This window comes from Leuciscus leuciscus, assembly GCF_965113295.1.
Source record: "Leuciscus leuciscus genome assembly, chromosome: 5".
NCBI classification, from domain to species: Eukaryota; Metazoa; Chordata; class Actinopteri; order Cypriniformes; family Leuciscidae; genus Leuciscus; species Leuciscus leuciscus.
Window position 1 is genome coordinate 43537469 of NC_138729.1, and position 134695 is coordinate 43672163.

The 134695-nt window shown below is 37.2% G+C and overlaps 5 protein-coding genes across 8 annotated transcripts in view; 3 read left to right on the plus strand and 2 right to left on the minus strand.

Moving 5' to 3' along the window:
* Positions 1–2391: 2391 nt before the first annotated feature.
* susd2 (sushi domain containing 2) lies at positions 2392–32323 on the plus strand. The gene is made up of 15 exons (XM_082170235.1): positions 2392–2647; positions 2813–3011; positions 4524–4672; positions 5012–5179; positions 6228–6402; positions 7190–7391; positions 8511–8596; positions 10428–10696; positions 11212–11355; positions 11438–11596; positions 12235–12483; positions 13290–13568; positions 14812–14988; positions 23402–23502; positions 31048–32323. The coding sequence occupies exons 1-14, from the start codon at positions 2566–2568 to the stop codon at positions 23500–23502; spliced, it is 2439 nt and encodes an 812-aa protein (XP_082026361.1). The 5' UTR covers positions 2392–2565; the 3' UTR covers positions 31048–32323.
* A 15883-nt stretch (positions 32324–48206) lies between these two features.
* On the plus strand, positions 48207–110001 carry kremen1 (kringle containing transmembrane protein 1). 3 transcript variants are annotated; one of them, XM_082170349.1, is made up of 10 exons: positions 48207–48643; positions 78221–78383; positions 88376–88467; positions 102028–102152; positions 102719–102872; positions 102959–103068; positions 103178–103400; positions 105058–105243; positions 106545–106629; positions 106931–110001. In XM_082170349.1, exons 1-10 carry the CDS (start codon positions 48568–48570, stop codon positions 107085–107087), a joined length of 1371 nt encoding a protein of 456 aa, XP_082026475.1. In that variant the 5' UTR covers positions 48207–48567; the 3' UTR covers positions 107088–110001. The 3 variants fall into 3 exon arrangements, with proteins under 3 accessions (XP_082026475.1, XP_082026476.1, XP_082026474.1); XM_082170350.1 differs by having other exon boundaries at positions 48208–48643; positions 105058–105135; XM_082170348.1 differs by having other exon boundaries at positions 48210–48643; positions 105058–105285.
* Positions 110002–111641: 1640 nt separating this feature from the next.
* On the plus strand, positions 111642–117747 carry coq5 (coenzyme Q5, methyltransferase). The gene is made up of 7 exons (XM_082170374.1): positions 111642–111864; positions 112246–112395; positions 114640–114861; positions 114946–115052; positions 115323–115411; positions 116011–116122; positions 117059–117747. The coding sequence occupies exons 1-7, from the start codon at positions 111669–111671 to the stop codon at positions 117158–117160; spliced, it is 978 nt and encodes a 325-aa protein (XP_082026500.1). The 5' UTR covers positions 111642–111668; the 3' UTR covers positions 117161–117747.
* Positions 117748–117906: 159 nt separating this feature from the next.
* The window catches only part of znrf3 (zinc and ring finger 3), a 74402-nt gene continuing 57613 nt past the window's right edge, over positions 117907–134695 (minus strand). For both annotated transcript variants that reach the window (XM_082170232.1, XM_082170233.1), the window contains 6 exons: positions 126388–126462; positions 123673–123804; positions 122993–123100; positions 122622–122789; positions 121166–121268; positions 117907–121075 (listed from right to left, as the gene is read on the minus strand). In XM_082170232.1, the coding sequence (XP_082026358.1) occupies positions 119409–121075; positions 121166–121268; positions 122622–122789; positions 122993–123100; positions 123673–123804; positions 126388–126462 (2253 nt within the window). In that variant the 3' untranslated portion in view covers positions 117907–119408. The remainder of the gene's footprint in view (positions 121076–121165; positions 121269–122621; positions 122790–122992; positions 123101–123672; positions 123805–126387; positions 126463–134695) is intronic.
* Positions 134609–134695, minus strand: part of LOC309498475 (uncharacterized protein) — a 4188-nt gene continuing 4101 nt past the window's right edge. Inside the window, exon 2 of the mRNA XM_082169243.1 lies at positions 134609–134629. The gene's annotated coding sequence lies outside the window, so the exon portion shown is untranslated. The remainder of the gene's footprint in view (positions 134630–134695) is intronic.

Sequence of the window (134695 nt, forward strand, 5' to 3'; positions counted from 1 at the left end):
GTTGTCTCTCTAAGCGAATACCATGTGGTATTTGTGTTTTTTTCTCCTGAATCTCACCCAGACATCATTCCCGACAGCCTTGCAACTAGATTTACACACATTTCAGAGAGGAAGCTTCTGGATAAAACCGGTCTGCACCTCCTGTCCAGTCCCAGTGGAACCAGTTTAATCTTCTCAGGCAGCGGCATGGAGAATTGTGAGCCAGGCCTGATCATCTCATCTCATCGGCGCTGACAGACAGCTTTGCCAGGAGTTCCTCTGTCATACTTACAAATAAATGTGCCCATGATGATGATTAGAGGATAACGGCACTAATGCTCACCGAACTATCTCCCGCTCTTCCAGCTTGGTTCAGCGCCATCTGGTGCCTGATTACGGGACAGCGGGCACATTGGCTTAAAATTAATCTCTTCATCTCAACTAAGCTAAATTGAGGAAATGCAACAAAAAAAAAAGTGAAAGTGGGAAAGCGCTAGAAAGAATGTGTATCTTTGTTGCTGTGTGATCTGATACAATTCATGGGGAGAGAATTCAAATATAGTCGCTGTCACCAAGAAGGAAACATGGTCAAAATGTACTAGAAGCTGAATCCTGAAGCTTTGGGTATAATTGATGAGGCATTTCCATAAAGAGGCCCAGCTAATTGGGAGCATGTGTCTGGGCAAGCTTGTGCTACCCTTTTCCAATACAGATTAGTGTTATCCTACCTCTTTAGATGTATGTATGCTTAAGTATGGACGTGTGGGTGTGTTTAATGAAAAATGGATCACAAACCATGTGTTTAAACCATGTGAATAAGCAGTACAGTAATTAGACATGTCCAAGAATTCAAGCTGTCCTCAACCTGGACTAAAATTGTACATAGACAAGTCAGTAACATTTTGTTTTGAAGAAATTAATATTCAGCGAGGTCAAGTAAATTGATCAAAAAAGCAGTTAAGACATTTACAATGTTACAAAATTTCAAATAAATGCTGTTCTTTGGAACTTTCTATTCATCAAAGAATCCTGAAAAAAATATCAAGCACCACAACTGTTTTCAACATTGATAATAATAATAATAATAAATGTTTCCTGAGCAGCAGGAACTGCTTATTTGAGCTTATTAGTATTAGTGCAAAGTGACCTGAAATAAAGCAGACACCCGAAATGTGCAGTCCTGCTGTGGTTTTCCAGGAACATTGCGTTGAAACGCTGAACTAAATCACACAAGCATGACTGTCAAGGTTAGATTTATTCTGAGACTAACTCTGCCACCTAGTGGTAATTTTAGTTATGGCGTTGTTGTTTTCTTGTGTTTGCAAACAATAAGACGAATGATGCCCCCATTTATTTGTGGAACACATAAAGACTAATGATTTGTTTGGGAGACTATTAATTAATTATTAAATATATATGTTAGAAAAAAGAATTCATATATGGTGCTATGCAGAGAAATAAGTTTACAGAGTTAGTTCACTGTAGTCAAATCCATCAACATCAGTCCTGACCTTAATTAATGGAAAATGATGCAGCATAGACTCTCTCACCACACCAATGCGAGGACTTTCCATCTCTGATTAGTGCGTCCCTCACCGGTCAATGACGCCTCGAACAGTCTTGGTTGATCTTCGGGCCACTGCTGTTGGCTGACAGCCAATAATGGGACATCATTATTATGAGAAAGTTTCTCTTTATTATGACTTAAAGAATCTTTTTCTTTTTTTTACTCAATGTGGCGGAAACAGGCCATACACATCAGCTCTGTATGCTGAAGTGTGTTTGTTTACCCTCACAATATATTGACAAGCCGTCGAGCTCTTCAGTGGATAAAACACCCTTCAGAAAAGAGTTAAGTAGTTTACAATATTACAACTTAATTCGAAGATTCCTTCAACATTTCGTCAACTGAAGGATGATAATAGGCTAATAATACCCCCTGACTTCTACTAATGATGTGAATCATAATTCAGAGGGAGTCGCTTCAGTGGCGCTGTGAATCATGTCAGGAGTCGACTGATGCGCAGAAAGATGATTTTATTCAAATAAATAAATAAATATGAATTTACTTGTTTAAAAGGACTTTGATTTTGAAGCTTTATTTTGGGACATTCCCGTTATCGTCACATCTCGCACACTCCCGACTGGTGTGTCCCAAGTCCTAAAGCTGTTGCACGAGAAGTACAAGTTCAAAACTTTATAATTCCATTAAATGTGAACGTGCAATGATAATGCATTGCACAGATAGCAGCATTACAAGAAGTAATTGATATATGCCTATTTCTTGTGCCAGGACTTTCATTTATTGCCTCTTCCCTGCTGTAGCGAGTCCTTGACTGTTAAACAGTTACAAGGTACGTTTAGAGAGAGAGAGAGAGAGAGAGAGAGAGAGAGAGAGAGAGAGAGAGAGAGAGAGAGAGAGAGAGAGAGAGAGAGAGAGAGAGAGAGAGAGAGAGAGAGAGACCTTTGTCACAATGTCATGACTGAGAGACCAACACACAGACACACACGTTGTATACTGTGTTTGCATACGACGACTTAAGTTGATATTAAAAACATCTCGGGTTATTCCTGCAGCCAGAAACAATGTTGTGCAAATACAAGGACAAAATCCATCTCTGTATGTTCATACTAGTGCTGTTTCTTCAGCTGTTATCCAGGACTGCAGGTAAGCTCCTCATTCATGTAGTTACTGGAGTAATAATCAAGTGTTGTTACTATACTGTTTGGCTTTGAAGAAACTGTTATTCTGTCTTCTTGAGAATGCAATGCAATGCCAAATTTGTGGAGCAACTGCACTAACTGCAGCAATGTGTCTCTGCTTGATTCGCAGCTCAGTCATGTGCCAGAAGCTGTGGTCAGAAGTTTAACACATGCTCCTGTCACACAACATGTGAATCTCTGAAGGAGTGCTGTGCAGATTATAAACAGTTTTGCCTTGACATCGAACCACACTCCGGATCTCTGCTGGGAGGCACAGACTTTAAAATGCTCAACATTACATTTGAGCAGAACATTAACCTCACTTGCAGGTAAGAGAGCCACGGATTTGTTAATGTTCTCTGAAGCCACAAACCAACTGTTTATGAACACTGCAGATATTTCTACAAGTTTAATCTGTCATAACATAGTTTCATCCAAAAATCAATTACTTTGTTCTGTGAAACACACAGACACATGCAAAGACAACACACTTCTTAGCTTCTAAATATTCCCAATGCATATGATAGCTTTGAGTGAAGAACAAAATACTGAAATTTCAGAATGAATGGATCATAGAAATCAATGTAAATCATGGGTTTTGAACAAAATGAGAGTAAATAATTAATTGAAAATTTTGGATTAACTATTCCAGGTTTCCTTAAGAATTCATGGGCTCTATGTTACTCATATAGCAATTCTTTATTATATACAAAAATGATAATGTTATTGGGGTTGACTTTGCATTTTGTGTTCCTACATTAGAAACTAACCAATTAATGCAGTATTCAAATAATTATTGCACTATCAATATATATATATATATATATTATAATAACCTTGTATTTTATATATATATATATATATATATATATATATATATATATATATATATATATATATATATAAAATACAAGGTTATTATAATTACCTAAAACTGAAACCATAAAATACATTTTCATTACTTAAAATAAAATATAAAAAAATTCAACTTATTTTATTTCAGCTGCCAAGGCAATATTTCTTACCCTGATGTACTAAAATAACAAAAACGATATAGACATATTATAAAAATGTCTAAAACATACAACAAAATTACTAAAATATTAACTTTAAATGAAACCAGAAAATATAAAAACAAATTCAAAATATTAATCAACTATAATAGTATCTCACTGAAACAAAAAAAACACTGATTTAATATATAAGTCATAATATATAGTAATATACTTGCTATGAATGAACAGAATCCTAATGCATAGTGTTCAGCAATCATGATGTTAGAATAGAATAGAATAGAATAGAATAGAATAGAATAGAATAGAATAGAATAGAATAGAATAAATCTTTATTGTCCACCGAAGTGGAAATTTTTCTTTGGCTCACCAGACTAAAAGACAAATACAATAGACATACAAACAACAGCTCGTACAAGAGAGAATATTTCTAAAAAATAAATGATACAAAAAAAAAAATCATACTAAAAATAAATATACTTAAATACATCAAGTTAACTCCTTGTTGTTGTCACTTAATTTGATTAAGGATACTAATGTTCTGACATTAAAGGAATGTTTGGCTGAAGGTTGTTCCAAAATTCCAAATGTGTTTAGTCTTGATTTTGTTCCTCCCAAATCCTCAAGAGCAAACTAATTAAAATGGTTATTTGGCTGAATGAGATAAGATGGACGTGTTCTCATGTTACTGCCACCGTAGGGTGAATTGCTGTTTTGTATTCTTCAGTGGCTCTGATAAAAGCGCATACTAAATTAACATCTGTTAGTTAATCAGATACGATCAGTGCTGTAAATACAGTGCAGTGTTAAACAGAGTATGCTTGACAGGTTCAACTCTGAGATTTTGACGGAGGGCTATGTGGATGAGAGCGGTGTGGGTCACTGTATCTCTCCGCTGCTCTACGAGTCGGGCTGGGTCCCTTTCGAGGTGTCCACAGATGGAGTCAGCTATGACAGGGCAGGGAGGTGGCTCTCAGGTGACAAACACATTTCATAGTACACTGCACACTAAGGTTTGTGGGAATGTCAATCAAAATGGACCTAATTTGCACATTCTTAATACACATTTAAATGCGTTTCGAAAGTATTGTGACATTATGTGTTAACCTAGCGGACATTCATTTCTAGAACATTCCTTTAGTGTTGTTCTTAGCTGATATCAGTTACCGTATGATCCCGAGGTTTATTGCATAATGTACTGATTAGAATAATCAGTAATCCGACCTCCTGAGGCATTTGACATTAAGTCAAGTTCATTGGAATATATTTGTCTTAATGTATCAGTGCTGCTTTTAATGCTTGGATTGATGGATTAGTCCATCACAGTAAACTGGGTCCTGCTCACAAGATTATTCTGGGCAATGCCACACAGTGGCAGTACTACGGCACAACAGGAGTCAGCGGGGATTTAAAGATGATATGGAACACATCTAGAATAAATGCAGAGAAAGTCAACATCGAGCTGTGGGGTTACAATGAGACTGGTGAGTAGATCATTAGTATCTATCTATCTATCTATCTATCTATCTATCTATCTATCTATCTATCTATCTATCTATCTATCTATCTATCTATCTATCTATCTGTCTATCTGTCTGTCTGTCTGTCTGTCTCTGTTCTGTCTCTCTATCCTAACTAAAATAGTTCTTTATCACAATTTTTCTGTCTATCGTTCTATCTATCATTCTATCGATCATTCTATTTTTATCACTATTGTTCTGTTGTTCTGTATATCGTTCTATCTATCTATCTATCTATCTATCTATCTATCTATCTATCTATCTATCTATCTATCTATCTATCTATCTATCTATCTATCTATCTATCTATCTATCTATCACTATTGTTCTGATGTTCTGTCTATTGTTCTATCGTTCTATTTCTATCGTTCTGTTGTTCTATCACTATTGTTGTCTTTGTCTATCGTTCTGTCTATCTATCTATCTATCACTATGGTTCTGATTTTCTGTCTATTGTTCTATCGTTCTATCACTATTCTATCTATCTATGTATCTATCTATCTATGTATCTATCTATCTATCTATCTATCTATCTATCACTATTGTTCTGATGTTCTGTCTATTGTTATATCGTTCTATCTCTATCGTTCTATTGTTCTATCACTATTGTTCTATCTATCTATCTATCTATCTATCTATTGTTCTGATGTTCTGCATTGTTCTATGGTTCTATTGTTCTATCACTATTGTTCTGTCTGTCTATCTATCCTTCTATCTATCCTTCTATCCTTCTATCACTGTTTTTCTGTCTATCGTTCTATCTTTCTATCGTTCTATCATTTTATCTATCTGTCTGTCGATCTACATATTGATTGTTCTGACTTTCTATCTGTCATTCTATCACTCTATCTATCATTCTATCTATCGTTCTATCAACTTAGTTCTATCGTTCTATCTATCCTTCCACCCATCTTTCTGTAGCTCTGTCTGTCTGTGAGTCTATCTATCATTTTATCAGGAGATAGATTTATTAGGATTAACTAACATTATTATTATTATGATAAACTAACAGGAGAGGCATATTCTGCTAACTGGGAGGCAGAGTGGAAGTATCTGTACACTGTGGGCAGAGATGTTCCCAACAGTGGAGTTTTCAGTTTCACCCCACAGATCGCACAAAAACCATACTCCCTCTGGGACCTAGGGAGCATGCGGGTCAGCCCCAGCTCTAAACAAGACGGAGCCCAGTAAGAACCTTTAACAGTTCATATAAGTGTTTGTATTACAGATTTTTACAATCGCTAAATAATACATTCAGAGAAACTGCTAATTTTGCTATTGTTAAAAAACGTTTTTGATGCTTAAAATTTTTTGGGAAACAATGATACCATTCAAACTTCAAACATTTATAATAAAAATAAGAAATGTTTCCTGAGCAGAAAATCAGCTTATTAGAATGATTTCTGAAGGATCATGTAACACTGAAGACTGGAGTAATGATGCTGAAAATTCAGCTTTGCATCACAGGAATAAATTACATTTTAAAATATATGTTCTTTTAATTTGGAATCATATTTTACAATGTTACTGTTTTTACTGTATTTTTGATTAAATAAATGCAGCCTTGGTGAGCATAAGAGACTTATTTAAATTTTTTGATTTAGTTTTTTAGGTAATTGTTTTATGAGTGAAAAAGGGTTGGATGGGTCAAAACCTTTGCAAGTTTTTTTTCTTTCTTTTTGGAAGAATGGCTTGATTTAAGACATGTATGCGTGTGTGTTTTGGTAGTGTTGTATGTAAAATTAACTGCTTTCCAAGATTAGAAGAACTGTGTGAAGAGTTTTGAAATGGAGAAATGGGTCCTGGCACTTGTAAAAAACGGTTCACAGCATTTTATTTAAGCACTGTGGTTAAAACCAGTTGATTTCCTTATTTGACTAATAATGGGGACAATAATATCATAATTTATTTGTGATGTGTACATACAGAAAAGTGAATGGTTCCATTGAATAAAGACATACTTGTTTTGCACAGAGATGTTAACGCCCTGTGGAGTGGGGCGCATGCGGTCGCCTGGCATCTAGAGGAGGCGTTCAGGAAGGACTCTACAGGCTGGGCCCTGGAAAAGTGCATTAATTGGGATAAAGAAGAGAAAGCAATGCCCAACTTCCTTACGGAGATCACTGACTGCCCCTGCACACTGGCTCAGGCTCGTGCTGACACCGGCAGATTTCATGTGAGTCCAGAGAAAAAACTTTATCTGATATTAAAGGGATAGTTCACCCAAAAATTTAAATTAGCCCATGATTTACTCACCCTCAAGCCATCCTAGGTGTATATGACATTCTTCTTTCAGACGATTACAATCAGAGTTGTATTAAAAAATGTCCTGGCTCTTCCAAGCTTTATATTGGCAGTGAATGGCCAGTTTCTGTTTTGAAGTCCATAAAAGTGCATCCATCCATGATAAAGGTGTTTGAAACGGCTCTGGGGGGTTAATAAAGTCCTTCTGAAGCAAAGCGATGCGTTCGTGTAAGAAAAATATCCTTATTTAAAACTTTATCAACTAAAATAACTAGCAGACGGCCGTACGCAAGTCGACCTTCGCCAAAAGAGCAACACTTGACGAAGTATGACGTAGGATGTAGGAGTAGCGTAAGCTTTGATGCCTCTCGCAGTTCAAACAAATAGGGCTGCTCAACAAACTCAAGCTCCTCTGACATTTCTCTTTAAAATGTAAAAAATTTCAGTGACTGGTGTTTTGGTTTGCTCTATCCACTCAAATAGGGCTACCTGGCATCTACCTGGCATAAGTTTGTCAATACGTCATGCGTCAGGTCAGGGAGGGTTAATCTTTCAGCATAAATCGATGCATACGGCCGCCTGTCGGAAGCTAGTTATTTTAGTCGATAAAGTTTTAAATACACGAACGCATCACTTCGCTTCAGAAGGCCTTTATTAACCCCCCTGAGCTGTATGTGGAGCACTTTAATCATGGATGGATGCACTTTTATGGACTTCAAAACAGAAAGCGGCCATTCACTGCCCTTATAAAGCTTGAATTTTTTAATATAACTCCGATTGTATTAGTCTGAAAGAAGAATGTCATATACACTTAGGATGGCTTCAGGGTGAGTAAATTATGGGCTAATTTTCATTTATCCCTTTAAGGTTACAACACTAGCAACATTATAATTATTTGAGAATTTTGAATACTTCACTAATTACAAATTCAGGCCTTTGTAATCATAGTTAAATGGGGTAAAATGGCTTTATTGAAATTTGCTTAATCTATATTTATTAAAGTGTCTATACTCAAGCTCCTTTTGATGAGTTGTGCGTGTTTATTTTTCAGACTGATTATGGCTGTGATATCGAGGCAGGTAGTATCTGCACTTACCATCCAGGTTCAGTTCACTGCGTCAGAGCCATACAGGGCAGGTAATATGACACTAATCAGAATTTTTCAATTAGTTGATTAAAGATATGGACTATATATACACTGAACTTTTTCTATGTACACAAAAGGCCTATTTCTCTCAAATATTGTTCACAAATCTGTCTAAATCTGTGTTAGTGAGCACTTCTCCTTTGCCGAGATAATCCATCCACCTCACAGGTGTGGCATATCAAGATGCTGATTAGACAGCATGATTATTGCACAGGTGTGCCTTAGGCTGGCCACTCTAAAATGTGCAGTTTTACTGTATTACTGACAAAAAAAAAGTTGTTGATTGTGGCCTGTGGAATGTTGGTCCACTCCTCTTCAATGGCTGTGCGAAGTTGCTGGATATTGGCAGGACCTGGAATACGCTGTTGTATACGCCGATCCAGAGCATCCTAAACATGCTCAATGAGTGACATGTCCTGTATGAGTATGCTGGCCATGCAAGAACTGGGATGTTTTCAGCTTCCAGGAATTGTGTACAGATCCCTGCAACATGGGGCTGTGCATTATCATGCTGCAACTAGACATGTGCCGGTATTCGGTAATGCGATAAATCGCGGTAATGAATATGCACGATATTGTTATCGCGGGCACTTCAAAATACCGTGAAAAATAATAGATCCGAAATTAGATTTTTAGAACGCGCATTATAGCTTATTTTCCATCAGCCGCTTAAACAAACACTGCGTATATGCTGCGCGAAACACGTGCGCACTCTGATGTAAACAATCGCCACGTGTATAAGCATGCGGCCGGTGCGCACTTCTAGTCTAATGTAAACAGTCCTCACATAGGGAAGCAGCATGGTGGAAGGAGGAACGCCGCCGCCTACAGTCTATGGCCGCCGCCGATCTATTCGGATCCATCCCGCTTCTAAAAGCAGAGCTGCCAACTCGACGCATTCAGCGCGAGACTCTTCACACGCGACACATCCGTTTTCTCACGCAGAGAAAAATCGCGGAGCAAAGAGGACACGAAGACCGTCAAACAAGACAGAGCAGGTTACTTTTGATATGAAACAGGAGAACAATTGTGTCACAGAACGTTACATTTAAACCATTTAATGACCAGCAGCATGTTAGATGACTAAAACAAATAGATAAAGAGGAGTATTTTGCTGAATATGTGCACTGCACTTTTTTACATATTTATTATATTTTTACTTGTCTTTTGGCCTACATAATTGTTATTATAATGAAAACCACATTATATTTGATTTAATTAGTTATTTGTAACCTTTAATAATACCAGCTGATAGGGCTCTATATGGTTTCATAGCATTATGTGAGATATTTTTTTTCATGAGAAAAAAATACCATGTGGGCTATCTACTGTAGCCTTCCTAATATTTATCCAAAATTAGTCAATATTGAATCAAGATTGAAATCAAATCCCAAGTATTGAATTGAAATCGTTAAATTTGTGTTAAGCAATACAAACAGTAGCCTACCAGTCATTGTACCATGTAATCATTGTAACATGTTGTCACTAAACTTAATAAAATTCAGTTTAGTTACCAAATGTTTTGACAATCACAATTACACCTTGTGATGCAAGTTTTATTTAATTTTTTTCAGGGGGGTACAAAAAAAAAATTTAAACAGAAAATGCACTCTATGAGGTTGCAAGTACATTCTGTAAATGGCAATATTGCCCAATATATTAATCAAATTTTAATATTATATTATACTGATATCAAAGCTGCATGTGGGGAAATTACACAGTAACAGAAACACACTGTAGATAATTTTATATTCTCATTCATGTAAAAATACATTTTATTCTGTCTTATATTTAGCCTGTAGATGTATTGTTTTCTTGCAGTCCTGCGTATGGTGCCGGTCAGCAGTGTTGCTATGACAGCACTGGAGCGCAGATGCTCACGGGGGATTCTATTGGTGGCAGCACCCCTGATCGAGGGCACGACTGGGGGGTGCCGCCGTACAAGAAACCTCCTAGAGTTCCAGCATACTCACACTGGAAGTATGATGTCATCAGTTTTTACTACTGTTGCCTGTGGTCAGACAACTGCGAATACTACTTCACCCACCGCCCGTCCAGTGACTGCAGAACATATCGTCCTCCTAGAGCAGGTAAAGAAAATATTTTGTTTAATTGTTTTATTTAGGCCTGGTTTCACAGACAGGGCTTAGATTAAGCTGGGATTAGGCCTTAGTTTAATTAGGACATTTAAGTAGCTTTTATAAACATGCCTTAGAAAAAAACATGGTCTTGAGACAAAACAATGACTCTAACATATTTTAAGAAATGTCAGTGCAAGTTGCTTTTAGTTAAAACAGCTCAAACATGCATTTTAGTCTGGGACTAGGCTTAAGCCTTGTCTGTGAAATGGGGTTCATTTTTTTATTTTTTTATTTTACTTTATTATTAGTAGTAGTAGTAGGAGCAGTAGTAATAGTATTTACATTTTTGCCACTTTTTTGCCAGTAATAGTGGAGAAATGTCAGGAAATTATAGGAAGAAGATTGCGGTTTGATCTAGAAATGTTGTGAACCAGATACAACCAAATGCAAACTTGTCAAATCTGATAGGCCACTGCTCTAAATCTTTAGATTTGTGTGCAAATGTTGGTCTTTTCCACCTTTAGCTGCTGTCCTTGGTGACCCTCACTTCATGACATTCGATGGCGTGACTTTCACCTTCAATGGGAAAGGAGAGTACAATCTGGTTCACTCTTCAGTCTATGAGCTGTCTGTGCAAGGCAGGACTGAACCAATGAAATCAGAGAATGGTGAGTTCTATAATCTCCTTTATTAAGGATGGATTGAATCAGACATTTTACATTGAGTCATCCACGAAAACTGTCCTTTCAGGTTCTGTGGTTAAGGCAACACGACTCTGTTCAGTGGCCATGAGGGAGAAAGACTCTGATGTCATCGAGGTGCGTCTCGGAGAGAAAAAAGATGAGCTCCAGGTCTTAATGAACCAACAGGTGCTTTCCTTTTCAGAGCAAATATGGATCGACCTTAAGGGTAAGACCATCTTATTTATCCTCTCAAACACAGCTTTAGCTAAGCAGTTTATCAAAAGCACAAAATAGAAGAAACACCCAATCAGCATATTAGAATGATTTCATGCGGATCATAACACTAATGTAATGGCTGCTGAAAATTCAGCTTTGCCATCACAATTTGCCAGTTACATTTTAAAATATATTAAAGCAGAAAACAGTTATTTGAAATTGTAATGATAATGTGTTTTTGTAAAATACATAATTATTGTGAAATAAATTAGCATAAAATTGGCAATTTTGAATTAGCCATCAACAATTCTAAATGGAACAAAATTAATTAATTAATTATATAATTTATTCTACTTGAGCAGAGTGAGTAGTGAGTTTAAGTTGGCATAATGTCTTAATGTAATCATTGACATCCACGCTTTCTATTAATTCAAATTTTGAAGAAAAAAAAAACACCTTACAGCAGATGTACAAGATGAAAAATCATAGTCCGTTATGCTTGGCAGATTAATTTTATAGGCCGTCTGTTCTCAGTAAATATTGACATGCTGCCATTTACAGTATTTGTGTTACTTGTATGTATGATGCATCTGTTTCCTCCCGGTCTATTTTACGGTCTCTGTTGTCTGTTTTTTTCTGTCGTTTCAGGTGTTTTTGTTTTTTCCCCTAAACCCACTAATGTGACGGTGATGTTTCAATCGGGGACAGGAGTAGAGGTCAGAGCAGGTGAAGGGGTCATGACCCTTACTGTTCTACTGCCCCATGACTTACACAACCACACGCAGGGTCTCCTCGGTACAATGAACGACGACCCTGAGGATGAATTCACCTCTAGTAATGGCCTGATCATCCCTTCCAATAGCAGTGCACAGGACATATTCTCATATTGTGCTGGCTGTGAGTAGCCATTTCACTTCACTTTCACACTACTTTACTCAATTTACCTGCCAGTATAGTCGATGATGAATTTGCAATGATATTGATTGAAACTGAAATTACTCATTTATACTACTCGTCATCTGATGAGGCTACATGAGCTGATGAGCGCCCCTCCTCTCTTTCACACCAGTCCTGTCGGGAACCTGGCGAGGGGTGGCGCTGATAATAAGGGGGAGGATGCCATTACGTCACACTATTTAAGAAATGCTTCATCTGTTGTAAAGCTAGTTTGCTAATTCAAAGCCATTTCATATTTATTCCGTGACTAATCCATGCATTACATGTGGCTTTCAAAATACATATGTGATGTTAAAAGCAATGCAAAAGATTGTTTTGTTCAAAGAAATTTAATCAAACGGTATCATAACTGTATCATATAGTAAAGTATTCCACAATAATAATAATTTCAATTTATATAATAGTAATAAGTAATAGTAATAATATAATAATATAATAATGGTTATAGTAATAATTATAATTTTATATAACAACAGTACAATTACAATACTAATATATGGAGGTTTTTTCTTTGTTTTTACAAGTTAACCATAGAGCTTTTATTTTGTCGGAAAACTGCAGTGAAACTTCTCTTTAGAAATGCTTCTCTTTTTTGGCAACAGATTTATAAACCGTTCTCATTACAAACATGGGTCAAGATCAGTCATAATGAAACATGAAGTTATTTCCAAAGTTTCAAGCTATAGTTGACATTTTTTGCCGCCTTTTTTCCACCTAACAAAATACCATGTGTTTTTCTTCACCAGGGGCCATTACGAATGAGACTTCACTGTTTACATACGACTCAACCCACCTCCTGAATGAATATTATTATGCCCCAAAGCACGATCCGTCATTCATCCCTAACTTTTCCATGACTGAAGACCTCGAGGATCCCCTGCTGGAGCCAACGCTGAACCTATGTGCAGGAGAGGGGGCTTCCTTCTGTAAATATGATGCACTGAGCATGCGCAGTCTGCAACAAGGCAATGCCACTCTACTGTCCTACCGGAGTCATACATCCACCAAGAAAGCTCTGGAACCAGGTGAGTGGGAACACAGGGAACCGATTCTGAAGAAGCTTCCAATTCAAACTATTTAGATTTTTGTTAATAACACGGATGAGCCGTGTTTAAAGCTGCTTTAACATAACCGATAAACCCATTCATCAATTATGTATTCATGCATCAATTATTTCTACATTAAGTTGCTATGTTGCTTGGCACTATAAAGTTGATAGTTAATGAAATGCCCAATCAAGCATAGATAATATATCTATTATTCATTTAATCTCCAGTATTGCTAATTAATATTATTAATATTGCATTCTATTTATTTGCATAAAGCCTGACAAAACCTCGGTACAATTGCTGTAACTACAGCCTTTTGTGGCTAATTGCTAAATTTTACACCAAAAAATTATTGATTCATTATTATTATTATTATTCGTCGTAGTAGTAGTAGTATATACTGATTAATCTTATTAATATTATATATATACATTTTTTATTTTATTTTTGCATTAAGCTTAACAAAGCCATGGTAAAATTACTGCCTTTTGTGGGTAATTGCTTAATTTTAAAACACACTGGCATTTTGCTTTTTTTTTTGTTGTTGTTTTTTTAAAAACTTTTTCTATTGTTTATTGTTGTTATTATTATTTATTAGTAGTAATAATAATTATAACAGTAGTAGTAGTAGTATTGTAATTAGTATTATTAGTATTTTTCTATACTGATTAATGTCAATAATATTATTCTTATTTTATGTGCATTAAGCCTAACCAAACCAGGGTAAAATTGCTATAACTAAAACCTTTTATAGCTAATTGCTTAATTTTACAACAGACATTTTGCTGAATTATTATTATTATTATTATTATTATTATTATTATATTATTATTATAATTTTGCTGAATTATTTTATTTTATTTAAAATCATTTTTGCTTAATTATTTTATTTGATTAATGATTATCTTGTAAAAGGTGCTTACTGTGGTCACCTGAAATTGGGATTAGAGCTTTAACATGCTCCTAGAAGTCTTGTCATATGTTATGCATTTATCTTTATCTTTTTTAGATAAATGTCAGCATTATATGGCGATGTCACAATTACATTTAGCTGTTCATTGAACTGCAGTTGCGAATTAAAATAAAGCAGCACACTATTAAAAATGTGACACCTGACCATTGCTCAGTTATAAAGCATTAGAGACCTATACATGATCTGACTATTATCTGTATAATATATTTTTATGATTTTGTAATGGCTGTGACTTTGTGATCTCAGTGCAATCCTGTGGTTGGCTGTCACCACCTAACAACGGTCAGAAGGAAGGAACATTGTACCTGGAGCGGGCAACGGTCACGTTCTCATGTAACAATGGATACCGTCTCTATGGGTCCCAGGAACGCACCTGTCAAGGGGACGGCGTGTGGTCTGGACAAGACACGCACTGTGTGGCTGGTAGGTCAAAGCGGACAAGGGAAAATAAAAATGATGTCATCATTTCTTCACCCACAAGTCGTTCCAAACCACTAGATGGCAGTGTTTCCCTTTACAAAGTTCACATCACATCACATCGTGGTAATTCTTTGAAGGCTGTAGCAGATGATTCTAGCTTTTAGTTTTTCCTCCTTACTCCATTACGGACGATCTTAGACATCTCACTGAAACAATTGCTGTCCAATCTTTGGATATACTACCATTCAAAAGTTTGGGGCCTGTAAGAGCCTTTGAAAGAAGTCTCTTATGCTCACCAAGGCTGAAAAATACAGTAAAAAAACGTAATATTGTGAAATATTATTACAATTGAAAATAATAATGTATTCTATTTTAAATGTAATTTATTCCTGTGATGGCAATGCTGAATTTTCCAGTCTTCAGTGTCACATGATCCTTCAGAAATCATTCTAACATGCTGATTTTGCTCAAATAACATTTCTAACCATTATCAATGTTGAAAACAGTTGTCCTGCTTAATATTTTTGTGTAAAGTTCAAAAGAATAGCATTTATTTAAAATAGAAAGCTTTTGTAAGAGTATAAATGTCTTTATGATCACCTTTGATCAATTGAATGCATCCTTGCTGAATAAAAGTATTCATTTCTTAAAAAACGGTCTTACTGACCCCAAACTTTTGAACGGTAGTGTATACCCAGTGTCTCATCCCTCCACAGTCTTTTTAGGTCTCTAAAGAGACGTCTCTCTTCAGACGGACCGGTCCATTGATCCGTCAGTCATGCAGACAGACAGACAGAGAGCGTAGCAGTCATACTGACCGACCTGGATGTACTTACGCTTGTTAACTTATGACCCGTCTGTCTCATTAGAGCGGAACGGCATACTTCCTCTCGATAGGCATCTACAGGATGGATCTGTTTAGAATCGGATCTGGACTCTCTCCATCAAACACATGAATGGTTTATCTGCTCCACAGCTGTTGAGAATTCATCCCCCGCTGGCTCTCTGGCCTTTCTGGGGGTTCGTTGGATAACTGAGAAGCCAAAACAAAGCAACAACCCGCTTTATAAAACACATCAGGCCTGCGATCCAAATAATCTTGCACTCAATTTACTTAATGCACACTATTGAAAACATGTTTGGTAATTCAAATTGGGGGGGAAATTCGCATAAACAAAAAAATAAATGTGGTACTAATGGCGTTCATCCAATGCTTTGAAGGTTGTAGTTTGTCAAACTTGATATTGGTCAATGTTTGCCGTTTATTTGCTGGTAGTAAAAGTACATTGCATACAAGTACACTTTCTAAATCAATAACGCAGCCGTTATCTGCTTTATTGATTTATGATCTCCCAGTTTATTATCAGCTTGATAATCATATTTGTGGACTCTGAAACTTTCAGATAAAGGGTTTTCATCACTTTATGGTTTGTGTAGGCGCTCTTTTATTAGTGCAGGCCATCCTGCACTCGCTGACATCTCACACAGCTGAACAGATCATTATTTATCATCAGGAAGTGTTCTAGATATATGTGCGCTCACAGACAGGGCACCGCTCTCACAGTGCTGCGGTCAGGCAGGGCGGTAATGCACGCAGGGTTTTATCAAACTTTTGGCACGGACACTGAATTGAACAGGTTATTTAGGGCTGTTATTGTCAGTCCCACATGTCTCACTTTCCCTGTCTGTTTCTCCCTCTCTCCTCTTTGTCCAATCTCCTCATTACATGTCTTTCATTACACTTTACCCGTCTCATTCTCTTTATTCCTTTGTCTTTCTCTTCTCTTCAACTGTCTCTCTTTGTACCTACATCTCTCTCTCTCTCTCTCTCTTTCCTCTTTACCTGTCTGTCTATTCTTTACCTATCTATCCCTTTGTACGTGTCTTTCCTGTTTACCTGTCTCATTCTCTCTATTCCTTCCTGTCTTTCTCTCATCTTTAACAGTCTCTCTTTTCTATCTCGCTGACTTTCTACTTGTTTCTCTCTCTCCCTACCTGTCTCTCCTTCCTTTGTACCAGTTAATTCTCACTACATCTCTCTCTTTTTACTTGTCTTCCACTCTATTTTCCTACCTGTTTCTCCTTTTTTCCTGTCTCTTGCTACCTGTCTTACTCTCATTTCCCTTTCTCTCTACAAGTCTCTCTCTCCATACCTTTCTTTCTCTCTTCTTTCTCATCATTATCTTTTTCTCCTTTCTGTCTCCCTAAATGACTCTCTCTCCTTTTGTCTATTTCTCCCAACCTGTCTCTCTCTTTCAACTTCATCTCTCTCCCTACCATCTCTACTGTCTTCCTGTCTTATTAACATGTCTTGCTTTCCTCTTTACCTGTCTCTCTTCTTTGCCGATGCCTCTTTTTTTTACTCATCTTCACATCTTCTTTACCTGTCTCTCTCTCCTTTACCTCTCTTTTTCTCCTTACAAGTCTCTCTCCCTCTACCTTTTTTTCTTCTTTAACTGTCTTTCTCGTCATCATTTTCTCCTTTCTATCTCTCTCCCTTAATGTCTCTCTCCTTTTTATGTCTACCTCTCCCTACCTATCTTTTTTCTATCCTATCTTCATCTCTCTCCCAACCATCTCTACCATCTTTCGGTTCGTTTTACATGTCTTGCTCTCTTCTTTACCTGTCTCTCTTCTTTACTGGTGTCTCCTCTTTGTATATCTGTCATTCTTCTTTACCTGTCTCATTCTCTCTATTCCTGTCTGTCTTTCTCTCCTCTTTAACAGTCTCTCTTTTCTTTTCACCTGTCTCTCTGATTCCCTACGAGTCTCTCCTTCCTTTGTACCAGTTCATTCTCCCTACCTGTGTCTCTCTTCTTTAACTGTCTTCCTCTACCTATATGTTTTTCTCCGTTGTATCTCTCTCTAACTCTTTTTTTGTGTCTTTTCATCTTTACCTTTCTCTCTCCCTACCATCTCTACCATCTTTCTGTTCTTTTTAACATGTCTTGCTCTCCTCTTTACATGTCTTTCATTCCTCTTCACCTGTCTCATTCTCTTTATTCTAACCCGTCTTTTTCTCCCTTTAACCGTCTCTTTTCTGTTCTCTGACTTCTCTGACATCCCACCTCTATCTCTTCTATTTCCATTTATCTCTCTCCTTACCTGTCTCTTCTTCAGTTGTACCCGTTTTGTTCTCCCTCTTTCCCTGTCTTTCCCTTTCTCTGACCATCTCACATTCCTCTTTATCCATTTCTCCCTACCTGTCTCTCTTTATTCTGTAACATTTTATTTCAATGGTCCACTTTAGACATTCTAATTGTGTGTGTGTGTGTGTGTGTGTGTGTGTGTGTGTGTGTGTGTGTGTGTGTGTGTGTGTGTGTGTGTGTGTGTGTGTGTGTGTTGTGTGTGTGTGAGATAACAATTTTTGATTTTAAATAAAAGCTTCTAATTTGGCCAAAAATGTTGATTATATATCAATGTTATTTTTTACAAAATAAAAAAAAAATAAGAAATTACTATTGTAATATTTTACTGTTAAATAATTTTTTATTATTATTTATTTAAAAAGCTGCAGTCGTTAACTTTTTGGGGTTAAACATTTTCCAAAATAATTTTTGGAGCAAGTACATAACCAGCCTGTGTTCAAAACTCAGCTCGCCTTAGCTTGATTCAAGACTGTATGTAATAATGTTTTTAAATCCAGTGGTACTAGTGGATTTCCACGGGAAATTCGAGCATGTCTTTGCGTCATTACGTCACATCTGTAAAGAAGATGTCTCGGCTAGTAGGCTATGTTGTGTGTGAGGATGTTTGAGGTGGAGATTTATAGCCTTTTCTCGCAGCACTTGATATAATTAAACTTATCAATTTGATGGCGGATCCAGAAAGGTTCAAACGACAATCACCAGTGACAACTGGAGATTCACCCGTTGTAAAATGCAAAAGACTTCGGAGTCGCTACAGAAAAAAACAGACTGTAACCGGCCCATGCGAAAACAAGGATAAATATCGGAAGGGCATTAAATGTAGTCACGCAATGCAGATGTTGTTAACATTAACAATTTGAGAACAAAGTATAATTTGCACGGTTTGACGTGATATGATGAGCGATCGTTAGATTTAATCGGCACGATTTACTGCAATGCTTTTTTCCCCTTAGTTGGTCAGAACAAAAGTGGATGTTACTTACTTCTTCAGACGACATTTTCCGGTGAAAATTCTTATGTTGGTCATACTTCCAAAAAGTAGAATCTGTGATTCCGAATGACAGTATCCACACCGGCGCGGCGACTGACAGCCGCACATTCTCCTCAAAACATTAATTCATCCGCGCTGTGCCGTGCCGAGGCACAACCCACGTAAAGTTGATAATTCCGTGAATAACTGCAATTGCAGATTTCGAACAGAGATGGCGACAAAGAGGAAAAACTGCAGACTGCAGCTTTGCGAAAAATAATATAATAACTGCATTTTATTTTACTGTACAACTGTAAAATTGCAATACTAATATTTATGGCTGTCTTAATCTCATTTTCAAATGTAAGACCATCCAACTTTTAATTTGTCAGAAAACCACAGAGTGCTCGTAAAGCTTCTCTTTTGTTGCCTGTTTATAAGAGCTTGTCATTACATATGTGGAAGGATGGTTGCCGCATGTTGCGTTCCTGAATGTGCATTATAAGCAACCCAAACTCGGAGCAGATGCAGAGATGAAGTTCTTTTCTCCAAGTGTGAGCGTGTATTATCAGCTACTGACAGTTTGGTGGTTGTTTTTATGTATGAAAGTCATTTTTCAGTTGTCAAAAAGGATTCAGACAGATCCGCTCTAGTTAACGTGAAAGCACGACCTACAGATAACCCCACTCCACACACATACACTACATCTTTTCATTCCTATGATATGGTCGCATCTGTTGCTCTTGAGCACGTCTATAGTCATTATCTTTGTTTTGAAGGTCGGCCATCCCAGGCTGGCGCTCTTAAGAGCTGACATGTGTCATAGTGTCTTGGTGATCGAGGGGGTCAGGACTCCACCTTCACTTGAATTGATAGTCCCACTAAACCTCTGTTTATTCCCATGTTCCATGACAATGTGGGGTCTCAGTGATCTTTTCCTGCTTATCTGTTCCTCTACTTTCCCTCTCTCGCTCTCTCCTTCTCTTTCTTTTGTTCTGGCTGATAAAGGTTGACATCCTAGCCCACATCCCTGTCAAGCATGTCAGTGGCGGTGGGATCAAAGAGCTGCCCCGGCCTGTAATTGACTTCCCATTACAGCGCTCTGAACCCCCAGCAAATAACCCTCAACAGTTGGTTATTTGCATGCGTTCCAGTACAGTTCAAATTCAGAGGAGAAAAAAGCAGGAAAGTGAGGGTGAAATGAAGGAAGTGAAAAGGGCAGGTTAACCAAAAGGACAATCGTGTGGTTTTGTGTCGGGCTGCAACTAACTAATTATAACGCTAACCAGTATTTACTCAATCATAAAGTATTAAGCAGCAATAAATCTTTTCATTGAAAATACATTGATAATAATAAGAAATGTTTCTTGAGCAGAAAATCAGCAAATTAGAATGATTTCTGAAGGAACATGTGACACTGAAGATTGGAGTAATGATGCTGAAAATTTAGCTTTGACATCCCAAGAATAAATTATATTTAAAAATATATTCAAATAGGAAATACTTTATATTGTAATAATATTTTATAATATTACTGTTTTACTATATATTTTTATTTAATTTTAAATGCAGCCTTGGTGACATTAACACGTTTTGACCAGTAATGTGTGTGTATATAGTATTTTTATTTCCAAAATATTGTTTTTGTTACACTCCACTTAATTGACATGCATGCAGGCACTTTGAATTATTTTGAAAAATGCTCACATTATAACCATAATGTTTTATTTAGTGTGTTTTTTTTTTCTCCATATATTGCATTGTTCCTTGATAGACTTGACTAATCTGTAATTAAATTTGTTTATTATTGTCATTTTGATTAACAACTTTATTGATTGGATGTAGCAGCTGTAATTAATATCGCTGTTTTGTTGGGTCCGACCGCATCTGGACTGTGTGTATATAAATGTGCGTCACTGTACTGCAGATGTCCCGAGTCTCAACATATGGCACCGATGCTGTACCGCTTTGTCAAATTACACTGGTCATAACTCTCCATACGTCAAGAGGCACAAGATGGGAGCAAGGGGGCTACGGGGAAGGAAAGAAGTCGATTAGGGAGAGCAGTGAAAGTGAAAAAGAAATAATTCCTCCAAGTTCCAAGAGCAGAGAGAGAGATATATTTATTGAGGACACTCACGTATGAGTGCACAACCCAGTGAGACAGTCACAGGCCCACAAGGACGTGGAACGGCACGCCGGGAGGGGGCATAAAGAATGACAGACACAGCCGCCAGTGAAAATGCGTTGTGACAGATTGAACTCAGCAGCAGAAAGAGGAGGAGGAATATGATGCAGAATAAAACTGACAGTGCGAGTTTAGCCGCTAACTTGCTCTTTTTCTTGTTCCCAAGGGAATGTGTCATCAGCATCGGTCCAATTCACCTGCAGCCCTCTAGTGCGTTTGAAGGGGGCTAGATAAAACATAGACAGTGCTGTAGACATTAAAGAGCCGGCTGCAGCTGTACGTTTTAAATGCAGAGTATAATTAGTTGTGCTTGTAAGGACAAACATCATTATTACTGCTCATACTATTATTATTAAAAGGAGTTTGTTCTACATTTATCTGAAACTTATCACATCTTTTGTGATTACAGATGAAGAGTTCAGATGCAAAAGCCTCTAAATGCCATCTGAAATTTTCTTATATAATGATCATTTTTATCAAGCTCGTATATTTAAATTCAATAATTTCACTTAAATGGCAATGAAGATTACCTATTAATTGTCATTTAAGTGAAATTACTGAACTTAAATATACAAGGTTGATAAAAATGATCATTCTATAAGAAAATTTCAGATGGCATTTAGAGGCTTTTGCATCTGAACTCTTCAGATACACATCTTACAGATACACTGTGATTTGCTGCTCAAGAAACATTTATTATTAGTTGAAAACAGTCGTGCGGCTTAATATTTTTTTTAAATAATGTTAAAAACATATAATACATATAATACATATATACATTTATATATATATATATATATATATATATATATATATATATATATATATATATATATATATATAATGGACTTAAGACTTCAACTGAAGGGTCCCAAAGCACATTTAAGAATCAAAATGTTGTAGAGACTTGGCTATTTTAACTTAGTCCAGTAAGCAACCACTCAGATCACCCTTGCAACCACTCAAAACATCTTAACAACACCCTAGCAACCACTTAGAACACCCTAACAATGCCACAGCAACAATCTAGGACCTGAGACCTGGCTTGCATAGTGGGATTGGCTCTGACCAACTTATGTTCTTTTGCATGCAAACACATTTATCCTGTGGTCATTTGGAAGAAGGAGTTATGCCCCACAAATGGGCAATATTAATGGGAAACTTCAAGAAGGACATCTCAGGACATCAGAGGCTGTGTGTGTGTGTGTGTGTGTGTGTGTGTGTGTGTGTGTGTGTGTGTGTGTGTGTGTGTGTGTGTGTGTGTGTGTGTGTGTGTGTGTGTGTGTGTGTGTGTGTGTGTGTGTGTGTGTGTGTGTGTGTGTGTGTGTGTGTGTGTGTGTGTGTGTGTGTGTGTGTGCGCGCATTTGTCCTTCAGCGTGTTGTCGATCGTCAGTAGTCTTCTCCAGTGTCGGAACAACATGCCAAATAAACCTGGATAAAATGCTCAAATTGTTTAACCAAACATGTCTTCAGCCATGCTTGACATGTTTGTCAGTAATTGAACCTGAGACTAAAGGAAGTTTGTGGTTCTAATAAAGAACACAGTTTCATTTGCATTGGAAAGCTTCACTGATTATTTAACTTTATCAACAGAAGAACACTCAACTGGATGAAATGCAAAGCCGGTTTAGACACTGCATGTAGCTGCAGTATTAGAGTTGTAGTATTCCAGTTACTTTGGATAAAAGTGTCTGCAAAAATTAATTAAATGTACTGAATGCAAGTGTAGTGTAATGTTGCACACTAATATTGTACAGGGAATAGCCTAGACATCATTTCAGCTTAGCAAACAAAATAGTTTTAATTGTTTGTAATACTTGTAATTTCCACAATGCTCGACTGTTCCACTGTTAAAATAAGCAGAATCATGTTCACATTTAGTCCTATTTAACCCCTACAGAAAAGTACTGCGGCAGTATAAGTACTCCAAGGTACTTTAATTCACAAATACCAAAAAATACATATTTCTATTGTCCAAAAAGCCATGGCGTTACTTGTTTTGTACTGTTTTGTTAGTGAAGCACTGCCATCTTTTTCTTCTTCAAATTTATAACCACAATCTTTTATTATTAATTACTAACAAATGTGTAATGACATTTTTCTTTACAGATAATACGCTGGCCATTGTCCTGGGGAGTGTTGGTGCGGTGTTGGCGGTGGTTGTCATGGTGATAGCAATTGTTGTGTACACGAAGAAACAGAAGAAGTGAGTCCAAATGTGTTTCTTTTCAAGTGCATTTGTTTGCTTTAAATAAGTGACCCTGGATCACAAAACTTCTTCTTCTGTCTTATGTCGCACGGGTATATTTGTGGCAATAGCCAACAAAACATTGTAGGCTATGGGTCAAAATTATAGATTTTTCTTTTATGCCAAAAATCATTAGGATAAAGGTAAAGATCATGTTCCATGAAGATATTTTGTAAATTTCCCACCTTAAATATATAAAACATTTATTTTTGTGAATGGATGCAGCACAATCACCAATAGAAATGGACAACTTTAAAGGCGATTTTCTCAATATTTCGATTTTTCTGTACCCTCAGATTCCAGATTTTCAAATAGTTGTATCTCGGCCAAATTTTGTCCTATCCTAACAAACCATCAATGGAAAGATTATGTATTCAGCTTTCAGATGATGTATAAATCTCAATTTAAAAAAAATTACCCATAAGACTGGTTTTGTGGTCCAGGGTCACATATGTTGAATATTAGTTGAAATTATTTAAGGAATAATTGACACCCGAGTTGGTTATGCGCCCACGATGCGACTTTTTCGGATGTGCATTATTTTATAATAATTCGACGGACTGGAGTCAATTATTCCACTTATACTACAGTTACCACACTTTTTTCAGGTTTTTATTCTTAAAACGCTCTTGTGTGTCAGACTAATTTCTTACGCATCTCATCCCACACCTCTGTTGCTAATTCCAAAATGTAATTTAGAGCTAGTAACGGAGGCTTCAGCCACTGATAGCAGACTAATGCAGTTATTAATGCAATTATTAGAGAGAGATAGATAGATAGATAGATAGATAGAGAAAGAGAGAAATTAAGCCTATGTGAATTACCTGAGTGTATACTTCTCTCAACAATGTTCAGCAGCAGCGTTTCTACTAATAAGTTTACTAGTAAGTTGATCTGCTTTAAGAACAGCGCAGTTATTACCTCATTAGTGAGAAATGTTGTGTAGCTTTTAAGTAGGTAAACAATTTTACTGGTGTTTATTTTAAACTATTTTACTATGTTTCTGTGCGAGTGTGTGACTGTACTGTATGTGTGTGCGTTTGAGTGGAGAAAGAGCGGGAGAAAGAGAGTAGGCCTTCCGGCTTTCCGTATAATAAAACGAGACTGTGTCAAAAACATGAAAATAATTTGTCTTTTTTATCCTATTGTTTAATTTATGTTCTTGGTCAGTATCGTTGTGGGTTTTGGGTCTTTTGCTGTTGTAGTCTGTAAGGACCGTTTGAAATGACTGAAATCATTTGGCGAGTGATATGGAACTGTAATGCGGTGTTTCCCTGAAAATAATTGCAGACCTTAGAACGTTCGTCAACCAATCAGAATCAAGCATTAAGCAGCCCTGTAGTATAAGCTGTTTTAAGGAATGCTCGTTCAATACTATATAGAATGCGGAAAACAGGGCGTCAAAAGAGCAGTGTGTCCAAAATACACCCATGACCTACTGCCGAGATTCTGGAGTTCGCATTTGATGGACACTTTACTATCCCATGAAACCTTGGGAGGAGAGTTGTGAATGCAGTGAAGTGACATATAACACACACTGGTAGGCCATATGACAGTGACAACACGGCAGATGTATTACATCCGAATTTCATTCACACTACCCATATTCAGACTAATATATATATATATATATATATATATATATATCCTTAGGTATATGTGTATATACCTAATATATATATGCAGGTATATGTGTTACAGGCACATTACTTATTCTAGTTTTTCTGTCGTCATGCTAGTACACTTCAAATAAGCTTTCAACGGCCTCTCTTCCTCTCTGCCCCCCACTCTAGTAATTTTCCCCCATCCTTTCTCCTCTTTCGCCCGGTTGTAAAGCCTCTAGCTTTCAGTTAGATCATGTCTAGAGTTTCAGCCATGGGGGGTTATATGTCTCACCTGCCCCTCATAAAACCCATCCCTCTTTCATCCTGTGGGGGAAGGTAATCAGAGAGTGCCGGAGTCAAAGGTGCACACCTGTAGTGAGAGAGAGAGAGAGAGAGAGAGAGAGAGAGAGAGAGAGAGAGAGGGATGTACCGCTGCTCTATATCCTTACAGATACTCTGATAAAATTCAAGGGTGTGACGCCACAGTCACAGACCCCTATATTTGTGGTTATACAGGTAAGCAGGGCCTCTCTTTCTCTCCTTACATGCAGGTATATGTGTTACAGGCACATTACTAATTCTAGTTTTTCTGTCGTCATGCTAGTACACTTTAAATAAGCTTTCAAATATGTAAACTCTTCACCCAAGACAAAATAGCTCTGCTTCAAGTTCCCACGCTAACATCACTCTTTACAACTCACAATTGATTCCAGTAGAGTTTGTCACAGTGTTGCGTAAATAACATAAAATATGTTATACAGTCACGTATAAAAACTCAATTGTTTTTATTCGTTTTATAAACGTCTTATTCTGCAGATAGACTTATAAGAGCTATCTTAGAAAAAATTATAATGTGTTGATAGGGTGTCTATGCTTTCTAGGTAGATGAATTTATAGGTTTTGGAACAGTGCAACTGTTTGTTTGTGTTATAGGTTTTGTTATACTAGAAAAACATTTTAAACCAAAATTCAGAAGTCTGTATACTTTTATCTAATAGACACACAAAGGAGTAAAAAGAGTTTTCTTGTTTTCTGGAACAAATATTTAAACATTCTTAAAACAAGATGAAGATGAAGAAGCATAAATATATTTATAAAATAAGAACTGTTTTCTGAGAATATATCTTAAGTTTATTTTACTTATCCCATTAGAAAATGGGATTTTTCTTTTTTAAGAATAAACTTTATCATATTTAATTAAATTTATACAATAAAAAAAATTAAATGTAAAAAAAAATATATATAACTATAATATAAAATGTATTCTTTGAAAAAAAGTCGGAATCTCTTATGCAATTCAGATTTATGCAATTTTTTATTTTAAGGATGGATTAGATTAAGGTCCCTCTTTATATTAAAGGGATAGTTCACTTTGAAATTAATTTTTGGTATGTTTTAGCTTACCTCAAGGGCATCCAAGATGTAGGTGTCTTTTTTTCCGCAGTAGTTTCAATTTTGATATTTTTAGGTCAAACCGTTCTTGTCTGTCAGTCATATAATGCAGGTCTATGGTCACGGTCTCAAAACACAAGCACAGAGTCCAAATTAAAACAATTCCCCGTCGTCCAAATTAAACAATTCCCCATCGTAAGTACACATTGATGGCCTAAGACACGAAACGAGCGGTTTGTGTGAGAAAACGAACAGTATTTATATCGTTTTTACCTCTTATACGCAGACATGTCCGAGTGATCTGATCTGACGTGTACGCAGACTGGTGCATAGATATATACACACTAGATGTCGCCTTGTCTACGGCAGTTCATTGGAACGAATGTCTTTAATGCGACATCTAGTGTATATATCTATGCACCAGTCTGCGTACACGTCAGATCAGATCACTTCGACATGGCTGTGTATAAGAGGTAAAAACGATATAAATACTGTTCGTTTTCTCACACAAACCGCTCGTTTCGTGTCTTAGGCCATCAATGTGTACTTACGATGGGGAATTTAATTTGGACGACGGGGAATTGTTTTAATTTGGACTCTGTGCTTGTGTTTTGAGACCGTGACCATAGACCTGCATTATATGACTGACAGACAAGAACGGTTTGACCTAAAAATATCAAAATTGAAACTACTGCGGAAAAAAAGACACCTACATCTTGGATGCCCTTGAGGTAAGCTAAAACATACCAAAAAATAATTTCAAAGTGAACTATCCCTTTAAGTGTCTTTATCTAAACTACTATCTACTGTGTCTACAGAAATTTATTATGTAATTACATGCAGGTATTTATAAAATATAAAGCATGGATGTACACAATTGTATCACTGCAGTGTTTCCCATACATTGATTTATTTGTGGCGGCCCGCCACAATATCAACATTGACCGCCACAAATATATTTTTGTGTCACAAAAATATTTCAGTGCTTCCCATTCATTACTGTGGACTGTGATGGCCCGAAAATATATTTAAACTTCTCATAATAACATAAAAGGTCTTTAATGTCATGTTTTGAATCATTTCTGTCAAACAAACTAAAATTGAAAGCGTGATAAGGCTTTGTGTCCTTATCAAATCACATGAAAAGTCTTTTGCGCTGCGCAAATAGAAGTGCGCACTTCGTTTACCCAATCAACACGTAATCAGCTCGCATCTCATTTCACAGTGAATGAATGCAGTGAACTCCATCTGTGCATGAGCTGAGTTTAGCGTGCTTTTGGGAACGTAACAGGCATTATTTTCACATTTGCATAGTTGAAGATTACAGCATTTCACTAGATTTGTAATGAGACGCGTTTGTAAACTTGTTTTCCGCCAAAATAAAAGCTTGACTGCTGTTTTCATCAAAAATAAAAGCTCACGTGTTTATCTCTTTCAAATTAGGGCAAAAATAATTATCAAAGTTTCTTTTATTTTTTCAGTGCATTTGTTTTACAATATATGGCTATTACTGTCGTATGAATATTATTGTTATTATTATTATTTAGTGCAATGTAGACTGAGACACTATATCACAACTAAAAAGTTGAGTCCCGTTTACAGTTCAGGTACAAGTCAATGCAGATACGTTTTTTATTTGTTAAATTTGCACACTGAATCTTAGTTGGAGCTCTTAAAAACTAGATTAATGAATTTAGCGTAAACATTTACAAAATTTTCTTTTTGTAAATGCGCCCGGACCCCCCTAGAGAGACCGAGGTCCACCCACCACAGTTTCACAAAATCCTGTGGGAAACACTGCACTGCATCAAATATTTATTTAATTAGTACAGCAGTAGATACTTAATATAAAGTTACTCCAAGATTAAGATATTTTAAGAGGGTCCAAGATTAAGATATTTTGATTGATAAAGAAAAATATTTTTGGGATCTGTTCTTTTGTCTTCCAGCCTTTTAGTCTGACCATATATAACTAAATTGTAAAAAAAAAAAAAAAAATTGTAAATTTGTCTGTTACTTCCACCTTGTGTACATGTGTATACTGTGATTGAATGTGTGTGCGTTTGTGGTGTATATGTCTGTCTTTATGTCGCCACATATGTATCTGTGTCGGCATCAGTGTGTTTCTTTTGTTCCTTCTTTCATCTGTGCATGCACGTGTGTGTGTGTGTGTGTGTGTTACGTGCTTACCTGCCTCAGACTACCTGGTACTTTCCAGCGATTGGATTTCCCAGCAGGCCTCAACAGGCCTTTCTCCCTCCCACTGCAAAGTCATTAACACTGACACACACACACACACACACACACACACACACACACACACACCCTCTAATGTGCTATTATGGTTCCTCATTCTGGTCCTATCACACATCAAAGTAAGAACAGGGGCCCGCACAGGAGAGATGGTTATCAGTAAACACTTTTGCCCACTGAAGATTTAATGTATCTTATAATTATAAAGGCTCATGGAGTGTATGAGGCTTATAAACATTTAAGGAAATTAGTTTGAGTGGAGTTTATAGTGGTGCCAAATTCACGCTAAATACCTAAGCTACAAAAAACCCCAAAAAACTAAATACCTGAGCTACAAAAAACCTGAGCTTCTCTTTACTTATAACTATTTGTTTTTCAAAAGAATTGTTTCTAAGGTGTTGTTTACACCTGGTATTAAGATGTATTTTGGTCGAACGGATCTGCCATTTCTTCTCTGATAGACGCAAGGCCACTGCGAACGTGGTGAGTGAGCGTTAGAAATCAGGAATGGTGAGAGAACATTGCGCTTGGTACATTTTTCGTCTTCAAACCAAACCTGGGCCTTCTTCAGCCAACATAGTTTAAATCCTGTCTGGCTAGCGCTTCCCATAATGTTTACGCATTAGGGGTCTCATTCATGAAACACGAGCAGAACGAATTTTTGTGTAAATCGTGTGTAAAGTGGTTCTGGCGTAAATTTTCTGATTCATTAAAATGTTCGTATTTTCTAAATGTTAGTTGGTACGAAAGAAATCTACACCTGCTCCCAGCCACGTGTAAATAGTGCGTTTAACATCCGAACGTTTTGCTCATTTATAAGACTGCATTTTAATTCACCTTAATCAGGTACATATTTACATAGCATTTTGAAAAAATATTATAGTAATTACATACGGTTTTTCTTTTTACTTTTATTATGAGAGCCAGTAATAGCATCTGCAAACGGAACAAAAGTCCGCAAGTCACAATTTGTTACAGTCAAGCTTCATGTCGAACCATTTTCTTTTCACTTCTGGGACTGTTCGATTAACAGATGAAACTCCATTAACTGCATCTGTAATATGCTGCCAAGCTTCCTTTTTTTTTTCGGACCTGATACGCCACTATGTACGCTTGAAAATAAAATGTGGCGTTTTGAATGAACTTCTGATAATAAAACTTCAATTTCTGCATCTGAGAAATTTCTCTTTTTCATTAGCTTTTGAGAAGACATGTTGAAATCCTTCGTTTGGTGTCATAATATGATGCCCATATATAGTTGTCAGTCGGATTTAATGGGCGGGATTTATGGTAATTGAGGTAATTAGAATTCATTAACACACACACACATTTCACTATCACATCTGATGTTTACGAAGTATTTGTGAATCAGGAGAAGAGTTTTCGGGAAGGTCTCTTTACGCACAAATCACTCACATATTTACTCGTATATTTACGAATGTTTCATGAATGAGACCCATTAGGTCAGTACGCAGAGAGTAGGTCAGTCTTTTGTGGCTGTTCGAACATATTCGACCACATGAGCGTTTACACTACAAAAGCAATACGCTCTAATGCGTTTTCCACTCCCTATGGAAGTGGTCAAAAGAATGTTTTAGACCCCATTTACACCTGTATTTTGTGTCCACTTGTGATCGGATTGACGAAAACGCCTAGTAAACAGGGCCTAATTGGGTAAATTGGTTGTTCTGTGGTTCTTGGCGGTGCTTTAAGTTTAGTAAAAAGATTCATCATTTTCATCTAGTCAATTTGTGTTTGCTCTAAAGCTATCTACGTATATTCTAGTGTGTACCTCTACAGTACATTCTGACTATAAGAGAGAATGATCTTCTTTCAAACTGGTTCTGTTAGGCCTGTGATTTATATACAAGAAAAAGATGATAGTCTTAATGAGCTCTTGGAATGCCATAAAGAAAAAGCCTTTGGGGTGTTTCTGATCATAATGGTTCGGACAGATTCAAAGAGCCAGGACTTTCTGTACACCTGTGGGTAGCCAAAGGGAGGAGACCTGTGTGTGTGTGTGTGTGTGTGTGTGTGTGTGTGTGTGTGTGTGTGTGTGTGTGTGTGTGTGTGTGTGTGTGTGTGTGTGTGTGTGTGTGTGTGTGTGTGTGTGTGTGTATGTGTGTGTGCAAGCATGCAATTTTAATGCTTGTTTCTTCATCTGTTTCTGATGTATAATATAGCCATTATGATGTTTAATGATAGTTTGTACATATTAATGAATATTATACTGTCTTTTTTTTTTTTTTTTTTGAGAGGCGATGAAACAACAGGTCGACAGGGTGAATTATCAGCAGCATGCATCACATCTGTGATGTTCATCAAGTGTACATCCTTAAACATTTGTAAAAAGATTTTATTTTTCAGTATTAGATTATGTATAAATCTTATGTTTCTAATTTAATATTCTGTTTTAAAAATAATTTTTGGCCATGGATAGTAGTTTAGTTTTTTTCTTGACTGATATGTCTACAAACATTGTAAAAAATCTGATTATCTGATCAGTGTAATGTCCTCCTATCCATCTGGTCTGTAGCGTTGACTTGTACCTCTGTTTGATGCCTTTAAGTTATCTCTAGAATTTTGTTTTCTGGCTATGAACCACACTTGGGAGACTCCACCACTTGAACAATAACTCTGTTCTAAAACTTATTGAGCTGCCCATTTTAATGCATTAGAATTGCTTTTTACACAAAGACTGTAAATTTCATCACATGCAGCATCACTGTTAGTACAATACCAGAATATTTTGTTCAGTGGAAGAAAAATAATCCCCATATGGCACAAAATATAGTTTTTCTGGCAAAAATATATTTTAGATATATGCTTAATATATATCGTAAACAGTACTGCTGAAATATATTTAAATATATTTAGTAAATATTTTTCAAATCTTAAAAAATGATCTTAAAATGTTTCAAATCCTAAAAAGAATCTTAAAAATGACATACCAAGGAAACGTATTTGATCAAAATACAGTACAGTTTTGAAATATTATTAGAATTTAATAGAACAGTTTTCTATTTTTACATATTTAAAAAATGTATTAATGTATTCCTGTAATTGTAAAGCTGAACAATAAATATATATATATATATATATATTTATGTACATATATTTAAAATCTATATTGGCAATATGTTTTTGCTATGTTTTTGTTTATTTTGAAATATATTTACATATATATCTGCTGCTTATTCTACACGTATCTCACCCCTTGCATGTTTATATATTTAATATTTTGGCTAATTTTGGAAATGCTTCCAGCTACCAACAGCATGTTGTAGTCTAAGATCAATTTAACACATTTTACCAGTTTACAAGTCTGCATATTCCACCTGGGCCTTATAATAAGATCCCATAACGGTTAGAATGCTGTCTTAGAAGGCCCAATAAATCGAGGCAGCTCACTAGGTTTTGGAACAAAGCTTATGTGTGAGTTTGCCAGACTTGTCTTGAACATCTTTTTTGCTAGTCTGCATTTACATTTCAAATCAGTCTGATTTTGAAATAAAATTCAGTTTTATTTGTTAATTTTTGTGTAGTTTATTTTTATTTGTTCATCTGAAGTTTGTGTTCATTTGGTCTCATTTTACACACAAACCGCAAAAAAGCACAGGCATAAGGGAAGCTGGATCAGTGTACAAGGGCAAACTTCTACAGAAAACCTATCCATGTTCTAGCCACACAGTGCTTTGACTGGAGTAAATTTTCCTTCAGAAAACAAACGCATGGAAGAGAATGGGAAACAGGAGGAATGTACGGCTCATGCCCTGATGACTCTGAGCGATAGATGGTCAGCATGTGCGGCCGCTGCTCACCCCAATTAAAGTGATCTGGACCACTTGACAAGAAGTGTTTCCACTGTGTACAGTATGTGATTTGAACTAGCACTCTTTCCCACTTGCAGATGTTCATCGTGTCTTTTGCCAAACATTCGGTTGCAGACGTTACTTTAAAACGAAGAAACGCACCACCGTTGTGGAGCTCCACACCACGGTGGTCTTCACAGATAAGGACAAAAGACGTTTAATCTTACTTTGTTCTAATTTCAGATCTTTTCATGTGTTAGTCTGCCTTGGGAAGGAGATGAAGTGGAGCAGGACTCACTTGGGGTTATTCAGACTCCAAATGAGATGAATACGTTCTTTTGTAAAAGCTTTCAAGTGCTTGCGTTTATTTAGCTTGATTAGTTTAACTGAAGTGAAATGCAGGTAAATCTCTCTGATTTGTTCTGACCTGTTTACTTTCAAAGCCCAAATTTCTCATTACATTACCCTTTTATCCTGTTAAACAGCGGGATTTAGCACATCTTATGTTTGTCTGAAACTTTTGTGCAGTTGTAAATGTTCATTAAGCTCTTGTCAGCTTGTCACCCTTATAATCCATCAGCTTCTCAGACGGGCAGATATTCAGACACCTCAACTCAGCTGGAAAGTTTAGGATTCCCAGAGTCAACTCGGTCAAGAGTCGAGCAATCTGACTGAAGACAAACTGAAAATGTTTTGGTGCAGGATTTACTCAGAAAGTGCTAGTAGATTTCACAAATAATTACAAAGAAATGGCATATTGAACTAGAGGTGACATTTTGAAGTTGAAAGACTGAAATAGTATTTTCTTGTAAAAAGTACTCCAATATGTTTTATTTACAACTTAATTTTTTTTTTTTTTTTTTTACAATACATCTGTGTTTAGAATTTCACATGAGCTCCACTTGAATTGTACAGCTTTGTCTTGCTGTAGAATCAGAGTCTTTTGTATTGATTCTACAAAATGAATCTGCATTGGTGTTTGTTGAGCCTGGTTTTTGTTTAGATTGAGCTTGGTATAAAATGCCAGGGTTGCCATGATGCTGTGACAGCACTTCCATAATGCTACCACCAAGACATCTACTTGAACTTGGTTTTCATGAATGGTGACATTGGTAAACTTCTACTTAAACTTCTGTAAAATTGATCAAGTTCTGTCCAATGCACATCAGTTTCTATTGTTTCTAAAGTCCCCATGTAATCAAAATTGAAATAGCTTTTAGTGTGAATATGTTAGCCTTATTGTTATCTATAAGATAGTGCTACAAAACATTGACAAAATTCACATTTAGAAGATATAAGCATTCAAAAGTTAGTCTCTCAAAATGTATCAATGATTTTGATGACATCACTCTGCACTTCAGCTTCTCATCATATTTTCTGTCCAATGAAATGCTCTCTAGAATCTAAAGCATCCCTCCCCTTACATTATAAATAAACGCTTAAGTACCTAACTTGTTCACACATTCACTATTTTCTACATGGTGAATGGCACATAGTGCACGATATAGGGGATAGGGAACTATTCCGACAGTGTTTATATGCTTTCCTTTGGGGCAAATTAAGTCTGGTTTCACGTTAGTGTCACGGAACCACCGCAGCACACACACTGTCTGCTCCAGTCCATAGACACGATAGCAGAGCGTGTTATATGCGCGAGTCACCGCAGACCGGAAAACGTGTGTCTTTTTCCTCTGTTGTGAAGAGTGTTTTGCTTATTTCTATAGCAAACAACGCAAGTGTTTGGATGAACATAAATATGAATATGTAAAGTTTAGTGGAAGAGTACACAAGCATGAACTCTGATCCGTGAATGGGTCTTTTTTGGGTGTACTATTCCTTTAATATTTTTTGCTTGCCTCCTAAAGCTGCACACTAGTAGATAATAACTACTGATAAAATCAGTTCTATATAAGGGTACGCCACAAAGATGCACTAAAAATGAAAATGTTTTACCGTTTTTTCGCTTACAGACGAGACGATCCCCGTTGATTAAAACTGAAAACACTTTATTATGCTGCTAGGCCAGTAGTTGGCGATGTCACTTTGTATAGAAACACCCTGAGCCTATAGACTGAACACAAAATAAGCATGTGGATAATTGTAGTCATTTTCACAAATGCACGTGTTTGTAGTTTACATGGAGACCATATAGTTTTCAAAAGGTTGCACAAAGTTTGTGTTCTCAGGCCCCCAAAACGCTGTTGTCGTGTAAATGAGCGGCCATTGCGTATAAAGAGTTATCCATTTTTAGTTTAAAAAAGGTTTTGTGAGGCAAATTGAACTGGAACAAAAGGCTGTTTTCTTTTGTTTTTATATAACCTGAAATAATCAGAAATGAGATAAAGCATAGACTATTGACCTCAGTCAGATATTTCATCTCCATCCTCATTATAACTTTCCAGAACTTCTGGAGTGGGCAGACAGTACAGTATGTTTTTCATCATCTCCTGAGTCACTTCTGTTTTTAACGTTCAGCGTCATTCTGCGGAGGCCACAGGAAAGGCCTGTACCTCGCTTTACTACACCACAGAAAGAGGGAACAGAGGAAAAAAACGCACTCACTCCTCCCTTGCAGATGTATTCCCCCTTTCCATTACAACGGAAACCATTAGAGTTCCCATCAATCTGCCACCGTTTTGAGGTAAAGCTCTAAGAACTGGCAGCTGCAGAGACGTGCCAGCTCAACAAAACATCTGCTGGTTGTGAAGATATGGAAACTATGGAATTTGCATTTGCAGTAAGTATGTCCGCTCAAGGTGTTTTGTATATTTACTTCCTTTTACCCTTGGACATTGTCTCAAAGATCATATTCCAGTTGTTTATTTTTCCCTCTAGATTCATCGTTTCAGGGCATGCAAATGCTCGCAGACGGGAGTCCGTTCTTTTTATTTCTTCCCTTCCCTCCTCATTTCTCTTTGTCAACCAAGCTTGAAGACAACATGTATTCTCTGGTGTCTTAATTCAATTAAGACCTATCATATTTCTTCCATCCCTCGTGTACCACCATGAATATGTAGCTTTGTGACTGCATCATCCTGCCAACTTAAACAGCGTTGTTTTTTCAGAAAGCTTTTAGATTGTTCCATCTGAGTTCAGTCCCTACAGGTTGCACTTTAAAACTCAGACATGCTCAGGCAACCAGATGCACAACCTTTCATCTCTCTCGCTTTTTACGTGCCTCTCTTCTTATTTTAAAACATTAAAAATGAACCATATCTTAAAAAGTCTTAATCAAACCCAGTGAGTCTGGTTAAGATGGGCAGCGATGTACAGGCGTTTGCACATGAAAGTTGATTTACGCGACTGATGTGGCTGGAACCGCTCTCTCTTTAAAGGAGAATCTAAATCCATCCCAGAATCCCCCCAAATCTGGGAGAGCTTTGTCCCTGCCATTACAGATAATGACTTTGACCCAGCACGGATGATTAAGTGTAATGGTCTGGGCTGAATAGGGTTGATCTGCCAAAAGCAAGTTAAAAGAGAGAGAGAGAGAAAAGGGTTTCCCCCTTCTCCATCTCAGCTATTAATCAAACACGTGTCTCATAAAATGATATATGACTTTCTTTATATTGTAGATGGGGGGGAAACGATCTGTGATAGTAGTAGGGAATATTTAATATTACATATTCAACAGTCAACAGATAAGTTAGCAAAAACGAAATTACCACACACACACACATACACACACACACACACACACACTGTAGTTTACTGTTGGCTACTGGAAAAGTCTTTTCTCCCTTTACTCTAAAGTTAAAAGCATTGTTGGCATATTGATTAAAATACAGTATTGTTAAAGCAGTATAGAACCAATTATGATTTTGGTTTGTGTAATACCATCAGCTTTATGAATATGGCTGTGTTGTCATTATATTATTATTATTTGCAATATCTAATATTGACATTCACATTGAGTGGACAAAATAAACGATTAGATCATTAAACAGTGTTAAAATTGAAGAAAAATAAAGTATAAAATGAATAATGTGATCATGTTTCTCTTCTGTCACTGTTGCTTCTGTGTTTCTACAAGCATTGCTATAGTAACATAATGAGAATGTTCTTAGTGATGTCATGTGGAACGGACACACTGACTACATACTTTACCTACAATGCTTTCTCATTCTGTTTTCCCCATCTTCTCTTTATCTTTCTTCCTGTGTGACTTCTCTTCTCCTTGCCATCTCTGCATGTCTCAGTCTGACAGGGGTCTTATATTCTACTGACTCTGACTGTGATGTTTATTGAGCTTTGATTTTTACTCTGTAAAAATAATGGATGATTAAAAGTCACCAGTTGGATGATACACTGTAATCAGAGATCTATCTCAATTTTCTTGAAGTATGGGTAGTTGACAAATTGAAATTTTTTTCCAAAATCATTTTAGGTTCAAATAGATGTATTTTAAGAGGGAAAATTTATTTTTCAAATGATGAAAATTGGTAATTTTTTTGGTTCCCTTTCGAAAGGGAACTCGCACTGCGTCGAATGACGCTTTGGGGAACGCCTCAGGCGTGACAGGTGTCTGAAATCACAATCAAATCACGGCAATCATATTGACCGGCGACAGCCCGTGAATCATTAATGTGAATGATTAACGTGCGACCTGGAAGTATATAAGGGCGCCTTGCAAACATGACAATCATCTTTTCGTCTGAAGGGACTGTTCTGTCTGCAAAGCGCAAGGGAAATTACGAAAGAGAAAATGAAATGCACAGAGAAGAAGCTTTCAGTAGTGTGCGGACCCGTGCCAAAATGATATCTGACGCCGGGTGACACACACGAGCTGTGTGTTTTTTGTCTGGGTGAAGAGCACGCACAGGCAGTTCTCGAGGGAGCTGCCTGTACAAACTGTGAGCGTTTTTCCTTGAGAACGCTCCGTTCTCGTCTAGCCCTCTTCTCGAGCGAAGAGGGCTCAGCATCTGGACCTCGTGGTTCGGGTCCCGCTCGTGCTGAGGCAGAGCGGCGACGCGCATCACGGGGTTCTCAGATGGGGCTCGCCGATCACCTTGAGAAAAGAAATCTCTCATACAATTCGGCGGCTGACGAGGGTGAGCTGTAAGTGGAGGATTTCTCTCCTCCTTCTAGCCCAGCAGAGAGTGCTCTTCAGGATGGGCAAGAGATGGCTGATGAGGTTGGTGATATTCCTGAAACCTCTCAGCCACTCTGCCCTGTGTATGCAGAGCTGGTGGATATTATGGATCACGCTGCAGGCAGACTGCGATTGCCTTGGCAGCGCGAGAGGGGAGAGATCGCTCGCGGAAGGCTTGACGATCGTTTTTTCCCTGGCCATAAACCACCAGCTCAGGTGAGCCTTCCATTCCTTCCTGATCTTCATACTGAGATCGAGAGGGCATGGAAGAACCCATATTCTGCCCGTATCCACCAACATCAGCGGTCTAGTTTCGCTGATGTTGAGGGGATACAAGAACACGGGTATGTGTTGATGCCGCCTATCGATGAGACGGTTGCGAACTATCTCGCGACTGGGCGGGCATCGACACTGAGAGCTCCACCCTGCCATCCAAACCGCTTAAAGCAACATCTCGTTTGAATGGCAGAGCATACTTGCAGGCTGGCCCTCACCAGGGCTTCCTCCTTAGCTGGCCTTGGCTATGCCAGGGATAGTGGAGGCGCTCTGCTAGTGCATTTCTGCCTCTGACCCTTCACTCTGAAAATGAATGTAGGTGTTTAGCATCCCTGTTGACAGCCTCCTCCCATGGGAGTCGTTAGGCCAAGGCCCGCCCCCTTCTCTGCATTCTGGGGCGACAAGAGTAATGCAGCGTGGTGCAGAGGTATTGAGCAGGGTTAGGCCGTCCTTCGCCTCACGAAGAGACTGGGTCTGTCTGCCCGACCCTGCCGTGCAGAACTAGCATACGGATCAGGGCCGCCAGTATAGGCTACACTCACCTCGCTGAGCTACTGCTCGAGCGTCGGGTTGTCGGTGTTGGCTCACAAGCAAGCCTCACTCCCCTAGGTTGGGTACAGATACATTCTGTCACCCTTAGAGCCGCTGGCAGGCCTACACCCTGTTAAAACTCAGGGTGAGGTGAGAGTTTTCCCCTGTGTTACAGGGTCGGTCTGAGTTCCTCACTTTAGTTCTGTATTATCCTACCTCGTGCCACTATGGCTCGGGTCGAGCGGAAAGTTCTAAGCGAAGTACGCTCCCCTGAAGCCAGAGCATTGCCATGAGCTGACGCCCATGCTTACAGATGGTAGGCCCCTGACTCTGGGGCCTCCATTGACGCAGAGGGGCGTATGTTGTACTCCCCTTGTTTAAGGGGTGCTAGCACTATTGCTGAGTACACTGCCATGGGCAATGTAATTAGGTACCAGAATGCTGTAGGCGCTGTGTAAACAGCTTATCTGCCAACGAAGGCTGCACCATTAGGTAGTAGGCCTCAGCAGGCCTCCTTGAATGGTCAGCCCCCAAGAGGGCACTGTAGGCCAGCCTACTTCACGTGGTTGGCCTTGGTGGTTCGGGCAGTTGACTCACTGATGTGTAGTAGGCCTTAAACGGGCCTCCTCTGAGGTGAGTCCTAACATTGTGGGACATACTTTATAGCTGCTACCAGGCAGCTAGCCGTAACTAGGCCTCCTGTGGCTGGACCCAACAGTGTACCTTTGTAGCAGAATTGACTTGCTATCAGCTAGTAGGCCCAACCGGGCCTCCCTGATAGGCGAGTCCCCAGCTGGCTGGCCTTAGCAGGCCGCCTTGGAACTATAACCCGGACTCAGGGCTCATAACTACCAGTTGCTGTCAGGTAGTAGGCTTCTCAGGCCTCCCTGAATGTGAATTCCCACTTAAGATGGTTATCAGGTAGTCGGCCTCACCCGGCCTCCCTGAAGGCGAATTCCCACTTATGTTGGCTATCAGGTAGTAGGCCTCACCAGGCCTCCCTGGAGATAAGCCCCAATGACAGGCAACTGGACAGCTGGCCTGACTTACTATCGGGTAGTAGGCCTCACCGGGCCTCCCTGAAGGTGAGTTCACTCAGACTGTGACTCTCAGGTAGCAGGCCTCACCGGGCCTCCCTGAATGTGAGCTCTCAGGTAGTAGGCCTCACCAGGCCTCCCTGAAGGTGAGTTCCCCACATGCAGTGGTTATCAGGTAGTAGGCCTCTCCAGGCCTCCCTAAAGGTGAGTTCCCCACATGCAGTGGTTATCAGGTAGTAGGCCTCACCAGGCCTCCCTGAAGGTGAGTTCCCCACATGCAGTGGTTATCAGGTAGTAGGCCTCACCAGGCCTCCCTGAAGATGAGTTCCCCACATGCAGTGGGTTATCAGGTAGTAGGCCTCTCCAGGCCTCCCTAAAGGTGAGTTCCCCACATGCAGTGATTATCAGGTAGTAGGCCTCACCAGGCCTCCCTGAAGGTGAGTTCCCCACAGGCAGTGGCTGTCAGGTAGTAGGCCTCACCAGGCCTCCCTGAAGGTGAGTTCCCCACATACTGTGGTTATCATGTAGTAGGCCTCACCAGGCCTCCCTGTGAGTGGTCTCCCAACGATGCTGGGTTCTGGAAGCTAGTGGCCGCTTGCTATCAGTCCAGCTGGCCTTATTAGGCAGCTGCTGAAAGCGGGCTTGTGCCCTGGCTCAACTAAAGCGTTCGCCCTCTGCTACTGGTTCCCATCCCGGAACCTCTTTTCTGCCTACAGCCTGGTTTGCCTACCAGGTGGACCATTGCTCCCCTCACTGAGGGTCACTTTGAGTGTTTGGACTCCTGAGTCTGGTTAGACGGTCGTAGGCCTTTCGTGAGGCCTCCCAGTTAGATCAGCCCTTAGGCCTTCACAGGCCTCCTCAGTGTTTTGAAACACAAACACTGGGTAGATCCATGGATCGAGTAGAGAAACTCCCCTCGCTGGCAAGGGTTGGAAAGCACTATGCTGAGTCATACTCTCCGGGATATCCCCTCTCTGAGATCCGGGCCAAGTGGTTCACTGCAAGCTTTGCAGTCCCTCAGGGTGGATGCCTTACCTAAAGGCAAGTTCCAGAGGCTCTGTCCTCGGACAGACAGGATGTGGCCAGACTGAAGCGTCTATGTTAGTGATACCAGGTCAGGCCGTCCTGGTGGCATTTCGGGTGGTACGTCCCCGAATAGTGACTTGCTGGGGTTCCCTCGGGTTCCCTGGCCACATTCCCTAGAAGGGACCCCTTCTAAATTGAAGTTGTAGTCCTAGGCCTTTATGCAGGTCCAGGTAGGCCTTCAGTAAACCTCGTTTATGGAGGTCCTCCTGTTAGGCTTATAGCTTGGGCTATGACCGTAGGGAATGCTGTCGCTGACAGCCCAGTTTGACCTGAGGGGAGGTTCCGGCATTTCATTTGAATTTGCTGGTTCTGACAGTGCTACTGCCAGTGGGCATGCACTCCCCTTAGCATGGTGGCGTGGGTATATCGTTCCCCAAAGCGTCATTCGACACAGTGCGAGTTCCCTTTCGAAAGGGAACGTCTCAGGTTACGACTGTAACCTATGTTCCCTGAGAACAGGGAACGAGACACTGCGTCTCCTTGCCATGCCTCGGGGCCTGCCTGCCAAACAGTCCCTTCAGACGAAAGGATGATTGTCATGTTTGCAAGGCGCCCTTATATACTTCCAGGTCGCACGTTAATCATTCACATTAATGATTCACGGGCTGTCGCCGGTCAATATGATTGCCGTGATTTGATTGTGATTTCAGACACCTGTCCCGCCTGAGGCGTTCCCCAAAGCGTCATTCGACGCAGTGTCTCGTTCCCTGTTCTCAGGGAACATAGGTTACAGTCGTAACCTGAGACGTTTTTCACCACTTTGAGTCAACTGATTCCACTGGTTCATTTTAATGGTCCCGTGGTGAAACTTATTGTTTTGTGATGATTTTTTAATTTAGAAATATTCTATATACACTACTGGTCGAAAGCTTTGAATATTTACGTTTAAAAAAAAAATTTTTTTTGAAAAAAGTATCATGCTCAATAAGGCGGCATTTATTTGATCAAAAATACAGTAAAAACAGTAATATTGTGAAATATTAATACATTATTATTGAAATGTAATTCATCCCTGTGATTGCAAAGCTAAATTTGTAGACTTTACTCCAGTCTTTTGACTGGTAATTTTTATATTTTATATGAAGTATAATACAATCTGAGGTTGTTTATTTTAAATGTCACATAGCAGGATATTTTCAGAGTATTAAGATATTTTAAAAACTACTTCCACTCTCACATGCTGCATCCCTGTATGTACCGTTAATAAAGTGTTTGCTTATTTTATAGGCTACTGATTAATGTATAAAATCTCTTTAAATCATGTCACAACACAGGACTAAATACATTAACATGGAAGTTGCTTCACCTAAATATTACACATTTAAATAATAATAGGATGTAAATCACAAGCTCAAAAATATCTTCATTGCTTCCTGGCAGAAGTATATTATATTAAGTAGCCTATCATAAGTACCATAAGTCACCCATTGTTACCTCCTCTTTCAGCATTAACTGAATTAAACGAGATGCCCTAAAGCATCTGTTCTTCACTTCTCACTTTACATTACTGTACACAGAAATACACAAAATAGCATCATGTTTTGAGTACTCCCCCCCTCAAGCGTTGCAATAATGCATCCCTGTGCCATAAGGACATTCATTAGAGAATGTTTTCCATATTTAAATGGACAGTTCACTCAAAAAATTAAATTTTTCCATTCCATTTTTTCAGTACCTGCATGGCTTTTTCTTCCATGCACAAAAATTACGAAGTATTTATGAATTACAACCTAAATTTCAGTCTGTTCCTTCCGTCAAGATATTGCATGACTTTAGAAGACATTGATTATAGTGCAGTAGCCAGATAAACTAATTTTATAATGTTTAATGGTGCTTTTTTGTCCTTTTGGTGCTTGAGATTTCTTAGTTCCCATCCTCCTTCACTGTATGGAAAAGAGAAGCATGAATATCCTTCAAAACCTTTTCTTTTGTTTCACAAAAGTAAGTAAGTCATATAGGTTCGGTAGGACACGAAGGTGAGTAAACGCTGACAGAATAAATAAAAAAAATTGGTGAACTATTCCAAGTAAACAAAAGAAAGTGAGACTGACTGTCCTTATGCCACCTCACAGTTGAAAACATCCCAACAGTGACAGTTCCAGATATACTCCAGATGGCTTATTCCTGTCCTTTATGAGGGATGCTAGTGGATCTGAAGTTGATATGAAATTACCAGGAACCGAAACGCACCTGCTACAAGTGTCAGGATCAGAAAAGGTATGTTGTTGAAATGCAATATGTTTGAAAAACATTGCAAATGCTGCATATAAACTATCAGCATCAGCACCTGGTGCTCACGCTGGAACACATCAGCTCTTAGTCTTTAATTATGACTTTTATGCACACTACCATTCAAAAGATTGGGGTCTGTATATATTTTGTTGTAATGTTTCTGAAAGAAGTATCTTATGCTCACCAAGGCTGCATTTATTTGGTCAAAATACCCTAAAAACTGATTGTGAAATGTTATTAAAATATAAAATAACTGTTTTCTATGATAAAGGGGCTATTATGAAGAAATTGTTATGTATTAACTGCATTTTTTTTGTCAATGTGTGAACAGCTTGTAACAAGACCTTCCCTGATTTCCTAAGTTGTCTATGAAAACCTGTAGACTCATTTTTATGTGAAGGACTCGGGTCGTTTTTGCCGGGAAAATCAAAGGATGTGAGGTTTAGGCACACTCCCATGACCTCTTTTCCGTTCAGTGACACATAAAAAGAAAGCTTAGCCTATAAAATGTTCAGGATAACGACGAAAGAGCTATTCTGTTCGGCATTGTCAATATGTAATGCAAAGAAAAGGGATTAATTTACCACATCTGAATAGTCTCAAATATACTTTATATTCAAACTATCATAAGTATCATTTTAATGACCTCATCTGAAGACATGATGCTGGTGAATTGCAGAGCTTGTACAAACATATCCAAATCGCTATGAACAGATGCTTTCTCAGCTGCTGTTTTTTCACCGCTGTCGTGAACGTCGCTCTTAGCAGCGTGGACGGCATCGGATTGTTTCATTGACGGTGTATTTCCGCAAAGGTATTTCTAACCTCTTTTTACTTCAAAGCAAAGAACAAAAAGATCTTCAAAGTGAGTACAGTATATCGGTGCAATGAATCACGTTCCCTTTCAGTCACATTCGATCATACGTCAGAACGGAGCTGATGAATTGGGATCTCGCCTGAGATCACCCCCGCCTGTCGCCTAGCCTTATGCCCGTGGTCGGACCTTGCGTTTCCTTAGAGCAATTGTCCAGGAATTCTGTCTCCACGAATGCCTCCACCACCGACTGGGGTGCCACGTACAATGGGCATGTGGTCTCGGGTGTTTGGACGGGACCCCGACTGCATTGGCACATCAACTGCCTCAAACTGCTAACAGAATGGCTTGTGCTGAGCCGCTTCAAATCGCCCTACGCCGCATGTCGCACATCTCTTAGAGATGGGGCACCATATGGCACCCAGACATAGGTGACCCACCCCCAGCGGTAGCTGACACCATCACTTCGGCGAGGGCGCCCTCTAAGAGGCACGTCTACGCTTTGAAGTGGACCCCAGGAAATGCCCCATCAGGGCCGTGCTTTCCTTCATGTCCACACCTCCCTCCACCATGCAAGTGTATGTTGAGGCTACCGCCGCACATCAAGATGCAATGGATGGTAAGTCTGTGGTAAGGCACGACCTGATCATCAGGTTCCTCAGGTTCAATCCTCCTCGCCCTCATATACTTATATAATCTTACTGACCTGAAACTTTTGAACAGTAGGTCTAGTGCGGTGGTGTTTTCCTCACACTCTTTCCTACGTGGTCATTTTTGCCTTGTTTTAAATGTAATTAGTCCAAACTCCAAAGCAAGAGATTGTTCCACCAACAAACCTCTGTGGTTTCTCAGTCACACCAATACTGTTGGAGTAACAATCACCCTGTAATTAGGCTCAACACACACAACTGGCAAAGTCTAGTATAGTTTTTTGTGCTGTGGCCTATAACAAATGGGCCCTGGCAAACTATATATAGCTCTGCTTTTCATGTATAACTCCAGTTTATTAACTTACACACAATACTCGTGCTTCTATTAATTACGCTACATGACTGACACAAGCAGCAAAGCACTATGGCCAACTGGAATCTCATCACAGAAATCGACAAGCTGCTGTTTCAGCAAGACTTCAGATCGGACCAGGACTTGACTGTAGGTTTTCATTTCTGTGCCGCAGGTGAAAAGGTGTCCTTCCTCTTCCAGGTTTTTAAAACGAGGAGGAGGAGGAGGATCAGAGATGAAGCACATCCCAAGCAGGTGTGAATAGTTTATGTGGGTGTTCTGTTCAGCTCAAAGGTATTAAAGATGAGAGGTAGTAAAAAACAAACCATTCCTCTGGGTGACATTGTGCTTTAATTAAAGAGCTCAAAGCAACACATGGAGATGGATGAGTGTGTATGTGTGTGTGAGGTGCTCTTTCCAGGTTGAATGGTTAAGAACACCACTTTCATCTTTCCTTTGAGAATGCAAAGACTTTAAAACCCCAAGGGTAAAGAATACATACCTATGTATATATTTGTTGCTGGAGGGAGAAGACACAACTTCAAATAAACTGAGAAGAGAGAGATAGAATGTCTATATGAGTAAGTGATCATATGTCAAGTTATTAAGCATGTTTCCCCCAATTCTCATTCTATTAAAAAGTCATTCTTATTTCGTTAATGCACAAAAAATAAATATTATTTAAATGATATACACATCATGGTGGTATTTGCTGTCCTGCTAATTTGAATGTAAAAAATGTAAATTATTTTAATTAAAAAAAAAAAATTCCACTGTAATGCAATTAAATATGTTGGCCTATCTATCTATCTATCTGTCCGTCCGTCCGTCTATCTATCTATCTATCTATCTATCTATCTATCTATCTATCTATCTATCTATCTATCTATCTATCTATCTATCTATCTGTCTGTCTGTCTATCCATCTATATTTAGTTATAATAATATAATATATAGTATAATAATCTATCTATCTAATCAGCAGTGGCTCACAGAAACAGGAGCAAACAAGATGGTTGCTGTAGGTAGGCACATCATGCATGTATTTTGCTTAATAAATCAAATTAAAACAGGCAAAGTGAAGTGGGAATAATTGCACTGACAGTGATAAAAAGATTAGGTGTGGAATCAAGGAGAGACACAGCCTTGCGGAGGATACCTTGGCTGTTGGCCCTGTTCCTCGGTTTCAATATCCAACATGGAAATCTGTATAGATCTTGGGGAATGTGTAAACCATATGTACAAGCTCTAAAGAAGCAAGTATAATGATATAATCCTGGACTTTCCAGTGAACCCTGAAACTACTTTTAACATGCTCTAACAAGTTAGAAAGACTGCATTAGCTACTTAAATCTCAGGTCTTTTGTTGTTGAAAATTAAGACAAAACTATAAAGCATGTCCAATATTACGATTATTTCACACCCCTAAATGTTCAATATTCATAAAAAGGCAAAATGTGTGTATTACGGATTACTTTAAGGGTTTACAGTTAATTTACTTTTAAAGTAACACATACATACTGTATATACTATTTATAAAATGTTATATGTTAAGTAAATGAACTCTAAACACTTGAAGTTACATGAAAATAAATTATCCCTAATATATACATTTTGCCTTGTTTCCAAGATGTTGTTAATGACTGCAATGTATATTCTCAGCTTTTTTGACATTAGAAAAGATGAGATCATGTAGGTCTCCTTTTATAGGGACAGGGAGTGTGTCCGTTCTCTCTTAAATGCATATAATTATTATACACTTACAAACATCAGACAAAGGCTGAAGACACTGACACATCTAACAACCCGGAATACACCTGAGGAACTTGTTAGGACTCGACCATCTAATTGTGATGTAGTCACATGCTCTTTTATGTGTGTGTATTGACTAGGTTGATGTAATGGTCCTAATAGTATAAGTAATTGCTGGTGCAGAAGACAAATCTAATTATGTTGGTTTGGTGTCTTTTGGGTTTTGGGTTTTTGTAAGTTTACTGAAACAAGCCTTACATATCATGTGTAGACAAATTAAGACATTTCCAAGCCAGCTCTGTATTACAGTGTGCCTAACATCCTGCTGATGATTCACTCCGTTATGGTCACTTTCATACCCAACCGAGTCATTTCAAACTTTAAAAAAGGCAGCAGGCAGCGAGTGTTATTTTTACCGAGCCGTTTGGGGTTTTGGGTGAGTTCGTTTTAATTTCAGCGGTGGATGAAGTCACTGAAGAAGCCTGTTATGGCTGCTGTCCCCTTCATGCCCTGCACTGCTAATGGATCCTCCATTCATGCGTTCTCCCACTAGAGAGAGACATTCTGCACAACTGATGCTGCTTGTTTTATTGGCTGGAATGTATGACATTGAAATGAGGTTTATGTTCCAGTGAGCAGTGTCATTATTTACCACAGAAGGCTGACAGGCTTTAAATTTACATTTAAGTTATATTCCTCATGTTTATGTAAACACTGTAAAAAACTAAAGTTGCTGCCTTACATTTTTAAGTACACTCAACTTGGATTTTTAAACCATTTCAACTTAAATTAAATTAAACTGACTTAAAAAGTTGAATCTTGTATAACATAAAAAAGTGTAAAATTGCAACGTAAAAACATGTTGTCATACCTTATTGATCATGTAATTTGTTTTACAGTATACCTAGTGCAAATATTATCTCAACATATGCATTCACTGTAAAATAAATATGATCAATAAGTTATGACAACATATGTTTTTCCATTACTTTAACTCATCAAAATAAGTTAAGCAATTATACAAGACTCAACTAAATTGTTTTAGTCAGTTTAATTTGATTGTAGCCTACTTAAAAATGTAAGGCAGCGATTTTTTATAGTGTTGTAAAAAAATGAACTTGTGAACCAAACAAAAGCTTACAAACCCTAAGCCTATTTAATTTCTTAGTTGTTTAATTGTTCATGTATTCATTTAATTTTTTGTTATGGTAACACTTTACATTAAAGTTTTTTGGTTAACATTAGTGAACTACATTATTTAACATGAACTATACTGTACTTCTACAGTATTTCTAAGTTAATTTCAACATTTACAAAACGTTTATAAAATCAAAAGTTGCATTTGTTAACATAAGTTAATGCACTGTGAACTAACATTCACTGTGAACAATGAACAACAGTATTTTTATTCAGAAAGATTAATAAAAATATGTTAGTTAATACATTAACTAATGTTAACAAATGAAACATTATTGTAATGCAAAGTTTTAGTGTTGAAGTCCAACGTTGAAGTCTTCTTTTGTGTTATGCAGATCTATCTATCTATCTATCTATCTATCTATCTATCTATCTATCTATCTATCTATCTATCTATCTATCTATCTATCTATCTATCTATCTATCTATCTATCTATCTATCTATCTATCTATCTATCTTTCTATCTATCTATCTATCTGAGAATGTCACATACTGTAGCCTATTGGAATCATCACCGATTTAAAAGTCTTCAGGGATTCTTTTCTTAACTGTGTGTTGTCCGTCTCGCTCACAGCTATTGGATTTCCAGCCATCCTACAGCGCGCAACAGGTATATGCCCCCATGCATGGGGCAGGTTGAATCTATTGCCCCGATTTCCTGTCACATGATTTGAAATAGGATCCCTACTTTTTCTGCTATCTGTCTTGTGTGCGTGTGTGTGTGTGTGTGTGTGTGTGTGTGTGTCTGTCTGTGTGTGTGTCTGGGGGCAGCGCTGATCTGCCTTAAAGTTCATACGCTCTTAACGCGGACGCGCAGCGAGATTCTATGACATTCAGCTGCTCACTGCTTCAGCTCCACTGACCTGACTGGACTCAAAACACTTCACCTGCGAGAAGAGAGGGAGAGAAGGTGTTCAGATCTCTTATAACCTACTACAGAAGAGCGATGGATTCGTGGAGAATCGCAGCTGTGCTCCTTGCTGCCTGCCTCAGCGCGTCAACTTCAGACCAGTTCGATACGGGTTAGTCCTCAACTCTTATGACTTGTAACTTTGTGCATTCGGGTGGTTGTAGGTCTTTTATGAGAGGTTTCTTACAGTCGTGCACTGCGTTGAGCCCGCATTGTCCCGACTCTAGTCTCGAGATGCGTCGATCGTGCAGCGCGTTCTGTCAATGTTCTTGCCTCGTCTTGCCTCTGGTTCAGCCGTATGAATCACACAATCCATTCAGCACTAAATCATCTCAAAAACACTATTTGACTAAGCTTCGCTGTTTTGCATTTTGATGATTCTTCAATTAGAGACACTTTTGACACTTTTTAAGTCTTGAAAAATGAAACTTATTCAAACTATGTTTCATGGTGTGTGATAAAGTTATTGCATATCTTGGTATAAAGAACCATCAAGTGATGGACATGGTGAGAGGAGTTAATATTGTGTGCAATGGTAATGACCATGATGTAATGACTTAATAAATAAATACATAATAATAATCTGTATGTGTGTGTATATATATAAAAAAAGGAATATATTAAAATACATTGCACATGATATATATATATATATATATATATATATATATATACAGTATCATGTGCAATGTATTTTAATATATTCCTTTTTTTTTATTAAGTTAAATGTTAACACATTTTTAAATAATACTTTATAAATAGAGAAATCGTGGCAAATTTACCTTTCAACTCTAAATTTTTTTTTAGATGTATTTTTTTCTTTGCAATCTTAAGAGCTCCCCTAATTTATGAATCACAATATGCCTTATTATGTGACATTATACGTTTACATATACGTACATTATACGTATAATATAATTATACAAACATTATATGTTTGCATGCTTTAATGTATTTTTCAGGACAGATATGAAATCATGGTAAACCATAGTTTCCACCACAATACCAGTTTTGACAGTGACTGTTGTTACTGCAAAATTCTAATATGGGATCTCATTCAAAGAAAGTAAGATGCTTTCAATATATTATGTGACGACAGAATGGTGACTGATTACCACAAGTTACCACAGTTTTATTTTACCAACAATAACCACAGTAACTATGGCATTTTGGCGGAAGCTATTGTTACCATTGTAAATATCTGTAAGGGATCTCTTTGTGTCATCATTGTCTAATTAAACTGCTCTTGGGATTACAAAAAAAAAACTCTTATTGACAGATTTACTTATCTGCCATTGATGTTCAATACTGGATGTATTGGAAGTCTTTTAGTTTTTTTCTCAAACAACTTAATCTACTTGTTCTTAATGAGCAGATCATGTTATTTTCATATGATATTTAGTAGTTAAAAGCTCAAAAACATTATTTTCATTTAGAAACCACAAAACAGTAAAAATATTACGTCCCATATTTCAAGTAGGTGAACTTGAGACATTTAATTGTATCATAAATCCATCTTCAGCATCAGGCAACCATCAATGAATTGTCTCTATGCAAAACCCAAAAGAAATGGTAATTCATAAATGTTAAGCAATGACTACACAAAGCAAGCATCTCGCACCCCAGATAAACAGCAAAGAGAGTGTGACGTCTTCCAGGGTGGAAGTGACATCAGCAGCCAGTCGACCAATCAAAGTTTGTGTGCGACAAGACACAAAAACTATTTTTGGGAAATTTTATGTTTTCTAGTTTAATCAAAATCAGATCAAATTTGATTGTTAGGTGTCATTATCAAACAGGTTATTATTTGAAAGAATCACTTTCTTTTTTATTGTTATAAATGTGTTAATTGACTGGCAAGTTAATTGACTGTTAGCTAACTTGTTGTGTTAGCAAGTCCAAGGTATATTCAACTTTTTCTCCAAAAAGTGGGGGGAAAAATACCAAAATGAACTTTGAATGCAGTAGCATAGATTAAACTTAGTTTAAAGACATTTGCATTGATTAAAATGGGAGTGCTCTAGGTTGTCGCATTGCTTCGCTAACATTGTAAGCTGTAATTTGTGTTGTGTTTCAAGTCTCAGAACCAAATCCCCTACGCTCTCTTTTAATTTTTTTTTTAAATTATAGTCTTTGATTCAAATGACAGGTTAGGCAATCTGAGCAATGCGTAAGCACATGTCCTCTATACCTATGCATTAGCAATGTATTTAAAGCTGCCTTCCAGAACCTATTCATGATATTACTTATTCCTCTTTAAAAGTTTTTCTACCATTTTGTGACATGTGTCATGGTTTATGACTAATTTTGACATGTTTATGGCTAATTAGTGCTGTAATAATTAATAAGGCATGCAGTAACATGTCCATCCACCCAGAGGTTTTAATGTGTTGCAGTAAAAAATCATTTATTGAAATGACTTGATGGCTCATTGCAATCCTTGTGTTTGCATATAAAATATAATGAAAATCATTCAACATCAGTGAGACGATTTGTACACTTTGCCCCCAATTTGTGAATATGATTATTTGCAGCTAGCAAGATTTATTGCATGAATTAATTAGTGCATGCATTTGCTTTATTGAGGTGGTTTTAGGGTGTCACAACTCACAAGTCATTGCATGTGTTAGGCTCTTAGGTTATTGATATCTGATGAGTGAAGAGACATTTTGTTGCGCTTGTCTGTGTGATTGGATGTATAGATTTATACCTGTGAATGATGAAACACTTTGCATTTTTAATTCTGTTAGACATTTGAAAGAAAGAGTATGGCATCTGTGTTTTTTTCATTAAAGGTGCTGTAAGCAATTTCTAAGAAACTGTTGATATTTGGAATCAACTCGATTCCAAAACACATGCAATGCTAGATTAAATGTCTCTTTATCATAGCTGAAGTGAAGCAAAATAATGCTTCGCGAAAAATAAAGTGAAGATAATGAACGTCAAGCAAGAACAAAACATTAACATGCTGTATGCAAGAGTATAAACAAGCAAGAGTTGGTTGTTAGTCGCCAGCATCACATCAGCTCTAGACAGACAATGACACTCAAAACTATCCTGTTACTACAGCTAACATTACAACAACAGCATATATTGGTTCTGGTTTCATTCAGAGATAATCTGAATAAAATAAATAAATAAATAAAAAACGTTTGAATGAATGATTCAATAACTCCCTCATAAATACCTCTTGTTTCATTACTGGATGAATTAGCGTTTTTGAACAAATCTCTTGAATGAATGATTCAATAACGAATAATTTTTTAACCTGGTGGTGTAACGATGTAATTGACACAATCGTTATTTGAAGCGCCATGTTACTTTCAAAAGGTGATTTGCTCTATTTTGATCGGTACCGTAGACAGTGTTTATATATGAACTATAAACTTTTATCCCAGTACTTCTGTGATAATATTAATATTTGTAACACTACTGTGAAACTGTGTGGTGGAAAAGACTGTTTGTGAATTTGTTTTATACCCATGCATGATAACTGCTTTCTCTGGATTCGGAGCAGCGCAAACGCAGATTTGAAATGAGATTGCAATCTTTTAATGATTGATCGGGCAGCTCTAATTGACGCGGGTCCTAAAGCTCTTGCCTGATCATAACCCTTCTTTTTCCACTGATTTTCCTCTGAGCTTTTCTCTTGTCTAATGTCTTATCAGCCATCTCTCTTTCTAAAGTCTTTCTTCAAATCTCCCTCTTGCTCACTCTTTCTCCTCCCCCATCATGAGTGGACACGCCCCCTACTGCTGATTGGCTACTAACACAAGTGTGTTGTGGTGCGGGGTCCGATCCAATCTCAACAGCGTTTCTCAGAAATCGCTTACTGCACCTTTAAAGGATAATTCCGGTATTTAACACCTTGAGTCTATTTTGTAGTTTGTTTTGGATGAACTAGAGTGGTGGACACAGAAATTTTGACGATGGGTCCTGTTTCGACTTTTTGACACTTTCTTTGACCGCTTCAGAGTGGCTGTCTATGGACATGCACGAACATGTCCTTAAAACAACCCTTAACGTTCGTTTTCAAAACTGTGCAACTCACCGAGTGGTTAGTGGTGTTCGTTGATGATTAAAAACAAGTAGCGTAGCGAAATACAGTTTCTGTCGTGTTTTATTTGTCATTTTGTAAAATCCCATTGATTTCTGTTGGAGGACTCATTGCTCGTTGATATTACTGCGCTACCGAAAAGGGAGCTGTTTACATTTGGTTGTAGTCTTTTTGCTCAGTTCTCTGTCTCTCAGAAGGCTAGCGTGAGCAGAGCAACTGTGCTCTATGCGCTAGACACCGAGTTCCGAACAGCGTCCTTGAACGGCAAAGTGGTTGTCGCCATCAAGTGGTCAGGAGTGTGCTAACGCTTCAGACTCAAATATCGAGCGGAAGTTTATACGCGGTTGTGAGGTATCTGAAAAAATAGTTCCACTATAGCAAATAACACGGATTGAAATCATACATTGCGCCGATATATTTGTTTTTAATCATCAACGAACACCACTAACCACTCGGTGAGTTGCACAGTTTTGAAAACGAAAGGTTAAGGGTTGTTTTAAGGACGTGTTCGTGCATGTCCGTAGTCCGCCACTCTGAAGCGGTCAAAGGCGATTCTAAAAGAGTCAAAAAGTCGAGACAGGACCCATCGTCAACATTTCTGTGTCCACCACTCTAGTTCATCCAAAACAAACTACAAAATAGACTCAAGGTGTTAAATACCGGAATTATCCTTTAACATAGGGAAATGCATTATTGTTGTCCTCAGAAAACTTTTTTGTTTGGTTTTTTTGTGCCTTTTTCTTGATATTGCATGAATTTAAAGCTTCTTTGCTTTTAAACATATCTAAGAGATATGAGCAGGTTGTACCTGCACCTTGACCAGGCCAGAGACCATGTCTGTATTTCCTCAGACAAATATATGTATTAAAGGAGCAATAGGTGATTCTCTACAGAATTTTATTTTTGTTATGCTGGTTTAAAGTCTCCTCATATCCTGATAGCAATCACTATGTTAAGCTGTCTAAATGTATTTTTATAAATTGATATCATCTGTGCAAGGCATAGGACCACAAAATGTTCATTCAATCATTGCATTTGGTCTGAATGAAATGAAAGCATGTGTTCCCAGTAAGTCAATTGTTCACGCAGACGTCATATGTCATCAGCGAGTTCACGTATACGCTGCTCAGACAGAGCGAGAATGGAGCAAACAGTTGTTTACGTTTGTTATTGTAGTAGCTACTGTTACTGTAAAGTTGTGAATGGTGAATGACACATTATGTAATCCAATAACGTTGTCTCTGGACCTCTCGCTTCTGGTCTGTGCACGTTCATGTGTTTTGGAGGAGGCTTGGCTTTGGACGGCGATTTGCAGGGATCGTATGCTTTCAATGCTAGCAGGCTAAAGTTAGCATTTCCCAGATCACCTATTGCACTTTTAAACGAATAGAGTTTTATTCAGGGACTTTGAGAAGAAGCATCTGTGTCCAGACAGGCGCTCATGTAAAGTGTTTTTTGTTAAAAGATGTTGACTGGAATGCAGTAAGTGAGCTAAAAATGACAGATGCATTTTTTCCCCTCATATTTTTGTTGTTAAATGTGAACTTGGTGACGCTTGTTTGCTGTGTTTTTCTATGCAAAGCAAAATGTGCTGATTGTGAAAATGAATGGAATGGTTATGGCTGAAGGGCAAACCGAAGACTTCAAAGCATCAACAATTTAGCTTGAGTTATTAAATCCATGTCATGCCTTGTCTGTCGTGATTGTTGCGTCTTTCATCTCGTTTCAAAAGTCGACGCAAGCACCATGTGGCTTATTGGTCCTGACCAGTAGTGAGAAATTAACATGTTATCTGAAATGAGATCTCTGCTCAGAATCAGCACCGTTTAAAGTCATTTTTGTTCTTGAGTGTGTGTGAGATCAACTGAATCAGCATTTCATCTACAGACACTTAGTTAACTCTTTGACTAGATTTCATCTAATCTTGCAAACGTATAGCCTGAGATTGGGAATTCCTGAACGCAACCTCAGATGTTTCTTCAGTTTGCCTGTTGTGTTGAGCAAAGATCCAACATCAAAATACTGGTTTATATTTTATCCAAACTGTCATCTGTTACAGGAAATCACAACCAGTCAACTACATCACTGTCAGTCAGTTAAAGCGTGCTAAACCCACAAGATGCTGCCGTTGCTGAAAGTGTTAAAGGAGGATTTGTTGCCATATTGCATTAGCGTCTTCTTAACAGATCCTTCATCGGTTCTGGAATCATCTTTCTCTCCTGCTGTCCGGCTGCTTGCCATTGATGACTGCCTCTCTCCTCTATCTTTATTTTCCCTCCATCTTTGTCGTTCTCTCTTGTTCTCCTCCTCTTTTTCTTGCCAGGGTTGTTTGGAGTGCAGCGCCTGCGCTTTGTCTTGTGTCTTCACTCAGAGTCGCTCTGACAGTGAAGTATGGTTTGGGAGGGAAACAGTAGCCAGGTGGTCGGAAATGTGGGACTTTTGGAACTTTTGTGCTTTTTCTTTGTCCCTTCAACCACTTCCTTTTTTTCTTTTTCTTTTTATGTGTACTTGTTTAGAAAGCACTCTGCATTGACCCACTGGAGTTCATGACTATTATTTAAAGACTGTAAATGGATGGTTTATTTTTTAGGGATTACAGTTTTTCTTTTTTCTTTTTCTTTTTCTTTTGTTTGTTCTTGGTCATCCACATCAAATGCTGTCAATGCTGTTATTTTGAAGCCTTGACTAGTTTTTCCAGTGAAGCTTGCTTGTCATGGCATGTTTACATTAATGCATATGTGTGTATGTTTGTGTGAAAGCATTTCAAGTCTTGCCGAGTACACCAGAAGTTATACAATATTCTATTCTGTTCTGTTCTTTTTTTCTTTTCTTTTTTTTTTCTGGTTGTACCAACTTTGTGTCATACTGTGAAATAAATTTTCTTAATACATATTTTTGTCTTGTTTTCTAAATATTGTTAAAACAAAATACATTTACTTGAGATGCAACATTTCATGAGATATTGAGTGTTTTAACGGAATATATTTTGAATTAAGTTTAGGTTTATTTTTAATTTTTTTGTCTTACCTCATTGGCATTTTTCATTGTTTTAAGCATAAAGCATTGGCATTTTCCCTTGTTTTTAAAGCATAGATTTATGCTCAAAATAAGAACAACTATTTGCCAATGGACTAAGACAAATAAACTTAAATTATATATATATTTTTTTTCTTATAATTTTTCTTAAAATTAAATAATACAATCAAATTAAGTTTATTTGTCTTACAACATTAGGAATGTTTATTGTTTTTAAGCATAAAGCATTAGCATTTTTTTTTATTGTTTTAAGTATAAAGTTTATTTGTATAAAAGTGATATTTCATTTGCCAGTGGACTAAGACAAATAAACTTAAATTATATTTTTTGTTTTACTTATAGCTTTGCATAAAATAGAATACAATGAGAAAAAATTATAAAATAAAATAAATAAAAAATACATAAAAAATAAAATAAAAATTGAAACATCTCGTGCAGTCTTGCTTCTCAAGTAAATGTATCTTTCACTGTAAAACATGGCAAAAAATAGGAGCGATAACCAAACAAATGAGACATTTAATTAAAGACCAACGCTATCAGTTTAGTGTGTGGATAGCACTGATCAGATAAGTTGAGAAATATTTGAGATCTTTGACTGTTGCTTGCTGGCTTTGGAAAGAGTGCAGTTTGAAACATTCAGGAGAGAAACCTCAAAAGTTGGAGAACATTAGGAGAAACTATTGAGATTTGTTTTTCCTAGTGGCTGGTGTTCCACTAGAAGGCAGATTTGTGCAGATTTCTGATGTATAAATAAAGTGATAATGATTTTGAGTCAATACAGGGACCCTCATAATGCTGAACCACTGGACCGTGTGCCCACTCCCATATCTTTCTGTATCTGTGGTGCAGAGGTGGTTAGCTGAGTGTGCTTCTTCTAATTTAGCAACAGAAATACCCACATCAGAGGCTGTCGTTTCAGAGGGCACTGGCATTCCTTTGCTCCCATACATTTCCCAGAAATCCTTCCACCCATTTCCTGCCAGCATATCCTCACATTTACACACAACAGGCTGTAATTACCCACCCAGCTGATCCGATCCAGAACCAACCACCGAGAAACATGGAACACAAAGATGCCTCTGTATCCAAGAGTGACACAGTATACAGGCCGCGTTGCTCCTCTGGACAGAGACACAGCCTGTGGTCGGTTCTGTCAATCCCTGTTTCTGACTCTGTTTCTATGGGAAACTAAGCAGAAAATAAGCAGGCAACACGTCGTGTGTTAATGACAATACCTGAACGCCAAGTTCGGCTGGGATGAGAAGTGCCTAAAGAGGCTAAATGAACTCAAACACTTCTCACCCAGTTCTACCAAGACCAATATATTATCTGAGCAGTTTTTTTCATTTTATTTTTTAAGAAATGAATATTAGAACAATGAAAAGAATGTTTTTTGACAAAAATATGAAGCAGCACAACTGTTTTCAACACTGATAATAATAAGAAATGATTCTTGAACAGCAAATCAGAGATTAGAATGATTTCTGAAGGAACGTGCCACTGAAGACTGGATTCTGTGAACATGTTTGTGTGATACATCACTAAATTGTTTGATTCAGTTGATTCACTGAAAGATTTGATTGATTTGTTTGATTCGGAAATGAATCAAACTTCCAAATGAATCTGTATTGTCTTTTCTGAACATTTTATTAGAGACAAGGTTTATACTGAACCACAACCCTTAAGCTAATGGTATGTGGGAGTATACGAGAGGTTTATGATGGTCATCTATGTCTGTCTCTCTTTTGTTTGATGTTACACCACGGGTCAAAGGTCAAGCCTTAGTTGACCTAGGGATAGTTAGAAGCTCCTGTTCTGTACCTAATGCCTGTTCAAACCAGTTCACCTCCTAGCCAATGTGGCATCTGCAAATCATTCCTTTTAAAGGCCGTTAAAAATTGTTTTATCTTAGGCTATGATTTAATCTACATGTTGTCTGTAGACAATAAACACAAGCCTACTGAATGTGTTTTTAATTATTGCTTTCTCTAGTTGTTGATGACTTCGCTACCACCCATTTAGTTAGTTTAACATTTGAATTTAGAGCAAAGGGCAAAACTCGCCTCGACTCAACATTGTTATTTTTTTATTTTTCATTTTACTATGCACAGCATATTTTGTGTTTTGCTAAAGCTATATCCGGCACTGTTATTTTCTCAGAAGTATGCAAAGGTCAGTGAGAGGGGAGAGAGACAGACAGCGGGAGAGAGATTGAGATCTGCTTAACCACCATCACGGTATCCAACATGCTGAGATATGTCAGATGCCTAGTTCAGAAAAATATCCATATTTATAAACATGAATTTGGAATGTGCTTGTATAAAGTTGGCGAGAGAGAGAATACCTCAGCCGCCTCCCATGCTGCCTTTTTCTGTCTGAGGCCATTTATTTTGGCTCAGGATGTAACAGCCCATGCCATCCGCTCACGACTTCCTGTTGACCTCTGATTGGTGTTCTGTGGAGCCGGTGCAGGTCAAAAGGTCAACTATATCTATCTACTGTCAAGTGGGGATGAGTCAGGATGATCGACTAGTCGTCAGTCAGTTAGTGAGACTGATTAGTGATTTTTTTCTTCTATCTAGAGTTAGTATTTTTGAGCGGTAGCACTTTAAAGGGGACCTATTTTGCTAAATTTACTTTTACGTGGTGCCCACGACTGCTGACAGACTCCGCCCTATGAGCATAGACCCCGCCTTCATTAAACTGTACAGCGCCATGTTAATTCTTCGCCAGAGCATTTAACAGCAGCATTTAAGTAATTTGTTCTTATTAAAGCTACTAAAGTTTTTCAATAAAGAGCAGTGAATTATTTTTTTTCTTTTGTTGTTTGATTCATATTAACATAGCAGTAGGTACTGTATGTTACGCTGCTTTCACTTTAATACACAGATCTAATATACACGTGATTTCTTTCCCTGCTGTTTATGTTCACAAGCATAAACCGACTGTGTTTATGTAAACTGTGGTTTTTTTTACATAACCTTTTGTGCATTTGACACTTTAAGCGCAATATGACGTGAAAGAGAATCCGTCTGGCTTCCAGTTCGGATGTGTGCGCTCAGAAAACCATTTATCTGAAGTTTAGACTGATATGGCTTTAAAACGCATGCAGATAATAAACTTTCATGATGATGAAGAACTGCAATGTCACGTGATCGCGATAGAGATGATAATCAAAACCAAACAGATGTTTTTCAGAGTATCAGAGGCACAAGCTGTAAAGGCTCCGCCCTCTTTTGGATGGGAGGGTGGGGAGCAGCAGCTCATTTGCATTTAAAGATACATGCACGAAAACAGAATGATTTTCTTTCCACTCAAAAATGGGCATTTACAACATGGTATAATAAATGATCTGTGGGGTGTTTTGAGCTGAAACTTCACCGACACATTCTGGCGACACCTGAGACTGACACCTGAGAACAACATTTGCCTGAGGCGATAAATGTAAAAACGTCTCTGAGAGGCTCTGACAGACTGTGGAATGGTATTGCACCATTAAAGAGGGTTTAAACATGCTAACAATCCAATAGCTACTGTTAGCATGCCAAAACACAGCACAAATACACAGTGTATTTGTGCTGTGTTTTGGCATGCTAACAGTAGCTATTGGATTGTTAGCATGTTTAAACCCTCTTTAATGGTGCAATAACATAGTTACATTGTTCAGCAGATTTTCATGGGTCAAATCCAGTCATTTCAATAGGAATCCACACAATGTGGAATTTTGTGTGAGAGCAAAAGATTTCGTCACACAGATTTCACTCATGTTCAAGTTTGTCACGCAAATTCACCGCACTGATCAGCAAAAAGCTGCTGGGTTTGGAAGTGACTGTACTTCATACATCACTAAACTACTGACAATAGACAATGGACTTTTTTGCCAGTGGAATTTCACTGAAATTACGCTAAATTCATCTCCTGTCTAAATTTCAGCTCATTGAGCCATCAAAGCACCTCTTTTGTAACCAATTAATCTCTTACATTTTGGATATTTTTAAATTGTTCATCTATGCAGACACATATTTTTGGTCGATGTGTTGCTTCTCACTGTTTTTGTTGTTGTTTTTGTTTTGTCTTTTGGTGCCACCATGTGACTAATTGTTCTGGAGGCACAGGACAATGATATCATGGCACAATGAATCCAAAAAATAATCAAGATTATGATTTAGAGAGGTAAATAAATAAGAGAAGACGGGTCCTCGAGGAACAACCATACTGTACGTTTGCCGTTGATGATTTTACATGACAGTGCATTGAGAAACATGGAACGTATGTTTCCGATTGTTTTTCTGTGAGACGTGTCATGTTCCTGTTTAAATTTGAAAGGCTTACACTTGTTTAATCCATACTATCACTCGTCACCTGTCCAGGATCCAGCTGTCAGGGTGTGATTGCTCAGTGCCCGCAGTGCGATAAAACCGAGTGGAGTAAGAGGAGTAACTCCTGTCCTCCTTTGAATGAGCTGATAAAACCTGACAGGAATGATAGCTGTGTAAAGAGTGGCAGTGAGGGAGAAAGAGAAAGAGAGCGACACCTCGGTTAGGTTTGTCATATCAGCCCTGTCTAATTCAAAGGAGCAGTGGAAGACAGCGGAACATTAAGCTGTCAGGCATTTGTACCCGTGTCAGGAAGTGTCTGTGGATGTGTGCCTCTCTATTCATGATTAGATTCATTATTAAATCACTGAGAAATGCTGGTATAACTATGAATTTAATATATAAGCCTTTTTTTTTTTTTTTTTACTGATTAATATAATTAATTATCATTTAATACACAACATTTTTTAGGGATATAATAATTAAACATCATTTAATAAACCATTTTTCATTGATATTATTACCTTTATTTATTGATATATTTACTTATATTACTTCATACAGTACAGACATATAGGTCCCACTTTATATTAAGTGGCTTTAAGTACTATGTACTTACATTGAAGTTAATAATTTGATACAATGGACTTATTGTGTACATACATGTTTTAAAATTGTACTTATAATATTAAATTATTATTAATAATAAAATATAATTTTAATATATAATATCAATCAATGAAAACAATTGTTTATGTATTAAATATTGAATTTTTAACCATTTCTCTCAGTGATATAATAATTAAATATCATATAATATATAAACCATTTTTCATTTACTTTATATATATTAAATTATATTTAATCATTAACCATTTTTCAGTGACATAATTAAATAGAATTTATTATAGAATTTTTTTAAATAACTATAGTTATTAAATGTAATATAATATATAATCATTTTTGAGATATCAAAATTGAATATCATTTAATATTTAAGCAAATTTTCATTGCTATTATATATTAAAATATATATATTTATATAAATGAAAAGAATGGTTTCTGTAATTAATTATATTTAATTGTAAAATCAATTCAAATGTTTATTCATTAAACATTAAAAAAAATCTTTTAAATCATATTTCTGTTGCTACCATTTTATAAAAGTCTGATTTAGTGATTTTTAAGGGGTAAACTCACTGTAACACACTGCCTCTTGTGGTTTATTGCTTTAATATACCATCAAACCACCTGTGGATTGTTTTGAAACATATTTATATTCACAGAAATGCTATAAAGCTTGTAGCCACACTTTCTTTTCATGCCATCACTGTAACCGACACTAATAGAAGCTGAAGCTACCAAACATGTATCACATCTTTAGGATGTAAAAGCTTTGAAAATTCAGGACCTGCCACATAAGAGGAGTGTTTCCCTTCATTACATCTGTAGCCTAGCTCTCTCTACCTCCTTCTGCTTTCACTGTCCTCCCTTTTACATGCATCTCTGTGGTTTTGATCTGACAAATGTTACGCTTGTGCAAGCTTCACAATCTTCTTTTCACTCTGACATTTGCAAATGCCTGCAGACAGAGCTTGTCATATTCAATTGGATTTTTCTCACACTCTTCCTCTCTCTCAAATTCAAATTCAAATTCAAATTCAAAATTGCTTTGTTGGCATGACAATAAATAATACAATATTGGCAAAGCTTGGAATACATAATAAAAACATAAAAACACAAAATAATAGAAGAAAATATTATAACATAACTTAAATTTAAATAAACAGTGTAACGAATTAGAACATGTGTGAATTATCTCTCTCTCTCTCTCTCTCTCTCTCTCTCTCTCTCTCTCACAGAAGAAAAAAATTGGTTTATAATAGAATCTGTCGCAGAGGCCATTTGCATAGGGAGTGCCTGGAAAGTGCTCTAGGAAAAATGCAAAAAAGCATATGAAAATTGTTTAAGATAATGACTGTTTTCCAAACTACCATTGGTTTGTTTGGGCTAAATTAAAATGCAGTATCCAACATTGTTGCAGCGCTTTGCAAAAAACAAACAAACAAAGTTAAAATAAACAATTGTGCCACCAGCATGCAAATGCATCTGTCTGGACGCTCAAGGCCATGAGTGTAGTTATCTACATTGCTGATCCAAGCAAATCCTCGTCTGAAAGTTACAGCGTTTTTTTGTAATGGGTTGTTTCAGTTCACTCTATGGGATAATGAGATTAGAAGGTTCTTTGAAAGTCCTGGAGAGGCTTTTTATCTTTGTCTGGCCGTGTAATGGAGCCGAGAACCTTTAAAATGCGCCAGTGCTGCAGTTTATTCACTAGGGCTTCTTAAATGGCGGTAAAGTCAGCAGATGTTCGGCAAACACACCGAGGAGATGCTACCAATTGTACTTTGTAGAAACTGCCCATTATCTGAAGGAAGTCCTCTAACGTTCCCACATCTCTGAAGACCAAATCTGAACCTTTTCAAACAAGCAAACATGTACTTATGTGGTGTTTTGTACAGATGTGATTTCAAAAGCCATGACCAATATCATAATAGTAGGATATTGAATTGCCCCGGAGAGGGATGTGACCTGTCCTGTGAACTCCCTCACTTTTATGCGAACATTGACTTTGGTTCTCCGCCACCGGCCAGAGAGCTCTAAAGGAAGAAGAACAAGGCAAAAAACAAAACCGTCCTTCCCCGAATACACTTGCTCGGGAGCCCAGAAAGGCTTTTGTGGCAAAGAAGCAAATTGTCACCTTCCCTTTTCTTTTCGCGGGAAACTGTGACATGGAACAACAGGAAGACTATTGTGGAGGGTTAGATACTTGTGGTAGGGATGAAATAACTTTGTGTTTTGCAGTTCAAGCTAACTTGCAATTAAATGAGATTTAAACTATTTTATTCCTCTCTGAAACTTTCAACTGTGTTTCATTTAGTCAAAGTCATTTAACTTGAAAAGAGCCCATAAACTTTGTGATTCAAATGGATGGTTCACCTAAAAATAATAATTCTGTCATCATTTACTAACCCAAAGTTGTATGACTTTCCTTCTTCTGTGAAACAGAAAAGAAAAACTGAAACAAATGTTCATACAATGAAAATGAATGAGGTCTACTGTTGTTTTGGACCCCATTGACTTTCATTATATTGTCAAAAACAATTCAGTACTCAAATTGACTAATTGACAAATCATCTTCTTTTGTGTTCTACAGAAGAAAGAAAATCCTACAGGTTTGGAACGACATAAATGATGTTTGGGTGAACCTTCCCTTTAAGGCTTCAGTTTGTGGCCTTTTCAATTACTTATTTGAACTCAATTAACTCTTATTTTAAGTCAATCTTGTTGGTTTCTTTTACTGGTTTCCTGTGAGTTTTTGAAATCAACAGGGTTCAATGGCTGGCTATCTTATCTCAATGCTGGCGTAGACTCTTTTCTGTGTATTAATAGGGATGAATGAGGCCTATTCAGTAGCGGACCCATAGAGTGCTTCCTCAGGTCCGATTTGAGCAGGTCACTCTTAGTGCAATGTAACTGGATCTCCAAGTTCTCAATGGATCCATGAAACTGATCCCGTTCTCATGGAGGACAACAGGGATGCCCTGGACTTTCTTTCTCACGCCTCTCTCTCTCTCGCTATTCCATCTGTTTCTCTGCTCTTTTGTTTTTTTCCCCAGTATCTTTGAGCAGTTGAACTGAAGGGGTTTTACTGTCAGGCAGTTGGAGAAAACAAGGAGATGTTGATGATTGTCTGTCTTGTGTTGCTTCTTTTTTTTTTTTTTTTTTTTTCAGATTATGAAAGGCGCATTTCATATGGTGTTTCTTTAGCGAGGGATTGTCGAGGAAGCCGACCTGATATGAGGTAACAGAAGGATACCAATATCAATATCCAACAAAAAAGAAAGGAGAGGAAAAAAAATGTTAAAGTGATGTGAACAATGCTGACTTGTCTGCAAGGATTTCAAAAGTTGAATGAGTGTTTTATAACAGGGGTTCCCAAACATGTTCAACAGCTATTTATATGACAAATGGTTAATGTTTAAAGGGTTAGTTCTCCCAAAAATGTAAATTCTGTCATCATTTACTCACCCTCATGCCATTCCAAACCCACAAGACTTTTGTTCATCTTTGGAACACAAATAAAGATGTGTAATGAAATCTGTCCCTCCATTGACAGTCTATGCAACTACCACTTTGACACTTCAAAAAGTTCATAAAGAGATTGTAAAACTAATCTGAATTGATCGGTTTATTCCACATTTTCAGAAGAAACACAGTTGCTTTATATGATGAACAGATTTAATTTAGATATTCATTTGTGTTCCGAAGATGAATGAAACTTCTACTGGTTTGGAACGACATGAGGGTGAGTAATTAATGAAAAATTTTTTCCTTTAGTTTAGTTAAACCTATTATTTGATGTTTGTTAACCTTTCAAAATATAATTCTTTTTTCAAAATCTCTACATTTACAGATGTAGGATATTCCTATTGTGTGTAATTATTGTTATTTTTTAAACGTCCTATTATATTTTGATAAAGCTTCCAATTTGTGGATGAAAAATCTCTCCTACTTACATTGAAGGAGGGACCTGATCCATGCATACAAACCAGAATATCATAGACATTTGTGGGTTGAACTCTTTTGACTTGAGCCCTTAAGTAATTCTGTTGCAACCACCCTGAACACCCAAGAAAACCACTCAAACACTCAGAACCCTATAGCAACCTCATAGCAACACCCTAACAACCTTGTGGAAAGCTTTGCATTGGCAAGTACCACTCATATTTTCTTTAGATCATGTAGAAATCTAGTTTTGTTTATAATTTATTGTTTTAATCCTTGGATAAAAGCATCTGCTTAGTCGATATAACCTCATAATTGCTCTCAAAACAGCTCTTAGAGGCAAGCTCTTACTTTACAACTTGCACGAAATATTGGCCACAGATGGTGGATGTTTGAGCAACACGCATGCATGCGCTGATTCTCTCCTGAGGGAAAAGGCGAAAAGGCGTGAGATTATTGAGTTTTTTGGGCAATGTCTGTACCTGCCGTGTGTAGCAACCACTCATCTTCCTTTTTATGGAGTGAACAGGTCCCACACTCAATGTAATTAGTTTTAATGAAAACACATGGCTCGGAGCGATTTTCAGACATTTGAGGAAATTAAAGTGGAATAAAATGAAATTAAGTATTTCTCCCCAAACCTCCTCGTCCCATGTTTAATTGGAGCTTCAGTGGAGCAGTTAAAATACTATATAGGTTTGGCATTCATGTTTGGTTCACTGCAGGCAGCACTATCAAGGAAGAAATGAATTTACATTTATATTATATTTTATTTTATTTGTTTAATCCTTCTAATGTTCTATGGTTTTTTTGTCTCCATCTTTTGTTTTCATATTACATAATTATCTTCAGAAACACATTGAAAATGTTGCTTTAACAACAGTGCCTAAAAACCTCATTCTCAGATGCCGTCATCATGTACCAATCTCTTTTATGTTTAAAAACTCTTTGTAGATGTTAATTATGTCTAATTATCAAAATTGAAGAATGGAATCCTGGACAGAGTTTGAAAAACATCTATGTTCGTTATAAACGGAGACTAATAGTACTAATTAAAGTTGGGTTGGGACAGTCAACTAGTTGTTATCTAGATTTAAAGTGGATGAATTTGGGAACGCAGCTTCTCAGAGGATGTGTTAGCATGTGGATCCAAACCAATTCTTCAGTTTTTCCCACCAACCTGCTGAGATGTTGTGGCTTTAAGTTAATTCAGATTTTAAATATGTTTAATTGTGGATCAAGTTAAAACTAGACCTTTGCATTCTGTTCCATTGAGAATGAATGCAAGAAAGTGTATTTTGTGAACACTTCCTAAGAATTGGTCTGATCCCACCAACTAGCCAATTTTAAAAATGTCATTTTTGTACATTCCTAATACTCATAAGTGTACCATGTTATTACAATATGTGTTTTGTTTTATACATGGTACAATTGTAATGCACTGCTTTTATGCACATGCATATTTCCAATGTTGTTTCTTGTTTTTCGGGGGAGTTTTATCATATTATTTGCAGTACCTTGGAGTGGCATGTTAATACCATTGTAAAATATGATAATCATTCAGTGCAATAGTTTGTATCAAAGTTAAGGAAATAATACCATTACTCTACCATGGTTCTTTCACAGTATTTTAGTAAGAGTATATGTGTATTAGGGGTTTAGAAAGATTGACAGATGTGGCCTGCTTCTTGTAATTCTTGAGAATTTACTTGAGCTCAATTCTCTTGGGCAACAGTGCAGAGCTTTGAGAAGGAATGAAGTATACGTCTGTTTATATACCCTTGATTGATTTAACTATTGATTATATGTACATGTTCCTCCCAAAGGAGAGAGCTCCATTGAAGACAGTTGCCAAAAACAGTGCTGTTCTACAGTATTTCTGTTCCGAATTGGGGTTGTTTGGCCTAAAGTAATATGAGACAGAAACTGTGCTGTGGTGTGGCCTGTAATCACTGTTTCTCAGTATCAGAGGGTCTACCGTTGCACACACATGCCCTTCAATGCACCCGACACATGTCTGCCTGCCTAAAACCACATATAATTAACATTCTTGCAATACCAATAAACCTGAGCGAAAACAGGGCGATCCGAAACAGGTGTGAGTTTGTGTGTGCACGTGTAATACACAGATCTTTGAGGTGTTACAGGCAAGTGGATCCAAACTTTGATTCAACTTTCCTCTGTTCTGGCCAAACCCAAAGCTTGTACGAAAGTCAACTTGGATTTCTAAAATTCAACTGAACTCCCATCAGAGAAGAGATGTGGTAACATAATCATTTCTCATTTCTCCAACCAATTCTGATTTGACAGAAACAGTCCTGATTTGAATTGCACATAAAACCATGATCCTGTAACCCAGTTATCCATAGAAACATCTGGCAGGTTTTATAGGATAACACGGTGAGGGAGCATTGGCTGATAACCCTAATATTTATTAAATCATAGAACAGAATCTATTGCTGACTGCACTGATTATTGATCGCTCCGTTGTTTTCTCTCTTGCTAACAGCTTAAACGTATGCTTTACCCCATTGTAAATCACACTCTAAATGTTTTTAGGGCCATCTGGGTGTTGTAATGTTGTGCAGAGTAGGAGAATGTAGCCTGTGCTTCACTCTTAAAGGGGTCATATCATGAAAAATAAAAAAAATTCTTTGAACTTTTGAAATATATGATGTCAATATGTAAACATACTGTAAATTTAAGTAATTACTCTAATTACCAACCCAGGCACGGTGGAAAAAAGTCCCAGTGATAACACACATGCTTCTTGCAAGCTTCACCACACTTTCAAACTGAAATGTCCAGTTTTATTACGTTGGTTGTAGTTTACCACATCAGAAAAGTCATACATATGATGCAAATGTCAAAATGTATTAGTTTACAAATCATGCACTATGGTAAAAGTGTTTTTAGGTGTTTACTAGGTTCGTAACATAGTATTGTGCAAGGAACACAAAATAAATCTTTATTAAGTGATAATCTCCCAGTAATCATAATTTGTGTGAAAAGGAACAAAAGGTGTTGGTGTGCACTACCACTGGTGTTCATTTCAGCTGGAAACTGCATTGAATTGGATGTGTAGGTATGTTTTTTGGAGTTTTTCTAAAATGTAGAGCCACGTTTTTCTAATGAACCTGTGTTGTTAATTCATTCAATTTAATTGTATTATTTTATTTCCTTTAACTTAATTTAATTTTAAAATACAAAACTTCCCAGTGCAACCTATATTGGATCTGACAGCAAACCTGTTGGATCTGAGACTTTTCCTAACATGATATCCAATGCTAGCACATGTCTGTAGCGTTTACAGGTGTGTGATTATTAGCAGAGAGGACTGTGGCTGTGTCCGGAATCGCCCCCTATACCCTTAAATAGGACACCATTTTGTAGTGGTGTCCGAAACCTGAGTGGACGTTATCGAGTGCACTCATTCAAACCCACTATAGACCGCAATAATGAGCGTACATCCGATGTACACTCAACGGCTAGAGAATAGACACTGTGAGAGTCGCGTGCCAAATGAATTCCTGCATCTGACCAGAAGATGGCGCTAGCCGAATCATCCATCCATTTTGCAAACCGCTGGTCCAATGTGGGTACAGCGTAATATCACACAGGTATAAATTCCTTTTAATTGATTATTAAATTGTTTAATTAAGGTTTACATAGTTTCCATGACAGAGTTCAAGATACATATTTTCATCTTACTACTGGAGCTGCCAGTTTGCTAAGTTACAAATAGTTATTAAACAGCAAGCACAAACTATGCAACAAACTCCCTCGAGTGGACTATATTAGTGGAGAAATGTAGGGAATAGTGAATGAGGGTATAGCGAGTGATTTCGGACACAGTCTGAGAGTCTTAAATGAGTGAATGATTCAGTGATTCACTCATAAAGACGGTCACTTGTTTCATTCGTAAATGAATCTGTGTTTCTGAAATAATCAATTTTGTTGAACAAACTATTCTGTTTCAGTCAATTGCCACCACCTACTGGTGTAACAATGGAACTTGTATTAAAAAAGTTATTGATATGACCCTTCAAGGCTCGAAATGAAATCTAGATTCACTGCAGTAGAAAGTATAGTATTCAATCCTTCAAATTCAGTTTACCAGAAGTGATTATTCTAGCAGTTTCCTTTCTTTCCAGATTGCGTCCTTGAACTCCAGACGAATGGGGTTTTAATGGGTAGGTAGCGCTTAAAATAATCAAGGATCTGGAGGCGGATATCCGTTGAGAGGTCTTGATGTAAGAGAGAGGGTGCAAATGACACAAGCATGATGAGATCCTGTGGGAACAATGAGCTCTAGTGTCCTCTCAAATCCCACAACATGACGGCAGTCTACAGCTTAAAACCGCTCCCTTTCTTTCACCCCTGCCGTGAATGGATGGGGAGAACAAGAGGCAGAGACAGAACAGAAGATGATGCTGAAAAGGGAAGAATGCTGTGGGAAGAAGCTAATTCATGCATGTTTTCACTGCCACATTGTCTGTATCAGTGGTCTCTGTATGCTAGCTTTCGTAGGAGTTGTTTCACTCAAGCATGCTTTTATACAATAAGAATACACCCACATGCTGCCGCTCACTTTGCCGTTAGAGAGAGTGCACTATTGTGTTTATTATCACAGCTTTGAAAATCCTGTTCATGTTGATATATGCAGATACTGAGCAAGTATACAAGGGAATTCAACACCATGTCAGGACGTTTGGACCGCAACTATCTACAACCTTTGATAAAGCTGACAAGTTAGACTGCATATTTTAGCTCTCCAGTGTACATTAGTACAGTGTACATTAGTACGCGCTTACACAACCCACACATGTCTCAGGTTCCCGTTGTGTGTTTATATGCAGGTTCATCTGGCAGTTAGGGTTGCACTTCAAAGGCTGGCTTGAGCTGTTTTGGAAAGTGAACTTGAACCTAGCGTGGGCGCTATCTCTTTGTTTTGCTGTTAATTTTACGAGTCTTGGCTTTGTGACCCCCTCCATAACAAAAGGAAATGTAAATTAAACCGGCTGTTACCTCACAAGCTCGACTCAGTTTGTGGGTAAAATTGGGGCACTTGAGGAGAGAACAACGGCAATTTGACCATTGCTTTTTTTCTTCCACTATCTGGCTTTTTTATAGGCTCTTTGTTTGTTTAGTTCTGTTTCTTTCTCTTTTGTGTTACCTTGCCTTGTGCTTTATCAATTCAGATGTATCTGACTCAAACAAATCCACTTTCGAGCTTTTAGACCTAAAATCAACTATTCTTTCCTTATCACACCTTTTACAGAAGAATACCATGGCATTACTACGTTTTCGTAGCATGATAATACTGTGATATATTTTGACATAGGCCAACAGTACATTGACGTAACATGTTTTTGACCTTTCAAAAGTTTGGGATGGGTGGGATATTTTTTGCTAATCTAGGCTACATTTATTTGATCAAAAATACATTAAAAACAGTAATATTGTGAAATGTAAATTCTTGTGATGCAAAGCTGAATTTTCAGCATAATTACTCCAGTCTCCAGTGTCACATGATCTTTTAGAAAACATTATCATATGCTTATTTGGTGCCCAAGAGATATTTCTTAGTATAATCAATGCTGAAAACAGTTGTGCTGCTTAATATTTTTGTGTAAATTGTGCTAAAAAAGTTTAAAAAAAAAATCTAGCAACATTATAATTGTTTTTATTATCACTTTTGAGCAATGTTATGCATCCTTGCTGAATAAAAGTATTAATTTCTTAAAATAAAAATATTATTGGCCTTTGAACGATAGTGTAGTGTTCACGTATAATTTTGAAAAACATCAACATTAAATAAACATCTGGTCTTTTTGTTGTTGTTGCTATTTCAGTTATTTAAATAATTTGTAAATTAAAGGTACTCTCATTTGATTTGATTATTTTCAATTTTTAATTGGAACTTAATGGAATCAAACAAAAAAAGTTCATAACAAATAAATAATAAGCATGTTATCAGTACAAAAACAGCATCACATTATATAACACTTGAGTTAAAACTTGGTGCCAATTTACTTTGTATATGCCATGGTACATTATATGAAAAGGATAATCATTTATGACAATTGTATATACTGTATGAAATTACCATTGTATTATGTGATTTCATCACTGTCCCATGGTACAGCCACAATAATTTTTTTGTAAGAGACTTTTGCTCTCCTTTCATCTGCGTTATTCCCATTTGTTTACTTTCCTGTCAGGGTCGGTTTGAGGTGGTGTCAGTGGCGTGTGCTAAGTTAGTCTGCCTTTCCCACTCCTATTTATTTAACCTCTTGTGGTCCCACTTTCACGTCGCAGCTCATGAAGCTTTCTTTCCCCTTTCGGAATGTGAAGATGAAAGATGACAGCAAAGCCTTGTGGATTCTGTCACAGTTTTCATCCAGCTGGACTCTGTGAGGCCAGATGTAGCGTTGGAGGATTCCCACTGCAAGAGAGGATGTCTATGCATGAAATAACAATTTCACAGTGTCAGGCACTTGTGTGTGTTGGCCAGCCCTCCAGTTAAACCTCTGTGACTGCTCATTCAAGAACTTTATTATTCATCACCCAGAGCCAGCTCATATACATCCATTTTACTTATTCTTTCCTGAGAAACTCCTGTGGTGGTTGATGATGTTACATTAAAGGAACAGTTCCTTCAGAAATTAACATTTTGTCATTATTTACTCACCCTCATGTCATTCCAGACATTTATTTTCTGTGATAGAAACACTGTTTGCCATACAATTTGGTAAACATATATCATAAAAGTCCATATGATTTTGGCGCCTTGGAAAAGAGCGACTTGGACAGTTTCAGAGATTTGTGGTTTTGAACAAATTGAATGACTTTAGGGTGATTTATTTTTTGGTGAACTATCCTTTTAAACCAATAGCATGCATTTCCCATCTCTATTGAAGACTTTTAAAATGTATTCTCACCTTCCAGGTAACTTGCAACAAGTAGAATTACCTGTTGGCTGCCTTAAGGCGTTTCTCATTCTATTTATACCCTTCAAAGGCGGCTCATGGCAGCACACACTGCTTATTTTTCCCATTAAAGGAAACAAGATTGAATAATGTGCTCTGCATAAGTGAGTCTTGGAGAGGATAGAGAAGGTTCAGTCAGGTTAATATTGATGAGCTCCTCTGAGATGCTGTTATTCTGAACCTGTCTGATTTTACAGTATCTCCTTCTGAAGTTTGTTTTTCATTTTTTTTAATAGAAACTACTCAGTTAGGTTATACTTTTCTTAAACTGAGTTAAGAAGATATATTAGCTTCAGGTAAAAGTAGTTCACCAGTGGCTCTGGAATGGGTTTGCTTCAGAACTACAATCTTATACTGTTCAAAACATACTGTGGTCATCAAATAACCACGTTTATACTTGCAATTGAACCTATATTAAGTAGTCTGGATTAGGTCGCCTGATATAGATTTTTTTGATGGCCAATGCTGATGTCTGATATAAAGCCGATACAGGCCTATATGATATTGCACTATTTAATATAAGGATAGTAAATAACACATAGGCATACCATTTCTGTAATTAAATGTATATTTATTTGACAAATTTTACATTTATTTTACTAATATGTATCAGCAACAGTGGCTGGTGAGCAAAAAAGTTAATGTCAAGCCCTGTTTATATATATAATTTTAAAATGAACCATAAAAATTCAATGCATAATGAATAAAAACAAATGCATAAAATAAACAGATATATACTTTAGATATACTTCCTATTATAGTATCTTTCACAAATAAAGATGTTTAAATACATAATAATTAATAATATCTTAATATCTAAGACCAGGTAAAAAAAATAAAAAAATTAAATGTAAATATCAGCCATGGCAATATATTGGTCAACCACTAGTCTGGATGCATGCAGATACTCTTGTTAGCATGTGTCTAGTTTGGCAGATACATTTGTGCCAAAATTCTAAAAACCCATTTATTTTATCACAACTATGCATGATTACATGGTCAGTTGCACTTTATCATTTGCATTAAGCCTTGTTTTTTTTTTTTTCACAGTCCTGTCAGAACGCTCCTGTGACCCATTTTTAGGTCATGTCCCACCATTTGAGAAGCAATTTATTCGGCCACCTTGGTGGGGACATGTCAGCAGCGATGTGTCATGATCCATACATCTCTTGAAATCATGTCCTCTTAATGGGAACTGCTTTTGATAATACACAGGCTTCTGCAGTAAGACCTAAAGTGGTGTTGTAGTTGAAGTTTGTCCAATTGTTGTCTGATCGTTTTGAAAGCGCACCCCCTGAAGCAGTTAGACTTGGTGAGTGTTTCATATGATGTGGCGGATGAGCAGATGGTTTGGCACTGTCACTTTTATACATAATCATTTTCTCTGCTTGTCTCATAGGCCTGCCACGTTCTCAGCTGAGCCCGTGGCTGGCTAAAGCTAGTTGAAGTGGGAAATTTTTTAGACTCTGCCATTGTCTCCTCACTCCATTCAGTGTGACACAGAACGAGACCCAGAGGAAGCACAGTGTCTTGTTGAATTACATCACCTCCCTCCCAGTGCATTAGTCATCAAGACATATAGCCTACCTGCAAGATTCAGGGCCAGATTTACTAAACAGGGCAAATTAGCGTGAGAGCGCAATTCCAAAACAATGCCGTTGGTAGTGGAAAGTTCTGCGTGTGATATACTGACGACGCTCAAATTAAAGAACACAGTCAGATAATTTCCATAATAACCAGCGCAATCTACCAGTTAGCGTCTGGTTTAAAGCCACAATATGTAACTTTTTTGCTTTAAAAATAGCAAAAATCACTATATCTATGTTATATATTTTTTTTAGTTGTGTACTTACATTATCCCGACTGTTTCCAACAACTTTCAAACCAGGAGAAATTTGTAATTCGAGAAACGTCCCGTTTCTTTATTTCCGTTTTGTCGCCGTCAATGGCGTCATATCCTCGTTGTCCCTGGTTTCCGCTCGTACTACCATGGCAACCAGAGCTATGAACCAGAGCCCTCTGATAGTAACCAAAGCGACTGACGGTAGTTCGCAATGTCTATTTGCACGCTGTTGTTGTTTCGTTCAAACATTATGGACCATGGCAAGCAGACTTTGGATACAAAAGGAGAACTAAAACGAGAATCAATATCAGCGCGGTGTTTTCGAGATGCCTAGAGCTCCCATAGACAGTATATAAACGAGAGCTCCACGTCCGAGACTTCGACCGCTTCTACATGTACTTTATTAAACAGGTGAGCACATTTACATAAAACTAATCTATGTTATATAGCTCACATGATGAAATGTTAGAATATGATCTGTATGTTATTCTAATGTTGATCTAGCTTACTGCTAGTCTCATACAGACAAACTAACACATACATTTCAACACATTCAAATGCAGTTTAGTGTGATAGTGTAATGTTAGACCAAGTGAAACAACGCTGCGTTACCTCACAAGTTTAATTTGTCTAATAAACTGACCTGTGACTGTGAGTAGTAATTCTGCACTCGCGTGTAACGTTAGTTCGGTAGAATGAAATGTCCATATTCCTTATGTGGGACTCGCGTCGCGTGTGGAGCTGATAACAGTTAACGTTAGCTGTCTCTTAGCAATCCCGAACTGCTTCATATCACAGTCATGATAAAAGCATCGATGTATTCAGTCATCCATAAACATTATTAGATCCATAGATTAGATCGGTCGGCTTGACGTTGACGACAAGATCCATAATTCTTAGCAAATGTTGCGTCATCAAACTACGCCTTTGTTATTGTAAATAGGTTAGCGACCCCTAGTGGCGAAAAATTCCATACTGTACGTTTAAGACATGCTTTTTTTTGGGCGGTAAATAATGACGCAAACACCGGTAAATTGACGAGCGCAAACTTTAGTAAATCACCTTGCGTGATTCATTTAAATACTCTCCTCCCATGAATTTTTCACCTGAAAGGGAAACTCCTACAAATGCATATGCAATAAGGTCAGCCGCAAAAATAACTGTGTCCACGCCTTTTCAGCGCTAATTTTACACTGCGTGTCTTTTGTAAATCCTGACAGTTGTTTTTTAACGCCAAAAAATGGTTTGCGCTGGAGCAAGCTGTTAGTAAATCTGGCCCTTGGGGTTTTAATATGCAAATAACCACAGAAATATTTCCCAAATGATTCTGCATCGTAAGCCGGGTTCTCACTGTATTCTTAATTCTTAATGAACATTGCGATCAAATTTTACCTCTGACGAAATTCTGGCAGTGTCAGAAGTTTTGGGGCACAGTCCTGCAGTGTGACTTCTCCTACGACTAACTGTCAAATCAAAAACCAATAGGAGCGCGGAACCTGATGACGCAATTAGTGAGACAACAACAAAACCACCACTTGCTCCACACACACGTCTTTTTTTCCCAGCGTTCTTTTTTAAGAAAAACCATGATCATAATTAACGCTAGAGATTGTTTTTGTACACTAACTTCCATTTACATCCCACATAAATGGGGCTTAAAGTCATCGAATAATGATGTAAAACTCCCGGCGTGTGTCTGTTTTTAACGACTGAGATCTTACCGTGTGACATGACTTCTTTAATGACAGAGAAGTGACATTTTATTAAATTATTCCTCTGCTTTACTCCTGAATTTTATTGAGAATTGTGTCCCTGTTGAATCCTAGTGCCTTTGGTTGACACAAACACATCAAATTTAGTGTATTTTATTTCTGCCTTTGTTTAATTTTCTGATCACAGTGCTACAAAGTCTCTCTCTGTCCTTTACAAAGATGAGCGCATCTGCAAACTCAATATGGAAGCAATTAGCAATGAATCCTTGCGCATATAATAACAGGGCATGTAAGTCTTTGCAAATAATCCACTTCTGTCCGTTTTTTTTAAGACCCTCTTGTTTCTGGTTCTGTGGGGCGGTTCCTCCCTTCCTCCTGAACCGAGCTTCTTTTTCTGTTGATGAACTTGCATTTTATAGCTTTTTTTTTCCATTCCTTTCTTTCATGTGGCCAAGACTCTGTTTCCCATCAAGGCCTGTGATCCGACCACAACAAAGGCATCACATGGCGATACAGGGGGAAACTTGGTGACAGAGTGAGAAACGGTTGGAGGTTATATTATTACAACTAAAAGAAGTGTGAAAGCTCATCCTCAGGAAACTACAAGTGCAAATAGTCTAGTTTTTTCCAGAAATGGTGTTTCTTTGAATGCCGCTCGACAACCCACACTGGGTTTTGACTACCCATTCATCTCGATGATGAACCTTCTTATCTGGTTCTTCCCAGTCAACTCGCTGCTTCCCTACACTGCCGCAACTTAACGATGCCTGCCGACCACATCAAGTTAAGTTGCTGCTAATTGCTATCCTTCCCCCGGTCCTTCTTATTTCAGCCATCCTGTCTGGAAACCTTTTTTGCCGAGGTTAGCCACAGCAGCAAGATGTCTGCCGGCTCATAACCCAACACCAATGCGATATGCAGTAGTAGATGGTTATTTCCCATCGAAGGGGCAGCAAAGTTGCTCTTCGGGTGACTTTTGCCTTTTGTAGGTGAGCATTACGTAGTATAAATAGGAATAATGAGTCCTGTGCTGTGCGGAGAGTGGGTATGAAGGACGTCCATCCCATTAGTAATGCATGGTTTGGCTGGCAGTAACTTGGTTCAAGATTACAAAGGAAATCATGATTGCTCTGGGAGATCTGACTCTCCAATGCGCCGTAAACTCTCTGAGCTCCACGCGACAGCAGAAGCCATCGATCGACCCCTAACGGAATGGTCCAGTCACGCATTATTTATTGGCATGCTTTATGAATGTTAATCTGCTGCCTAAGTCTGTCACTGCAAGTGTTTTTGGATGAATTTTGCCATAAACTTTAACCGCAACCTTTATTATTATCAGCACCATTTTGAAGATTGATCTATCTATCTATCTATCTATCTATCTATCTATCTATCTATCTATCTATCTATCTATCTATCTATCTATCTATCTATCTATCTATCTATCTATCTATCTATCTATCTATCTATCTATCTAATCTAAAAGTAATGCATGTTTGGAACAACATGAGTAGGTTGAGTAAATAATTATTTTTTAAAACATGGTCATCGTAATTCCTAAGACTCAACAGTATTCCTATCCCAGCAGGGGTTGTTTCTGTGTCTTGCCACCTGCATGACTTTAATTAAAATCTACATGACACCCAAAAAGCAAAACCTGTGATTTCACATTTTAATGAGGCCTGATTTTCTTTCTTCTTGATTCCAGCGAGCATGACTTCCACAGCGCTGCCTGGACACTATCCAAGTGTTCTGCGGCTTTTACGGCTGTATTTTATGATTGGATACAACTGTTTCAGTTGTGCGAGCAACAGCGCAAATGTCCTATCACATATGTAGCTGCACCCTATGTCCGTTTGCTCAAATGTGCTTTTTTCAGAGCCAGCCACCGGAAAGCATTTGCCCTTTTTTGAGGCAAGCAAGCCTCACACAAATCAAAATGATTATCAGTGAGCGCTCATTTTAGGCTGTCCTGCCTGAGGTATGTTAATTGCATTTGATTAATGCCATTCAGGAAATTTGTTCAGGGAGGTTGTGTGGTTTTTTGATTTGGTGCACGATGCCCTACTCATCCCCTGAAGGAAGGGCTCCACCCACATCAGTGGGACATCCATGCTTGAAAATCAGAGGCTAATTATCCCCAAATCTTTACTGTGCTCCAATATGCTGGAAATGTCTGCAATACTTTACTCACTTATGAATATTCTTACATATGTACGTATTAAATGAGTGGGAAAAAATAACCATAGAATATCTAGGGACCAGAATTTGAGCACTTTTGACCCAGTAAACAACCACCCAGACAATTATTGCCACATAGCAATGGAAATTGCTTTGTTACTTATTATTATTAATATTCATTCATGGGACGCTGTTCTTGCACGTTTTCATTTTCTTGGCTTTTGTAGATCTTGGAGAGCGGATCAGAATGGAGATGTTATCAGATTATGAGGTAGCTCACATATGAAAGCCAGGGTTTAAATCCACGCTCTCGCCACATACCAGCTTCCTCATTCAAACCAGAACTCAGTCCAAATTAGATGCTTTGAAGTCTAGAGCTTAGAAATACCAACAGATACCCTTTGATGGAATAGTTACCCTCTTGTTTATTTTGACTGTGCAAAAGTCCTGTGTCTCTGTTGTTTTTGGTTGATGAAATAGCGGGGAGGTTTGGTCCATATGGTTGCGTTCCTGAATTTTTTGTTCCTTTTTACAGTTTAGCCTTTGCTAGAGGTTCACAGAAGGGTAAATAACAGAATTGTCATGCACGCTTATGGAATTAGTTTGCAGACAGGTCACACCGGATGAATACAATCATAAACCTGAATCATAATTGATTCATTTCTTCCGTTATAATTATTCACATCACCCCTTCCCTGCAGTGATATGACTCATCCTGGGACAGCAGACTTGCATGCTAACAGATGCAATAACAAATTACTATAACAGTTTGAGTATGACTCCCCATCTTCCTCACAATTTCTGGCAAAATACTAAATGTTTTGTTTCTAAAAAGTCATAATAATTTAATAGGGGATCTCCATCAAATAATGTATGAATATTTTTGTACTAGCTACCCACAATCTAGATAAAATGTGTTGTGTTTACATCTAATTTCTGTAGAACATTTGGATTAAAAGAATATTTCCTATTTTGTCTCTTAGAGTGTTATACAGCAAATGGAGAGGACTATAGAGGCCGACAGAACCAGACCAGCCTGCAAGGGGGGAGGCCGTGCCTTTTCTGGAACGAGACTTTCCAACATCCATACAACACCCTCAAATACCCCAATGGAGACGGAGGCCTTGGACCCCACAACTTCTGCAGGTCAGGCATGGTCGAAAGGAAAGCAAAATAATCAGGATGCTCTGTAGAATTTACAATATCTGTAGAGTTGCATTATGAATACAAATTTGCAGATGCTTACCTTTACAAGAAGTATTCATATGCTGTGGTATTTACATGTTACTCCAAAGTTCTTCAAAGAATATAATGGTTTACTGTGGTACAGTGCAATGTCCAAGAAACAGAATATAACCTTGTTACTTTCTGGTACTTTATTCTTAATGCACTGAGAATGCTTGTATGGGGAATAAGATTCTGTCTTATTAATTGTGGACTGTTCCTTTAAATAGAAGAATGCATTTTTAAGAGAAAATAACCAAGAAGGACATTGTGTGATTTTGGCAATGTGGTGTAGGAATGTTATTGACACATTCTTCAGTGTCAGAGTGTAAGTGTTGTCTCCTCACTCTAAAATATTCACACTTTATGTCCTCAGCATTTCATATGTTTTATTCATTGAAAGTCTCTCTGTCTATGACCATGAACCGTATTTATATCTATAAGCATCTTAAAAACAATTTAGTCCTTAAACCACAATACTAAATTATTCTAAATTTGTTTCATGTTGTTGGAAGGAAGCATTTGCGCTCATATTGTTGCTCAGAAAGTCACACTGCAGTGTTTGACTGTGGTCCATGAGTGTAGGTTTATTTTATTTTTTTCGTTCCATTATGTGGACTCAGCAGGGCTTGAAGAGTTTACATTTGCAAAGTCGCCTCAAATCCCTCTGTACAGAAAACAAACGCAGCAGGGCGACAGCATGGATGACCGATAGCCTCTTTCTCCCTTTAGCTTCACATTTGTTCTAGAGTCTAGATGCACATTGTGAACTCTAACCCACCATGCAAGAAACAAAACGTTACTGTCATAGGCCTGTAATAAACAAATTGGTAATAGATTACAATATGCTGAAGCATTTGGTTCAGGCACACGTGGAACACAATATTCCAACCTTAGTCTGTTTATAAAGTGTCAATTTGATAGAAATTCCCTTTTTTTCTGGCTGAATAGCCAAATCTGTTGGAGTTAGAGTTCTCGCAGTTTCCTCATCTGTTGTGTCATTCCTTGGACTGACGATAGTAACTGAAAACACAAGGAAGTAGATGAGAGATGGCTGTTTTAAATACTTAGAGATAGTTCACCCATAAATGAAAATCATGACATGGTCTACTCTTCTTAATTATTTGAATCCTGTTTAATTTTTAACCTAAACACAAAACAAGTTATTTAGGCCAATTATACAGTTGAATCCGGGAAGAACTTACACTGTAAAAAAAATTACATCCCCAAGTCAAAAATTTCTAGTGACTGATAACATCTACATTTTTCAATTAGTCTGACGTATTATTTCTCATTGAGCCAATGCTAACAGACTATTGCAACAAGAATTGCACTTGGGCCAATAAATTTTTTTTGATGTAACCAGTCACTAGAAAATTTTTACTTGGAGAGGTTAGAAATTTTTTACAGTGTAAATTTGTATTACATATCTATTGTATGACTTGGAAATTGAATATGGCTTATATAGGCAATTGTTATGGTACTTTGATTATTTGGAGTTAGACAAAACATTTAAAGGGAATGTTAATAAAAATGAAAAATCTGTCATCTGTCATCAGGCTGGTGACATTTCTCCAGCCTGGCCAAACTTGTTATGTTGGTCTGTTGTATAGCTGTTTTTTTTTTTTTTACGCTAGCTTAAAACAGCTACGCAAATGGCAAATAAGGCTGGTTTAAAGGGATAGTTCACTTTGAAATAAATTTTTGGTATGTTTTAGCTTACCTCAAGGGCATCCAAGATAGGTGTCTTTTTTTTTCCGCAGTAGTTTCAATTTTGATATTTTTAGGTCAAACCGTTCTTGTCTGTCAGTCATATAATGCAGGTCTATGGTCACTGTCTCAAAGAGCATGCACAGAGTCCAAATTAAAACAATTCCCCGTCGTCCAAATTAAACGTCGTCCACATTGATGGCCCAAGACACGAAACGAGCGGTTTGTGTGAGAAAACGAACAGTATTTATATCGTTTTTACCTCTTATACACAGCCATGTCGAAGTGATCTGATCTGACGTGTACGCAGACTGGTGCATAGATATATACACTAGATGTCGCCTTGTCTACGGCAGTTCATTGGAACAAATGTCTTTAATGCGACATCTAGTGTATATATCTATGCACCAGTCTGCGTACACGTCAGATCAGATCACTTCGACATGGCTGTGTATAAGAGGTAAAAACGATATAAATACTGTTCGTTTTCTCACACAAACCGCTCGTTTCGTGTCTTAGGCCATCAATGTGTACTTACGATGGGGAATTGTTTAATTTGGACGACGGGGAATTGTTTTAATTTGGACTCTTTGCTTGTGTTTTGAGATAATGACCATAGACCTGCATTATATGACTGACAGACACGAACGGTTTGACCTAAAAATATAAAAATTGAAACTACTGCGGAAAAAAAGACACCTACATCTTGGATGCCCTTGAGGTAAGCTAAAACATACCAAAAATTTATTTCAAAGTGAACTATCCCTTTAAACCAGCCTTATTTGCCATTTGCGTAGCTGTTTTAAGCTAGCGTAAAAAAAAAAAAAAACAGCTATACAACAGACCAACATAACAAGTTTGGCCAGGCTGGAGAAATGTCACCAGCCTGATGACAGATGACAGATTTTTCATTTTTATGAACATTCCCTTTAAAACAGCCTGCTTATTGCTATTTCAACCATGACGAGGGGTGCTGGGGTTACTCTGTATATGTGTGTGCGTGCAGGTCCAGCAGACTGTATGATATGGGAAGTGAAAGCCGGATTCTGAACGGCAGACAGAGATTAAGTGAAAAGGGGGAGATCACCGTCAGGAACACCAGTGTTGATTTTAGGCACACGGTTGCATGGTGTTATGTCTGCTGGCTGTATGTAGGAATGCCTTTGTGTCATAACAGACTTTAGGTTTTTGACTTCACAAGATCTTGCCGAACTGGCTACATCACGGGAGACTTTTAGAAGTAGCATCAGCATTTGATCTACAGTATCTATCTATCTATCTATCTATCTATCTATCTATCTATCTATCTATCTATCTATCTATCTATCTATCTATCTATCTATCTATCTATCTATCTATCTATCTATCTATCTATCTATCTATCTATCTATCTATCTATCTATCTATCTATCTATCTGTCTGTCTGTCTGTCTGTCTGTCTGTCTGTCTATATTTCTGTTTGTCTGTCTGTGTAGATTTTTTAAGTGTTAAAAAGAGTCAGGGAAAATGAGACAGGTGTATGTTTTTAAAGATATGACAACTGTTATTTGTGTAGTGAATGTTTTCATAGTTTCAATTACTTGTAAGAGAGGAATGCTTCTGGAAAGCTGCAAGTGTGTGTGTTTCTTTAATGATGTCATAAACTTTTTGCATCTCTTTGTTAGCTTATCTCCACGCCATTTGACTTGAAAGAAAGAACTGCAGTCTTGGTATGTTGAGAGAGCCAGAGAGAGAGAGAGAGAGAAATGGAGGTGCCAAGTCCTAATATCCCTCACATTTCATCTTTATTGTGTGCTGTAAAATAGCTATGAAAACATTTAGAGATGGGGCAGAGAGGAAACGTTCCATTAATTGTGAATAAAAGGAGCAATGAATGTTGGAGATTTAGACGGAAAGGTCTACAACTCGTCAGCTTCCTCTCAGACCTGTTCACCTGTTTATACACCTCCTTACAGAAAGAGCAATCATAAACGGCACTTAACTTTAATAGTACACAAATAGCATTGTTTAATCAGGGTTTTAAGGTAAATCCCATTCATAGAAAAAAAAAATGTGTATTTATACTATTTATTTTGCAGATGCTTATATTCTATCCATTTATGCACTTGTCAGCACCAAAACATACCACGCAGGTCTTCAGACTGCGACCAGAATGGTTGCAAATGCAATATAATATCAAAATGTGCTTCAATAATTTGAATCTATTCGGGAAAACTGTATCCATCTGTATGCTGTTTCATCACATATCACAGAGAAACGAAAACAGTGTGAATTGGATCGATTCAATAACAAATGACTGTTATGAACTGGTCGGTCAAAAAGATTTACAAAAATAGGTTCAAAGTCACCCGTGAATTAGCGCTTGGAATCAGACTCTCGCAGTGACTCATTCAGAAGCGTTACTGAGTTCACAACTGACTCCCTCAATGACCCATTCAAAATAATCATTGAAGACATGTATAATAAATACTAAACGTCCCTTCATTACAGCACGCAACTGTTGTTAAAAGTTGGGAAAGTGGGACTGTGTTTTACAATTGTGGGACAATTGTAATGCCCTGACTTTTTGGACATGTTCCATGGTATTCTTTAAAGTACCATGTAAATACTGTTTACATAAATATAGTAAATATACATTGTATAAATCAAAGTATTCAGTGCTGTCAATAATGATATTTTCTCTGTATTCAGTGTAAATCAATGGTATATCAATAGTATTACAGGCCGGTTATTTTTTGCTGCTTTGTATATTATTTCCCAGAGAAACTTTAATGTTTAATTTCCCATCCTCAATCTGTCAAGAGTTTAGCTTAAGCGAAAGTGCAAGCAATCGTTAAGCATTTGTGCCTTTTCTGTTTACACTGTTGTTTACTTGACTGTGAAATTGAATGGTTTGTTATCCACTTTCAGGTGTCAGTTCAGTGAGGCAGGCTTGAATTGTTGTGGTTGAATCCACACGTAATGCCGCAAGAGTGTCTATGTGTGATATACTGTAGATACAATAGATTCTGACAACCAAACAGTCTCTCAAAAGTGTTGGACGTTCATCTCAAATTATTACTGTTTGTTGAACAAGTCTTAACTCGGTCCCAATTTAAAGCTGCATAAAATAACTACGTTAGCTACATTAAAAAAGTACATGATTGTCTATTTGCCTGTTTTGTCATTTTTATTTGTTAGAAGTGTCAGCACTTGTACAGGCTCATACTTGAGTTTCATTCCTGCTGTAGCATATGTTTGCCATGTTGACCAAGCACAGCTCTGAGCATATTGGGCAAATTTCCCTTGCTCATATTTGCTTTGGATACTGGTTAGCTGCAGAGGACTAATAGTGTGGCTGAGGTTGGCGTAAGCTATTTTCAGCCTTTCCCTACTATAGATCTCACACGCTTTTGTTGTTAAAGAATCCCAGTTTTTTTGTCTGTTTTTTTTATGAATAGCCCTATGCCAGAATTTTAAAAGTTTATCATAAATTTTATGATTACATTGAATGGAAAGAGGTTATTAAAGAAAATCTTTTGAACGCAGGCCAGACAAGAACAGCTGGTTTTCTCTCAGTTCATATAGCCAGTAATGCTGAACTTTGTCTCAGGTGTTTCTAGTAAGAGTATGGAACTGTAAAATTTAAGGGATGGTTCACCCAAAAATTAAAATTCAATCATAATTTGTTCACTCTCACATCATTCCAAACCTGTATGACTTGCTTTCTTCTGTAGAACATAAAAGAAGATATTTTGAGAAATGTCTCAGTGTTTTTTTTGGTCCATACAATAGACGTCAGTGGTCACCAAACCTCTTTGGTTACCAATATTATTCAAAATAATAACTATCTGTTTGAGATGGTTGCCATAACTCATATGGCATAATTTGGTCTTAGAAGATTTTAATGAGAAAAGTTTTAGTTCATATTGATTGCAGACTTTGAATGCAGCTATCTTGGCAAATCTCAGCAAAGTTTGAGACATTGTTGAGATCTATTCTGAAACACTAGAGGAGAAACATGCTTTTCTAGGGAATTTTGCTCATGGTAAATATGTGAGAGATACAGTAGCAGGAGACTGTTTGCTCTCCATATCATTACTGTCCACAATAAACAATTTATTTGCTGCTGCCGATAGTCAAGTCAAGTCACCTTCATTTATATAGTGCTTTTTACAATACAGATTGTTTCAAAGCAGCTTATAATGGAACAAAATTTGTTTCTGCTGTACAGCAGATCTAGAAGAAAATAGGTTCATAGTCCATTTTAAGTAAGTTTAGTGATGGTTCAATACATACACATGACATGTTGTTGTGAGCCAGTTAGACATGCTGCTGCTGTATAATATAGCATACAGTACATGAATTACCCATAGCAGATATATATCGGCTGTGGCCTATAGAGAATGATGTGACTGCAAGCAAATTGAGTTGAGGAACTATCCATGCACCCTCTAGAGTTTCATGACAGAACTTTGTATTTACTTTACCAATTTTCAGAATGACAAATTGAGTTAAAAAACAAAAACAATTTCAGGATGTGTTACAATTTTTCCCTCTTTTGTGCTGTTCTAAAGAGCATATTGTGCTTCAATGGAAGCAAGAACATCTGACCATCTGTACAGAGACTTGATCAGTGTCACAAATTTGATTACAGACCTAGAAATAGTGCAGAATTTCTGCCTCATTTACATCATAATATTATATTGTTTATTTTAATTTATTTTTCCAGATTTTAGATTTCGAATCTCTGATTTTCACTGTAATCTTGGAATTTATTTTACTTTGTATACAGTATAAACATAGAAAATTGTGTATCTACATTAAATTACAATATGAAGAGTGATCACAAAAAGAGAACTCATTGGTAATGGTTGTTTCCTAGGGGCAGTTCTAAAGTTTATAAATCTCTAAAGGCAGGGGTAATTCCCCACCCCATTAACCAGCCCAGACAGATGATGATCCCATCGTTACGGTAACACATGAAAGGCCCTGAGATTCTATACTCATTTTCTGAAGGGACTTGACCCTGCAGGCTTAACCGGACACACACTTAGCATCATAAAGTACACTTTTGCACACACACATGCGCATATACACGTCCATGCATTTCGAGTCCTGAGGGCAAACAGGCCCGCGTTTGGTGATCAAAGCCACCTATTATATCTGGTATGGGACTTCACCCCAGCATTCTCTGTGGCTGTGCTTTTCTCTCACCCTTGAGGGAAGGAGGGGAGTGATTAGAGGTTAAACAGATAGATGAATTTAAGGATTAGTTTATGATACTTGCATGGTAATTTTGAGTCCTTTTCGAAACTTGAATACTGTAGTCCCCATTCAGCCAGTCAAATTTTGTACAGAATTTAAGTTAATTACTCATAATCTTCCCCTCCAGTGAACAGTTGCCAACACTTCTTTGAGTTACTGAGTTGAACTCAAGAACCAGAACAGTCAAATTCATGAACAAATCATTGAAAAGTTAAAGAACATTTTGATCACATTTTTGGAGATTGTTTCTTGGCACGTTCATGAGAAGGAGTACTGTTACCGTTGAACAATTACATTTTGAATTAAATTAAAGTTGTATCAGCCACTTTTATGAGACTTTTATGGTGCTTTTTGTCATTTTGTAGCTTGGCTGGCCCCAGTTCTCATTCACTTTCATTAAAGAGAGTGTACAAAGCTATTCTTCAAAATGTCACCTTTTGAGTTCCACAGAAGATCAAATTATTATGTGGGTTTGGAACAACATGATGGTGACTAAATGATGACAGAATTTTCAGTTTTGGGTGCACTATTCCTTTAAGCGCTCCCCATGTGACCCCAGAGGCAGACTGGATCAGATAAAGCCATATAGAAACCTGGCACAGTGTACGAGTATGTTTATGTGTGCCTGCCAACGGGAAAGATTCCTCTTATAATCTAATCTCCTCCATTGAACCTCAATTGCCCTCAAGTCTTCAGCTCCAAACAGGTGTCTTTCCTGAAGAAGAGAATACATTATTTAAAAAAAAAACTATGCAAAAATCCATTATACTTGACTGAGTCATAATGAAAATCCCATCAGGCTGGAGGGGTTTGTCGAACTTGATGGTCGAAATACATACACTGCTCCAAAGCCAGACTTTGGTTTGTTAGCAGGCCAGATCTCATTCTCCTCAACAGAAAAGAAAAAAAAAGCAGGGAAAAATGGGAGATGTTTAACTGACTCCAACCTGAGGTTAAGTTTCCCCCGGACACAAAAAAGAAAGCACATGAAAAGACGCTTCACTCAATACACTTTCCTGTTGTAAAGAGAAAAGAAGAGAAGCTGGAAAGTGTTTTTGATAGGGGAAGAAAAGACCGTGGCACGCCCTTTTGATTCCACCGCACAATGGCTGAAATCAGATAGCTGTCGCCTCGGGGTCGAGCTCGAGATGTTGCATTGTAGCTCCTTAAAGACAAGAAGAATAGCTTTTCTCGCAATTATCGTTATTTCTGACGGCGCAGGCACCCGTAGCGCACGTGAAGGGGGATTTAGCCGGGCTGTTTTATGATGAATGTTCGGTTAGAGAAGAAATCAACCAATCACTGCCTCGTCTAGCTGTGCGGTTGTAATCAATACTCTGTTTTGAAGGCTTTTTGGGGTTTGGGCATCAAGGTTTAAAGTACACACCGGAGAGCTTAAAGGGGTTTTGAAGCAGACAAAGCCGGAGAACTCCGCAGGTCACTGTCTGGAAAGGAACAAAGCCCTTCCCTGGGCCCTCGCGTAGACGCCGACCTGGAGGTGGACATGCTTGGATGGACAGGGCAGGGGGAGAGAAAGAGGCTCAATAAAGCACATAGGTTCCCGCTGTAGGGGGTGTTTCTGTCTGACTGACAACCCATGAAAAGGCTTTTCTCTTTAGTGACAGCTACGCTTGAACTAAATTACGTGCAGTAACTAACTAAAAGCAATGATGCTACCAAATTAACATTTTTCAGTATGGCGTGACAATTTCTCAGCTGTTTTCAAGTTACACTACCATTCATAAATTTGGAGTCAGTAGCAACGATGCATTTCATTGATCAAAATTGACAGTAAAGACTTACATTTTCATTACAAAACAATCTATTTCAAATAAATGCTGTTCTTTTGAACTTTCTATTCATCAAATAACCTTTATATTAAGCTAATATTAAGCAGTTTTCAACATTGATAAGAATTGTTTCCTGAGCACAAATCAGATTCACCAAATCAAATCAGAGTGACACTAAAGACTACAGTTTTAAAGAGTAATAGCTGCTGGAAATTTTTTAAATTGTATGAATATTTCACAATATTGCTGTGTTTTACTGTATTGTTCGTCAGATTAATGCAACCTTGGTGCAACTTTTGAACGTTACTGTAGCTCACTATTTTATGTCACTTTATATTGCATTATATTTATATTATGTCCTAAATGTGCTGAAAGTTCTCTCTTTCTCAGATTGGATAGTCCGAATCATTGTGGTTCATTCAGACTGTTTATTATAATTATCTGGTTTCAGTGGTTTATTAACAATTCACTGATTCATTTGAATCATCATTGAATTGTGTTCTTGAAACTTCCTGACTTTTTTGAAAGTTATATTACACTGTCTGAAAACAAAACAGGGTTCACAAACTGTCTAAATATATTCACCATGGTCCATTTCTGTATATAGTAAAGAGTATAAACTACTGTATATATAATCGCATCTTAGTAATATGTCAACATTTGAACTGCTCTAAAGTTGTTGTTTTTTACATTTGTATCATTAGATATTTGAGTAAGTTGAAACCCAGTACTTACGTTTAAAATTCGGCAAATTCGCTCAAAAAAAAATCCTGTCGTCACTGGCATGCAATCAGTTCTGGGGTAAGCAAGGCCGCAAAGTTGTATCGAATTTGGACGGCCTCCGTCGCGCCGTGGTGACACAATCGGCCTTCCAATTCGCCCTTCGAAGGATGCAGCCTCTGAATTGGGACAACTCAGAATCAGTTTTCAAACAAATCACTTGAATAAATGATTCAGTGATTCACTCATAAAGACAAGTCATTGGTCGCCACCTACTGGTGTAACGATGATACCTGCAGAAAGACTAACTGAAATTATAGCTTGTTTCTGTAGTAGATTCTACTATAGCTATAACTAGCCTAATTTTTCAAAAGAGGAACTTGACTGTTGTTGAACTATTTTGGTTCAAGTAGTTTTCAGTTGTAAACTAGTCTCTTTCTCGCACAGGAACCCAGATGGAGATGTCCGGCCATGGTGTTACATCGCAGATCTTGAGGACGGAATCTACTGGAAATACTGTGATATTCCGACCTGCCAAAGTAAGTGTTTAAAGTGTGGAAAATGACATTGAATCAACAATGAGCACAAGTTAAAGCAGGAACCTGGCCAAAAAACTTTAAGTTCCCATCATCAGGATTATAAAACTGATATGCAAAACCACATTTTTGGGAAGGACTCTAATTGCTCCATCAGAAATCACACTGTCCCAGCATGCACAGATACGATTGCGGTGCTTGTCATCACTTGACGTTTTTGCATTTTCCATCCAGAGTGTACAAGAGCATCTGTGTGTTGAAAGTATGTGTTTACCTCAAAGCTATAGGGTGATTAGATTAATTATTGATGTAGCTGTATTCAGTATTATTTAATATAATCAGTGCAGACTTATCTTTCTTTCTTTCTTGGTATTAGTGAATAAGTCTTTCTGTGCTCGAGGGCATGTATGCGTGTGCATGTGCATACGAGTGCAAACCCATTTTTCTGTCAGTCAGATTTGTATAATCCCACTAAGTGTGTTTTCTACTGTACTGGCAGAGAAAGAGAATGTGGGTGTGTGTGTGTGTAATCTGATATCCCCAGCTCCTCAGTTTCTTCTCACTAATCACACCCCATAAACAAGAGCTGACACACAGTATCACAGGATGGGCATGAATACAAAACTTAACAGCTGTGACAAACACCAGGAAACAATCTCAGTAGTTAGAGCTCACTCTGAAGTTCACTTCTATTACATTTGTGTGATTCTACTGCCATATCAATCATGACAAGTAAATGTGTAAATTAAGGCGGTCAAATTAGCATGTTAATTTAGCTCAATTAATTAGAAAAAAATTAATGGATGACACTGGAGCAATTCAAGCTTAATGTACCATGTTTTGGGGAATCTGCAGCTCCAAAGTTATATTCCATATTTAAGTTGATGCAAACAAAAGTGTGGCTATAGCGGGAAAGTATATTCAGTTCAACTCAGATATCTTATTGTTTTATGGTCCTATAGTTCATGTATTCAAATTAAAGAATTTGCACTTTCTATTTATCAAATATCTTGACAAAACATCACTGTTTATGCAAAAATATAAATCTTTTTTGATTATACTAAAAATACTAACTTTTTTTCAACATTGATAATTAAAAGAAATGTTTCTTAATCACAAATTCAGCGTATTATAATGATTTCTGAAGGAAATTGAAGATTGAAGAAATTGCTACAGAAAATCAGCTTTGCCATTACAGGATGTAAAAAATATATTAAAATAGGTAGTTATTTTAAATTGTAATAATGGTTCACAATATAGTACTGTTTTTATTGTATTTATAATAAAATACATGTAGCCTTTGTGAGCATAAGAGACTTTCAAATAGCAATTAAAAAGTCTTACAGCCCCCAAACTTTTGAACAGTAGTGTATTATATTTTATTTTAGTGCTGGGCAAAGATTAATCGCGATTAATCGCATCCAAAATAAAAGTTTGTGTTTATTTATTTATATATAAATTATTTATATTTATATATAACATAAATTATGTATAAATACATATACAGTACATGCAAATATTTCTTAAATAAATACATGCATATGTGTGTATTTATATATACAAAATAATTATACACAGTACACACACATATATTGTGCAAACACAAACTTTTATTTTGGATGCGATTAATCGCGATTAATTTTGCCCAGCACTATTTTATTTGCTTCCGTTCTTTCCATCCTAAGCTTTAGACTTTCATAAAAATCATTCAGACTACCTTAACAGTGGCATAGGATATATACTGTATATATATATATATATATATATAGAGAGAGAGAGAGAGAGAGAGAGAGAGAGAGGAGAGAGAGAGAGAGAGAGAGAGAGAGAGAGAGAGAGAGAGAGAGAGAGAGAGAGAGAGAGAGAGAGAAATATTTAGTTAAAATCTAGTCAGGATTGTTGTTTATGGCAATCCATCAATTTTATATTTTTTCCCCCCAATCACAGTGCTGGTTTAAGGCCTGCTTCTCAGTATTTTATAGCCCATCTCAGGGTTGTGATGCGTGACTTAAGCTTTAATTTTCCTCCATCTCCGTATTCACTGTCCAGTAGAACTGCACTCACTGACCCATTTCCCAAAAGTGCCATACACACATTAATCTGTCTGGATGCCCAGTATCTCTGTGCCTGAGTGGAGCTAACAATGCCCACCCAACTAATGCCCCTCTGGGCTGAGGCTGTCTTGGACGGCAGGCAAATTTAGGACAGCTTTTGTCACAGCCAGTTGTCTTGAGTCTGGTTTACCGTAAATGTGTTTGTGTGTACCGGCTTGTAACCCATCTGAGTTTTTTTTTCATGTCCCAGATTCCCGTCAGCTCTCAGGGCATCGCCCATATCAAGTACAGTCCTCCGCATGCTCCTGTTTCGGCTTGGATATCATTAGATAGGTCTTGGGTCTTGGGTGGTGCCCTAAAGCCACGATGCCCACAATGTTTGGCAATGAAAGCAAGGTGATTTGTTGGACTTTTTAGTTCCAGGCAGTCTTTATGCTGTAAAATCAGAAAGCAGTCGGCGCAATTGTAGCATCACAATCGACACGCGTACATGCACCCGAGGCTGTTTCCCTATTTGTTATGTGGGATGAAAGAACAGAATTTGCCCCAATCTCCATTAGGCACGCTGTCATGTGCAAAATGACACTTATCTTTGCAGCACGTAGAGAGAGGTAGATTTTCTCCTTTGTTTGTTCTGTTTTGGTGGGGTTTTTTTGTTCTCTGAATAACAATAACCTGTTTTAGATATCTTATCATGTTAACCTTCTGCAGACTTTTTGTCTTTTTACCAACCCGCACACACACATAATTAAGTATTAGTTATAATATCTATAAAAGAAAAGCCTTCCGGTATGTAACGGAGGGACTTGATGTTTATTTATATACTGTCAGCACTGATTCAAATCACTCAATGTGCAGATTAACTTTGGACAGTTATCATGTTTACTTTCACTTTTATAGTATGTGAATATTCAGCATGGAGGTTTAGTGCCAAATAATTGGGATGGTTAACAGTCAAATGTGAGTCATAAGAGAACCAGCTGCATTCCTCACAAATAGGTTGTTTTCTTAAAGCGAACAACAACATTATCTGGTAAAGGTGCATTTTTTTGTCTTTTTAATCAATGGTCATGCTCAGTTTTCAGTCACAGGTGTGTGTGTGTGGGTGTGTGTGACGGTTGGCTCAGGGTGATGTTTGGATTTGCTCTTTAACCTCCTGCAATAACAGATGAGAATATTGGTCTCAGTGCCACATTTATACTGACAGATAGGCTTGAGAATCAAATCTAATAGGAATTTAAGGAATTTAATCATTCTGGGTATGATTCCTTTTCAATTCCGATTCCATTAATTATTCTTTTTTTTTTTTTTTTTTACTTCTAAAGAAGAAATATTTTGAAGAAAAAATGTATACAGTAGTATTTGTACAGTTGTATACTCTTTAAATTTTTTGATATATTTATTAATTTGGTAATTTTTATAAAATGCTACTTCCAAAACTCTATCTTTAACAAGTTGTCATATGAACAACCATTCAGTAACTACTCTGATTCAAATCTCACAAGCCTTACAATAAACAACACAATAGCTTTATATGTTTGATTCTGAAGGGAAATTACTCATAAGATACATTTTTCGGGAATCAGAATACATTGTTTACATGACAACTGCTCTCTCTGGGTCAGCAGCAGCACCAACGCAGATCTGAACGTTCTCTGTTGTCAAAGGAAGATCGACTGGGTGTTTAAATCGAAATCAAGACCTTTAAACGATTAATCATGCAGCTACAGTATATGATTTTATGAATTCCATGCTTTCAATCATGATGTAATTAATCTCATGACTGGCTAAGTAGACAGATGAAGACGTCTGCAAGACGTCTGTTAAAGATCACTTCATCTGTAAAGCATCTGCTGTTTACTAACATCTGATAGACGTCTTTAAGATGTCAGTTTTACATACATTCTAAATCAGAAACATCTTAAAGACATATTCTAAACGTCTATTTGACATCTGATAGGAAACGTCCAATAGACGTATTGCAGATGAGCAAACACTAAAAAATACATCTTCCAGATGTAAACACGCACATCAAATAGACATCTCTGTGATGTACATGTTCAATATTGTTCTTGATACAATATCTTCATTAACAAAACAAAGTACAAAGGCCATATTGCTGTTCTTTTTCCCCACTCAACAGTCTCTCTAAATTCTTAGGGCCGCCGTACCTCATGACCCAGGGCAGGTGCAGCGGGGGTTGAGAGATGAGATCTATACAGCTCTTTTCACTGTTCATTCCTGTTGTTTCACTCCTCCAGCCTCTGAAAACACTTTAATTATTCTGTTTCTATTGAGAACGCCTCCTTCAATCTTTAATTAAGCATGCAGTCACTCCCTGAAGGGCATGGCGGTGAAAAGCATTGATCTCTGCCTCAACTGTGTCATAATACGGCCTCCGGCACGACTAATGCAATGTGCTCACCGCCTTGCAGATGCACGACATGGGAAAGTATGCCGTGAAGTTGCGCAGCAGTCCCCTGTTAAAGGGTCGATGGTATTGTTTGTGTTCCTTGCATGTTGTACTCCAACCGAAGATTTATACTCAAGATGTTTGGAACGACCCTGTTGACTTGTTCCTTTGATTCTCACTTTTTCTCTCTCCCAGTGTAAATCTCAGCTGCTAAATGTATGATAGATACAAGGGTCATGGGTAAAGTGCGGCATAACGCAAACAGAAACTCAGTCAGAAACGCCTGCCTCATAAACAAAGCTACACTGTCAAATTCCCCCGAGCAGAAAATGAAAGCATATTAATAGTCTGTTTTTTGTGGAATGATCCACAACATCAACAAATTAATTTCACTTCGAAGCAGATCCAGCTGTTGTAACTGTACAAAAAAAAGTTAAACCAAAACACATGTATTCTGGGCTGGATAAGTGTATCTGAATTAATGACAGACATGCAGATCTAAAAGCAGGAAAGAGGATGAAGGCTCTTGAATGATTTACCAACAAATCACCAAACCCCAGATGCTTAATATAGTCATTTTATAGGTGTTTTACACCAAACTGTGAAGTGCAGCACTAAAACTAGATAATTGCTAGAGGTTAAAAACCCTCCTCTACCCAAACTGCACTGCGTGTCCCTGAATTGCTGTTCATACAGACAGAAAGCGGAAATGTGAAATGACAATTTCGAAATTATAATTTTAAATCAATGTTTCATTTACAAAATATTTGTATGTAAATTCATTTTATGTTGTGTTTTTAATTTAATTTAATTATTTTTATTTATCTCTTTTGACTCTTGATTTTTTGTTGTTGTATTTTTAGTGTATTTAATGGCCACTATTATTTTATTTCTGTCATCAAGCATCCAGCTCCCTAAATATCAGTATCAATATTAGCTATTAACTCTTTCCTCGCCAGCATTTTAAAAAAAAAGTTGCCAGCCACCACCACAAAATTGTTATATTTTGTTGTATGAATATCTGAACATGCAGTCTATCAAAAGAAAGAACAGACCCTCTACTTTTAAACAATAATAGCTTCATGCTTACTTTCTTTTATCAACACTTGAATGTGGGTTTAATTTTTTTTTTTTTTTGCAACATTTTGAGCAAAATCACATTTTTGTCAAAGTCTGCATCCAGATCGGATTCAGAACGATGATCAAAACATACAGTACTACATGGAGTAGATCGAGTCCATCAACACCCCCAAAACATTGAATTCAGTAAAATTAGGCAGTTTTGATTTAAATGATGTTTAATGTTGACGATCCCGTTATTTTACATATGCATCTGCTTACATGCTATCACTTGTTTCAGCTTCTTCTTCGCATGTGTTTTGATCAGGAGATTCAGTACTCTTTCAGAAGATGTGTAATAGCGCAAGCTTAAAACACAGAGAGCTGGAAAATTCCGTCAATGGCTTGGAAGCGTTGTCTCACAAATGACGGAAATTTCTGTCAATGGCGGGGAAAGAGTAAAAAAAACACACAAAAAAAAAACAGTTCAGTCAACCACTAGTTAAACTCCTACTAACAAACCACTAGTTAGATGAAATGTGCTAGAAGTTCTTGTTATTGTGAGCAGTTTCACTGTTCTATATGATTTGTATCTGCCCACATGCACGAGCATAAAAAAAAAAATTGGCCATTCTAAGAGATTTTGATTAATGCATTGATACTGTCAGCCCACCAGTAACATTAAAGCATCAAGCAAAAGGAACGCCTGCTCCCACCAACAATACAGCAACTAAATGACCTCCACTAATAAAATTGCTGTCAGTGTGAGCGGCCCTTGAGAGCCCTAGGTGTTGACAAGACCGTAGATGTGTTAATGAATTTGTGTTGCAACAGCTAGAAGAATAGGCTATACGTCTGTGGAATAAACCTGTTGATGTGGTGGGAGGTGGTTCTATGTGTGGGTTTGTGTATGGACTTCTCAAAATTAGACTGTTAATATAGTTTTCTGATCTGTTTGGGCTTTATTATTTCAGAAAGGTAACATGCTGTGAGCTCTGGCATCCTTGCTCTCACAATAAGATGCCTGTGGAAAAAGATAAATCACACACGCTATATACTTCTCTCTGTTTGAGATCTTATCATTATTTTTATTAGTGTATTGTATGATTTTATTTGTTGTGGCCCATTTTTAGCTTTTTTTTTTTTTTTACTTTCACATTAATGATTTCAGAGTGCACTATCCATAAACCAAAATAGAATCTGTTTACTCACTTTCCAAACTGTGCAACACAAAGTATGATTTTTTGTTTGTTTGTACTGATCACTCTTTAGATTTAGATTCGTTTTAAAGAATCAGTTCACAAAACTGGTCTAAATGATATATTAATAAATCAGATTTGGAATATAATAAGTTTTGGGTCTGTAACGTTTATTTATTTATTTTTTAGATAGAGGTTTCTTATTGCAGACCAAGGCAGCATTTATCAAAAATACTGTAAAACAGTAATATTGTGAATTATTGAACAGTTTTCAATTTTTTTCTATTTTAAAATGTAATTCACTCCTGTGATGGCATTACTCCAGTCTTCGGTGTCACATGAACCTCCAGATTTTTATATATTTATTTATTTGAAGCTGTGATATATATTTTTTTCTGGATTATTTGATGAATATAAAGTTCAAAAGAGTAGCATTTATTTGTGACAGTACATTTTTGTAACATTTTAAAGGCCTTTACTATCACTTTTGGTCATTTTAATCTATTCTAGCAGATTGAAAGTAGGCCTATTCATTTCTTTCAAAGAAAAAAAACATTTCTGAATGGTAGTGTATAAAGTACCCTACCATAAACGTATCATAAAAGTCATAACATTTATGATACTATTCATTGTTACTACATGAAAAAGAGCGAGCAGCATATTATAAAAATTTCTGTGGAAGACCTAGAGTCCTAGGTTTTGAACAACATGGTGAATAAATGATGACAGAATTACATTTTTTGGATGAACTATCCCTTTAAACATTCAGAAAGACAGACTGTCTTATTAGCAATAACAAAACGTCTTTTTATTATTTCACCCCCTCTCCTCAAGTGTATCTCGGCTCTCAACTAAAAGTGTTCCTGGCAGAGTCTGCAGGGTGTGGCACAGAAACTTATGAATGTATTTTGGAAAAAAGAAACACCCACAATCCTCTGCAAAAAGAAAGAAGAAAAAAACGCACCGCAGATGTCATCTGAATTTATGTCTGTAATTACCTTATTTTAATAACACACAGAGAGAGAGAATGAAAGAGGGAAAGAGAGAGGCCCTCTCAGACACGCTTATCCGCTGTTTCTGCCAAATGCATTTGCCAAGATCTGCAGTGTTTGATGTTGTTGTGTTTGTTATCTGGGTGTTTCTTTCCTTCTTCCTTTTGTCAGTCTCTCTCTCTCTCTCTCTCTCTCTCTCTCTCTCTCTCTCTCTCTCTCTCTCTCTCTCTCTCTCTCTCTCTCTCTGTCTCTCTCTCTCATTTTGAATGCTATTATGTCCGCCTCTCTGCTTCAGTGGACTTGTGACACGTCTTTCACTCTTGCGTCACCCCCATCAAGCCCTGCAATAATGAAAATCTGAATTGTGAAAAGCACGGATGACTCCCCACAGCTGAGATATGATGTGCAATATAAGGCCTGATACCATCGTTTCTGCTCTGAACAATATCTGCGGTTTTAGTGAGCTTAAGAGAATAAAAGTGGTATTTACTGTCGCTGTAGAGTTTTTGAAGATGAGAGTCGAACTGTCACTCTTCAGAAGAGGGTTATTGGGGGTAATTCATGGGTGGCCTTGTGATTAAGGATCGGGTTGAAATTGGAAAAGTTATCGTACATGCACTGTACAAGTTACACGTGGTTACAAAGGAGTACAGGCTTGCTACTTCAACATTTCTGAGATATTGGGCCATTTAAGTCAACATAAGTGTTGTTTTAGTACACTCAAAAAACTTTTTAAGCCTTTTTTTGAACATTTACTTCAATATGTAACGTATATTTCAATTAATATTTTCAATTAAAATGTAATTGAATAATCTGTGCGTATTTTAATTGAATAATTTATTTTTGAGTGTATTATTTAGATGCTATTATATTAAATAATATTAATGAATATTTTGAATTTAATTTTTTATATTTTTTACTTTTATTTATTTTAATTTTTAAGTTTGAGTAATTTTGTGTGCTTTTGTCATATTATTTTTTTGACAGTTCTATTTAGCTTTTTATTTATTTTTATTAAAATTGTAGTACTTTTTAGTAAACTTATTTTATGTCAGTCATTTGTCATCTCTTATTTTTGTTTGCATTTTTTAAGTTTAAGGTTTTCATCTAATATTAATATTTTATTTCAACATTATTTCAATTTACAAAAACAATTTTTAATAGTTTCAGTTAACAATAACCACACTTTATCAAAATGAAATCAAAATTGACCCCATTTGCTTTTTTTGTAACATTTCAGCGTGGTGGCGAAGATATAAACAACACAAAAAACGAAGGTAAAAGCGGCAGCCCCTCAGGGACGACTGCCACCACATATAAACATAACATAAATAGTCCAGGCCTGGTCCTCTCTCATCCTTCACTGTCGTCGCTCCTCCTTTTATCAATCCGGAGCTCCTCCGTGAGATACTCGAGACCGGTGTGGCGTGCAGGTGACACCTGTCCTGTCCTGTCCTGTCCTGTCCTGTCCTGTCCTGTCCTGTCCTGTCCTGTCCTGTCCTGTCCTGTCTTGTCCTGTCCTGTCCTGTCCTGTCCTGCTTGCCACATGTTCCTTGTTAGTTGGGGTAGCAGCTGGGTCTATGCTGACTCTGCGCTCGCAAAAACATAAAGGCTGCACTTGAGTTTTTCCAATAGTCTGAAAATCCCTTATCAGAAAATGTACATAGGAAAAATACATTTTATTGCATTTTTAAATAATTAATCACACTAAATTAGTATTAGCTTTACAGCTCTACTTGCAATATGAAAAGGTCACTGCCATTTTTAGAATGAGATCGTAATCTGATGTGTTTTTCAAACTGTTACGATCTATGCCTGTAAGCTGTACATCAGGGTGAAGCGAGTTTTCTTCTTTCTTTTGTCATTAGCAGATAGTTTTCCTCTAAAGTGATTTACTGTGAACTAACTCATGTCTCTTGCTCAAGGGCACACTTGTAAATGTCATCAGAGTTCCTTGGCTGCCCCTAACGCCAATCAAACCAGCAATCTTTAAAAAAAACATTGAATAGATATTTCATCATGGGCCTGCGTAGTATCAAATATCACTGTGTGTTTTTGTGAGGCATTTAATAATTTTATGTATTTCAGCAGTGGAACCAGCCACATTCCCAACTGCGTTTAATTTAAGACTCCAGTTCTTTCCATGTTAAGATGCAGATGCAGGCCTGTAAAAAATAGACGTGTGTGTGTGTGTGTGTGTGTGTGTGTGTGTGTGTGTGTGTGTGTGTGTGTGTGTGTGTGTGTGTGTGTGTGTGTGTGCATGCGTTGCATCTTTCCATTGTGAAAGTGTGTGTTTCCTGAAAGCCGTATCTGGATGCGAGCCAGTCTAAACGAGGCACATTAACACACGTAATGCCATTGCGTTCGCCAGCCAAGCGCCTTATAAAATCTTCAAATTCCACTCTACACTTTGAAGTCGATTGTATTACTTTTAAAGCATGGATATTTGCAGTTGTTGCCCATGTTCAGCACATCTTAACTGCATGAGGTACGTTCTGCAAATCTCTTTTGAAGTTTTCTGAGGTAAGTTAACTAAAAAAACATGGTGTTGCCTAAAACAGCAGCTGCGTTGGTGAAAGAGATGAGTCCTTTTTTGTGCAGGGGGAAGCAAACCCAGTGCGTGATGAGAGGTAAAGGACAGATAAATTGATGGTAAAGTACAATCACTCTGTCAGAAGCAGAAGACCTGCGGTCTTTAATCTTGCATGAGCCCTGGAGAGCAGAATGCCCTGCTTTCAAGTTCAGAGCTATTGCCATTGAAGTGGCAAAGGAACGGCCAAGAGAAATACTCTCTTTTTCCCCCTCTTCTCTAGGCATCCGAGAGTGAAAAATGAGTTTCTGTTCTCTGTAAAAGCATATCAGTGTAATTAAGGCTTTTGTCCTCTATCTAACGATCATAATTACATGCAGTCTTCCATTTAATTTCCACCCAGAAATTCCTCGCTGGCAGCGATGGATCATCTTCAGATCCAGTCCACTAGAACAGGCCCGTGTTTGACTCAACACCGCTCATGTGGATATTGTTCCAGATTTATGAGGGGGAGGAACACGCTGCACTGCAGTTTGTGGTGGTTTTTTACACTCTGATTAATAAGAGGAACAGACTGTGGATTATATTGTACATGTCTGTGTTTAGACAAGCATGAAAGTTGTAGGGTTTGCACAGTCTTTGTCTGTTCAGCTCTACTTAGTCTTTAGCTGACATTTATGTTATGGTCATTTTGAATATTATATTTGCATACAAAGGAAAACAGATTTTTTTTTTCTCTTATGAAATAAGAGCCTAATTAATCTTCATTGAAATGGCAAATTTTGTATTATGCGACACAATGCGTCAAATAGAACATATTAGATGTTTAATAGTTTTTTATACTGATGAGATTTCACTCCCTCCACAATCGACCCTGACCGTTTAAGGAAACTTAGATACAAAAAAGAAACGGTCATGGCATATGTCATAATTGTATTAATGATGTCACAATGGCATTAATCATTAATATGCAACTGAGGGGCCATTTACACGACACTGTTTTCATCTTTTTATGCATTTTGGCCGTTCATTTACACGACAACAACGTTTTGGGAGCCTGAAAACGTTAACTTTTGAAAACGATACCATTATCGTCTCCATGTAAACTACAAAAACTCGTGAAAACGGTGACGTCATGCGCGTGACATCGCCAGATGGTGCAAAATGGTCGTGTTTTTGGATCAAGAAATTGTAACAAACAAATTTTTTTTATAAAAGTTTATAATATGTCCTCCTTAAATTGTGTATTTATTAGTTGACATTGCCTTTAATAATGACTTTGTTTGTTTATTTTCAGCAAACCCACTCGAGATCTATTTATATGGAGATGAATTTTACTGTCATGATCTGTTGTAGTAGTTAATCTGTGTGTGTGTGTTTTGACTGACTGCATAAACTTCATTATCAAACTTTTCCTGCTGTAATTTCACTGTTCATCAAACAGCGTGAAATATTTCAGTAAAACACTTTCACACAGATACAGAGAAACAGAATGTGTGTGCGTGTGTGTGCGTGTGCGTGTGTGTGTGTGTGTGTGTGTGTGTGTGTGTGTGTGTGTGTGTGTGTGTGTGTGTGTGTGTGTGTGTGTGTGTGTGTGTGTGTGTGTGTGTGGCCTGAGTTAGCCCCAACGTGTATCCCTTTGAAAACAAAACTTTTCATTGTATCCAGCGAGCGGAACAAGGCCTGTGCAAGTGCTGACTTGTGCTGAGATGTGTTCTTGAAGAGTTCTGTAGTGTCTGAGAGTGTATTTTTTAATCCTTATCACCAGTCTGCAATCAAACCTTTCACTATTTAACCTACTCTGTCATCTAAATGGTTCTTTAAAACTCTTCAGATAGAACAGATACACTTACGTTCACACAAACAAATCCCAATCATCCATTCATTTCTTGCATAAAAGGCATGTAACTTTATGTGTGTGCTGAATTCCTCTGTATGGTTGCTGGGTGCTCTGAATGGTTTTAGCGCATTGCTATGAAGTTGCTAGGTTTTTATGGCTGGTTGCTATAAGGGATGGGCGATAAACAATATCACATTGAGATTGCGATGAAATTTACATCGATGACGATAATAAGCTCTGGATATTAATCTAACAGTCTATCATGCAGCAGAAATAAACGCGTCATCAGCCAGTCAGTGCATGTCGCTAATAAGTTATTTTTCCGCATGTCTCTGTGAATGAGCAGCCAGGTTTTGTCTGATAACAAACTCACACAGGTGACGCTCATGGTGTTTTAAGCATCTGCCGTCTCAATATATGAGGACATGAACACATGAACTTCATCTCCAGAGCTACTTTGAGATTCTCTTCACAAGCTTTTCACCGTTTCATTCAAGAGACTTAAACAAAACAAAAAGATCTTCACGACAAACTGTCAAAATAAAAGTTTGGTTTAACTTTAAGAAATTATGACAGAAGTATGTCACTACTGTATACTAAAATGTGCTTCTAAAAGTATTAATAATAACATTATTATTTCTAAGGAATATCATACAACCAATATATTTTTTTTTTTCTTTTTTTTTTTTGTAAATTAATTGTTATATTTTCATTTCACATAGTAGGGCATTAAAGTCGACTAGTCTGTGCCTCGACCAAACAAGTTTACATTCATTCTCAAGGTCTGACAAATATGTGGTGGAAAGCATTTCCTTTCCCATTAATGGTATATGAATATCATGATAAATATTGATAATGCATGAAATGGAAGAAAAACAATGTGATAATATTTTGCCTTAGTTGCTATATCTCCTTGCACTCCCAGCCCCAAGTTTTTCCATGCCAAAAAAAAATATACTACCAAAAATGGCCTAAACTGACCTTGCTGGTTTAAGATGGTCTTCAGCGGGTTGGCAAGCTGATTTCTAGTTGTTTCATGTAGATAATAGAACACACACTTAATGGCACCGACATGGACTTGCAGACATTTTCTCTCTGTCTCTCTTTTTCTTTCTGACCTCTGTGTTCTCTCACCCTGAGATCTCATTCAGTTTATAATTAACAAACCCCCCAGAATCCATCTGTGCATTCCCTTAGGATGAGGTTTAGTCACATACGGCACTCTTCGTTCTCACACTGTTTGGGCCATGCGTGCTGTTTTAATCATAGTTCATAAAACACCTCAGTCTTTAAGACACGCTTCCAGATGATTTACCGGCAGAAGGAAGTTAATGATTTGCAAGTGTGTCTGTTATTGCATTTAATAGTGGCTGATGTTTCTAAATTTCTACATGGGCATAAGGCTCTAATATGGCCATGTCATGTTTTCCAGTGATTTTTTAAAAATATGTTTGCATTTTTTGTCTCTTTCTCTTTCAGTGCCTGGTAATCTGGGCTGTTTTAAGGACAGCGGCGATCCAACACCTCTATCCGGAGGCTACCAGACCTCCAACAAACTCACCATTCAGAACTGCATCAGCTTCTGCCGCAACCAAAGATACAAGGTACCAGTTTCACTATGGGACATGCATACAATAGAAAGCACATTAATATAGAATCATGTGTAGTCATGTGTACATATATTGGTTCCTTCACAAAAGCAATGAATGTGGCTTGTCCAGTCAGATTTTATAGCTAAAATTATGTATTTTCTATAAAACACGTTACCTCTTTATGACAAAAATAGGTAATTTTTCATCCCAAAATCAGAACCAGAAATTTTATTTAGCACAAAGTCTAAATGTATGCTAGATAAATGTATAAAAAAAAATATATATATATACATATATATATATATATATATATATATATATATATACTTAAAATTACTTGCATGACCTTTTCTATACAATTGTGATTTTAGTAAATTTTTCCACAGTTAATGACTCAGCAAAAAAAAAAGGAGACCAAAAATTAATAATATTTGTCCAAGATGTAATCATGTGCATCTGCTTGTGTGGGATGAAATCAATGATATATATTGTATTTTGCTTACTTTTTCTGATTGCCTGCACGCTTGGATTGTCCAGACATGAGAGAATTATGATAATTTGTGAATACTTTTTTTCAGCTCGCCGGTATGGAATCCGGCTATGCTTGTTTCTGTGGCAACGACCTTGATTATCATCGTCACGGTGATGCTCCGAGCACAGAGTGTAACCATGTGTGTTTTGGAGACCACACCCAGCCATGTGGAGGCGACGGACGTGTCATAGTCTTCGACAGTAAGTTTTCATAGTCTAATTACTTGTGCAAGGACGCGGACTAGCAAGTTAAGGAAAAAACTGAAGCTGTCACTTTACTCCTATAGCAAAAGTAGGCGCTTGTGGAGGAAACTACACATCGCCCTCTGCAGTAATATACTCTCCTGACTTCCCAGACAAATACAGACCTGGCAGGGTCTGCTACTGGACCATTCAGGTATAATCTTTTAATTTCCTAATGGAGAGAGAGCCTACTAGAGCCAAAACACATTATATGTATCTGGCATACTGACAGCTGTCTTATCTTTGTCATGTTGCTCTTCCAGGTTCCAGGTGCTTCCGTCCTTCTGTTCAACTTTACTTTCTTCAATATCGTGGACCAGACTGATATGGTGGAACTGTTGGATGGAAACTCCAATCGGGTGGTGGCACGATTCGATGGCCGCAATCCACCGCGGGACATCGTGAACATCACTGCAGACTTTGTCATTTTGTATTTTTTCTCAGATAGGACAAATGAGGCACAGGGATTTTCTGTTCTTTATCACGGTGAGGATTTCTTTTGATTTATATTTGGAAACATTTGACTGTCCACTTTTATATATGGTCATATCACTAAAAATGTTACAAAAAAGTGTGTGAAATTGAAATCTACATACATATATTCTAAAAGTTTGGAGTCAGTAAGATTTCTTTTTATTATTTTTTTTTACTTTTTGTCTTTTTCATCGGTAACACTTTATAATAAGGTTTCATTAGTTAACATGAACTAAGAATTAACAATACTTCTACAGAATTTATAATTTTTAGTTAATGTTAATTTCAACATTTAATAATAAATTATTAAAATCAAATGTTGTATTTGTTAACATTAGTTAAAGCACTGTGAACTAACATGAACAAACAATGAACGACTGTGCTTTTATTAACTAACATTAACAAAGATTAATAAATACTGCAATAAATGTGTTGCTCATTGTTAGTTCATGTTAGTTAATACATTAACTAATGTTAGCAAATGATCCTTATTGCAAAGTGTTACCTTTTTATCAATACTTCTATTCAGCAAATACATTAAATTGATCAAAAATAACAGTAAAGACATTTATAATGTTACAAAAGATTTATATTTCAAATAAATGCTGTTCTTTTCACTTTCTACAATTTTTTTTTTACAAAATGTATCACAGTTTTCACAACTAGCACAAATGTTTTCAACAGTGATAATAGTAAGTAATGTTTCTTGAGCTATAGCATATTAGAATCATTTCTGAAGGATCATGTGACTGAAGACTGGAAAAAATATTCAGAAAATTCAGCTTTGACGTCACAGGAATAAATTACTTAATATATTTAAATATATTAAATATATTTTATTTTAATATATTGTTAAAAAATACACACACAAACACACACATATATTCTATTTTTACCTTTACAACTTATTTTAAAGAATTTTTCTCAATATTACTGCTTTTACTGTATTTTTGATCAAATAAATGCAGCTTTAGTGAGTATTAGAGACTTAAATAAAAATTAAAAATAAAATAAAAAACATTTAAAAAAACCTTACTGAGTCAAACTTTTGATTAGTGAATTTGACGACACATAAAGCCTCTACTCAAAGCTAAGAGACACAAACTAAAAATAACATAACTCTAAAATCATGCATCATATGATGTTACTAAACACACTCTGCTGTTTCTATGAGTTTAAAATGGTAATATAAAAAGAAAAAAAAAAGAAGCGAAATATGTGTAAGCAGCACTCTCTGGATGCTTTTTTGTCATATCTATACAATTTTCAGACACGCTGTCACTTTCTGTTGTGTTGTTTTGGGAGGCAGAGTTCAATAACCACAATCTGAGGAAGAATAAAAGGGAGTGGGAAGTATGAAATGGAAAAAGGTTTTTCTGAAAGAAAAGGTCAAGAAGCAAATTGGCTTTCACTATTCACAGAGCCCTTTCCCCCTGCAGGCAGAGTTTGATTCAAACACCACATACTGTGTTTATATCTGCGTCTACAACGCTGAATGAGAGACGTGATCTTTTTTTGAAAGAGCTTTGAAATCTCTCTCCGTGATGTCCTGAGGGACGTCAATAGAAACGTTATGAATTTTAATCAGATGATCAGCATATCTTAACAAGGAATTTTTGGGTTCTGTTCGTGTTTCATTGGCTGATTACCACATATGAACTCTCCACAGCTTTAAGCAATCAAGGAGTCAGACCTGTGGAAGAGGATGACGATGGTGATGAAGAGGACACCAGTACAGTGCGGCCTGGTACGGGAAGCACTACAGCAAAATCAAATACCAGTCAGAGTGGAAAATCCTCGCTCCTGTACTCACATCAATCACATGTAATCACATCAAGTCCTGCAAACATGCCAGGTCAGTGGCCTGGACCGGGCCGGACCACAGGCCACAGCACCAGTATGTGTCCAGTTCTCTTCTTTTTGCTTCAGATCTGCTACGTTCCTCACTTTTTTATAATAAATATAAAAAATATAGCCTGATAGCCTGGTGAGATTACGTAACAATTTAGTTGCATACTGTATTAAACAACAACAACAACAACAACAACAAAAAAAACTGAAAACCTAAAAATGATATCCCTGTACTTTTCAGATTCAATATATATCTTGATATTTATGTATTTGCTCAGTAATTTGTTTGCAAATATATTGGAAATGTATTTAATAAACTAATTTGTTAAAAAAATGAAGACAAGAATTTTTTTTTTTTTTTTACAATTTTTGATTTATATACTCCAATATTACCATACATAGTAATACAAAGCACTAATAATAAGAAGAAATGTTACTTGAGCACCAAATCAGCGTATTAGAATGATTTCTGAAGGATCATGTGACACTGAAGACTGGAGTAATGATGCTGAAAATTCAGCTTTGACATCACAGGAATAAATTACATTTTAAAATATATTCAAATAGAAAACAGTCATTTTTAAATTGTAATAATATATCACAATATTGCTGTTTTACTGTATTTTTAATCAAATAAATTGTGAACATGAGACTTTAAAAAAATCTTACTGATCTCAAGCTTTTCAACTGTAGAATTTATTGGATTAAATCTTTTTTGAAGTGTATATGCAACAGAGCAACTTCTGAAAACATTTTTGCTATTAAAGTTTAAATCAGAAATGCTTTTAAACATATTAAAGATAACAAAACTAGTCTAATAACACAGTCTTTAGGGAACCTACTGGCCATGTAAATTCTCCTGTGAAACACATGAGATCACATGTGAAACACATGTTGAACACATGAAATGAATGTGGTTTTTCCATAAGGGGTATATTGAATATTAATAACTACATTTAGTGTTACTATAATATACTGTGGTAACATTAGCCACGACTGTTAAAAGATAAATAAATTGAAAAAAAAGACTGTGAAAGCTTCCTTGGGAGATCCCACATTATGATTTTACAGTCTTAACTTTACTGTAATGTTGGAGCTGGCAAAATGGCTATCATGTTAATTTATTTATTTTGTTGGTTTTAAAATTTTTGCTTTTAGCTCTGTGCTTTACATTTCTTAGCTAGCCACTCTTTATACTAGTACTTGAGTTTTCGCTAGTGATAGCCTTCCCTTTTAGTACAACTGTAATTATGAGGCTGCATTAGTTTTACTGTCTGTCACTAATAAACATGTCATGTTTTACAGTGTGGACCATATACGCATTAGCTGCTCTGCTAACGCTAACAGTCATAGCCATGGTAGCTAAGCTGCTCCTGCATCTTACTGTAAAGTAAGTACAAATGCTACAAACGAAATATATTTTATAAAGTTTTTCGATTTGAGATGCCATTATTAAGCATGAGATGAAGAATTGTTATGAAATTGACTAGCTTATAGAAGGTTTTATTGCAGGTACAAGGAAGTTGTGCAGGTTTATCACTGCACTGTTGTCAGATTTATAGTCTATTTTTGCTCATAATGGATGTTCGCCTGTACGATTTGCATGTCATTTGTTTTTTACCAGGCATATTGCAGCACATAAAAGTGTGATGTGAATCAATCGTCTTTTTGTGTTTGTCGCCCCCTCTCAGATCCCCATCCATCCCGTCAATCAGCGGGTCAGATTCGTGTGCGCAGAGCACTACGTCTGAACCCTGGATCATCTTCTACAGACCTTCCACCATCTCTCTGTTTAAGAAGAAACTCAAGAACCACCATGGAGACCTCAGCCCTCTCGTGGGAAACTAACCTCAACGCCTCTGACCTCTACGGCTGCTTTAGCCCCCTAAAAGATGCACACACTGTACGCAATGCTGGTCTTCTGCTGCTGGGCGTTGGAAAGGGATCCGACCGATCCCTACTTCACTTCAAATGACCAGCGCAGGGCCCAGTCTAAACGTGCCAATCGGTTGTTGGTAAGAAACAAATAAACTGCGCAAAATGAGCTGGCCAATGCGCTTACTCTCAATTTGCATCTCAACAAATCATGTGACAGGTGCACATATAAACCAAGCGATTTGATTAGCAAAGGAGTGCTGGAATGTTTCTGTTGCCACAGACCAAAACGAACAAATGACCAATGGCGAAAAATGGATAAAGTGGCCCAGCTGTTTCTTTCTCTGCTTTCACAGAAGTGATCAACCGATAAGCGTCTGCATTAAAGAAAGCGTGAGACTCCAATGTGGAGCACACTGAAAGACAAAACCACTTACATAACCAAAAAAGAAAAAGAAAAAAAAAATCCACGGAGCCCCTCTGGACGAGAGATACGATTCTGCTTCATTCGCTCTTTAACCTCTAATGTAGGTCACCTGTTGTTGAGGAGCACAGAACTCCTTTCTTCAGATGTAAGAGAGCTGGCTGAACCGGCGGAGGATTGATGTCACAATCATGTCGAGAGCAATTCAGACTCAAAGTGAACAACAAAAAAGTCGAGAGAGAGAGAGAATAGGCGAGATGGACTGCGGAGAACCAAAGCCAGAAATTGCTACAAGTTGGGCAATGTTCAAAACGAGCTGTAGTTCAGACATCCCTATGGACCTCGCTTTCGTCTCTCATCGTTTGTGTTGGGTTTTGATCTTTCTGCATTGCCTTTAAGTGCCTTCAGGACTGAAAAAAACTCTTGTCTGTCTTTTAAGCTGTCATAATGTCTCGATGGTGTAAAAACATTGATCCTTTGGAGCATTGAATTGCAAATGAGAATAGGCACTAAGGGAGTGTTTTTTTTTTCTTGGGGATTCTCAAGATAAATGTAGTCCTGTGGGTGTCATTGGGGCATATTATTCTTGTCAGGTTTTCGACTTGAGCAAGAGAAGCATTGTGATGAACATTGTGTAATTCTTTCTATGTGGGAACAATCGAACGTCATCCCCTTTCATTTCACTCCCCAACAGAGGCTGTGGTGAAATTCTTCCAAAACAATTTGCTCTTTCTCCCCCTTTACCACAACTCGAGCTCTCACATTCTGAAGCACTTTTCCAGCCAGCCAAAAACCATGCGGATCACTGCACCGCTAGCTGCGAGGATTGCAAAGGAACGCGCAAACCGGTTAAAGGGCTGGTTCACCCAAAAGTGAAAATTCTGTCAGCATGTATAACGTTCTTAGAACACAAAAGAAGATATTTTCAGTGAATGTTTCAATTGTTTTTGTCCAAGTCAGTGGGATCCAAAACAACATTGGGCCTCATTCATGAAAAGTCTTTTGTGCAAATTTGTTCATAAAGCGAAAGTGTTCTTTTTTTTTTTATGTTAGTTGGTATGAAAAAAACGTACACCTGCTCCCAACCACACGTACATGGTGCGTAAAACATCCAGATGTTAACATTAGTTAAATGTGGAAATAAGTGTAATATATAAAACACAAATTATTGAAAGTGGTTGTGTAATCCATTTTCTTTTTTATTGTTATAGATTACACCAATAGTATTTGCCTGCAAGCATAACACTTTCATGTAATAATTCATTTTAATTCAAATGTGTATGTGCGTCCCTTTTTACAAATGATTGTTTAACTATCAAAGTTGAGGATGATGATGTGTTTGTGAATTCAGTCACAAATTACTCAGAATTTACTCTTACATTTTTGAAAATTTCATGAATGAGGCCCAGTGTTCTCAAATGACTTTCAATGTATGGACAAAAAAGTAGGCCTATATGAAAACAGAAATTTCATTTCTGAGTAAACTATCCTGTTGTGTCATCATGACATTTAGCTTGCGGTTTACAGCACTTTCACAGCCATTAGTCACAGGTCAACCATTTTGTACTTAGTGCTGTGAGTAGTACTTAATGTAAGTTTTAGTGATATTGTAAAGACCCTTCATTCATAAATCCCTTTGAGGACATTCAGTATATAATCTGACACATGGGGGAGCAGCATTGCATTTTTTGTGGGTATGTCACTAATGCTGTACCTACAAAAACGAATGAACAAAATCACTACATTTTGCACTTTATTACCGAAGTACTTATCTTATGTAATGTTTTAGGGGCAACCTTTTTAAAACTATGATTATATCACAACTTGCATCTTTTGAAAACCAATACCTTGTATAAGAAAACAAATCTGCAATAAGACCTCAGCTAAGCAAGCCACCCACCCAATTCAAGTGCAAAGATCTCGCTTTACCTCAATATAAGTGTGTTTGTCTGCACTCTGTTAATTAATGCATACTTCATCATAACCTTAGCTCTGCAGTGCCTGAGGCTGCCCATGCATACTAAAGTGTCACCGGTCACAGAGAGAGAGACAAACCCAAAGTGACAGGTTAAATCCAACAAGGTCAAATTCATCTGGAAAGGCTGGTGAATAATGCAGAAACCAGTCGTCCATTTAGATCGCAAAGCAGAACGCCGTAACACTTTTAGCAGTGGGGAAAAAAGTGTCATATCCTTCTGTGGTTTATCACAATGCCACTGGGCCTTCCTTCTGAGAAACCAAGATAGGAATCCCTACAATTTTGGGAAAGGGTGCTTCCAGGGATAATAAAAAAAGATGTTGTTTTCATGGAATTGTAAATAAAATAGTGAGAATTTTAATTTATACCATAAATTATTGTTATTTTGGATGTAAAATGGGATATAATCTATCTTTTGTATAAGTTACCTTTGTAGTTTTTATTTAATGTGTCCTGAGTGCGAAAATAAATATGCATGTTTCTTATGCCTGTCGTGTTTGCTTTGTATACATCATGAGTTGTCACTGATGCTATTTTTTTTAATGATGTCATGCAATAATTTACATAGAGGTAAGAAGAGAGCGAGAGAGAGGGAATTTACAATGCAAATTAGATCCTTCGGGAGACTCCAAAATTTGCTTGTAAGATGACCAAAGTTTCATGCACAACCACAGCGTTTTATTAAACAGACATGAAAAAGGGAGAAATATGCAAACAAGCATGTAGTTGAAAACTAGACAGATCTCCAAAACAACATCTGCTGAAGAGGAAAAAAAAGTGAAGGAAGGAAGAAATTCAGCTCTGATGTTTTCTGCGTTGGTTAAATGCTTATCAGATAAAATGACTACCAGACGTAGAGTGGATGCACAAACAAAGCCTGTATTACAGGCCCCATGTGTAAGCCATTTCCCCTGTGTGTGTGTGTGTGTGGGGCTGCCCACCTGCAGATGTTCATGGTATGTGAGGTGAACACATTCAGAGTATTACAATACTCTACAACACAAACATAAATCACAAAATAAATCAAATTTATCAATGAGTTTTTTTTTTTTTTTACTGATCTGAATAAATGATGCACTCACAGCTAATGCATCTAAATTCATGGTGATTTGTTTGATTGCCAATAAACACAATCAGCCTTTACTCGTTAAATACCACAGATAATGAAATCCGCTCAGTCAGAAGCACTGCGTATTCAACAAGCATGATTATGAATCCTATAGTGCCCCCTACTGGTGTGGGTCACTTAACACATACTTTATTGTCATGTCTTTCCCTTATGAAAAGCAGTTGCATTCAGTAAGTGACATTACAGATACAACAAATGTTTAGGTGACATGACATTTCGTGGAGTTTTAGCGGTGTTAGAAGAAAAACATTGAAATACACACATCTCTGTTAGATTTTTTGTTTAATCTGGTAATGTGTCTTTAACCACACTTGAATTGCCAAAGCATAAACATTTTCCAGTTATCTGTGATACAATAAAAAAGAATAGTAATTACATAAAGGGACATAATTAAAGAATATACACAATAATAAAAAAGTTAAATAATAACATTAACTATAAAAAAATAAAGCTAGAAATCCAGAAATATCTATCAATAAATCTTTCTGCCTAATAAATCTTTCTATAAAACATTTTAGAAATGATTAGCCTAAATACATTTTTAAAGATTTACCAACTCGTTTGTGTGACAAGATTCCGACAAACATATATATAAGCCTACATACATATTATACATAGGCTATTCCATAAAGTATAATTATCATTTTATTATAATTTTGATAATTGTGAACAAACCTGTCCCCACAGAACAAGCTTTCACACATACATTGAAAATACATTTGGCTCATTCGCATGGCTCACACATGTATGGGCTTTAAATTGCTGGTAAAGATGTTTTAAGAGGGTAATAACTAAAGTTAATCAAGACATCATTAACTTGGGGTCCATTTTTTTATGCAAGTCAAAGCCGCCTGTCAAGCACCATAGTTTTTACTACTGTTAATATTTACTGAATATTTGATCTCTGGCAGGTGGAGATCAAATATCTACATGTTTGTAGTCCAACAAAGATCCGCCGGAACTACAACTCGTCGCGTTACGGGTTTATGACGCAGTGCTTGCGCAACTGAACTTGAGAGAAACATGGCGGCCTCCATCAGGGCACTTAGATTTTTCTTCAATTCTACGCGAAATATTCATCATGTTTCACGGTGTCGAATCAAACATTTATGCTGTCGTGCTGGGATCACAGGGTGTCGAGGATATAGCGATAGTACAGAGGGCAGAAGTACGCACTTTGGATTCCAAACAGTCCCAGAGGAGGAGAAAGCAGAGAAAGGTGAGTTACACACATCAGTTTCTTAGGACTGTTTGACTTACTTATTCAAAAGAGAATATATGACAATATTACATGATATGTTTATGTGTCATGCTACAATGTCACATACCTAAACAAAACTAAATTAGCTTTTTTAGTTGTTCTGTAACGTTACAAGTATATGGAAATTGGAAACTATTTACTGGCAACTGTATCTGCCTTCATATTTGGTATGGTTGTTTATGTATGCTTTAGTTGTATTAGTGTATTAGTATGATTAGTTGTCTATGCCTAATTAAACGTGTTTAAATTGAGTTTTTTAAATTTAGATAGTGTGTGCTAGAACCTTTCCACTAGGCATGCATGACATTTCCATTTCTCTCGTTGTTTTTCAACTATCAGTGTATAAGGTGTTTGAAAGTGTGGCCGAGAAGTATGACGTGATGAATGACGCCATGAGTTTGGGAATCCACAGACTGTGGAAAGACACACTGCTGCACATTATGAATCCTCAGCCGGGGCTACGGCTACTGGACACGGCTGGTGGCACAGGTTAATCAAAACTATCACTTGTTCTTTATTTAATTTAATTTCATTCATTTTAATTTTATTTATCTAGAGCTTTATACTATACAGATCGTTTTAAAGCAGCTTCACAGTAATAAACAAGAAAATAACAGCATTAATGCAGCCAAGTTCTTAAATTATTAAACGAATACAATTTCTGCTCAAAAGCAGCTCTAAAAAGACACTATAGAGTGTCATTATTCAGCTCAATTTAGTTCAATAGCAGCGTGAATGTTGCAAAGTTCTTTATTTATGAAATTAACTATAAAACAGTTCTACAGAAGATAATAGTGTCATTACTCAGTTAAAGCTGCAGTCCGTAACCTTTTTGGGTTAAAAATTATCCAAAATACATTTTTGAGCAAGTACATAACCAGCCTGTGTTCAAAACTCTCTGCTTGCTTTAGCTCGATTCAAGACGGTAAGCTTGTAATAATGTTTTTAATTCCAGCGGGGAAGTGGTGGATTTCCGCGGGAAATTCAAGCATGTCTTTGCGTCATTACTTCACATCTGTACATATAAAGAAGATGTCTCGGCTAGTAGGCTATGTTGTGTGTGAGGATGTTGGAGGTGGAGATTTATAGCCTTTTCTCACAGCACTTGATATAGTTAAACTTAGCAATTTGATGGCGGATCCAGAAAGGTTCAAACGACAATCACCAGTGACAACTGGAGATTCACCCGTTGTGAATGTAGTCACGCAATGCTGATGTTGTTAACATTAACAATTTGAGAACAAAGTATAATTTGCACGGTTTGACGTGATATGATAAGTGATTGTTAGATTTAATCAGCGCGATTTACTGCAATGCTTTTTTTTTTCCTTAGTTGGTCTGAACAAAAGTGGATGTTACTTACTTGTTCAGACGACATTTTCCGGTGAAAATTCTTATGTTGGTCATACTTCCAAAAAGTAGAATCTGTGATTGTGAATGACAGTCTCCACACCAGCGCGGTGACTGACTGCCACATTCTCCTCAAAACATTGGATTCATCCGCGTTGTGCAATGCCGAGGCACAACGCACGTAAAGTTGATAATTCCGCAAATAACTGCATTTGCAGATTTCGAACAGAGATGGCGACAAAGAGGAAAAACTGCAGACTGCAGCTTTAAATGTTGATTCAGTTTAGTGCAAAGTTCGTCAAATTATGAAACAAGCCTAATTCAGTTATAAACAGAAGGAAATAGTGTCGTTATTCAGCTTTAGTCATACTGTCAATGTAATAAAATGTATAATATTACTGAATATAAAGTGTCTTTAAATATGAATTGTCTTTTAATGTGCTTCTTGAACATCAGTGTTGGGTAAGTTTCTCTGAAAGAGTAATTCATTACTAGCTACTAATTACATCTTCAACAGTGTCATTAGATTACTGTACTAATTACTCTCTAAAACGTATTGCATTACTTATTACTAATTATTTTCTAGATCCCATATCAACCTCGACAAGTTGAACAATACAAGGATGGACATGAAACTGCTCTTTTAATTCTTTCATATAAATAATATAAAATTCCCTAAATTATTCCTGAACTGACCAAAGTATTTAAAAGCAAAAAGGTTTCAAAAACATACATTGGGACCGTGGAAAAGTTGAGAGAAAAACGTATAAAAAAATTGAAAATGTGATAAAAAAAATTAAATAAATCAATTATTAGAAAAGAAATGTATGGAAGCTTGTTTCCGCCACATAATAAAACATTTTAAAAGATAATTGCGACTTGTTATCTCACAATTGCGAGTTTACATCTCGCAATTCTGACTTTATTTCTCAGAATTGCGTGAAATAAAGTCAGAATTGCGAGATATAAAGTCAGAATTGCGTGAAATAAAGTCGCAATTGTGTCTTATAAAGTCAGAATTCAGACTTTTTTTTCTCACAATTGCGACTTTATATCATGCAATTCTGACTTTATAACACATAATTGCGATAAAAAGTCGCAATTATCTTTTATAAAATGTTTTATTCTGTGGCGGAAACAAGCTTCCATAGAAATGTAATGTAACGCAGTAGAATCAAATTATTTTCCAAATGATATTTTACATTTTTAACCATAATAATGATTTTTCACTGAATAAATTGGGTCCTTACACATGAAAATATATAGCTGCCTTTTAAATTTTAGGATTGGGATGATCATATTTCGGGTCCGTGGCACCTAAATGATTGAAAACTGCTGCCCTAGATGTTCGTACAAATTGAGAAATGTGCTATTCTGCTGTAGGTGACATCTCTTTCCGCTTCCTGGAGTACACACACTCAATGTATGATCGTCAGCAGCGGCTAAGAGCAAAATCCCGTCAGACACCATCGTGGCAGGACATAACTGAACATTATGTGTCCGACGATGCAGGGCCTCCACAGTCACGGGCCGTGGTGTGTGACATCAATAAAGAAATGCTCAAAGTTGGAAAACAAAAGGCGGAGACAGCAGGAATCACTACAGGTATGATCATCTGCAACCAAAGACATGATCATGCATGTTTTGGAGTGAAATATAAAGGTTGATTTCATTGTCACATGCTTGCAGGTCTGTCATGGGTCGCAGGCGATGCAGAAGAGCTTCCGTTCGATGACGATCAGTTTGACATATACACTATTGCCTTCGGCATCAGAAATGTCACCCACATAGAGCAAGTAAAGACTCTGCACTTCATATCAGATTGCTGAATCGACACTGAAATAAGTAACACTGTCTTGAAAGCCATTTAACTTTGAATTGTTGTCCATATTGCTCTACTACTTATGATCTGTGTGTCTTGCTATCTAATATAAAACATACTGCATTTCATGTTGTTATCATTTATTCATTTCCATATTTGAAGAATGGGAGTGTACGAGGTCTTTGATCATTCTGTATGCTAGTTATTATTATGATTTTCTTTAAGATGACGTCTCTGTTTGCAGGCTCTACAAGAGGCTTTGCGCGTCCTTAAGCCAGGTGGACGCTTCATGTGTCTAGAATTCAGCAAAGTGACCAACCCTCTTCTCGCAAGGTCATTGTTATTTTAGTATCACTATTATAGAATTCATTTTTAGTAATTTTGTTTTGTTTTTGTTTATATGTCTATATTGTTTTTATTTCAGTATTAATTTATTTTTGTGCATTTTAGTTATTTTTTTTACAAGTTGAACTGAATGAAAATGAGAAATGTTGCCTTGGAAACTAGCTGAAATAAAATGAGCTATAAAAAAAGTTTTTTATATTTTCAGTTGACGTTTTACGGAGCACCTGAAGGGACATGGTGATGGAGGAAAAATAAGTAAATGCTTTTGAAAGCAAAAGTTTTGTGAGTGAACAGGGGAACGTAAAAACCATTGAAATATTCTTTTTTTCGTGCCATTTCATATTTTTTTCCATCACCATGTCTTTTTAGGGCTCTTTTGCCAGTCATTAACACAGTCTTTGATTTGTTAGGCACTATTCTTTAAAAACACACTTTAGAATATGTATTGTATATTGTGCTATGCTAAAAAAAATAATCATTACTCACTTTTTTTGTAATAACTTATGTACTTAAAAAAAAAAAATTTAATCTAATTATACACAGTGTGTAGTATGTGAATTGCTCCATGATTTATTTATTTTTTGCAGGCTGTATGATGCATATAGTTTTCAGATGATCCCTGTGTTGGGTGAAGTGATCGCTGGAGACTGGAAATCATATCAGTATTTGGTGGAAAGCATCCGAAAGTTCCCAGACCAGGTAACAAAAAAACAAAATCCACATTCCTTAGTGATACAACTATTTAATAGGCATAAGAGACATGGCACAATAAGTGTTTAGAAGACTTTTCGTGCAAGTGCAATAATTTCCTTGTAGCTTTGATCCAAATGTCTATCTTCATTTTGCCTAAAATAAAACCGTGTTGGGTCTTGAAATGTAAGAACTTATATAGGGGTGGTGGTGGCGCAATGGATAAGACACATGCCTTTGGTGTGAGAGACCCGGGTTCGAATCCACTGTGAGACACCAATGTGTCCCTGAGCAAGACACTTAACCCCTAGTTGCTCCAGAGGCGTGCGACCTCTGACATATATAGCAATTGTAAGTCGCTTTGTATAAAAGCGTCAGCTAAATGAATAAATGTAAATGTAACTTATAAGGGTGTTTCATCAACTAAGGGATCATTTTAATTTTATTTTTCTTTGTGAAAGCCACACTGAAATTTTGTCCATGCTAGGGGTACCTGAAGCCAAATACTATGTTGGGAAATTAGGCATTCTACGAAGCCCCTAAAGGGACTTGGTGATGGGGGGGGAAAAAAATATGAGAAGGGAGGGAAAAAAATGATTTCAATGTTTTCTCAATTATATGGTTGGTTAATTATATTGTATATAATTTGCGGGCATCAGGAAGCAGCTATCAATATGTGGTGTGTTGAAATTGCTTTTGAATGCGCGCTCGCTATTAACTATCCAAATTCAGATTTAGCCTTCGGGCACATCCTTTGTTTTATTTTTGCAGCTTTTCAATGCTAAAATATCCTGAAAACTCAAAAGTATTACAATATTGTAAATAACATCTGAACTATAATGGTAATCTAAGCAAAGAGTGAAATGAAGCATTTTAGAATTTGTGTGAAAACGAATTATAGAATACGTCGTGAGAAACCTTTATTATACTATATGTCTTCCACAGGAAACATTCAAGGAAATGATTGAGGATGCTGGCTTCTTGTGTGTCCAGTATTTTAACCTGACAGGAGGAATCGTTGCCATTCATTCAGGATTCAAGCTCTGAGTGACTTTCTCTCCAAATGAACTCTGACAAGAAAGAGTGCAGTTCTACAAACAATGGGACGACAGTAAAATCAAACACTTGTGTAACAGGCACTGGCTCTTAGGAAACTCCGCATGGAAAGTCCTTTGTTCATGTATTTATGCTGTTGGTATATTGAAACATTTCACCCTTTGAAGTGAAAATGGAAGAGATTAAAATGTTCTTTAAAGTTTGAGTGAAATGTTTTCCTGAGATATTGAAAATGTTAAAGCTGATGGAATGTGAGCACTATTTTTATTTGTACAAGCTGGACAATGTGTTTGGTTTTCGGTCATTGGGAAGCACATGCTGACCTAATAAAACAAAAAAGACAAAATATGTTTTATTTGATCTCATTGCACAATTTAAGTTTAGTAATGAACACTCCCAATGAATTACCCATCATTCATATAATGCTGTGCGAGTTCTACTTCTGGACTCAATCAAATCCACACACTTTTGTATTAACTGGTCCATAACATGAACAACATCCCTGTGATGTGTTGTGCTTGGTGAAAATGAAACAGTCAATTGTGTTTTTACTTTAATAAAACCATATATTTTTTAAAGATCTTTGTACACTTTGTTACAAAACTGTACTAAAATTTTTAAATCAGTTTTTGGTCAGAGAATATTTAATCGTCTTGTGTGCAATTACCATGTATTTACAAAGTCTCTTATTAGTGATCTCAAGAAAAAAGAAAAGAACCTCACAGACACTCTGAACATAAGACATGGCTTAAAGATAAATATATTAGTCAATAAATATTCAGAGAACATATTTCCATTTATGAAATGTGCTGCTACACAGATACAGAAATATACACAGATCAAACTCTAACCTTTAACATTTGTAAAATGATAATGGAGAAAATAATTATATCTTTAAAAAAATTAAAAAATATTAATTTTTGTACACATTTTCTTTTATACAATCTTAAGTGCTACAAACAATACGAAATATTAAATAGTGACTCAAGTACCCAGAAAAAATGCTATATTTGCAGTACATATTTCTATGCAAGGCAAGAGTAGATTCTCATGTTACGGCACTGTTTTAGTCTATGTATAAATAAAGTTATTTTAAAATGACCGCCTGTGTAAGCTGTATGGGTACATTTCATAGAAACAGTATAAAATACTCTGTAAAAACAGAAAGGCATGATGATATGATGGTGTATGTGTAAAGCATGAGTGCAATGTGTAGTTATTAAAGGTAATTATGCGGTTTTGATACATATAAATATATATATACCACTGCATTCCAATCTCTTTAAACCATTATACTTTGGTGTCTTCCTGACAAACTGCTAGCTTAAAAAAAAAGAGCAACTTAGGGGTCAAACACTAGAGATCCTACACCTCTAACCCTATAGAGTAGTCAGGTTCTAATTCAACCAGTGGTGTTTTGACTGTACCCTGGAGACAAACTAAACTTTGGTGTGATATACATGTAGCTCAGTAGTCTCCATTGACAAGTATAAAAAAAAAAAAAGGAGGAAGTTTTTTTTTTAAATGGTCTGTTTCTGTACTAAAAAGACAAAGGCCCTGAGAGAGGAAGAGAAAGAGGGAGGTGTACATATTCAAGTCTGATTTACACCTAGCTAAGTTGTCGGTGAGAAATGACCCCAGCACCTGATGTGCACTCCCTCCACATGAAGTGTTCCATTTTGGTTTTTTATTTCTCTAAATGAAATCATTTAGTTTACTGAGATGTACGTACATGCTGTATGACTTCTTACTGCTCGCATGCAATTCTGAATGTAAAAAGAGCATTCAAATTATCTTAGCGCTAATAACATGGAACTTAGGCATAATCTAAATTGTCATAAAAACGTAAAAGTTAGTCATATACATTTAGACATAATCCCTGGTCCTAGTCCAATCAAGAAAGCATTCATATAATGATGCTCTGTATGACTCACATTTCTGAGTTTGTGTTGCATGAGGAAGTATGTGAAATTCAAATATAGCTGTTATTTAGCTTTGTACTTTTGCCTTCTATAACTTCTATAACCATTGTGTTGATGTGACAGATTCTGAAGGCCACAGGAATGAACAAGATCAACACTGAGAAAAAAAGAAAAGAAAAAAAAAGTACAATTGTAAAATCTTAATTTGAAAAGCAAACCATTTCTGATAAGTACACTCCAGAGTTCTGACAACACAACTATTTAAAAGTTTAACATTTATTGATTTTCAAGAGCCTGTGCTGTTTTGGGGTCTCCTATCAGAGCCCTGATCTATCATAAGATGCTTTGCCACCCCCTTGTGTTTCAGACACGCCAGTACACTGTGAGGAAAACAGTGCTGTCGCCTCTTCATCCTGAGGCTGCTGATAAACTTGACCTCTACATTGTCCTGAGGTGAAAAACAAGTCACAATTCTCCTCAGAAGTCCTCTCCTCCCTCTCTAGGTTAAGTCTAGGAGGGAGCAAACATGTTTGTGGTTCTGGACCCAAGCCTAATTCACAGTCTGTATCCTCAGGAATTATGGGTATTCGCTGTGCTAGCTCACAGCAACCCTGACCCATGCATCCGTCACTGTCTGTCTGGGTGTACTGTACGTTAACTGAACAATCTTCAGCGTAATTACTAGCACTTCCTCTGTGTACAGTCATCTCTGTGTAAAAGCAGCACGGCAGTCCGTCATAGCTAACATGATCTGGAGACGGTAGCTGCTCTGTGCTAACGCTATAAAAGTTCTGTGGGGAAGCGACCGCCTGAGACTCTGCAGCCCATCTGCAGCGTCCTCGGTCTTCTCCTTCCTTGCCTTTACGTTCTAAGTGTAATTTAGGTACCTCAAAACAGCAGTTGCAAGCTACCCCTTGCTCTCCACAAGGCTTCACAGAGCTGTGGCTCCTTTCTGCCAATGAGCCCTCTAGGGGCCCGGCTGAGGTAGTGCTAGTAAGTTCCCTGGTTTCCACTGAAGAGTGGTTACTACAATTGGGCTCCAGGCTGCAGTTAGACAACTGGTCCCCAGAACTGTAACACACTCCAACTGGAGGTTGTAGGCAGTCCATCATCCCTGATACTGGGGCCGAAATGTCATCAGCTGGAGGGGCGGCAGAAAATAGCGTCCCAGCCTCCCCAGCCGATCCCCGACACGGACTCTTACTTCGGTACACGTAGGGATCATAATCACTGCTTAGCGAACTCCGGAACGTCGAACAGCTTCCATACACGCCTTGGTTGCTGACTTCCGTACAATCCAACATGGAGTCACTTGAGGAGCAGTGGCACTGACCCGAACTGCTGCTGCTGTCACTTCCAGGACAGTCCGCAAGGTAACCGCTACACACGGAGCGGTGCCCGTGGTAACAACTAAGTCCTGAGGTGCTTCCGGAGTCACCCAGACGAGAAGATGAAGCCGGTGCCATGTGCACCACAGTAGGATACAAAAGTCCTGGCTGGAAGGGTCGACTGTGACCTTTGTGTAGTCCATTACCAGGCTGACCATCAGATTGTGGAAAGGTCAAGCCCTGAAAATAGTAGTGCTGGTACATGGTCTCGTACTGGGAAAAGCAGGCAGCACGAGAAAAGTTGCGTCCATGGAATTTGGGCCGTTTGAATGTATGGGTTTGTGGGTAAGCAGGGCCACGATGCTCCATGCCGCAATGGTGCGGGTTTAGTGTGCGGTCCAAATGGAGGGCAGGGTAACCCCGAATAAAGGAAGATTGCGAAGGATAGAGGCCCTGCTCCGGGTGCTGGTCCACTGTTAAAACCGTGATGGGGTTGCCATGGGGGTCCATGCTGGTCCGTGTAGGGTAGGCCGTCACTTGCCCAGCTCTGTGCACTCTTCCTGGATAATGAACAGGGAGGACAACTCTCTGCTGGCGGCTGTGGACTGGGTTTCCCGGATCCAGGCAAACGGCACCTGGGTTTCCCTTTTTTTGTTCTGGTAGAAAATAAAAATGCACAGTTAAAAAATTTACTGAATCAAGACCCATTATTTAGACAAGTTTATTAGCCGGTTTCTGATGCTTACCAATAATGTTGTGCCTGCAGTGTGGACAAGTGTGGTGCTGAAGTAGCCAAGGGTCCACACATTTCTTGTGAAATCGGTGTGCACAAGGGATAACCCTCAACTCCTGCAAGTGTGGAGGAGAAGATTTGTGAGGTCAACAGGTCTGTCTTAACATTTTTGTGGGCCGCCCAGTTATTGCAATGACATTTTGAAGCTTCCTGAAATGCAATATTTGCAAACCCCAAAAAACAGATAACCATGGGCCCGAATTTTATGCTTTTACCAAGTCACAGAGCTATGTTCACGCTTTAGATCAGGGGTGTTCAATTCTGCGTCTGGAGGGCCAATGGTCTTGGGGTGCTTCTAAATACTCAAATTGATACTTCCTCGTTTCTTCGCTCCTCCATCCTCCAGCCTGTGACCTGGAAAACCGATCGAACTCAGCCATTTTGAAGGCCATCCCAATTCTCTAATTGCGAGGAGGAGAGGAATGAGGAGCGAGGAAGCTTCCTGAGGAGTCATGAGCAAGGATACACAGGTGTATCCTTCCCTCGCATCCTTAGGAGAGGAGCTAAGACGTGTGGAAAGGAAACGAGGATGCACAAATAAGAAATGAGAAGCACCCCTGGAGAATTTAACTTTAACCTGCACCAACACACTAGCCAGAACGTTTCTAGTAATCTGGAAGACCTTGATTAGCTGGTTCAGGTGTGTTTATTTAGGGCTGGAACTAAACTTAACAGGAAGGTGGTCCTCCAAAAGCAGAATTTGAGACCCCTGCTTTAGATGCAAAAATACCACATTGTGCATGTGAACTGTAGATGGCGCCACCGTTACACAGCATGTCAGTGCTACATTCTCAATCCCTTTCGAAGAGATGCACTCCTGTGCCTTCAGACAGAAAGCCTAACTTCACAGATCTCACCCACAGAAGTCATTCTCTGTCCCCAAGCATGACTCATCCCCCCTCCCTCTGCCTTTCCGCCCCGCTTTTGTTGCTTTTCTTAATCATCACAGACAAACCCTTTGATGCCATTGAGCCTTTTATATCGCCACTTCCTCTGTGCATCTAAGACGACTTGATTTCTTTGTTGTGTGCTTTTTTTTTAGCATGACACATAACCACAAAGGCGAATAAAAAAATGTCACCAGCGTTAGTCTTCATATATTTTGAGAAAAAAGAAGCACAGGGAGGCCAAAACATGGATGTTTAAGACAACATTATCAAAAACCTCAAAAAGGTCCATTGCTGAATAAACCAAATCAACCAAAATAAATAAACTTGAAAGCATGACTAATTTTCCAGGGTCATGCAATAGTGGTTTAGCATATTCCTTTAATCTGTTAGCCTGTAATTTGGTTTTGGAATAGATATTAGAGAACTGACAAAGTGAGGAAATTTGGCCAGTGTGCAACACCTTTTTAATTTAGTTTTTTATTTCCTACAAGTTTTTGAACATTTGTGAAGGATATTTACCTCGCCATCGATGTATTTCTCAAGGCATATGGCACAGTCTGATGTGGAACTACTGCTCACAGAGTCTGATGCTCCACAGCTGGCCTCACGTTGACCCTTGACCTTAGCCTTGAACTTGCGTGTTTCCATCTTTTCCAGGGCCTGAATAGCCATCCGGTTCATGGAACTCTGACAGGTGGGGAAACAATTATGTACAGAACGCATGTCAGGAATGGCATGAAACAAACTTCTTTAAATCGTACATTGACATGAAACAAGACACCTTTTGTGAATGAATCAAATTGCATTAAACGATGAGGTCAAAATTTAAACCTCAAATTGAATTATTACAGTGTAATCAAATATGTATCAAACTGCGTTGTGAGCCTCACCTGGCTGCGTCTTTGCTTGAGCTTTATCTTGATGAGGAGGATGAGGCAGACCAGAGACACCACAACGAAGAACGCCAGGAAGATTCCCATGTCAAAATACTCTGTGGGCTGTTGTAGACAACAGGAAAATGTCAGAACATTTTACAGATAAGGTGTACGCAAAAAAGATTACAGAGGGTGTACTTTAAAGGAGATTCATTTTACGACTTATTAGAGAGTTTTATTACACTTTACTCTGATTGGTCAATCGCGCCATCCAGCAGTATGTTATCCCCCGATAACACCTATTACTAATTCACCTACTTATTGTGGACTGTTTAAAAAGAGTTGTATAATCTAACCTTTATAATGCCTGTATAATCTAACCTTTATCACCCGCCTCTGTCCCAACTTTTTTGAAGTGTGTTGCAGCCATCAATATCAAATTTGTTTATATTTACAAAATACAATTATGTTGGTCAGTGAAAACATTGGAAAACTTTTCTTTGTACTTTTGTCAGTTAAAAAAAAAGGTTAGAGAGAATTAACATATCACAGATTATGAATTGTATTGCATTTTACTAAATGTCCCAACTTTTCTGGAAATGGGGTTGTAGATAAACGTTGTGACCCATAAAGTTCCAACTATAACAAACATACTAATATACGTTATTGCATGCAATACAAGTGTGAACTCTCACCCTTGGTGGTCGATGTTGGATTCTGGCTCGTGCAACTTTTTGCTTATTGACTATGTTCATCAGTTTAACAGCATCGGCTCCTTTGACATAGACCACCGGCCTCTTTAAGGGGTCCTCTGAAACCTGGTTCAACTAGAGAAAATAATGAGAGAAAAGACATTAAGAACTTGAGAGCGAGATTTCAAGCTGTCATGCCAGACCACTTAACAAATAAACGATACAGTTATTTTGAGTAAAAACTCTCAAAAGCAGCAGAAAACCCATTATGCTGCTATGGCTTTACATCTGAAGATGCACTTAGAAAAATACATGTAATTATTTTAATGAATAACGTTTCCAATCATTATTCAATCTGCCCAATCTACATGAACTCGGTTGCCAGGGAAAAGCTTTCCCCGACAACATACACCCATGTGAAAAAGCAACCTATAGAGTCCAGACGTGGAAACTGTGGTTGGCCTTTTTTTTCTATAGAAGGGGAAAGTAGCAGTAAACCAATTGCATGTTGCAAATGTGGATGCTCAATTTAGCCTTGTAGCTCCCTCAGACTACAGCTCCAGTCTGTAATTTGAAAAACCTGAGGGAAATACCAGGGATATTTAAGCCTCTATTTCTCCCTCTGTCGTCATGTCTCTCATGTGAAATATGGGAAGTTGAAAGATAGTCATTTAAGCGTTCTTTTCCCCCTCTTATTTTTCAGGTCTGTTGGGTTTTCATTCAAGAAAAGATGCACAGACTCAGGGAAATCCTCCCATTTCAAACAACGCATTCTCTATGTTTACACATCACAACACGATAGAAATACAGGCTCTAACAGCACACATACATCGTAGAGACGTCTTTGCGGCTTGTGCATTTTTATCTTGACGATTTACAGCATTCGCTTATCTGCAATAAACTTATAAGGTGTTTGTCACATGGAATAGAATAACATTTAACAGAAATTGGGACGTTTAAGTTTTTCCTTTCCTGGAATCTGTTTTCTAAAGACATTTACTAAAGATTTTTACACATTTTTAACACATTTAGTAACCCATTAGACAAAAATTAGATCACTTAAAGTAATAGCATACATTTTTCAGTTGAGGTATCACAGACGTCTTTGGCAATGTACATATGCTTACTGGGGGAGAAAAGAGAGAGAGAGAGAGAGAGAGAGAGAGAGGGAGAGAGAGAGAGAGAAAGAGAGAAATGAATAAGGACAGAACTAGGTTAGGATCTGGGGTAGGGAACTAGGGTAGGATCTAGCAGGTGATGATGAAAGCTTTTCCCTTAATGCTTCGCCCCGTGATTAAAACTCTCCTCGTCCTCCCCAAAGCCTTGAGGCTTTAAACTGTAATCTGTGCAACCGAGGAAGCCGAATGAGTCTGGACAGAGGTGCTGGCACTGGAATGTACTGCGCTGACTCTTTTCATGTGGTCTACACAGAAGCTCTTTTATCTCGTCTGTACACCGTTTACAACTGAACGAAGGAGAGGGGGAAAAAAGCAAGTCTGGGCCTGGTTTGGAAGAGAAAAATACCACAGTGAAAGAGAGGGGAGTGGAAAAAAAGACCCTTGCTCTCTCAAAAGCAGAGACAAAGAAAAGGACTTCCGCAGATCAGCCTTTTCCACAGACAGTGCTGAGAATAGGTGCTGCACCACGGTAGTGATTCCATTAAGTAAATGGAAATAAAGTGGTAGTGGACAACACGCTTCTTTCAATTACCACTGAATATCTTTAACTACATTTGCATTTCTTAAAGAAAATACCAATACATCCCCATCCGATTCGGTCCTAAACAGAATGTGGTACTAGAATTAGACTGGAAGTTGTAAACAGTGTGCCAAACATGCCCAAATTATATAATTATGTACTGATTTATAAATAAAATAAAATAAAATAAAATAAAATCTCACTGATTACAAGCTATTAATGAGTGTAATTTAGTATGTAGTGTAAGTATGCAATCTGGGACGCAACCACCAATTGAAGGCAATTTCATTAACAAACCACATTACAAACCAATGATATCTTTAAACACTAAATGGGAGTTTTGAAGTTCAGAATGTGAGGTTTTAAACCTTCAACCTTGATTTAACTATAAAGTAGAAACATTAAAAATATATATATACTGTATGTATAGCACTACAAAGGATACGTTTACACAACACTGATGTACTAAAATTAACGGATCCACGAAAATGACAAAAACGCTGTTTTATGCTGCCGAACCAGTAGTTGGCGATGTCACTTTGTAAAGGAACACCTTTAGACTGAACACAAAATATGCAAATTTGCATTTTTGTTGTTTACAAAGAGATGATAACGGTTTAATTTTACTTGTTTAAAATTATAAAATGAAAAACCTTGTGAAAAAGGTTTTCAAAGGTTTGTGTTTTCAGGTCCCCAAAACGCAGTTGTTGTGTAAACGAACGGCCAAAACTAATAAAAAGTTGTCCATTTTTAGTTGAAAATGGTGTCGTGTAAACGGCTCTGAAGGCTGAAATTATCTACAAAAACTTGTTATAACTAACTAAATATACAGTCTCATTATACATCCATTTATAATAATGGATCCAATTAAAATTTATGTTTTTCATACATTATGCATGTAATGGACAGGTGTTACTCTAGAAAATGCTAATATTAAAACTGGATGTATTGCTGATAAAGATCAAATTAGGTTGAAGTTGTCATGACATTCAGCACATCACTGATGTTATAGACACTCACCTGGTCGATGGCATCTGGATTTTCAGAGACGTCAAAGATGACAGCTGTGGCCCCTCTCTGAACGGCTCTCTTCGCCTGTGAAGACGGTGACAAACAAATAGGCCTGTCACGATTATGAAATTTGGCTGACGATTAATTGTCTAAAAAATAATTGCGGTTATGCCGATTAATTGTCAGTTTTAGGGCTTTGACGATTAATTGTCTGTGTTAGGGCTTTGGCAATTATGCTGATTAATTGTCTGTTTTAGGGCTTTGTGCTTCATTCATTAAATAATTGTGATGAATTTAATCCTTTGTAAGTTATCATTTTGCAGTGTAAGTTTACAGTTAACACCTTTAAATATTAAATAAATAGGCTATATTCAATAGCTATGACAATTTGTTTATTAAACTTAGTGAGTGTATAAATCAGCAGCAAAAAGAAATTTTTGAAAACATCTGCACAGTAATTTAATAAAATCTAAACATGTTAATAAAAACAAATGTGCACAAACCATGAAAATATGATACGCTACAAAACAGAGCGGAACAAAGCGCGTATGCGCATCGCGGGTGCAGAATGATGTGCTTAATGCAACATGGAGTCGCAGCGATGCACAAGTGCGCATTTAAAAGTTCACGGCACAAAGCGAAGAAATGTCGAGGGCACAAATCCTAGTGTATATCAGTCCAACAGTTTATTGATCATTTGTTTCTTCACAGTTTTAAACTCCAGTTATTGTGCGTCTGATGCCAATTCATAGTCCTTGTGCTGTGTAGGCACACGGTAGCGAGCGAGTCATTTAGAAACAGCAAAAAACTCCAGCAAAATAAAGTCATTTTATGCAAATCCACAGCCCTTTATCTACAGATCAAGCATTATAACGTCAATGTCACATTGGAGAAAGTTTTACCGTGTATCCTGTCGTAACCGGACGACGCGCGCTGTTTGAATGCTGAACGGAATGATTGACAGCTGCAGAGTTTGAATGCTGAACGGAATGATTGACAGCTGCAGACGAGTTTGTGAACTTTAATTTAACAATGTAAATATACTACTGTCCCTCACATTAAGCTATGGAATGGCTTCAGATGACTTTGAATATATTGCTAGAAAACGTAATTAGTGCTTGACTGCTTGTCTATTTATTTTGGTTCATGACTCCCCCTTGTGCCGTAGGTCTATAAAAGAGCGCAATAATCGCGGTTGTCTGAAACAATCGCGGTTAGATCAAATAATCGCGATCAGACGGTTATTTAATTATCGCGACAGGCCTACAAACAAACAAAAATTATTCTTCTACACTTGAAGGGCCGAAATCTCATCTAAAACTGACAATGCAGTGCTGAAAGTAAACAGTGGAAAAAGAATAAAGCACTGCACATTACCAGTGTTATTTTGGTATTTATACACACATATACATATACATACATACATATATATACAGGCTTGGGTGGGTTACTTTAAAAATGTATTCCGTTACAGTTACAAATTACTTCATAAAAAAAGTATTCAGTAACGTAATCCAAGTACTATAATATGAAAGTAATGTAACTGATTACTTTGGGATTACTTCAAGGTCACGAATATAAATAAAGTCAATAAATAAAGTTTTTTTATTAAGAATTTGGTCCAGTGTACAATATTTGCAAAATATACACACATGCCTGAATATATATTTATGTAAAGGGCTATACAGACATCTAGTGGCTAATGTATGGTATTACAGATTATTTTGTTTTATTTTTAACTAATTTTTAACTAAAAAATAAAAACACAACATTTAACATTTTTACACAATCTACATATTAGTTTATTTTAAAATAGGCCTACATGTTGACTAAAGCCGTGATCTTTCTTAATTTGCCTGACTGAACTTGGGGCGTTGGCAGTGGGAGTTCCCCTACCTTACCTAGACAGCGAACATCCCGTTACGTGAGAAAAGATAAGAAAGGACATTTTGGGTACTAAAAAAGCTACTCTCCTAATTTCAACAAAATAGCAGCTGAATTTCCATGAATTAAAAGCGATTTTACCCGCAGGCAGCATCGTTTCTACTAGCAGCAGTGATTCAATCTGCGTCTGAGGAGATTGTAGAAAGCTGTTATTTGCGCATGCACCAGCGGGTGGCACACGTGAGTCATTACCGGCAACCGAACCAGGAACTACTGTATAATCAAGCAGCGCTTAATATAGTGTTATTGTGCCAAAATACTTATTTATTTAGTTTTAAATGAAACCATTGTAATCCTGAAAGTATTCCCCCTTTTTTCAAAATGTAACTATAATCTGATTACTATGTTTTTTGACGTAACTGTAACGGATTACAGTTACTGGATTTTTGTATCCTGATTACATAACGCCGTTACATGTATTCCGTTACTCCCCAACCCTGTATATATATACATACATACATATAGGCACTAGTATTTATTAATAATTGATCTTAGCTTTTATTTTTATATGTTCAGTTTTTGATTTTAGTTTAAGTTTCAGTCATTTTATAATGTGCTTTTGTCTTTTCTTTTCTTTCTTTTTTACATTTCTATTACTTTTTTTTATTTATTCAAAAGTTACTTGCTAAACTAATATTTAGACTTTATTTAAATTACTGATTACTTTTAATAGTTTTAGTTTTCATTTTAGTTAACTATAACAACACTGGTAATTACTGCATTTATAGGAAAAGACAACAATTCAAAATACAAGAAACCGTAAGACCGCAAACCCCAAAGGTTTGAAGTGGGAGCAACAGTAGGCTCCACATCAAAGTTTTTCTCCATTTAAAAGATTTGGATTCATTTAAAAGCAGCCCATTTTAAAGACACACTGCAGTAATGTGACTTTTTTTGAGCCTTAAGTAAATATTTCCACACCACGTTAAACGTTCCACCTGTTTCTCTCCCAGCCAATAGAGGTCGCTCTTACACTTCAGCTAGAGGGCTCACATGACTCAGTGTTGAGAACAAGTACTTTGTGATGGTTACAGTGGCTTTCTGTACATAACTACAGTTCAAAGCTTTGATCAATGCATTTAGTTGTGCTTTCATTGCTTCATTTGTTCACCATTTTATTGCCATCTTGATGTTCATTGTTTTATTATTTTAATAGATGATCAACATCACATACCCGGAATCGCATTTTGTTTACACTGACGGCTGGGTATGTTCCAACTCCACTCATGCAAAAGAGAAAAGAACAGGCTGAGAAAGAAAAAAAAAAGAAGAAAAAAAGGAAAATAAAGAGATCAAAGCGACAATGCGCGGCTCTATAACTCTGTTATCAGAGTAGCAAAGGGATGGCACTTTTCCAAGCCCAAGGCATTCTGGGTACTATGAGAGAAAGCGTGGCCTCTCCACACACTGCCTGTGTGCTTATGCATGTCTGTGAGTGTGTGTGTGTGTGTGTGTGTGTGTGTGTGTGTGTGTGTGTGTGTGTGTGTGTGTGTGTGTGTGTGTGTGTGTGTGTGTGTGTGTGTGTGTGTGTGTGTGTGTGTGTGAGTGAGTGTTTGGTAGAGACATTGCCAGTGACTGTTCAACAAACAATACATGTATCCGCAATTCACTGTTCATTTACGTCAAAGTGATTTCGCTGGAAGTCTCACGTAAATGACCCGAATGAGAAAGTTGCTTTAGGTCGGGATTTAGTAGCTAAAGACATCAATAATTCAAATACACGTTCATTAACATCAAACGGTACATTGGATAGATAGATGGATCGATAAATGGATAGATGGATGGAAGTTGACATATTAACCATGTCGTTTTGTATTTTGATGTCTACCACACAATGATGGGTCTGGTGATGTGGTTAGCTGATCTTCTTGATAAATAGTAACTTACAAGTCCAAATAGAATAAAACATTGGAAAATTGTTAAAATTGTTGGTGCCAACATTCATTATCAAATACATATTTCAACACGAGACTCACTGAATCCCACAGGAAAATCACAGTGAAACCGAATCCCATTCTGACTTCTGTTAAAGCTTGAGCAAGAACGTGCAAGAGAACAAAAACAACCCAGAGAAAACTCGTGGGACTGCAGTCGTACAGCACGGAAGGGTTGGGTGAGAGGTTATGCAGCAATATTACCAAACTCAAATTTAAAATGAAAGGAAAAAGCAAACATTTTGCACATTGAGTGACTGAACCCATTCTCCCATCTTCCCATAATTTTGGATAAAGCAAGCAATTTCAGGAGAGCTTAAAAAAAATCATCATTGGAAGAAAAGGCATTTTAAAGGGGTCATCGGATGCAAAATTCACTTTTAAATGGTGTTTGCATATAAATGTGTCTTTGCAGTGTGTGAACAAAACCACCATACAATGAAAAAAAATCCATTCACTCCTCTTTTTTTAATCCTCAAAAAGTCTAAACACTCAATAATCAGGCCGTTAGGATTTTCTGAGCACTATGATGTCATAATGCTCATGCTCCACTCACGACCACAGACGGACTGTCCCGTATTAGCATATTTCTGCCCTCAGCCATTCGACACCCCCCATGGAAGAGAGGGGTGGGGTGAACAGTTGCTCATTATCATTTAAAGAGACATGCACCGAAACGGGTCACTGTGAACCAAACTGTTTTTAAAGAGGTAAAAAGGGTGTTGTTTTACACAACCAATGAGGAATTTTAACCGAAGTACATCACAAACTTTACATGAACACCCTAAAGAATCATACCAACTTGTGGAAAATGGGCAATCCAATAACCCCTTTAAGAGATAAACCACACAATAGTCTTAATTCAATATTGCAACATTTTATTATTCCCAGACATAATTTACAGTCTTTGATAAGACCTGTCATTTTCATTTAAAAGTGAATATGCTCAGTAAACATTGTAATGAGAAAGACTTGAGAGAATCCAAAGGAATTCATTTGACGCTGGATGAGGGAACACCTCGAGAGATGAAAACCAAGTGGAAGTTAATGACTGTTTAGGCTATGTCTTGTCAACGTTTAGATTCATACTACCGTTTAGCTGATTGACTGATCCAAAGGAATGCGGAAACAGACTGAACTCTCTCGCTCTACCTTGTTTGCTCCACATCAATGTGCTTCGAACGGTTCAGCTGTGTTTCGGCTCTTTTGAAGATGGCAATTTCAGTTAATTATTAATCGTGCTTGATAAAAGATCTTTAGGAGTAAAATGAAGGGTTGGAGAGAGGGTTGGTTGACATAGAACAATAGAGAGAGAGAGAGAGAGAGAGAGAGAGAGAGAGAGAGAGAGAGAGAGAGAGAGAGAGAGAGAGAGAGAGAGAGAGAGAGAGAGAGAGAGAGAGAGAGAGAGAGAGAGAGAGAGAGAGAGAGAGAGAGCCTGGTGGAACAGGCCAGAAGAAAGAGACATGGAATCTACTTTGAGCAAGCGCTGCGATGTAACAACTTGCCTAACGACAGCAAGAAAAGCTTCTTAAGACAAAGCAAAGACCACCACGCAACCTCCCACACACACAGACACAGACACACACACACACACCTTGTTCAGGTGTCCAGCAAACAATGGCCACCAGCAGTGTTGAGGAATCTACTTTGAAATTGTAGCTACTCTTTTGAATTAGTTAGCTACACAATAATCTACTTACAAAAAGTAGCTAACTACATTAAAGCTACTTAAGGGGGATACAAAATCTTTTAAAATATAAAACTATCTGATAACATAGTTTACAATTTTATAACCAGAATCATCCAGTATTTTTTATTGCGCATTACACTACTAATCGACTAATAATCAATATGAAAACATTAGACAGCACAATTTCCAAATTTCCATGGGAAAAGTATAAAGAAAAATGTCAGTTACGATCAAATTTTCATGCTCCAGAATATTGAACGGATACATTTACACTAAATGCAAATAATTTGTTATAAATCGAGAATATTTAAAATACTGCGCAAGGATTTGTGCGCAGAGCCTGAAATAAGTGAATCCTTTGCATGAAACCATCCAAACAAACAATTCATTCATTAGAATTAACTGACCAGACATTATGACTGGATTCCACGATTCCGTCCGCATTTTCAGCATTGCAGAAATCATAGAGCCCTAAGAAGGTACTATAACTGTACCTTTACTGTAGTTAAAAATAAATATTGAATGCAAAATACATAGTTTAAATCGCAATGAACTTATGATTGCTAGAAAGCACTACATCAACCGGTGCAATAGTGACTGTGATATCCAGGTGGGCTACAATATAGACCCTTGAAGCAATCATCTCACCGGTTTTATGCGATTTTTCCTCTCGCTTTCTCCTCCTCGCCCCTTTTTATATTTAAGCAATCCTACACACTCTCTGCATTGCTATAATTAAAGTAATTAAGTCCTCAGAAAGCAAAGCTCTGCCATTACGCTGTAATTTCAGGTTGCCTTCTGGCCGTTGGGATTCCTCAAAGATAAAAGGCATACTTTCCTCATTTAGAGTTTACTTACATGTGGTAGGACTTAAAAAAAAAAATATATATATCACCCTATATTTTCTCTGAAAGTGCCAAGACATTACTTAGGCAAGTCCTAGATTCTTGAAAGGGAAAAAAGGGAAAATAAAATAAGCATCCAAGTCAGCAAAGTACAAAACTGTGCCTACTTGGTTTCTCACAGTCTCTTCACTACTTGGGTTTGCCTGAGCTACACTTAACACGAAAATCCAAACAACACACTTAGCTTAAGTTTACACTGAGGTCCTTACTAGAACCACAGCACTTAACGCTAAATAGACACAGGCTACAGCTGCTCTTATGCTGCCATTTTTTTAAAGTTATATTTCTGCTGTTGACTTGTGTCAGTGCACTGGTTGAAAAGCAAAGAGGAAAAATACGAATTTTACATACAATTTACCTAAAAATGTTAGGAAGACTAAATAAAAACACCCACAAAATGCCTTATTGACTACATGAGGTTACTTTCCTTACAAACAAAACTACCAAGTTGCAGTACACTTAAAAATAAAGGTTTCAAAAGGAGGTTTTCACAGTGATGCCATGGCATAGAAGAACCATTTTCTTAGTGTGAAAAACATATGAATAAACTTTTTCCACTATAAAGAATCTTTTGTGGAATGTTAAACATTCCATGAATGCTAAAGGTTGTTCATGTAACTATATATGCATATATATATATATATTTTTTTTTTTTTTTTTTTTTTTTTATCTACATACAAATATTTTTTCTTAAAAAAGAAACCGTAAGCATACAAGTATTACATTTTAATATCACTAAGATAAAGTACAACTAACTGAAATTATATACAATACATACTGTATACAGTAGTTAAGGAGTAAAATTACTCAAACATTTTACAACACTGCAAAAAGTACGGTAGTAATAATGTGATAAAGTAGTTATCTCATGGTATTGCATTCAGATCGATCACTAAATTGTTCTATACTATATTACTCCAAAGTACTGTAGAGAATACTATGGAATTATCATTACACGTGTAAAAAAAAAAAAAGGTAAATCTTTGTTAATTACTGATGTAACAATTTACAATTCTTAGAAGCTGCATAAATCTGCCAAACAAAACTTGCTGCCAAAAAGCAGGAAGAACCCTTAACTAGAACACACACTTACACTTATGGTTTAATATTTGTCTTATGGACAAAATAGTCCATTAAGCAATAACAGCTACATTTTACAGCAACCATGAGTACAGCGTGTTACCATTTAAAACTATTTTTATGGGTGAAAAATGTTTATGAAGCTTGTAAAAGTCATGTAGTAACACAAATCACAGTACAAACCTAGTGTTAAATTAAACTTCCTTTGTCCCAGCACCTCTGCCGTGAAGTACATATGCAATTGTTCAAGACAAACAAAAGGCATTTGGACAGAAAAATAGCTCTGTTTACAGTTTTAGATTTGACTTAATAATAATTTAGGTTTTCCCATTCATTCATTTACACTAACAGTTCATTAAAGTTATAAACATGCACTACTATTCAAGTATTTAATTCTCTCAAGGCCGCATTTATTTTATCAAAAGTCTAGTAATATTGTGAAATGGTATTACCATTTAAAATAACTTTAATATTTTTATTTTATTTTAAGCATCATCACTCCAGTCTTCAGTGTCACATGATCCTTCAGAAATCATTCTAATTTGCTGATTTGCTGCTCAAGAAACATTTCTTATTATCAATGTTGAAATTCTGCTTAATTGTTTAGTGGAAACAGTGAAGTATTGTGAACTGGACCATATGCAACTGTACTAAGTGTCGACATGCACATCTTAAAGGCACACTATGCAAGATTTGTACTTTAATATAACAGCTTAGAAGTCATTTTGATGGTAAACGAACTCGTAGTAGGGCGAATCATCCCG

Bases quoted from the DNA above. Each gene is read 5' to 3' on its own strand.
- susd2 (XM_082170235.1), top strand. From the start codon at position 2,566: ATGTTGTGCAAATACAAGGACAAAATCCATCTCTGTATGTTCATACTA. The intron at 4,673-5,011 runs GTGACAAACACA...TTGATGGATTAG, and splicing joins GGCAGGGAGGTGGCTCTCAG to TCCATCACAGTAAACTGGGT. The intron at 12,484-13,289 runs GTGAGTAGCCAT...TTTCTTCACCAG, and splicing joins ATTCTCATATTGTGCTGGCT to GGGCCATTACGAATGAGACT.
- kremen1 (XM_082170348.1), top strand. From the start codon at position 48,568: ATGGATTCGTGGAGAATCGCAGCTGTGCTCCTTGCTGCCTGCCTCAGC. The intron at 102,873-102,958 runs GTAAGTTTTCAT...TTACTCCTATAG, and splicing joins ACGTGTCATAGTCTTCGACA to CAAAAGTAGGCGCTTGTGGA. The intron at 103,401-105,057 runs GTGAGGATTTCT...AACTCTCCACAG, and splicing joins ATTTTCTGTTCTTTATCACG to CTTTAAGCAATCAAGGAGTC.
- coq5 (XM_082170374.1), top strand. From the start codon at position 111,669: ATGGCGGCCTCCATCAGGGCACTTAGATTTTTCTTCAATTCTACGCGA. The intron at 115,053-115,322 runs GTAAAGACTCTG...CTCTGTTTGCAG, and splicing joins ATGTCACCCACATAGAGCAA to GCTCTACAAGAGGCTTTGCG. The intron at 116,123-117,058 runs GTAACAAAAAAA...TGTCTTCCACAG, and splicing joins TCCGAAAGTTCCCAGACCAG to GAAACATTCAAGGAAATGAT.